Raw genomic sequence first — 141,253 nt, 5'->3', positions numbered from 1 at the left:
CCATCTTAGCATCCATGGGGTGAGCCGGGAGGGACACTGTGGGTGCCCGTGCTCGTGGCTACGCGGCTGGAGCCTCTGTCTCTCTCCTTCTAGATGCCTGTGGCCTGATCCGGTGGCTGTTGATGGTAAACCCTACCCGCCGGGCCACCCTGGAGGACGTGGCCAGCCACTGGTGGGTCAACTGGGGCTACGCCACCCGTGTTGGGGAGCAGGGAGCCCCACACGAGGGTGGGCACCCTGGCAGCGACCCTGGCTGGGCCTCCGTGGCTCAGTGGTTGCGACGCTCCTCCCGCCCCCTCCTGGAGAATGGTGCCAAGGTCTGCAGCTTCTTGAAGCAGCAGGCGCCAGGTGGCAGGGGCCTAGCCCCTGGCCTGGAGCGCCAGCACTCACTCAAGAAGTCCCGCAAAGAAAATGCCATGGCCCAGACCCTCCAGGGGGCCCCGGCCGCTGACGCCTCCCCTCGCCCTGGGAAGGGTGGCCTCAAGCTGCCGAAAGGCATTCTCAAGAAGAAGACGTCGAATCCCACAGAGGGGGCGAGGGAGGACCCTGAGCCTGGCCCCAGCCCCGCCAACCCAGGCCAGGCTGGTCCGCTGCTCCCAAAGAAGGGCATCCTCAAGAAGGCACGCCAGCGGGAGTCCGGTTACTACTCGTCCCCTGAGCCCAGCGAGTCTGGGGAGCTCTTGGATGCCAGGGACGTGTTTGTGAGTGGGGATACTGTGGAGCCCAAGCCCCCGCCAGCCTCGGGGCGGCTGCCGCACCGCAAGGGCATCCTCAAACACAACAGCAAGTTCTCCCACGCGGCCCTGGAGCACACAGCCCCTGCCACCTTCGGCTCTTTGGATGAACTGACCTCCCCACACCCTCCAGCCCGGGCTAGCCGCCCCTCGGGGGCCGTGAGTGAGGATAGCATCCTGTCCTCTGAGTCCTTTGACCAGCTGGACTTGCCCGAACGGCTCCCTGAGCCCCCACTGCGGGGCTGTGTGTCTGTGGACGACCTCATGGGGCTGGAGGCACCCCCCTCGGAGGGCCCTGGAAGCCGAGGCCTGAGGCGCTGGAGGCAGGACCCCCTGGGGACTAGCTGCTTTTCCCTGCTGGACTGCCCGGAGGGGACAGAGGGCTGCCAGCAGAGATTGAGGGTCTGCTCAGAGCTCAGCTGAAGCGGGGCTGGGTGGGCATTGCCCATGCGGGCGGGCTCTGAGATGCAGCTGGACGCACCCTGAGGGGGAGACTGCCTTCTTCCCTGCCTCCCAGCACCCGCATCCCAGCCCAGAAGGCTGAGGCGGTCCAGTTGAGCCCTGGGAAGGGCTGGATGTGGTCAGTGGGCAAGTGAAGTGCGTTGAGGGTTCAACGTCTTCAGCCCCGTGGAACCAAAAAGGTAGCTCTAGAGGGGAAATGAGTAGAGAAGCAGCGAGGAAGGCCCGTGGCCGAGTCCAGGTTGCCTGTTAATTTCCAGGTTGCCTTGCCCATTGCCCCCTCTGAGGAGGTTGACGCCTTCTTCTTGAGAATGCCTTTGGCAGCTTGAGGCCGCCCTTACCAGGGCGAGGGGCGGCGTCCCCCTGGAGGGTCTGGGCCGCGTAGTTCTTACTCCTTGACTTCTTAAGCAGATGCTGGCGCCACAGCCACTGAGCCCTGGAGGCCCGGCCAGGGTCGCTGCTGGGTGCCCGACCTCCTGCGGTCCCAGGGTTGCCTGTGCTCTCCCCATAGTAGGGCCACAGAAGCTGGAAAGGGCGCTCTATCAGTGCCTAGCTCCTGTAAAGAGTAAGTTTGTGTGTGATGCCGTCCTGCCAAGGTGGGGCTGGAAGCTCTTCATTCACATACACATTCCCTTCTTCACCAGCTGTTGCAGAAAGGGGGGCCCCTTCCAGGGCCCGGAACTGGGCTCTTGTCTAACACTCGGAAATTAATTGTCCGAGGAGACACATGTGCTGACAAAGCAAGAGACTTTATAGGAAAGGCACCCGGGTGGAGCGCAGTAGGTAAAGGAACCCAGGAGGACTGCTCTGCCAGTGGCTCGCAGTCTCGGGGTTTATGGTGATGGGATTAGTTTCCGGGTTGTCTGTAGCCAATCATTCTGACTCAGAGTCCTTCCTGGTGGTGCACGCCTTGTTCAGCCAAGATGGATGCCAGAGAGAAGGATTCTGGGAGGTGGGCGGACATGTGGTGTCTCCCTTAGACCTTTCCCGAACTTTTCCAGTTGGTGGAGGCTTATTAGTTCTGTGTTCCTTAGCAGGATCTCTTGTCATAAAACAACTCAAGCAAATGGTTGCTATGGTGCCTGGCCAAGGTGGGCGGTTCCAGTCAGTGTGCTTCCCCTAACAGAACCACTCAAACTGGAATGTGCCCCACGCCCCAGTTTTCCCTGGGGTGGCTTGGGAATGGTCTCCTAGAGTGTGCCCTTCCTTGCTTACCTGAGCAGTAAGAGAGCACAACCTGTTTCCTCAAAGGATCTCTCCCCCTTCCCATCCTCCAAACCTGGAAAGTGAAAGTGAAAATAGCTCAGTCACGTTTGACTCTGCAATCCCATGGACTGTTGTAGCCCACCAGGCTGCAATTGCAGACAATTCCCTCAGTCCATGGAGTTCTCCAGGCAAGAATACTGGAGTGGGTTACCATTCCCTTCTCCAGGGGATCTTTCAGACCCAGGGATCGAACCCCAGTCTCCAGCTTTGCAGGCAAATTCTTTACAGTCTGAGCCACCGGGGAAGCTCCACTTTCCTGTCACTGTTTAATTCCTGCATCAGGAATTAGCAGAGGACACCCAGGGTGTGGGTGAGAATGCCAGCATCCCTCACTCACCAGAGGGTTTAGGAGGCTGCCGGTAGGCCCCGTTGCTGATCTGTTTTATCAGCGTCTTGTGGTCCTGCCCATCAAAGAGCATGGAGCCATGCACCAGAATGTAGAGAATGCCCAGGGACCAGCTGTCCACCTGAGGGAGAGACCAGGTCAGCCAGGAGGTCCTCAGGCCGCAGGGCGAACGGAGTCGCTGCTGTGAATCTAAAAGACTTGAAAAGGCTCAGGCTGCTAATGGACTTCATCTCAAGGGGCTCAGATTCCCCTGGACCCCACTTTGGACCTCAAGGACTCTGAACTTCTCCAGCCTCCAAGCTGCTCCTGCTATTGAGAATGGATGTATCTGTTTCTCTTAGGGCCTTTAGGGCCCTAGAAAGTTTTTATTTATTTTAATGTTTTCAACTCTGTGTTTTTAAAAAAACTAATGTTACTATTTTCAATAATGTGAATGCTATGTTCTGGGGAATTCCACTATGACATGTAAGTTTTGTGTACAGGGAAGTATTATTGCAGTGCTTCCCTACTGATTAAAAGCTGTGGGGGTGGGAATCTTTTGTAAATCTACATGTCCCATCTGGAAGGGGTCTCTGGCTCCCTGACTCCCTGACTCCACGCCCTGATTCTGGCTACCTGATGGTCCCTCTTCCCTCCTGTGACTAGAAAGAACCACCCCATTAAAAATGAGAATGGTGGGGACCTCCCTGGTGGTCCAGTGGCTGAGACTCCATGCTCTCAATGGAGGAGGCCGGAGTTCAATCCCTGGTCAGGGAACTGGATTCCACATACTGCAACCAAGAAGTTGCATGCCACAACTAAAGAACCTGCACACCACCACAACAACAAAAAAACCTATTGTGTCAAATAAATAAATATTAAAAAATGAGAATGGTGATTGGAAAATAGCTTCAGTCATTCTGTTTGGGTAGTGGGACACAGATCTTTTGAGTTTTCTTCTAACACTTCCTTGGACTCTGGAGTGAAAAATGGAGATCCTGCTTAATGAAAGCAAAAACACAACAAAAACCTGGCTCTTAGCTCCAAAAGACTTGCAGGCCTATCTCCAGCAGCAGTTCTGCCCTTGTAAGCACAGAGGGGAGAGAGCCCTGGACTGGGGGTCCCAATTTGCCCTTTCTGCCTTTAGCGCTGAAGAACTGGGTTTGTCAGATTATATAGCCCTTCCATTCCTCCCCCACCCAGCACTGTCCCTCACTTGAAGGCACCCCCGCCACCTTTATTCTCTCCTTCCAAAGAAATCCTTTTCCCTCTAGTTCAGGGCAGCTTCTCGGCACTCTGCGCCCGATTGCCCGGCTCCTGGAGGATGTAAAGAATGCCTGGAATGCCCCCCTCATTGGCCAGCCCTCTCCACCCCCTGCAGAGCATTCCCCGGACGCCAGTTCCATTGAGAAACTCCCAGGCTCCGAGGGCCAGGATGAAAGGGAGGATAAGGACAAAGTGCAGGCCGGCAACCGGCTGGCTCCGGCTCCAAGCAGGCTCCCTCCCCCATGCCTTACCCACCTCTGCTATGCACAGGCCCCCAAACAGCCCCAGTCCTGGCCAGCTCCAGCTGCCCGCTCCGCACACACCTCCCTCCCGCCAGCCTGCAGTGCCTGCTGGCGTGGAGCACCTGCCCTCTCCTCCCCTTCCCTGCTGTGCGAAGCTGGCAAAGTTGCTGAGCCTGGGAAAGAAGTGAAGAGGCCAGGTAACTGTGGGGTCAGGATGGAAAAGGAAGCAAACTGTTCAGGCTGCAAATGGGATATTTCAGTCTGATATCTTTGTTTGTGGTCCAAATGAATGCGGAGCTCTGTGTCAAACTCTGGGTAGACATAGGAAAAGCTTCAGAGAGAATCTTGACCCAAGAAGCAGAGAGTTCAGATGTGGAGTCAGCTGTGTTCGTTTATTCACTGACTCAGGAAAAAAGTGAAAGCTCTGTGAAAGACAGAGGTAATTGCTCTGTTGCTGGTGCAACACAGATCTTAACCTCAAAGAGGATGCAGACTGAACAGCAAGCCAGCATGTATTAAAAATAAAGTTCAATAGAAAAATTGTCAGTTCAGATAATGGTGAAGGGGAAATGGGGTGATGGAAAATAATTGCAATTTAGGAGGTAACAGGGGCTACCATTTAAGTGCTTATGTATCAACCACTTGGTGATGGTGGTTTAATCACTAAGTCATGTCCAATTCTTGTGACCCCAGGGACTGTGGCCCCCCAGGCTTCTCTGTCCATGGGATTCCCAGGCAAGAACCCTGCAATGGGCTACCATTCCTACTCCATGGGATCTTCCTGACCCAGAGATCAAACAGTGTCTCCTGCATTGAAAGAGGATTCTTTACCACTGAACCAGCAGGTGAAAGTGAAAAGTGTTAATCACTCAGTCATGTCCAACTCTTTGCGACACCAGGTTTTCTGTGGGATTTCCCAGGCGAGAACACTAGAGTGGATTGCCGTTTCCTCCTCCAGGGGATCTTCCCATCCCACGGATAAAACCACATCTCTTGAAATCCAGGTCTGGGGGAATGCCAAATCTCAGCAGGAGTGGGCGATGTGGGATTTATTTAATCTAGATAGGCTTTGGAGAGTTGGGAGAATACCCGTGAATAACAGTGAATGGAACTACAAATGTGCAGGTCCTGCTCTTGTCTAGACACAATGGGGGTAGCAGTTATTTCTGTTCCAAATGCCTTCCCCTTCCCTCCAAAGGCTCAAAAGGGAGCTGGAAAAGCAGAGGGTGAGTGAGAACAGAGAGAAGCTGGTGTGGGGAGCCGGAATGGCAGAAGGGACACTACAGCTCCAGCAGCACATCCCACCAGCAGTGCTGGGGGTGAACTAAGACGGGGCTGTGGCTGGGAAGGCTGTCAGTCGTGTCCAACTCTCTGGACCCCATGGACTACACAGTCCATGGAATTCTCCAGGACTGAGATCTTTCGTCCTCTTTGAGGTTTGTTTGCTTAATCTCTTTCAAGCCAGAGGCAGGGAGGGGTGGGCAGGAGAGAAGGGACCTGGGAGGTGGGCAGGCCCCTGGGGAAAGAGACTCTGGGCGGGGAGAGAGTATCTATTATAACAGTCCCTAAAGAGACCCAGGCTCTGGGGATGTGGATTCCATATTGCTGGGCCCTTCCCCTCACCTGCCAGATGCTTCATACCAAAAACATTCCAGAAAGTAAACTCAGAGAGATGACTCTGAGCCCCAGGGGGGATGTCTGGGGCCCTAGGAATATTTAGTGCCACATCAGCGCTTCCGGAATGTGAATAACCCAGACAACCACCGGGGGGCAACTTTGGGAGACAGGAAAGGGCCTTAAGAAACCAGACCAGAAAGTCTTGGTCAGAATTCTCTCCATGCCCTCAGCCCTTCCCTGGGGCAAGTCCATCCAGGCTGTCCCTGGGTGGAAACCCCCTCGCTGGGGAGCATGGAGGCTCCACTTGAGACCCCTGCGGCACGTCAGAAGGAGCCGTCCGATCCCCCCGGGAACCCCATCCAGTTGGGCTGCCTCGGACCCTTCTGGTGGGCTGGCAGGAAGGGGAAATGGCAACTCAGATGGGTGGGGAACAGCAGTCCTCTGCATGACATAGTGCGCACACCCCACCAGAGCTTCTGCTCAGCTCTGCCAGTCAGAACCTGGAGACTCATTGAGAGCCAGAGCGTGTCTGAGCTGGGAAGGACCAGGACAAAGGGTTAGCTGAGCAGCCTCGGCATTTATAAGAGACTGGGGCTGGGGCAGGAAGCTAGGGAGCACTTAGATCTCCAGTGGAGATGAACGGTATAAGGAGTCTGGAATTTTGGAAGGACATGTGAGTTGGAGATAAAGACTTAGGAGTTGTTTTTAGGAAAGAATTTCTGCTTTGGGTGGAAAATCAGCTTAGTCGATCTCTGAAGTCCCTGAGCTAAAGATTCCTGGATTTCATTGACTAGGAAGGGCTTCCCAGGTGGCGCTAGTGGTAAAGAACCTGCCTGCCAATGCAGGAGATGTAAAAGACACGGGTTCGATCCCTGTGTCGGGAAAATCCCCTGGAGAAGGGCATGGCAACCAACTCCAGTATTCTAAAGCGACTTAGCGTGCACGCCTTGACTAGGAAAGCAGTTATTCTGTGGCTGATCAGCTTGTGAAAGCTCCACAGTGGGGGAGATGGGTGTTGTTGGGTCAGGAAGGCAGTTTTGCCTGTATGCACCTGACTTTCTCCTCCTGAGGAAGACACAGGCTTCTCCCAGGGATGGAAGGAGAAGACTGCGGGGGATCGTCCTTTGTCTTCCCATACAAGAGGGCTGTGCTAAAAGACCTTTATAGATTTTATAAGCACATTGGAAATGCCACTCCTGGGCCAGGGCTCTGCCTCTGACATTGGCAGAGGGGAGGGGAGTCGCCTTGTACAACCCAGGCCCCAGAGAACAAGCCAGCTCCCGGATCCCCAGATCTCTTCCGCTGTTACAGAACTTTCTGCTTCAGATCATGGGCGAGCTTCTGCACAGCCCACATTTTAACAGGCCTGGTGAGTGGCTCTGATGACTCCAGAGTTGGAGGACTGACTCCAAGTGGGGGCTTTTAAAGGCCTATCTCTACAGAGCTGCTGCCTTTAGAGAAATTTCATGCCACTGGGCAGGCAGCTTCCTCTCTGGGTTGCAAACTTCTTTCTTTTTCTCTCTCTCTCTTTTATTCTAAAATCCTCCTTACTGATTGTTTTTCATAAAAAGGTGACACTGGTGGTAAAGAACCACCCACCAATGCAGGTTAGACATAAGAGACCCAGATTGGATCCCTGGGTCAGGAAGACCCCCTGGAGGAGGGCACAGTAACCCACTCCAGCATTCTTGCCTGGAGGATCCCACAGACAGAGGCGCCTGGGGGGCTACAGTCCATGGGGTCCCAGAATCGGACACGGCTGAAGCCACTTAGCACAGTACCCTATGCTTCTCAGGCTCTCCCCTCCTCACTCCGGCTAATCCCCTGACTCAATTTCATCCTTTCCCCTCTGGGGATGTTTAGGTCAGGTTGGGGGAATGAGTCATCCTAGAGTTGGGGAGGGGGCTTCAAGTCCATAAATGGGCAAAAACTCTGATTTCAGGTCTCACTCTCCAATTCCTCCCCTCTGTCACCTACCCCCTCAGGAATTCCCCAGAGAAAAGGAAACTGTTGGGAGAAGGGAGCGCCGGCTTTGACCAATGAGATTCTAGAAACGACAGTTTTTTAGAAGATAGGAGACTGACTCAGCTTCCCTAATAAACAGAAAAGCACAGTGGGATTTTCCCAGCCGGAGAGGCCAAAATCCCATTTCCGGGTGGAAGCGAGGGCCCAGCCGGTTCCACCTCCTCCCTGCTCGTCCCTGCTTCCCCCTCCTCGGAGGACGCCATCTCCCAGGGGTGCTGACCCAGCTCCCCAGCAGCGCTGACCAATGCCTCACCCGGCAGCAGGGAGAAGGGTGCAGTGACCTTTCAAAGTTCTCTGGCTGGATTCCGAATCCACCTCCAGCCTGGTCTGCAGTGTCTTCCTGGTCCTTTGGCTTCCTACCGAAGCAGGTCGGCCCCTGGCATGGAGCCCCCCTTCTGCTGAAGGACCCCTGGCCTGGCTCTGTCTCTAAGCCCAGTGGTCTAGGAATGGAGAAGCCGCTGGCTGGGTGGCACCTGGGGAGAGCTGGTTGGTTCCTCCTCAGAGTCTCACGTGGTGGCCAGGTCCCCTTTGAGACGCTTTCTCAATTCAGGGTCTGGGCCTCACATGGCTGCTCAGAAACCTTGCTAGCCACAGGCCCAGGAGACTCAGAGGCAGACTCACAAAGCTACAGGAGATGAACAGACACAGCCAGAACGTCAGTTTGTTGGTTTGTAAACTGCTGTCAAACCAACCAGGCTCTTGGGTTGCTGATGAGCGTGTTCACCCTTTGCTTCCACACGATGGGAAGCTGAGATTCAGAGGGAAGCTTACTCAGCATGGAAGCTGGACAGAGAAGACTGTGGCCATGAACGGCCTGCAGCCTCTCAGCCAGGACACACCAGGTGGCTGGTTCAGGGTGCCCTCCCCCAGCGGGCTTCTGGAGAGCCTCCCCCCCACACACTACCCCAGAGACAAGCTCCCTGGCTTAGCACATTCCTCCTGTAGGCAGAGCACAGTGCAATCACTTAGACAGTCACTTTCCCAGTGCACTCACGTCAGCTCTGCTGCCCCGGGATATCACAGGATGACTCCTAAACGTGCTTTGTAAGCAACACCTCCCCAAAGAAAACGAAGGAGTGGAAGAAGGTGCTCAATAAATGTTTAATAAAGGGCCTCCGCCTGCTCCCGTGGCCCCAGCCCCTTAGAAAAGGGAATCTGATAGTTACATCAGTGAAAACTCACCCCCTAATAAACCCATCAACACGTATTGAGACCTTTGTTGCAGGCGCCATGGAAGACAGAGGCAGTCAAGGCATGGCTCCCTCCCTCAAGGAATGTGTATATAATAAAGTTGAAGCCATAAAATGACACCCACAGGATGACCGTGAACAGCGCGGACATGCATGTGCTAAGGGTGTGTGTCTGGTACAGAAAATGTGTCCAGGTTCCCCTGGACTTAGCTGTAATGGGACCACTCGTGTGGATGAGGGGTAGACCCCTGGCTGTCGTGGGCCACCAGTCCTTGGTCACTAGGTTGGTCAGGAAAGGAATAAGCCCCCCTAGGGTCTCGGGGTGTGCAGGCCCCAAGACCGGGTCTCGCTTGAGTCCACTCAGTAGAAATGTGAGGGCCCAGCGGTCCTTCCTCACAGCCACTAGCCGTGGCAGGAAAGGAGGGTGAGGGTCAGAATGAGCAGGCATCGGGCAGGGACAGCTCCCGCCTCACCAGCCATGGATGAGGGCGGGTTGGGGCATCGAGCATGTTGGTTCACTGACTATGTCCCAAGAAAAGCATCCATTGTTTCCTCCCTGCCTGGAGGAGTTTGCCTTCTTTAGTCTCCCGGAGCCTCAAGATGAGGCGGAATTGTCTCTCTAAGCCAGCTTGTGTCTGAAGCAATTGTCTCTGCTTCACAGCTTGTGTGACATTGCTAGGTCCCTAGGTCGCGAGTCTTTCTAGGCCCATTTTTTCTTCATCCCTGCTAGGGCACTAGGCAAGACCCAGCCTCAGTCTCCTCCCACCCCCACCGCTTAGCTCAGAAATAAGACGCAGCTTGGAATCACATTCAGACACGTGTGGTGTGTCATACTGTACCCAGCGCAGATGAAAGTCAGGTACTGGTCCTCAATGAAGTCTCTGGTGTCGCTCTGGAGCACCGGGTCTCAAGGGTAGTCGGGGTCCCCTGGCGGATCCCCAAGTCCTTTCACAGGATACACAAGGTCAAACTGTTTTCATCACAATGTGAAAACGTCATTTGCCTTTTTACTCTCATTCTGTCATGAGTGCGCAGTGGAATCCTCCAGAAGCTTGACGGTGTGTGCTATTAGAGCAGACTGAATGCTGAGGAGGTCCAAGAATCCAGTCCTGAAAAAAAAAAAAAAGAATCCAGTCCTGCACAATGTGAACATACTTAATACTATTGAACCGCACACTTAAGACAGTTAGGATGGTAAATTTTATGTATTTTGTTACGGCAATTAACTTTTTAAATTAAAAAAACATTTATCTCTTTTTCATTAAGCCAACCATTAAAAACATTTGCAAAAACGTAGAACAATCCTACTCTTCTCACTAATTTTTTTCATTTTGAAAAAAATAGCTTTTTTTGTAAAAAGTGTTTTGTATATATAAACATGTAGTGAGTTATTACCATTGCTTTTTTAGACTGTTCTTTTAAAATAAATTAATAAATATTTTCAAGTTCATGTTTTAATTGATAATATGGTAAACATCATTTCACCGACATAAAAGCTCTTTGAGTGTCCTCAATAATTTTTTAGAGTCTAAAGAGACCGAAACATTAAAAATTGCTGCTCTACCAATAAGGAGTATAGCATGTAGGGTTGCCAGACAAAATGCAGGATTCTCTTCTCAGTTGAGTTTGAATTTCAATTAAACAATGAATAATTCTGTAGTGTAATATTACCTAAAACATACTAAACTAAAGAAGTATGTATTATTTATCTGTAATTCAAATTTAAATGGGCATTCTGTATTTTTATTTGCTAATCTGGCAACCCTGACAGCAGGAAAGATTTAGGTCAGGCTGAGAACTTGAATCAGATTTTGGGATCCTGACCCAGAAATGGAGAATTTCTGACAACTTTTAACAAAAACAAATGGGTCTGAGGGCCCTAAATGCTTAAGGTTGGAGGTGCCAGCCTGGAGGAGGTGCGAGCACCAGAGATCTTCCCTGAGCTGGCCTGAGGTTCACTCACCCTCCAGGAGGAAACCCAGGCAGCTTGAGGATGAGCAAAAGCAACGGAAAGTGAAACCCAGTATCGGGTTGTTGTTAAAAGGAGGAAGTGATGCTGGGTGGGGGCAGGCAAGGACTGAGGTCTCTGGAGGATGTCAAAAACAGGAGGCAGTGAGGTCACTTAACTCTGCTAAAAATAGCTGTGGCTGCCATGGGGTGAGTGCTGTCAGGAGGCCAGGGGTGAAACTTCGTGTCTGGGTGGGGCTGTGCAGAGGTGCAGCTGGGGTGGTTGGGGTGTCAGGCCAGGTGGCAGGAAAACCTAAGAGGCATATTTGGGGCTAGAAATAAATAGAAACAAAGAATTAGTCTCAGGAGCAGCCCAGAGGAGAAAGGCCCACCCCTCCAGCTAAGAAAATGGAGGCCAGTGACAGGTTCCTCCTCCCATCAGCATGAGGAAACTTTAAGAAGCTCTTTCCATAAAGAGAAGCAAGGGTGCCCCAGACATAAGACTAGCAGGGAGGTTACGATGCTTTTTTTTTTTAAACGGCCTTAAACTATGTAACTGAGCATCTACTGTATACTTGGCATTGTATCCGGCTTTGAGAATCTCAGTTTGGATAAAATGTGATTCCTGCCCTCCAGAGCAGTGTAGGAAGTCCAGTAGAGAAGACAGGTGTATAAAACCGACAGGAATTTATGAATTCATTGTGCTAAGAGTCACCCACCCCCTGCAAACCGGGGCCTCTGCGTCAGCAACCACCAGCCCAGGCCAGGCTGCAACCCAGCTGAGGACAGAGAACCGCCCAGAGGCTTGCAGAGCAGCGCTCCAAGTTCCAGACCCTTCCTCTCCCCACAAATCTCTGCTGGTTGCTTGGAGCAAAGGAAAATAATCCCAGTTTGGGGAAAGACATAAAAATGACAGTTTTCTCCCTTGAACCTTCTCCCTCACCCCATGCCAGCCTGGGAAAAACTGTTAGACGCTTCTTGAGAGGGTTTCTAAAGGCCATTATTGGCTTCTGATTAAAGGGGTGTGTGTGAGCGGGGCTGGCCTTCTTTGACCCTGGAGGTTTAGAACCCAACCTGAAGTCACACAGCAGGTAGAGACAAAAGACAGTTCCCTGTTTCTGGTCTCTAGCTTACTGAATAAACATGGATTGAGCCCCTGTTGCCAGGGGCCGGGGAGATGCTGAGTCCAGAGCCCTGGCCTGCTGGGGACATGGCCGTTACAGGGGTCAGTGAGTGACCAGACAGTGCCTGAGGAGGGTGTGAGCACAGGGCTGAAGCAAGCCGGGCATCACAGGCAAGAGGGGAAAGCTTCTTGGTGGGAATGAGCTGGGTGTTGCAAGCTGAAGAGTTTTCTGGATCAAGTAGATGTGTTTTAGGGAAGCTGGAATTCCTTGACAACTTAAAACTGACCTCAAATAGTTATCTGGTGCCTACATGCAAACCTTAATCCCTCGGGTATTCTCTGGGTCCTGACTCCCACTCCCTCCCAGACCTATTTGATCTGCCCAGGTGTCTGCACCCCAAGGAGAGGCAGGGTCCAAAGGCTCTTTCCCGGTCCACTGGGTTCCTGGGGTTCAGGCTCCAGGCCTGGTTTCTGCCCTTGTCTTTCTTCTCCCTCAGGCCACAGCCTGGCGCTGCTTTGCCAAGAGGGACGCTGTGAGAAGCACAGCTCAGCGTGGAAGCAGCTGGGTGTGTCTTCCTGGAGCAGCGGTGGGAGCCCGCTAGGCCCGTCAGGACCAGTCAGGACCAGTCTCCCCTGTGGTCAAGGGCAGCCACTTTTCTGTTGCGTCTTCTCCGCTGGCGGACAGACTGTGTGGGCTCTTCTGAGGCCTCATGTGTGTAGGAGAGTGTTGACTCTGCCTAGATTGTCTACATGACCTTGGTCAAGTCCCTGGATCTTGACCTCCTGTTTGTTCAATTGTAATCTGTACTCTGGGCTTCCCAGGTGGCGCTAGTGGTAAAGAACCTGCCTGCCCATGCAGGAGACATGGGATGGGGGTTTAATCCCTGGGTCAGGAATATCCCCTGCAAGAGGCAATGGCAACCCACACCAACATTCTTGCCTAGAGAATCCCGTGGACAGAGGAGCCTGGTGGGCTACGGTCCATAGTGTCGCAAAGAGTCATATACAACTGAAGCAACCTAGCACACTATCTGTACTCTAGGGTCTGTCTGAGGCAGTATGTGTGAACACGCTTTGTGAGCTATAAAGCACTGGTGTGAGAGTCTGTAACTTGTGGGAACCCTCAGATCCTACAGTTTGAAGAGGAAGGCTATCTCAGAGTTTATTTTTCAGGCACCATCTTCCAGCTGGGGATTCCTAACCTGGGATCCAGATGTTCTTCAGGGAGTCCTGGTGTCATTTGCAAGGTTTTCTGAGAAGGTACATTTTCTGGGAAGAGGGTGCCGAGTTTTTCATCAGACCCTCAAGAAAGTCCACAATGAAGATCTGTTGAGAGCCATTGCCTGAGCCTTGGGCTTCATCCCTGGGGATACTCTGCCAGGGAACCCTGACCCAGGAAGGCAGAGGAGCCTCCAAACCATTGGAGGCCACAGTCACGCAGGCTGGGCGAACTGTGTATCCACTCAGCATGAACATGGCTAAACAGTCACAAGTCCAAAGTCACCTAAGAGGTGTCTGTTGACCCCAAGTTCAATGCAGACCAGCAAGATGATAGAGCTCATGAGATCTACATCATGCCAAAATTTAGGAGGCGATGATTCTGTACTATAACCTGTGCTGGCCTGATTTCAGCTGGAAAGCCAAGTCCCATTCTAGAGACCATGTTACAAGAAAAAAGCAGATAAATGGAAATGATTCCAGAGGACATAGGCCAAGGTGTCAAAATGTTTTAAATCCAGTCTTCTAGGAGGAATGACTTTGGTTGAGTAGAGGAAGACTGGGAGTGGACATTAAATTCTTGAAATCATATCTAGTGGATTCTATAGGAAGGCAGATAGAAACTCAGCAAAAGGAAATATTTTCTAACAGTGAGCTCAGTCCTTCAGGGAGTAGACAGACTGGAACTCTTCACTGTCCCACATATTTGGTCTTGCGAAAGGGAATGAACTGCAGGGTCCAAGCTCTATCCCAGAAGAAGAGACAATGACTACTCCTCCTCTGGGATTCAGAGAGAGTTGGTGTTGCTTTGTAGAGGGGAGGAGGGGTAGTGCAGGGAAGAGGAGGCCTGGGACCCTGTGTCTGCTTTCACAAATGAGTTCTTCTCTAACTGCCTGGATCTGCTGTGGTCTAACCCCTCCCTCCGCGGACCTTGATGTTCTGCATAGGGCGGGACCCAGGGCTGGGTGAGGACAGAGGAAGGGACTAGTCTCCAGTCCCCTTGAGAGACAGGCTGGGATGTCCTGGGCCAGGCCAGGGTTGGGAATGGAAGATGGCTCATTGGTGAGTCACCCATGGCTATTGTCTGCTCCCGCTCCCTCTGGAGGAGGGTGGCTGGGGCAGACGAGGCCTCTGGCCAGCTGGGCCTGTGAGGACAGGTCTCCCACGCCTGGCGTCGCAGCTCCGGGGCCCCTCCTCAGCCACCACCCAGTGGGGCAGGGCCCAGGACGCGTGTTGAGGGGAGGGTGTCCACCTCCGCCACTCTTCACTAAGGGCAGGGGGCGGGGGTCACACAGGGCAGCCCAGGGGCGCAGCCTGTGGGAGACGCTGCCTGGCCCGTCTGGCACAGCCGAGGAAGCTGGCGGGCGTGCCCCCGCTCTGGTGACCACACCTGAGCCTGCCCGGCGTGCCCTCTCCACCACACCCATCCCAAACCTCCTTCCAAACTTGTTCTCATCAAGCAGGCCTGTCAGCGCCGCCCCCGCCTCAGGGCCCCGGGGGAGCCCGCGGTGAGCGAGGGAGCCGTGGGTCGGCCCCTCACCAGGGCCTGGTCTGCTCTAGGCAGGCAGGCCTCCCACCTCCAGGCGAGTCTGGGTCCCTGAGGCCTCCTGGGGTTGGAGGTCGCCAAAGCGCAGAATGATGGGCTGTCAGAGTTGTTATATGTTCGGAGACACTGAGGCCGTCAGAGAGCAGACGCAAGGAGCAGGCTGCCCAGTCTGCTGTGGCGGGCACTGCTGTCCTCCCGCCCGGGCAGCCTCTGACTGGGGGAAGCCCTGAGGGGTGGGGCCGTGGTACAGCTCGGCTTCTGTCATCCGTGCTTCTTTGCTTCTCTGTGGGCCCACACGAAGGTGCTCCAAGGGGCAAAAGAGAGGGGTGGCCTGTGGGGACAGCAGCTTGGGCCCTGGAGCCTGACACACGAGGTCAGAACCCCGGTTCCTGCTACCTCCTCCCAGCCGGAACTTGAGCCGTGTCTAGTTCTCATTGAGCCTCAGTTTTCTCATCTGCAAAACGACAATTGCTTAGCATCTCTAAACGCAGAATGTATTTCAGTACTCATCTCACGGAACGCTCACAGTAATCCTTTGAGGTGGACGCTGTCTCCAACCTTCAGATAAGAAAACCGAGGCTCAGAGGTCACATCCGCCGTCAGGATCTGGGAACCCCATGAGCGGTAGAGCTGAGAGGTCACCTGCGACGGTCTGCTCCCAGGGCCTGCGCTCTGGGCCGCCCCACAGTTCTGCCCCTGTCCCCCCAGGATGGCCGGGAGAGATGATGGCGCAAGTGAGCAAAGACGAGAGAGGGGCTTCCGGGTCCAAAGCAGGGGCCACTGAGAGGGCGCTGGGTCCAGGGCCGGCGGCACTTCCGGTTAGTGGGAGGAGGGCACCGGAAGTCTGCTGGAGGCAGAGCTAGGGCAATGGCGGCCCTGTGGTTAAAACGGGCCGTCCGTGCACCTGAGACTGAGGCCGAGGGAAACCAGACTCGGGAGCCACGTGTGCCAAGTTGCCCCCAGGGAAAACTTTCCTGTGGGAAGGGACATTTTTACTCTCTGTGCCCTCATACACCAACTGTGCATTATTTGAATTTTCTATTAAAGAAAGAATAAAGGTGGGTGGACGGTGTCTTCTGTTTTGGAGTTTTCTCCAGTTTTGTACAACAAACATGTATTAACGATCTTCGGGAAATGCCATTTAAATGAGATTATACATGAGTGCCGAAAAATTGATGCTTTTGAACTGTGGTGTTGGAGAAGACTCTTGAGAGTCCCTTGGATTGCAAGGAGATCCAACAAGTCCATCCTAAAGGAGATCAGCCCTGGGTGTTCATTGGAAGGACTGATGCTGAAGCTGAAGCTGAAACTCCAATAATTTGGCCACCTCATGCGAAGAGTTGATTCATTGGAGAAGACCCTGATGCTAGGAGGGATTGGGGGCAGGAGGAGGAGACGACAGAGGAGGAGATGGCTGGATGGCATCACCGACTCGATAGACATGAGTTTGAGTAAAATCTGGGAGTTGGTGATGGACAGGGAGGCCTGGTGTACTGTAGTTCAGAGAGTCGCAAAGAGTCGGAAATGACTGAGCGACTGAACTGAACCGAACTGATATGTGCAGTGTCTAGAGTAGCACCCCTGTTGTGATGGAAATGTGCTCCATCCGGGCTGTCCAGTATGGTAGGCACCGGCGGCATGTGGCTCCTGAGACTTGAAATGTGGCCCGTGCAGCTGAGGAAATGGATTTTTAATTTTATCAAATTTTTATTACTTTACATTTAACTTAAATAGGCCTGGCTTTTGAGGGTTCAGTAAGACAGACAGTGGATGATGCTGCTGGGCTTCGGAAGTAAGCTTTCTGCCGTGTCCCTGTCCGAACCTCTCCTGACAAGGGCCTTCTTCCCACCTTCTCTCTCCTCCCTGTCTGCAGCGTTTCCTTTAGTCAGGGGTGGAGTCTGGACCCCCTCTGCCTCCCTCAACCACCTAACATTCCTTCTCCGACCCTGTGCAGAGTACAGGGGTTCCTCAGTCAGACCCTTCCAGGTGTGTGTGTCATCTGCAGTGAGAGCCCAGACTTAGCTGCACCTCACTAGCCATCTCAAGCAAGTCACTGGGCCTCAGTTTCCACGTCTGTATAATGGGAGCATTGGCCAGAGATTTCATGACGGCCTCACGGCCCTTCACTTAGCTGCTGAAGTCACAGGCTGGTATCACTGGGCACGGCCAGGAGTACTGGGTGCTGCTGGGCAAGAGGGCCTTAGGTGACAGAAAGGACTGTCTGGCTGGAAGGCTTCCGAGGCATGGGTGAGATGTATGTGATGAAAGGTGTGTCATCAAGAAACAAGAACTTTGCTAACCCAGCTCTCCTCTGGCAGTTAGATGCTCTTTCTTAGACCATAGCTTCATTGTAGCAGTTGCCAAGTTCTATTGTTGTTTACCTATTTTTATCTCTGTCTTTCTGGATAGATTTTGAGATGTTCAAAGGGAAAGAGTTTGTCTAGTCCACCTCAGTATCCTCCATCTCTGACATAAAGACATTCGGTGAACAGATGAATACATTGTCTCTTTGAATCTTCCCTAGCCTTTTTCCTCTGGGGTTGGCAATAAGCTCTGTGCCTCAAAGGACTCAAGCTGGGGAAAAATAGAAAGTCAATGAAATTTATAGAAAAAAATTTTCCCTTTCTTCCTCCTTGAAAGTGTTTTTTCTTCAGTCTCTCAAACCCTAACCTTTTATTTCTCTGGCAAGTGAGAAAGTGCTCTGTGGGATAAACTAATTCATACTAACATGTGAAGGACTCAAGGTTTACTCCTCCTAGGGGCACCTGCATTTGTACATGTAACAAGCAACACTTCAGCTGACTGTGGGTATCAGATTTCAGTTACAGGTAGTGGCATTGTCAGCAAGTCTGGGTTTGTCCTGTGTCCATGAGTAAGTTCCCCTCACCCTTCTGAGGTTCGGTTTGCTATCTGTAAGTGGAGTCTTACGATATCTCTCTAGTCACCCTCTAGGGTTATGATGGAGATAAAATTAATCCATGCACACAAAAAGCATTGTGAGCTGTGAGTTCCTGGCTAGGAAAAGGGATTGGTATTGCCATGGTTTGGGGCCAGGGTGGGGCCTCCCCACACCCTCAAAATCATACCTGAGCAGAGACAACAGCCATGCATGGAAGCCACCTCCTTTTTGATCTTATAACTACCAAGCGGAGATGAAAACTCTGGCACCTCTCTCATCTTTATCCCTACCACCAGGGGAAGGTGAGAGGGAGGCCAGGAGAGACTTCAGGGGCAACCTGGCTCACCCACGCACCCTCAGACGCCTCCCAGCCACCCTGGGCATCAGCAGTTAGGACCCCAGGGCTGGAGCACCAGTCTCCTGACTCCTGTCTGCGTGTGTTCCTGCTCACAGACCTTGCCCAAACCAACCCTCCCCGCCACCACTCAGGTCTGCTTCACAGAGACATATTCTGAATCTCCCAGACTCACCAGCCTTGTGAATCTCCCTGTCCTAAATTCTCCATTTGTGTGAAGATAGGGACCCTAAGGTTCAGAAAGTTTGTGTGATCTTCTCAGTACCACACAGCATACTTGAACGTGAGCCCCTAAGTTCCTAGTTTTCCAGATTGTCCCAGCTCTTCCCGCCTTATCTCCCCAAACTCCCCAAACCTTCCCTCTCACTTCCAAGCATAGACAACCCCTCTGAGACCCCCAAGCCTCAAAAGTTCTGGAGAGGGGTTCCCTTCCCCTCTTTCTGTGCCTTCTCCCTGGAGTGGCCTTAGACGCCCTTTCCCAGGTGGTCAGCCCTCTGGGGTGAGGGCTGGCAGTGTGATGCCTAAAACGCTGCACACTCCCTCGAGCCTTCCGAGATGCCTCTGCCTCACCTGCGAAACCAAGACCTGACCGAAACCATCTGCTGTAGGACACTCCCCTGCTTGCCTCTTGCCTGACATGTTGTCTGAGAATCCTCTCCAAAGGTCCCCATCAGAGTAGAGCTCTCGCTCCCTGGATCTCCCCCCATCCCCAGCTCTGCTGCAGCATTTATTCCTTCCTGCCTCTGTGTGTGTGTGTGTGTGTGTGTGTGTGTGTGTGTGTCCCCACGCTAGGCCGTGGGCTCCATGTGGGTATGGATCATATCTTGCTTTCTTTTTTGTCTCCAGTGCCTGGCACAGAGTAGGTGTTCAAAACTGCGCTTCTTAAATTTCATTGAACCCAAGGCTCAGGGAAACTGGGGGCCACCCACCTGGACTCCAGGCTGCCCAACTATGATAGGAGCTCCAAGACCAGCAGATGGAGAGGAAGGAAAGGGGTTGCTCAGCCCCTTCCTTCTCAGTGCACGTGCTGCTGTTTTCAGGTCTCTCCATCCCCAGCCTGGCCCTGCCTGGCTGAGAAGATGAGCAGACACATAGCATGTCTGTGCTGGTGACCTGTCTCTTGCATGAGTTTATTTAAGGCCCACTTGCGTGGGAAGTCCTCTTCTCCTCCCCTCCATCTCAGCTCTGAGTGCTTGGGCCTGGACTGGTCTCAACTCGAAAAAGGACACAGGGGCCCAAGAGAGCAGACCCAAGACAATCCGGCCTTCCTTAGGAGCCCAGGGATCTGAGCGCCCACAGCAGCAGAGGAGCTAGGTCAGCAGTGCGTTGAAATTGCTCTAAGAATAAGGCAATAAAGAACTTTCCAGCTGGGAAGCTGGTGGGCAGCAAGGTTGCTCCCAGCTCCTTTGGGAGGTTGGCTCCAATGCTTCTGCCTGAGGGCCACTGCTGTCCCTTCTCAGGCCCTGCCGGGGCCTGTCCTAAATCAGGTCAGAGCCTTCCTTGGGGACCCCTAGTGGCCTGCTGCCCCAGGGAGACACCCAAAGCTTGTGAAATGTCCTCTGGAAGCAGAGCCAATCAGTGGGTGGCTTGCTGGAGGCAGGGCCGTGGCCAGGGTGGCCGGTCCAGCACCCCTGGGCCCAGGACAGTTAGCCTTGGAAGGTGGGGCCCCAGGGATGGGCTGCAGGGGTGCACGCCTTGGGGAGGACCCACGTTGGGAAGCAGCGCTGCCGTCCCCAGCCTGGATCATCCTTTTGGCCGGCTGGATGACTCAGGTCCTGCCAGCAGGTCTGGATGTGCTACGGCAGGTCCAGCCTCCCCTCCCTCCCCTCTCCTGTCTCAGCACTCCAGGTGGAGGCCAGGCCTCCTCCTTCCTGCTCTGCTGGCAGGGTGGCTGCCACTGCCGGTCACCTTCTCAAGCCCTGCCCCAGAGCAGGTCAGAACCCTCCTCCGTGGGGGACCCCAGCTGGCCCAGCTGCACCCCGACAGGCGTCTGCCTCAGGGAGAGATTGGGAACCTGGAGCGCAGGCGCCCACATTTCACATCTTCTCTGAACCTCACGAGCGCCCTGCCCCTTGGCCAGCCCAGGCGTCCTTATTTCAGACGAGGGGACAGAAGCCTGTGACCTCACACCTGGTGCTGAGTGGTTGAGCATCCACTTAAACCAGGCCTCCAGATGCGGGTTCTCAAGTGCACACCTGGGCCTACAGTCTGGGGGAGGCAGGGCCCCCCCACACTCACAGGACCTGGGCCAGGCAGGCCTCACCTAGTCCTGTCTCAGGCTGGGGCTTGATTCCTTGGGACTGGATTTGTCTGTAGGTCTTAGGGTAAAGGTGTCTGGAATAAGCAGGTTCTCAGCTACCAGGGAAGGGGAGCTGTGAGGCCCCCTACTGGGCCTTCGGGAGCTGAAGGCCAAGACCTCCCCAGTCACCCTCGGCTTGGCTTGTATCTGTGGGGTCTGCTGGAGATGTCTCTTGAGCAGTTCTGTACTTGAACATCCCTTGCCTTCTGGAAGGAGAAGGAGTCATAACTGCCTAGGGTTAGTTCTTTATCATGTTCTAGGCACCAGACTAAGGTCTTGACACACAGAATATCTTCTCCCTTGCACCCCAAACCTGCAAGCCAGGTATTGTTTGCGTTCCGATGGGCAGAGGAGGAGGCTAACGGAGGCACCGGGGACCTGGTCTAACCTGAGTGGTGGTGCTGGATTTGAGCCCAGGTCTGCAGGCCCCAAAGCCCAGGCTCTTACAGGGAAATCTGACCTCGCTTGAGGGCCTGCCACACGGATCCAGCAGGCGCCCTGGCTAAAGTTCGCCCCCTCTTGCACCCGGGGCTCCAGGTCTCTCCTCCCCCGGCCCTGGAATCATCCTTGAGTAACCCTGCGTGGTGAGGGTTAGGTGGCCACCCCCTGCCTTGTACTGTGGGAGGCCTTTGGCCTTGGCCCAGGCTGCACCTGCTGCGGCTCCACGGTTTCCACGAGGCTGGCACAGCAAGCAGGCCGGCTCCAGGCCAGCCAGGTGCCTGCTAAGTGCTGTTGGAGCCGCAACCCCAGGCAGCTCTGCCCCCGCCCTGGGTGGCTAAGGCCACGGGAATGTGCCGGCCAGGCCGAGCCCTCCAAACCCCAGTGTGGGGCTTGGGGCTGAGAGGACACACGACCTGGGACAAAGGCTGCCTGCTCTGCAGTCCAGAGGACGGTGGGCCCTGATTCAGCGTCTCACCTGGTGACCCCTGGCGGGTGAGGCAGAGAGCAACTCGTCCACTGTTCACAGAGAACAGAGAAGCTTGGACAGAAACACAGAAGGGCAGCGACTGTCAGAAGGATGCTCAACTCCTGGTCAGGCTGGGCTTTGCACGAAGCCCCTTGTCACAAAGGGGCCAACATACGGCCTGCTAGTTCCTCTTTTTCGCAGAAGATGGCTCTGTAGCTGGTGCCGTCCCTCTCTCCTCAGGCTGTTTGCTTTGCAGCCTCAGGATCTGCTGAGAATGCTCCCCCCTTCCCTCCTCCCGCTCAGCGTGGACTGTGGCTGGCAGTGACAATGAGGAACCAGTGCAGAAAAGGCACCTGACCTTGGGGAGGAATGTGTGAAATGTCAGCAGCCCGGAGCAGCCACCCCCCACCTGGGGCCCAGGAATGTGGGTTCCTGGCCCAGCAGCCCATGGCCCCCAAGGGAGGTGCATGTGTGGCTGGAAGAGAAGGTGGATGCGGGGCCCAGGAATGGCATTGTTGGAAGGCCCTGCAAGGTCACTGGGTGAACCCCTCGCCTGGTTACAGAAGGTGAAGGTGAGCCGTCTGGCTGCCCTCCTGGAGGTGCCAGCCCAGCACCCACTCTGATCCAACTAGGGGCACAGTCCCTGACCCCTAAAGGCCCCTGAAGCCCACAGCCATGGATACAGCTGTGACTTGATTTCTGAGACCTACTGAACCACAGATGTCAGAGCCCTTCATCCACCCATGTTACAGATGCGGAAACAGGCCCAGAGAGACGGGGCCTGGCCACGGGAGCACTGACTATGAGCCAGGTCTCGGGGTGGGGGGGCGGTGGATGCTTTCTACACCCCGCCCACTTCCATGAAGCCGGGGGAGTCTCCTGCTCACAACAAGGGGACTCAGGTGGGCCCACCAAGCTCCCACAGGTTTCCAGCTGGGAATCCAGTGCCTTCCGTGGGTGCCCTTCCCTGTCAGGGCAGACACTGAGGGCCTGGCCTCTGTGCTTTGGCTCCTGGTGAGCAGGTGAACCTCTGCTCAGGCTACACAGCATGAATAAGGCCAAGCCAACTCCAACCGATGCTCCTCTCTGGGATTGAAACCCAAGCTAGTGCTGAGTAAGGACACCGCTGCCCTCTTGTGGCCATGCCTGGGCATGACTGCTGTTCTCCGGGCCTCCAGTGGCTTCTGTCCAATTCCCCTCCTTCTAGAAAGCAGTGGGGGTGAGACAGGGTGGGCACCATCTCACCCCCCATCACCGAGGCCAGCGTTTCGGCTGCAGAAAGCAGTCGGGAAGGCTGGATCTGTCCGATGCCAGATCCGAGAGGAAGGAAGAAGGTCTCGGGCCCACAAGTGAGGCCTAGTCTGTGTTACCCAGAACGCTTGAGTGTTGGGAGCTACTCGGTGGTTTCCACGGAAACAGCCTAATCGACCAACGCTAGACAGGGTGGTTTGAAAATCTGGAATATTTATTTCTCGGGAAGGTCCAGAACTGGCAGGCACTCCCCTCCCCTGTTCCTGGGGATCTCTCTCCTTTGGTGAGCGATCCCCTCTCTTCTCGGAAGTGCACGGGGGAGACTGGGATGTGCAGAGAAAACATACACAACACTCCAGAGCCTTAAAAAAATACAGCCACAACGACCTCCCCCACACGAGTACACACATACAAAATAAACAGACGTATAAAAGAGGCTGGAGGGCAGCTCGGGGGAGTGGGGCTGGGCGGCCCGGCCCCAGCCCCAGCCGGGACTACCCAGAGCTCAATCGACAGAAGTGCCCCACGGCCAAGACGCAGCCTTGGCTTCAGAGAGGGGGCCCGGGAGGTGGGCAGGGGACCTCTCCCTGGAGCTCAGGACAAGGTACCAAGAAACAAACAAATAAATAAATAAATAAAGCCCTAAGAGCTTGGGCTGAGGCTTGGGGCCCCCGGGGGCCTTCTTCCCTGAAGAGCAGATCCAGTGACAGGCAGAAAGAAGAAGAGGGAAAACACAAATCCAAAGCCACATCCACCCGGCCTGCAGGGCCGCATCTTCAGATCCCAGAAGGGCCCCACCCAGGACCCAGCTCTGGAGGAGGGAGGGGTGAGCTGGGGAGCCTCCTGGGCCAGGGAGGCCCCCCTTGCTCCTGCCTTCATCCTGATCATCTCCACGAGTGGGGACTGGAGCTGTCTCAAGCGTGGGCTCCCCTCAGGAAAGCTCTCTTCCTGACCCCAGGCATCTGCATCAGCTGGGAGAAGTCCTGCTGTGACTGTGAACGATCCAAACAATCCATCCGGTCCTGGGCCACAGGCATCTCCCCCACCTCCAGCAGGGATACACACGACGACGCTCCCTTCAGGTGAACGGGGAGAAGGCATCAGACAGAAGAAGCACGCACAGAGAAGGGGGCAGAAGTGGCCAGGACAGACAGTTTGGGCAGGAGGTCAAACTGGACACGTGAAGACGCCCCACAGACTCAGGAGCCCCAGGGTCCCCCCTGGAGCAGCAGGGGCCAGCGGGGAGCTGGGGGGAGCACGGGGCCCTCAGCTGGGCAGCAGCACGTGCTCCAGGAGGTAGGTGAGGGAGTCCCAGTGCTTCCAGAGCAGGAGGAGGACGAGGGCCAGGAGGGCGGTGCTGGAGACGCGCAGGCGGGTCTTCACGAGCGGTGTGATGAAGCTGGCCACGGTGGACACGAACACCAGCAGCACGGCCATGAGCGCCAGGATCACATTGATGAACTTGCCCAGCAGCGCCCGCGCGTTGGCGTTCTCCACGCCCTCCAGCTGCACCACCTGCTGTTGCTGCTGCTGCAGCTCCAGCTTGGTGACCCGGGTCAGGCAGGACTCCACGGCCTCCTGCAGGGACACAGGGGCGGGCGAGCTTAGGGTGGGGAGACCTCCAGTCTGAGCCCCACCTGCCCCTCGGGAGGTGACGATGCCCAGGGCACCCCCCTCCGGAGGGTGGTCAGCTGCAGCTAGGGGCCCCAGTCCTTTCATGCTGACTATCTGGAGAGGCTGATGGGAGTGGAAGTCTTGACTAAGGGGAAGGGGTAGAAGCAGACCACCCCCAGCTTCCTCTCGGGGCCGTGGTACCTGGATGTCCCGGGCCCTCTCGTAGGACTGGTAGGCCACCTTCTCCTCCATGCTGGCCAGCTCCTGCTTTAGGTTGGTCATCTCATTCTGGTGAAGTTCGGTCAGGTCATTGAGCTGTTCCTCCAGCCGCTCGTACCTGGCAGAGGGAAAATGTGTGACGCCAGCCCTGGCTCCCCAAGTCTCCCATCTCCTCCACCAGGGTCAATTTCACTCATTCTCAACAATGACTCAACCCACCCCATGTGTCCAGCCCCCTCCAATTTTAATAGCAACAAGAAAGCTACTATGTACACCGCGGGCTTCCCAGGTGGCGCTCCTGGTAAAGAACCTGCCTGCCAGTGCAGGAGACATGAGAGATGTGGGTTCGATCCCTGGGTTGGGAAGATCCCCTGGAGAGGGAAATGGCAACTTACTCCAGTACTCTTGCCTGGAGAATCCCATGGACAGAGGAGCCTGGTGGGCCCCAAGTCCGTAAGGTCACAGAGTTGGACAAAACTGAAGCGACTTAGTACACACATGTATACACACAGCCTTTCTTAGAGGTGGGCTCTGTGCTAGGCACTTTAGCCACAATATCTCCTAAGATCCTGCTCACGAACCTTCAAGATAAGGACTGCTATCATCTGCATGTTACAGACTGATGCACAGAGAGATTGGGGAACTTGCCTGAGAGCACAGAGCTCATGAATGGAGGAGTCAGGGATTGACTGCTTCAACAACCTGGGCCCTGAAGCCCTGGGCTAAGATGCTCTCCTGGGGAACAGGGACACATGGATATAGACACACAATCCCTGTTCCCAAGGCACAAAATATCAGAGGATGACTGTTATGTGGGGATAGTGAGTTTTCAGGCAGGTTTCTCCCTCAATTTTCCAAACCTTCTTAAAATATGTCAAGGAGAAAAAGTGCTATCTAAAGAAAAGCGCTCTAAGGATCCAAGGAACAAGTGCTCGATGCCACGAGAGGCGCAGAGCAGAAGCAGGGCCAGCAGAGGGAGGGTGGGGGCTCCGGCTGCTCCCAGGATGGCTTGGCGCTCCAGCCGGATGTTCACACGGACCGCGCCAGGTACCTGCACGGGGCGCCTGACAGGCTTGGGCTCGGTCCTCACAAACCCTGTGAGCTGGGATTCACGTTATTCCCGCTTCACAGGTCAGGACACCCGGTGCAGACAGCAAGTACTTTGTCCAAGGTGAAGAGTGGGAAGAGTAGAGCTGGGATCCAAACCCAGGTAACCTGGCTCTAGGGCCAGTGCTCTTAGCCAGAATCTCTCCGGGTAAGAAGCTGGCCCCTGCCTCGGTTTCCCCTTTTCTACGACCACCATGTAATCAAGTAGGGATGCCACAACGCTCCGTCCAGAGGCCCCGTTATCCTATCTTCCAGTCACCCTGGAAGCTGGTGGAAGGCTCCTCCGGGCCTCCTCCTGGCCCCTTCCAGCAGCCCAGGGCGCTTGGAGATGGTGCATCTGCTTCCACCACTGAACCTGAAATCCGGCCCCTCTCACCGGCGGGGCGGGGCGGGGCGGGGCGGGCGGCGCACGCACCTGTACCGCTCCTCCTGCAGGCACTGGGTCATGTAGGTGTAGTCCCTCTGCAGCTGCGCCTTCAGGTCCTCCATCGAGTCCTCCAGGTGCGACTGGCCCTCCTTGATCTCCCGCAGCTCTTCCAGCACAGCGTCCACGTTGCCGGGGGCCCCGTACAGCAGGCCGGACTTGGGGCTCCCCGGCGCGGCAGCGGCGGGCCCGGCTCCCGAGTTGCTGCCCGCGCCCGCCGAGCTGGCGCTGGCGCTGGAGCACTCGTCGTCGCTGGCATACTTGGGGCTGGACACGAGCGTGGCGCTGCCGCTCAGCGCCCGGGCCGCCTCCTCGGGGGGCCCGTCGTCCAGGGGGTCCTTCAGGTGAGCGATGTTGTCGGCGCTGCCGAACTTGTTCCGGATGAGGCTGGCGAACTCGCGGGGCTTGGACACCACGGCGGAGTGCGTGGCCTGCGAGAGGCCCGAGAGGCTGCCCTTGACGCCCTCCACCACGCCACCGCCGAAGCCGCTGATGCCCGCGCGCACGTTGGCGCCCACGTCCTTGAGGCCCTGCTGCATGTCCCGCAGCACGTCCTTGGGCTGACGCGACGGCCCATTCTGCTCGATCTCCCGCAGGCGCCGGCGGTAGTGTTCCAGCTTCTTGTGCAGCTGGGCGATGGTCTGCGCCGACTTCTGGTTCTTCTTCTCGAACACCTGCTTGATGCGGGACGCCTGCTGCTTGTCGGCGTTGTTGGCCAGCTTCAGGTACTCCGCCACGTTGTCGTCCCGCGCCTCCTGCTCGATCTTGATCTGCTCCGTGATCTTTAGGATCTTCTGGTGCAGGTGCTCGATGGCCGCCTTGGTCCTCTGGGGGTCCGGGGCCCCGTCTGGCACGTCCAAGCTGATGGGGCCGTCGGCGTCACCATGGCCGGGGCCGCTGGCAAGGTTCAGGGCCACGAAGTCCCCCTTGTCGACCTGGGAAGGAAGGCAAGCAAAGGAAGCTACAGTCCATCAGAAAACTGAGGGAAGGGGGCCCCGCAGGAGGCTCTCCAGGGTCCCCGGAGCCTCTGGACTTGGTTTCGCTGCCTGGAAAACGGATGCAGGATGAATGGGAAATTTTTAAGGAAGGAGTCCAAAAGAGTCCCAGCAGTGACAACAGAATCCCCTCCCGCTGCCATTTATGACAGGCGTGCACACCTGCCCCCTGCCTGATCCACACAACATCTCTGCCGTGCAGTTAGGCAGACCTGCGCCTCCTTTGGCCCAGAGAGTTCAAGCAGGTTGGCTGGGGATAAACAGCTACAGGAAGATAGAACTGGAAGCCCAGGACTCTTGCTGCCCCATCATGTGGACCAAGCAGGCCCGAGGCTTCACCGTTATTCCGGGTTATTTCTCAGGGAGCAGACACACTGTTCCTCTGGACTCAAGGGTCCATAAGGCTCCTTCTGGGAGCAGACCTCTCTCTCAGGCTGACCAGAGCCTCACTCGGGCCCACGCAGGCCTCTCTCTCAGGCTGACCAGGCCTCTCTCAGGCTGACCAGAGCCTCACTCGGGCCCACGCAGGCCTCTCTCTCAGGGCTGACTGGAGCCTCACTTGGGCCCACGCAGGCCTCTCTCTCAGGGCTGACCGGAATCTCACTTGGGCCCACGCAGGCCTCTCTCTCAGGGCTGACTGGAGCCTCACTCGGGGCCCACACAGGCCTCTCTCTCAGGCTGACCAGAACCTCTCCCTCAGGCCCCACGCAGGCCTCTCTCTCAGGCTGACCAGAGCCTCTCCCTCAGGCTGACTGGAGCCTCACTCAAGCCCCACGCAGGCCTCTCTCTCAGGCTGACTAGAGCCTCATTCAGCCCCGCGCGGGCCTCTCTCAGGCTGAGCAGAGCCTCCCTTGGGAAGCAACCCCCACTTCCCCACGTGGCTTCCCGGGTGCAGCTCACAGGCCGCCCCAGCTCTGCCGACACCTCTCCCTGTCCGGCCGTTACCTTGCCGCTCCCTGGAGTTGTCAGCAGCCTCTTGCGCTTCATGGCGGCGGGGGCACCTGGGCCTGCCCTGTCCCCCAGGACCAGGCGAGGAGCAACCCCCCACCAGTGGGGTCTCGGGGGCTCAGGTCCCAGAAGGCACCCACCAGCCGAGGGACACAGGGCCCAGGCGAGGGGTCTGGGGACTGCTGCCGCCCAGTGTGGAAGGAGCTGAACGGGCGGCAGGGAGCGGATAGCGCCTTTTCCTCTCCGCAGGCGGGCTCCCCGGGTGCATCAGGGCAGCACAGAGAGGAGCCCAGAGATGGAGACAAGATGGGGGGCGGGGAGTGAGGGGCAGGAAGGGGCACAGAGGATGGGCGAGGGGGAGACAGGCTGGAGGGAAACAGGCCGGCCTGGAGCCCCACTCTCCAGGGCCGGACCCCCCTCGGCCTGCTGGAGGACCTCTGTCCACAGCCGAGTCCCCAAGTGTCTTATCACCATGCAGCAACGGAAGCAGCAGGAAATGGCTCAACCCCATGTATTTTTACACACAGCACACCCCAGGACGGCGGGCTGGGTCAGATCATTCGCTGTCTCTGTGTCTGCTGTGGTGGGGGCAGGATGAGGTATACGTAGGGGAAGGGGTTAAACACAAAGAAAGTGGTCCCTCCAGCTCACGCGACGGAAGCAGCCCGAGCCAATACAGGCAGAAGTCACTGGGCTCCATTTCTCGCAAGGTACAAAGTTACTGGAAAACACCATGAAAAACAATAGCCCTGCCAAACTCAGGAGCCAGGGGAGGGTGGCTCCTCTGTGGGCTTCCCCTCCAGCCTTTCCAGGTCATGGTACCTCTGGGGATGCTGGGAACAACACCCATCCCTTCCCATCCCTCCTAAAGTTGGGACTTTCCTCCCACAGGAGCTTTGGATCTCCCTTTGTGTTCCCTTGTCCTCTGCCAGGTGCTGATATCTGCATGACTTTGTACACCAGAGGAGCCCACACTGGTCCCAGGGTCTACTCGCTGCATCAGACTTCAAACGGCACCCTGCAGTTAAACCCCTTCCACCTGTGCTGTTCCCTACAGTGATGGCAAACACACAGCCCCTGGGCTTTGCTGACCCTCGGTCTTCCCCCCTGTGAAATGGGGACACTCGTATCTCTTCTCAGGTCTCGGGTGAGGGTCATGCCATATGATGTCCAAGGGCGCTTGGCATGCTGTGGGCACACAGAGGCACTCATCTGTGCTGGCTGGCTCTGGCAGCACAACTTTGTGTGGTGGAGGAAATGAAGCTTATTTAAAAGATTATACCAAAAAATTTACTCATCATTGAAACTACGAGACAAAATTAAATTCTATATGCAACACAGCTTTTAATATTAACTCATTATTAATTGGGGGATTTTTGCAGAAACTAATGCCTGTGGCTGGCAATTTGCTGCATAGTGATATTGAAACCTCTCTGGTCAATAACATTCGGGTAACGAAAGATGTTGAAAGTGTTAGTCACGCAGTTGTGTCCAACTCTTTGCAACCCCGCAGACTGTAGCCCGCCAGGCTCCTCTGTCCATGGAATTCTTCAGGCAAGAATACTGGAGAGGGTAGCAATTCCCTTCTCCCCAGGATCTTCCTGACCCAGGGATCAAACCCGGGTCTCCTGTATTGCAGGTAGATTCTTTACCATCTGAGCCACCAGGGAAGACAGTATAGGCAAAGCTATGGTTTTTCCAGTAGTCATGTATGGATGTGAGAGTTGGACTATAAAGAAAGCTGAGCACCAAAGAATTGATGCTTTTGAACTGTGGTGTTGGAGAAGATTCTTGAGAGTCCCTTGGACTGCAAGGAGATCCAACCAGTTAATCCTAAAGGAAATTAATTCTGAATATTCACTTGAAGGACTGATGCTGAAGCTGAAACTCCACTACTTTGGCCAGCTGACGTGAAGAGCCGACGCATTAGAAAAGACCCTGTTGCTGGGAAAGATTCAGGGCAGGAGGAAAAGGGGACGACAGAGGATGAAATGGTTGGATGGCATCACTGTCTCAGTGGACATGAGTTTGAGAAAATTTCTGGGAGACAATGAAGGACAGAGAAGCCTGGTGTGCTGCAGTCCATGGGGTCTCAGAGTTGCACATGATGTAGAGACTGAACAACAACAAGCAAAGATGTATTCATACGTCTCTGGTCGATAATGTGTTAAAGAACTTGACCCCTTTATAAGGCTGCTTTCCAAAGGTGACTTCCAAAGAGACTCCACACCTTTCCTCTCTTCCGCTGTCTTCACAGGAGAAAGAACAACCAGAAGCCTTTGTGATCTGGCCGCCTCACTGCCTGGCGCTCAGCTAGGCCCTGGGCTCATCTTTACAAAGAGGAGCGCGCCAGTCCGCCCACTGGAGGAGTGTGGGAAGACCTAATGAGACAGGGACTCAAAAAGCCTGTGAAAAGCAGAAGTTCTTGGGATTACAAGGGAGTGTAAGACGGCAAATTGCCTGCCTGTCCTGGCTCCAGCCTGGCAGCTCTGAGCCTTTTACCCCCTCAATCTGGCAGCTGTCTAGCTTACAAGTAGAAAAGCAAAGTTGAAACTGGCTGTGAAATCCCTGTGAATGAGAGAACAGACATTGCAGGAAGCCAGGAGGGTTTGGTGGTGAGCTCTTCCTCACCAGCCGGCCCTCTTCTCTGCTGTGGGGCCCAGACTCAAGCCTGGGGGGTCCCACAGCAGAGCCCCAGCTCCCACCTGCCCTTCAACTGAAGTCTACAATGCCTGCAGCCTCTGGCCACCTCAGGTTACAGAACACCCCACGTTCTTCCTCCGTCTCCCCCAAGGGAGGCAAGTAGAGAGTTCTCCACTCCCTCACGTCCCCCAGCACGTCCCCTAAGCCTGCAACACCCTTTACGAACTGAAGAAAAATGGGGTCACCAGGAAAAGAGAGCCGAGGAAGCTGCAGACAGATGGGCAGAGGTTCAAAACGAGGGATTACGGTTTAACAAAGGAAGGAAAATTAGAGCATTAGAAGAAAAAGATGAAAAAGCTGGTAAGAGGAATGCAACAAGCAGCCCTAGAGAAGAATGAGATTTGCCCACAAAAAATGAAGAAGAATCGCAGCGAGACAGGATACAGGGCCCATGCAGGCCACCAGAAAGGGTGGAAGTGGACACTGGCTTAGAATGCTGTCCCTTACCAGCTGTTTGCCTTTGGATGTGTCACTGACTTTTGTGGGACTCGGCTTTCTCATCTAGAAAAAGAAGGGGTAATTCTACCCACCTCGACATATCATCGGGAGAATGGAATGAGACTGTGAGGACAATGACCGCAGCACGGTCTTGGGGCACAGAGAGAAATCACAGTCAACCGACGGTGCACACCCACGAGGACAGCTGTAACTTAAAAAGGGAGATAGCTAGTGTTGCCAAGGGTGTGCGGAAATCAGAACCTTCACACCTTGCCAGTAGGAAAGTAAAATGCTGCATCCGCTGTGGATCACAGCTTGGAGGTTCCTCAGAAAGTTAAACACGGACTTATCATACGACCCAGCAACTCCTCTCCAAGGTATACCCACAAGGAACTGAAGGTGGGTATTTAAACAAGCGCTGGCGTGCACGTGTTCACAGCGGCACTATTTACAATAGCCAAAGGGTGGTGGACACAAGTCAACGTCCACTGATCACTGGTAAGCAAAGCTAGTACAGTCACACAAGGGAGTATTACTTGATTATACAAAGAATGAAGGACTGATCCATGCCACAACACGGATGAACCTCAAGAACACTCAGTAAAAGGAAACAGATACTAAGGGTCATGTTCCTTTTATTTGAAATGTCAGAATAGTTAAATTCTTAGTGACAGAAGGCAGATTAATGGCTGCCAGGGGCTGGGGAAGGGAGAAATGGGGAGTGACTGCTTAACGGGTCGGGGTTCCCTCTGGGGATGATGAAAATGCCCTGGCACTACACAGAGGTAACAGGGTGGCCCAGCCTGGGGGTACGAGGCTGGGTCCTCACCCTGCCAGCCTGCGCTGCAGGTCCAGCCCATGTCCTGTTACAGAGTGGGTGGCAGGAGGGTGTCTGGGTCCTTCCTCTTACAGCCACATTCTGAACACAGCAGAAGCTCTAACTCACTCACCCAAAAGAGGAGAGATACAGATCACCGAGCTCCAGGTCGCTAGCAGGAGAAAACTCCCAGGGCCCACCGGCCCCAGAGCAGGGCACTGGGTGGGCTACATGGGCCCCAGCCCTCTGTCCACGCCCAGTCGCCAGCACCAAGGCCTCCTCTCCCCACTCTCCCGTCTAGAGGCCGGACACTCTGCAGGTGCCTGGCCCCACGATGAATCCCTGAGCGTCGTTGGGCGCAGGGCAAGTTCTAAGAAGAGATGAGCCATGGAGGTGAGCCACGCTTCTTCCATGACCCCATCCACACGAGGCGGCCGGGAGGCTACATGGTGTTCCCTGCTTAGGGCGACCCACAGCCAGGCCTGAGGTCACGGAGACCAAGGTCCCAGAACCGCCGATAAACGTTCCGGAAGAGCCAGTCTGGGATACAACTCTCCCGACTCGTCTCCTTACTCTGGTGAGACCCCTCCACATGCCCTGAGAGCACCCCCACACACGGCCTCACAGTCCCTCGGACTTGCCTCCCTGCCCCTTCCAGCAGCACCCAGTGAAGCCAGATCAGGCGCTCTGCCAGATTACAGGGCTCCCGGCCCGGGCTCCCCGGGGCCTCCCAGGACTCCCAGCTCCTCTGGGGCCTGAGCTCACGTCCTCGGGTTAGCCCCAGAGGACACAGGACTCGGGTCTTCCTCCCAACCGCGAGCCTGGCAGCCTGGGTCTCCGAGGCGCCCGTGAAGCTCGCCCGTGCAGAGGGGCAGGGCAGTAGCGTGTCAGGGGTCAGCTTCTCCAGCAATAGCACAAGTACATCATAAACAGTCTTCAGGGTGGACCACATGCACAGTCCCACGCAAGGAGTGTGTGCTCCACACCTGCGCTCCCAGGTTCCCAGTACAGCGCAGAGGCGCCCAGACTGCGACTCCCCTTCTCTGGGGAAAACAGCCCTGCCTGCGTTTACAGAGTGTTCCCTGCTGGCATGTACAAAGGGGTCCCCAGAGCAGGCTGACACAGAGGTTGGGGCCTTCCTGTACTAGCTCCCTGTTCAGGAGTCGAAAAGCCAAGACTAAGGTCTCTTTTAGGGGGAAAAAAGGGGGGGGAAAGTGTTGGGGCTCCTCTGTTTCCCTTTAGGAGGTCAGGGTGGCCCCAACATCCTGGCCAGGTGGCCTGCGGCCCTCTTCCGGGGTGCAGAGCAATGGGGTCAGGCGTCCGTCCCGCCTTGTCCTTGGGTCTGGCCGGGCGGGCCGAGCCCACACAGGGTGCTACCCCTGGGCAAGGCCTGGGCAGCAGAGGGCAAGAGCCCCGTAGGCAAGGGTAATGGGGCTGTGGGCTGGGGTGACTCAGCAGAGATGGCTCTGTCTGCTGACTCCTGCCGTGACTCTGATCTGAGCACCTTTCTGGGTATGGAGAGCACAGGGATTCCTCTTCCACTGGCTCCCCGAGGGAGAGGGAGAGCGGAGGGGAGGGGAGTCAGACCGGGGCGGAGAGGGGCAGCCATGGCCGCTAACATCCCTCTGCCCAAACAGGCAGGTGCCCCTGTGATGAAGCTGGGAGAAGGCAACCTAGCAGGCTGGGAGGAGGATGCCAACCCTGGGCCCTGAGTCAGGGGCTGGCCCATTCTCCCGGATCAGCAGGACAGCCGGTGTGGCCTGCAGGCTCTTTTTCCTGCTGGTAGGGACAGGCAGGCATGTGAGGCCACTCACCCCAGCTCTGGAGGCATAATGATCGCCAGCCCAAGCCAGGAAAGCAAGAGTGAGGGGGGAGGGCACCACCTTCCTTTGGCGGCTGGGAGCCGAAGCGGCTCTGCTCCGGAGGGCGGGAGGCCAGTGTTTAGATAAAGGGGCACATATGGAGGGGTGCACACACACACTTGGGTCTGGAGAACAGGAGGATGAAAAACTCCTGCAGCAAGGCCCCAGGGACTCGAGGGCGGGCGCTGAGGGGGGCTGGCTCCTCCCGCAGCGCCCGGCCTCCTGGTACCCCGCCCTCAGCGGATTAACGAGGAGCTTGACACTGCCGCCGGGGACTGCAGGGCCAAGTCCACAGAGACGGGAGACTCCCTCCCTCCTCGTTTTGTGCTGCGCCCACGATCTCCAGCCGGGCACTGAGTGAGGCTTCCATCAGCCTTCCCCGGCAGCACCAAGGGCCCCCGCCCACCCTGGTCCTAGGGGCGACTCTCATCCAGCCCTGAGATTCCAGTCCTTTCCTTGAGGCCCACCCCGGTTCTGGTCGGAACCACACCCTCGGCTTGGCGGCCTCCTTTCCGCTGCTGAGCACAATGGCCTTCTGTCCAGCAGGCGGCCTGCGGTCCCCTCTGCCTGCTCACACTCTCAGCCCCGGTGGGAAGCCTGCATCGCCCTCCCACCCTGGGGCCTCCTCCATAGCACGTCCTCCCAATCCTCCTGGAGCTCCAAGCTCCCACAGGGTCGCGCTCCCGGGGCCTTCACAATCCCCTCTTCCCGTCACCGTATCTCTGCGGGCAGGGGTGAGCACGACCAGGATCACCCCTTCTGCCTAATTTCATGGCAGCACCCGTGGCCTGAGCGCAGTGACACACGGCTGCTCAGGGCTCAGTGCTGGAGTGCCCTCCCCAACCCAGGGGCCCTGCCAGCATCCAGCAGCCCAAGCCTGGAGGCCCGCTGGTCAGCCCTGCCCCCCATCTTTCTCCTGCAGACACCAGAGAAGAGGGGCTGCACCCTGAGAGAACGTGGGGAGCCCGACTCATCTGGCAAACTGCGTCTCGCCCTCTCCCGACCCCGCCAGGCCTCACCTGTGTGGGCACTGCTTCCCGCAGCCGGGCTGGCGCTGGGGTGCCAGGGGCCCTGGGGCCCCAGCCTTCTGTGGGCAGTGCCAGGCACCCAGGGTCACAGTCCCAGGGCAGCACTGGGCTGGCCAAGGGAAGCCGGGCTCTGCGAGCAGGTGTCCCAGAGCTCCCGGGCTCTGCACCCGCCATCTCCAGCCTGAGGCCCAGCCTGGGGATTAGGGGCGGATTGCTCAGGGAGATTCCCCCGCCCCGCCCCAGGGCTCACGGCTGCTCCTTCCCATCTGGAGGAAGGAGGAAGGGAGGGTCACAGAGCGGGGGACCAAGCTCCGACCAAGGGGCCCCCTCCACGCCGCCCATCCCCGAGGCCAGCTGTTGCCACTCTGAGTCCAACGTTGTAAGAGGACATCCAGGTGTGACCAACAGCAACTCCTGCCTGCAGGCAGGTTACAAGAGCATGTGGTGACGCGGTTCCTGCATCTTTCACCTGCCCAGACGGATGCTCAGCCTCTCCCACCCCCATGCATGGGTGCAGATGCTTCTCGCCATCAGACAGCCCTCTCACAAACAGGCACGGCGCCACAGACTCCCTTCGTCAGCCTCAGAACAGAAGTGCACCTCCTAGCCAGGCTTCCAGGGTGGAGGCAAGCTCTTTGAAGCCATAAAGGCTGGAGCCTGGAGGGGACTCCCTGACAGATCCCAACATGGCCGGGTCAGCCTGAGGCCCTCTGCCCCTCTCCCTGCGGCCGTGCCCATAGCTGAAGGCACCCTCACGCCTGAGACATCCTTCCTACTCCAGTGGCCGCCTGCAGGACAGCAGCCAGCCTAACCCGGGGACTTTCTCTTCTCTGAGATCCTAGAAATCTACTTTCTGCGCTGGGTACCACTGGCTTCCGCTTCCCATTTGTCACCCCACCCCCCAGCAAAAGCACCCAAGATAAAAGACGGATGGCAAACTCACAGCCTTCTCCTCTTCCTTGGACTTCATCTTGCCAGTCCCAGCAGGAAATCCTGTGAGTGGCCAGCAGAGGGGGCCAGAGATCCACAGGTGGGGCGCGCACGCCGTGAGGAGGGCGTGGGGTGGCCGGCAGAGTGCAGGGTCTGCTGGGTCCAGGGACAGCCTCCCACAGCAGGATCACCAGTCAGAGATGACGCAGATTCTGTGCCCACTGGGGCCTGACGCAGGATGCGGGGCTTAAATACGAAGGATGGGCATGGGTCATGATGACGGGGCGGTCCCCGGTTCAAGAAGGTGCACCCAGATAAGGACCCAGTGCTATCTCCAGGGCCCAAAGCCAGGGCCCTCAGCCAAAACACCAAGAACGCGAGACCTTGCAAACATCTGTGGTGGCGACGACCTGGGGTCTGCGAGGACAGGAGCCCAGCGAGGGCACATCACACAGGTCCCAGTTTGGGGGCCGGCTCAAGCAGGAGACCCAGGTTCGATCCCTGGGTCGGGAAGATCCCCTGGAAGAGGGCATCGCAACCCACTCCAGTATTCTTGCCTGGAGAATCCCATGGACAGAGGAGCCTGGCGGGCTACAGTCCCTGGGGTTGCAGAGTTAGACACAACTGAGCAAATAACACTTTACTTTTTTTTTCAAGCATATGCAGTCAGGGACACATGGGGTCAGGAACACTTTCAGCAGCTCCCCTCACCTGTAAATGACCTCCCGCCTAAAGCACTTGATTTTCACTTCATGCTTCCCTGGTGGCTCAGACGGTAAAGCGTCTGCTTGCAATGCAGGAGACCCGGGTTCAATCCCTGGGTCGGGAAGATCCTCTGGAGAAGGAAATGGCAACCTACTCCAGTACTCTTGCCTGGAAAACCCCATGGACAGAGGAACCTGGTAGGTTACAGTCCATAGAGTCGCAGAGTCGGACACAACTGAGCAACTCCACTTTCTTTCTTTGAGCACTATACACTGTTCCTCTTGTATAAATAAGTCGTAATGCTCTGAGATAGGCAGGGATCAGATCTTAACTATATCTGGCCCTTCACTGTGCCTAGCATAGTGTAGTGAAGTCGCTGAGTCTTGTTCGACTCTTTGCGACCCCGTGGACTGTAGCCTACCAGGCTCCTCCGTCCATGGGATTCTCCAGGCAAGAATACTGGAATGGGTTACCATTTCCCTCTCCAGGGGATCGTCCTGACCCAGGGATCGAACCCGGGTGTTCCGCATTGGAGCAGACGCTTTAACCTCTGAGCCACCAGGGAAGCCAAGCATAAGACATGTGTATAAGGACCACCTGACCTATCCCACTGAGCAGAGATGGAAGGCACGCCATCTACTGCAGTCTGTCCGAGGTAGCCCCAGAAGCAGCCTGGACTTCTCAGTCAAGACGTCCCCCCTCTGCCCCCCTCCCTTCTAGGATCTGCCAAGCCAGTCTTTGTAGCCCTTCCTTACAAGCAAATCAGCGGGAGGGGAGAAAGAAGGCAGCGGTGGCAGGAGCCCAGAGGCAAGGAGGGGGCTGAGTCAGCCGAGCGGTGGGGCTCTCATGACACCGTGCATCTCACTCCCGCTGCCGGCGACAGGAAGGCTCAGAAACACCAAGAAGAGGTCCCTTCCAGGTCTCACTGCACCACCAGGAAGACCCTGAGTTGTCTGGCATCCCCCGGATGGGAGGCTTAGCTCGCCTCCAGGGACACCTCACCCATCAGCACAGTAACTGGAGAGCAGGAGAAAGGAGGATGGAGCTCAGGGCAGGAGAAGAGACAGACAGGAGCCAGGGGGCATCTGCCGAGCAAGCCAGCAGGCGCGAGGGCCTTCTCCTCTAGAGTGCCCTTCTCTAGGGCCCTTCTCCTCCTCTTGTCCTTACATGTCTGAAATGTCCCCAAATCTGCCAAGGATGCAGAGCTTCCTGTTCTAGGGGTGTGGAGCAGGAGCCCACAGCACCGGGACGCGGTGGGGTCCCGTACCGGCTATGGGACCTGGGTCGGGTCTGTACAGGTGGGATGCAGTGTCCACAACTGCAGTGTGCGGAGCAGGTGAAGGTGGGGCTGGGAAAGTCCCAGCAGAAGGGCATGTGTCGCAGGAAGACATCTCGCTCCCTGGGGGGCAGACCTGTCTCTCAGTGGCAAGGCCGAGGGTCAGGGCCAAAGGCGCGATGTAAAGCCACACCCCGCCAACTCGCTCCTGACATGCCCTGCACAAGCCCTGTTCGCACCTCTTCACGACGGCAAGAAGAGGTGGCAGCACCCACAAGGCAGCGGCCTGGAGAAAGAGGCCTCAGGACAAGATCGAGGGCATCAGGAGCCGGAGGAGAGGATGGGTGAGCTGAGCCCTGCAGCCTCTGCAGCCCAATCTCAGTTTTCTCAGCTGCAAAACCATACATATAACTGTTACCTCCCAGGGCTATACTGGGGATCAAAGGGGAACATGAGTAAAAACACCTGACACATCTTACATTTTACTGAAATATATGAGTCCTGAGGCCCCGTCACATAAGTATGTACACACACACAGACACACACACCCGTCACTCTAGGAGGTGCATGGAAACGTGCACTTGGGACAGACAAAGCCAAAAAGTAGCTACATATGGAGCAAAGCTGAGAGGGGCAGGCGGACATGGAAGAGCGGCAGCTACACAAAAGCAACAGGCTCTGCGAAGACAGGAGCCCCCACACGTCTGTCCTTGCAGAGAGGAGCTGCCCCGGGTACCTGCCACCAACTCCTGGCCACCCTGCCGCCTCCTCTCTGGCCTGGCAGACGGGCCCCATCTGAGCGGGGCAGGGCAGTCGCTGGCCCTTCACAGGCGTGCCTGGCTCTCTCCACTCGCCCGTTAGCCTGGGTGCTGAGGCTGCTGATGGGCTCTCACCGTCCTGGAAGGGGCCGGCCTTCCTCTGCACGCCCCGCAGGCCTCAGCCTTCTCTTCCCCTGGGTCCCCTTTAGCCTCCTCTTCCTCTTTCCCTCATTTTCATGCTGTGCCCCCTTTTTTCTTACATTTTTTCTTCCTTTGCCCTCATTATTATTCTTCAGGTTCCCCCCCACTCCCACCCAACACACACATTTTAAACCTCATTTCAAATCTTCCTACTTAGTTTTCTTTCTCTTGGGGGAAAAAAAAGCATATCACACACACATTCTGAAGGGTGGGAAACCTGAGAAGTCATAGGCTTCGGGAGCAAAGACAAATGCTGAGGAGCAGCTAAATTTAGTCATTTCAAATACCAGGTGAGGCCTTAAAAAAAAACTTCAGGCTTCAAGCGTGCTGTGAAAATCTGCCGGTTAGGATTCCTCCATAAAAGGCTAGCTGTCGTCACTCCAGGGCTCACCTCCCAGGAAGTGGTCCATCCTCAGCGGTCCCTCCCCTGACACACTCTCATACAGCCAGCCAGTCACCACTGTTTTCTTAGAAATTCAAGTCACCCAGGAGCCCTGCTTCCTCCTGGGAACACACAGGAGAAACGGGCATCTTCTTCAGGGTGAGCTGGAACAACCAATATGGGTGCATTTCCTAGGAGCACATGGAGAGGATCGGCCGCACGAGCTGGGAAAGCTGATAGGGAAGGCCACCTCACAGCTGCTTCCATGGAGGAGGGCCATCTCTTCCGCCCTCAGGTTCCTGGCCTGTCCAATGCCACGGACACTCATGTTACAGAGTCCTGCTCAGGCATGGTCACGAGCTAGATGCCGGGCAGTGGAGACGACCAACACCTAAGGTCACTTTTAGGAAAATCAGAATTGGTGCCAGGAAGGTAGGAAAAAGGGATGATTCCACACATCCTATAGCCGCTCAACTTCCCTGGGGGAGGCGATACCGGGGGCAGGGCTGGAATAATGTGACCCAGAGAGGAAGCAGCCTCTCCTTTGGGGGGGTTTTGAGGAAGCAGAGCACCCTCCACCACACCCTATTTGCCAAGAAAAATTTAGGATGACCCCTTTCTAGAAGCAGAGGACTGAAACACAGAACTCTCGGGGCATCCTGTTGACTCAGGGGTCAGCTTTTACCATGAACTGATGGGAATTCAATGAGAAATGTGTGTGAGAGCAAAGCGGTCTGCAAGCTGCAGCATGCTGCCCAACGAGGTGGCAGAGCCAGGAACGCGCAAAGGGGCGCGTCAAAGGCCAGGGACGGCATGGATTGGGGGTGCCCACAAAGCCAGCAGACGGGCATGGTGCCCAGATTACATCTGCATCTGAAGCTGCCTTCTCAGGCACTGAGGAAACCTTATACAATGAAGTTAACGTTACAGAGCACTTGCCTTTCCAGGGCAGGGTTCGCCTTTCTGGGTATCACCTAGGATCTGATTTAGCTTCTGCGGAGCATGCTGAATTATTCACTAGCTATGGGTACTGGCCCAGCTCGGGGTCGTGGTGGTGGGACATCTGAAGGGGTGAAAAGGATGCAGTGAGCACACTTCCCAAATCCAGACAGGGAGGATCATCAAAGAGAGGAAAGCAGCAGGCGCAGCAGACTCAAAGTGTGCAGGATGTGGGTGTAGGGGCTGCAGCAGTGGAGGGGTAGGGAGGCAGAGAACAGTCAGACCTGCTGCCTGTCACACCCTGGGGCCTGTCACTGGAGAGAGGAGGTCAGAGAAGGCTCCAGTTCCCCGGAACTTCGCTCCCTGCCCCCAGCCCCACTGCAGCTCGGGGGAGCCCTGGGTTCATCCAGCCTGTAAGGAATGCAGTGGGGTGTGTGCAGCCTCCCTGCTCCTGTTTCAGGGTCCTCTGCCCTGCAGCAGGGGTAGAAAGCCTAAACTGTGCCTTTGAAGAGGAAGAAGAGGCAGAGCAGAGATCGGGTAAACGATACTGTGTTTCCATTGCCTCATCTGGCACCAGAGGGGGCCAGGGTCAGGTTTCCGCATCATAGGGATGTGCTGGATCCACAGAGGAAGGTGCCTGGTGGCTGAGGAGACCCAGGCCAGCTCCCGTGACCGGCCCACACCACCAGTGCCGGCTCCCCGTCAGCGGGGGCCAAAGACAGAGCCTCCTCTTGCCGTTGTCATCAGTGCGGGCGTTGGGGGCTGACACCTGAGCTCCGGCCACACCGCCCCCTGGGCACTGGGCCGGGTCCGAGGGCTGAGGCTCCTGAGGGGGCAGGCTGGGCCTGACGGGGCCTCCCGCCTGTGTCTGGGCTGGAAGCACCTCACCCCCTGGGGCAGGGCTTGGAGTCAGGTGCGTTGGGAAGGCATGCCGCCTAGGCGTTGCCAGGTAAGCTGGACGTTATCTAGCTTCACCTCCGTAGCCGGGGGGATGCTGTATTCCCAGAAGCCAGAGCTAACCTGGGGAGCGTGGGGTACTTTCTATCTAGAAAGAGTCGTGGATGTCAGGGCAGAAAAGATGAATAAGGGCTAGTTCCAGAGGCCAACGGCCTCCTGGGCCAACTGAGCCCCAAATCCTGCTCTAATGAGGCTGCTGCTTACAACCTCTGCTGTCAGAGAGGGGGGTACGGAGCAGAGTCCTCCCTTTTTTTGACCCCTCTCCTAATTGGAGAGGACCCCTAAAAGGGTTTCACCTGAACATGAGGCACTCAAATCAGACTAAAGGAAGAACGTCTTAACTCACCAGATACCAGAAACACACCGGGAAATAGGGGCTTTTAATCACTCACACTGGAGAAGGCACTGGCAACCCACTCCAGTGTTCTCGCCTGGAGAATCCCAGGGACGGGGGAGCCTGGTGGGCTGCCTCCTCTGGGGTCGCACAGAGTCGGACACGACTGAAGTGACTTAGCAGCAGCAGCAGCAGTCACTGAGACAGGGAGCAACAGTTCTCGGCTAAGTACAGAGGCACCGGCCTGGGCCTGGCGAGTGGCCGGCAGCCTGGGGACCGCCCTGGGAGGCCCTTCAGAGGCCGCCGGGCTGGGCTGGGTGCCCCCCGTCTGAGAAGCCTCCCCACACACAGAGGAAGCAAGGAGGGAAGAGGAGGCGACGGGAGAGGGCAGCCATCCTCCCGGCCACCAAGGGGGAGCTCGGGCTGGCAGACCCGGCGTGCACCCAGGGACTCTGACGCGGCTCTGAAGGTGGACACGCTGGTGTGGACAGGCGGGCAGACAGGGCCCTCGGCCTCTCAGGGAACCTGGCTGCGCACACAGGTCAGCAGGCCTTGCAGACGAACAGGTCAGCCTCCCTGTGCCTGGGGGGCATGTTTGGAAACCTCTCTCAGCAGAGTGGGCCCCACCCACCTCCGAACCAGCTCCCAGCCACAAATAAACCAGGCCCCTCGACGCCTGCCAAAATCTGTCTTCTTGGCAGCAGTCTAGGGCTGAGGGCGGCCTCTCACTTGCCATTCCTGCCAGTAAACATGGGTGCTTGTTTATGCCCCTTATTTACCAGGGCAGAGAGGCCATCTTGTTGTTGAATAAATCTGGCCGGAGTGTACCAAACAGGCTGTCCAGAGCTCTGGTTTACACGATGGGTGGAACGCCCCTGGCCTCCCGTCTGGGACCTGGAGATAACACCTCGGTGAGGTCACGGCGAAGGTCCATGACGACATCATCTCCACGCCCTCCCCGCAGCACCGGCCGCTCTCCCACCCCGCCTGCCCTCAAAGCCAGGGGCCGCAGACTGGCCTGTTGCTAAAGTCGTCCTGCCACTGGGCAATCCGTGCCGGTCTCCTAAGGCTCTGACACCCTCTGAGAGCTTCAGACACCCACCCGACAACCCATGCTGTGCCTCGTCCTTAGGCGGACCAGCCTCTCTGCACAGACGGGGCAGGATGACCAGGGCTAGGTCAGGGCCAGGCTGGCAGAGCTGGCTGTGAGCGCGCCAGGGTCTCCCTCTCCTGAGACCCTCCCACCACAGCACCAGCTCAAGCCTTCCATGGAGCAATGGCTATGGAGAGCTTCTGAACAAGGCCGAGAGGGAAGCAATGACCCAGCCCAACATGGCAGAAAGGGAGAACAAGTCTCTGACCCCTGCGAGGACGAATCCACTCTCTGAAAGTCTGGGAGCAGGTTATCAAGGCAGCACAGGACAGATGCTAGGCTTTCCTGACAGTGTACTATGTTTTCTAAGAACCGCTGCTCAGCAAAAGAGAGACTGGAAAGAGGGGTGAGACGTCTCTGCTGAGGAAACAAGTGGCCTAACTATCGCCACTGCACATACCACCAGTGGCTCCTGCTGAAACTGCTAGGGCCCAGGTTTCCAGAGGTTAAGACCACACACAAACGGGGAACCTGGATGTCACTGCATTCTCTACTCATCGGCCAGTGTCCCAGTGCACCAATGACGATAATGTCATGTATCTGCTTTCTAGATATAAAAGTGGTTATCTTGCCCAGTGTCACACCAACAGTAGAAAGCAGAATGGCGAGGCTGAGATGACAATCGGTTTCTGTTTTGAAAAGGGACTCATTTAAGGCACAATCTCAAAGACAACCAAGTGGAGGCAAAACACATCACCAAGGCTGAGCTGCTTCTGGGACTACGAACCCTTCTCTGTGCCTCTGCTGCGCCCTGCCTTCCATGGGGCTCCAGGTCCCCTACTTTCCGAGGGAGGGGCTGGGCTGAGCCTCTCAGGACAGCTGAGGAACTGAAGCTGCTCCAGGGTGTATCGGTAATTCAACCCCTGGCAGGGCCGGCTCTGGGCTGAAAGTCAGCTGCTGGTTTCTAAACAATGGCAAGGGGTGTGGGTAGTGGGGGAGGCTTATGAATTAAAAATAGATGCTAGTAATCACCAGGGAGCTTGCAGAGAGCATGTGGGGCTGTGTTTACTAGAGAGAGAAGAATCCCTTCTATTCACGCCCAGAGACCAGGGCGGGACCACCACCAGCTTCACACACCAGCCAAGGGCTTCTGGGTTTGAGGGAGTCAGCTGACCACGCAGGGTTCGCTGGTGCCTGGAAGACCTCTTTCCACAGGACGTGAAGGCACCCTCTCTTCTCAGGATCCCTCAGGGCCACACGCATTCCTGGGGGACAGTACCGGATCAGTACACAGAAGGGGAAACGGCAACCAAGACATAAAGTGATGTCCTTAGGTGGAGGCAATCCACTCACCACGGGTGCTGCATAAAAGGTCCCTGAAGGTTTTAGAGACTTCAGATCTCTGTTTGGTCTTGTGGACATGCTAGAAACACAGGGTCTAGTCGCCTCTCTGCCACAGACCAGCCAGGTGCCCTTAGGCAAGCAGTCTCCTGATTCCTCTAGACCTCAGTCTGCTCATCTATAAAGTGGAGATAACAGTACTGCTCTGGCAACCTCACAGAGACGTCATCATGATTAACCAGGCAATAGAATGGGAAAGACTAGAGATCTCTCCAAGAAAACTAGAGATACCAAGGGACTACTTCATGCAAAATGAGCACAATAAAGGACAGAAATGGTACAGCTCTAACAGAAGCAGAAGATATTAGGAAGCGGTGGCAAGAATACATAGAAGAGCTATAAAAAAAGATCTTCATGACCCAGATAACCACGATGGTGTGATCACTCACCTAGAGCCAGACATCCTGGAATGCGAAGTCAAGTAGACCTTAGGAAGCATCACTACAAGCAAAGCTAGTGGAGGTGATGGAATTCCAGTTGAGCTCTTTCAAGTCCTAAAAGATGATGCTGTGAAAGTGCTGCACTCAATATGCCAGCAAATTTGAAAAACTCAGCAGTAGCCACAGGACTGGAAAAGGTCAATTTTCATTCCAATCCCAAAGAAAGGCAATGCCAAAGACAAACTACTGCACAACTGCATTCATTTTGCATGCTAGTAAAGTAATGCTCAAAATTCTCCAAGCCAGCTTCAACAGTACATGAACCGAGAACTCCCAGGTGTTCAAGCTAAGTTTAGAAAAGGCAGAGGAACCAGAAATCAAATTGCCAACATCCATTGGATCATAGAAAAAGCAAGAGACTTCCAGAAAAACATCTGCTTCATTGACTACGCTAAAACCTCTGACTATGTGGATCACAACAAACTGTGAAAAATTCCTAAAGAGATGAGAATACCAGACCACCTTACCTGTCTCCTGCAAAACCTGTATGCAAGTCAAGAAGCAACAGTTGGAACCAGACATGGAACATCAGACTAGTTCCAAATTGAGAAAGGGAGTACATCAAGGCTGTATATTGTCACCCTGCTTATTTAACTTATATGCAGAGTACATCATGAGAAATACCAGGCTGGATGAAGTACAAGCTGGAATCAAGATTGCTGGGAGAAATATCAACGACTGCAGATATGAAGATGACACCATCCTTATGACAGAAATCAAAGAGGAACTTAAGAGCCTCTTGATGAAAGTGAAAGAGGAGAGTGAAAAAGCTGGCTTAAAACTCAACATTCAGATAACTAAGATCACGGCATCTGGTCCCATCACGTCAATGGAAACAGTGACAGACTTTATTTTCTTGGGCTCCAAAATCACTGCAGATAGTGACTGCAGCCATGAAATTAAAAGACGCTTGCTCCTTGGAAGAAAAGCTATGATCAACCTAGACAGCATATTAAAAAGCAGAGACATTACTTCGCTGACAAAGGTCTGTACAGCCAAAGCTATGGTTTTTCTAGTAGTCATGTGTGGATGTGAGAACTGGACCAAAAAGAAGGCTGAGTGCCAAAGAAGTGATGCTTTTGAACTGTGGTGTTGCAGAAGATTCTGGAGAGTCCCTTGCATTGCAAGGAGATCCAACCAGTCCATCCTAAAGGAAATCAGTCCTGATGAGTGTTCATTGGAAGGACTGATGTTGAAGCTGAAGCTCCAATACTTGGGCCCCCTGCTTCGAAGAGCTGACTCATTAGAACAGACCCTGATGCTGCGAAAGATTGAGGGCAGGAGGAGGTGGGGATGACAGAGGGATGGTTGGATGGCATCACTGACTCAATGGGCATGAGTTTGACCAAGGTCCAGGAGATGGTGAAGGGCAGGGAAGCCTGGTGTGCTGTAGCCCATGGGTCACCAAGAGTTGGACGTGGCTGAGCGACTGAACAACACAGGTGACAGAGCTTTGGAAAGATGAACCTCGTAAATAAGGATGTAAAACAGTCGCAGGAATAACCATTTTCCCCGTTTCCATCCTGCACCTAGGGAGCCATCCCCCGGTGAGCTCACCCAAGAGTCTGCAGTCATGTCTTTCACCAGCAACAAAGAACAGAACCCTGTGTGCCTCCTGGATATCTCGGGGGCAGTGTGAAGACCAAACATGAGCCTTGTGGAAAAAACTCCCCAGCTGACGCCCTCCCGTCCCCCCAGTCCCTGCATTCCCACTCAGCAAACAGCAACAAACTGCCAGCCTCCAAAACTGCCCACCATGCACCCACTCCATCTGCTCAGACAGCCTCAGGACTACAATGCCCACATTCTCTCTCCTCGTGAAACGGCTCCAGGACCAGAGACCCTGTTTTAGGATTGTTCTAAGGTGACTTTTAAAAGGTGTCTACTGACTCAGCAGCGAGAGGTGGGCCTGGTGGCTGCTGCAAATAAAATACTTGCTCACTGGGAATTCCCTAGCAGTCCAGTGGTTGGGGTGTAGCACTTTCATTGTTGGGGCCCAGGTTCAAGCCCCGGTGGAGGACCTAAGATACGGTAAGCTGTGCTGCACCACCAAAAATAACGCAAAACAAACAAAAAAACTTGCTCATGAAGGCTGAAAAATGTGGTTCCTGCTGCTAGGTCCCCCTGGGTCTCCCTTCCTTCTGCAAAGGCATGTTTTCCTTTCAGCCAACACATCCAAATCTCATTCTTGGCACAGACTTCTCTGCAGTTGAAACTAAGCTTGCAGATGGTTCAGGGCCATCGTTTTTAAATACTCTATATGCTGACAACCCCTAAACGTCTGTCTCCAGCCTGGGTCTCTTCCCAAGACTGCAGACTCCAACATCTGACTGCTTATTTGGCATTTTCACATGGCTGTTCAACAATCATGTGAAACGGAACATGTCCAAAGACTGGCTCTGATTTCTGCTCCCACAGCCCCTCCATATCTGGTCCAACTCAGCTAATGGCAATTTCTTCTTCCCAGCAGCCAGGCCGAAACCTGTGAGCCCTCTCTGTCTGCTCCCTTTCTGCCCTGCCCCGCATCCTTCGTTTGATCTCTGAGGGGAGTCCAGAATCCAGCCCTCCCCCGACTCTCACCCTGCAGCAATCACTGCCATCTCACCTCTGGGGGCTTCCAACAGCTTCCTAGCCTCCCTGCTCACAGCCTGGCCTCCACACAGCACCCAGAGCCGTCTCCTTGGAGGGTGTCCCTCATCTGTCCAAAACCTAACACCTTCCCATCTCACTCGGCAAAGAAGTCAAAAGCCATTTTCCTGACCCACTAAGTGATCTGTAGCCCTCCCTGCCTGTCTTTTAAAAACTAACACAAACCAGACTGTCTCAACCAATTCTGTCCTTTCTCCCCCAGAAGAGCTGCCCCTCCACTTCTACCATCTCCGCAGTCTACTAAAACCAGTTTCTTGCCACAGCTATCAGTGACCCTCACTGCTTGATACCATCTACGTGCATGTGCAAATCCAGATCTGACCTTTCACTCTCACCGCATTTCACTTTGTTGAAAACCTCCTCCCTCTTAAAACTCCTCTGTCATGCTTCGACATCATCCCTCCCCAGGTTCCCTCCTACAGACCTGCTGCTGTCCCTTACACGTCAGCTCTGTCCTCGGCCTCCATCGTACTCAACTTCAAAGCCTCATCCACACCCAGCTCAGTTCCATCTTCTTGCCTAGTACCATTGATGAGAATTGCCGAAGGTCCTCTGAGTCTGTCTCTGCCTTCCCATGCTCACTGATGCGGCCTAGACTGCAGCGGCAGCTCTGATGCTTTCTTTGACTGCACTCCTGCCCCCTTCCTAATCTGCTGTCTAGACTAAGACCCAGCGGGGCCTCCTCCGGCCACTTTCCTGCCTGACACTCTCTGACGACATCACACTCCCCCAGGCTCCACATGGCAAGACCTCGTGTGATCTAACCTCTGCCTACCTGTCAATCCCCAAAAGCGCTGGACACTCCAACCACAGTGATTCTGAGGCAGTCCTCAGCAGCGGCTGGCTTGTTTTTGTGTACACTATAGCCTTTTGGCCCCCACACTTGCCCCCAGTGCCCTGGCTAAATTGTACTCCTTCTTCAAGATTCAGCTCAGTGGCTTCCTCCAGAAGGTCCTCACCAACAAGTTCTCACATCCTCTGTCACACCCTCATCACCCTATTCTGTTCACACATCTGTCTCCCCTCTATTCAGTGAGGACAGCCCTACGCCCACTTATTCCCTCTGGCTCATTCATTCTTACAGCGCATAACAAGTATGCACACAATATTTAGTATATGAATAAAAGCATGAATACAGAGATTCAGAAAGTAGTCAAACTAGATTTTCTCCCTTTCAAACAGCCCTTCATGGATTCTTCCTCTGTCATCTTGGGTTGGTAATAATAAAAACTATACCACGCCAGACTCTATGCCAATCGTTTGACATATACAAACCTATTTAATCCTAGAGCAATTCCACTACTATTATCTCTATTTTCAATTGAGAAAAACTAAAGTACCAAAAAACCGAGTGACTCAGGCAGAAATCGGCACAACCATGGTATCAGTCATGTCCAAACTACCACACGTATTGCTTCTTGAGGGCACACTTAAGGAAAACACACCAAAATTACTATCAACCCAAGCAAAATATAATTTTGAAAAACTAAATTCCTAAGCAAACAAAAATCAGCTTTGGAGGGCTCGCCTCTTGCTTCTGGCTTGGTCCTCTCTCTGGCTCCTTCCATGAAACAGAGAGCTCGCTGGAGGCGGGGCGTCCGCACCCACCAGGCCAGGCCCCAGCCCAGGTCCTCGAGGCCCCTGCCCGGAAGGCCCCCCTCACCTTGTCACCGAGACCCTCGGCCTCCTCCGCCAGGAGGGAGCCGCCGTCGGGCAGCAGCAGGGCCGTGTCGGTGGTGGAGGAGGAGCGGGGGCGGCCCTGGTGCTGGTGCAGGATGGCGGCCAGGCCGCTGTCCTGGGGGGCCTTGCGCAGCAGGTGGGGGCTGCCGCGCTGCGGCTCCAGGGAGCTGCTCTTGGCGCGCCGGCTGCCGCCCCCGCCGCCGTGCAGGCTGGCGCCCCGCTTGATGGAGGGCCGCGCGCGGATCTGCTGCAGCACGCGGTTGAAGGCGGTGGGCCGGGCGGGCAGGTCGTGTAGGGACATGGCGTAGGACACGCGGTGCATCTCTGGGGAGCGCTCCTTCTCGTCCGGGGACTCATGGTCAGACATGCCCTGCTGCTGCTGCTGGGGGTCCTGAGACGACGGGTGCTCCCTTTCCCGCGACCTGCGGCGGCTGTGGAACAGGTGCTTCAGGCCGTGGCCAAACATGGAGCCCTCTGAGAGCTGCTGGATTTTCTGAAGGGGGAAGGATGAAGAATTCGGTGAGTGCAAAGCTCTCGCATGCCTAGCTGGTTGGGGGCAGAGGTAAGGGGTCTGTTCCTGGGACACTAGTGCAGCTCCCACAGCCACCTGAAACTGGAAGATCCCTGAGAACGGCTGCGGGAAGGGGGCAGCCCAGACCCATTCCTCTCCTTCCCAAATAAATATGTCCCCATGGCTTCCCCCAGGACACTCCTAACCCGCACATGGTTCAGGGTTACTGGGCACGGTATCCTTGTGGCTACAGTCTGGGGCTCAGTGGCACATGCTGGCAGCACTTGGCTCACGAGTTTTATCCCTCTGGATGTATTCTCCCTCCACCCCTGAGACCTCCCTCCTAAATCAGATCCTTCCTCAAGATCCTCTTTTGGCCCAAAAGATGCCTCATTGCAACACTCCTTGGGAAAATCAGAGTCATGCAATCAGATTATACTATGTAGCAGATATTGTTAATCACCTATCCAATATCTATTCTCCTTTCTTTCTTCCCAAATTGCATGGCCTTACTGCACCACACTAAAAACTCTTGCTTCATCAGAGGCCCCAGCAGCCTGGGGTAGCTACATGACACAGTCTTGACCAATGAAAAGCAAGATGAGCTTTCTAGGGGAACTTCTGCTTTCCTAATAAAGGTACTAGCCCTTCTTGCTTCTTCCCATCTGAAATGTGGAGGTAATGCCTGGATCATGCTTAACCAACAGCCATCTTGGTAAAGCCCCCAGGGAGATGCCTGGGAACCTGATGACCCTATGGAGTCACCAAACCTGGTGTGGATGCCTACCCTGGGATTCTTCGTTCATGAAATAAACAAGTCTATCTTTACCTATACAACTTTAGAATAATTTTCTCTTATTTATAGCCAATCTCATTTCTGCCATAGCAATAAATTTCACTGAAGCTTCCAGGTTGACGAACACTTCCACATGCCAGGAGGATAGCACACCCCAGTTTCAGGGCAACAGAAACTCCTGTACCCAAGACCCTTCCAAACCTCTTCACTGGAGGTTAGTTGCTCAGGGACTAACCTGTGCACTCAGGTTAATCGCACCCATGAAGAGTGCCTCTTCATTTCACTGTTCATTTGTATCCTGCATAATAACCTGGTAAATATAAAAAAGTACACAAACTATGTCTACGGGCATGCCTTGCAGTGCAGGCAGTAATGTGACGGCTTCCTCGGCATACATACCGGAACCAGCGTCCACAGCAGTCTTTCCACTCAGGCTGGAGCAAGCCAAGGGGGCGCTGGAGCCCGATGCTGCCCTGGCCCCAGGCTCTCTTAGCCCTGCCCCTGAGATGCTCCATCTGCTCCCCAGGCAGAACTGCTCAGAGAGGGGCAGCCTACCGCCTGGCTGGGGTGAGGCCACGCACAGGGTAACTCCAGACCGCTGCTCCTGCATGGGCCCAGCTCACAGGGTGGAGCCGACCCTCCGCAGAGAACTTCAGAGCCAGCGGGCGGAGGGCTGGGACTTGGAGGGCCAGTGGAACCCTTAACTCCTGAGAGGGGAACTCAGAACCAAGCGACCCGGGGCTCTGTGAGCTACAGCAGGTCTTCATCTGTAAGGAACGGCCTCGGGAGGCAGCCTGTCAGCTAAGAAACCTTCCAAAGGATTACAAGTACTGGATTTTCTTTTTTTCTAGAAACAAACTTACAGAGGAGAAAACGTGAACCATGCAGACACCAAGAGAGAACCATCTTCAGATCCGAATTAGCTGACCCTACTCTCACTGTAGGCTACCCACTCCAGTATTCTTGGGCTTCCCTTGTGACTCAGCTGGTAAAGGATCCGCCTGCAATGCAGGGGACCTGGGTTTGATCCCAGGGTTGGGAAGATCCCCTGGAGAAGGGAAAGGCTACCCACCCCAGTATTCTGGCCTGGAGAATTCCATGGACTGGGAGCCTGGCAGGTTACAGTCCACGGGGTCGCAAAGAGTCAGACACAACCCAGCGACTTTCACTTTCACTGTCAGGGCTTCCCTGGTGGCTCAGCTGGTAAAGAATCTGCCTGCAATGCAGACCCCAGTTTGATTGCTGGGTTGAGAAGATTCCCTGGAAGAGGGCATGGCAACCCACTCTAGCCTTCCTGCCTGGAGAACCCCCACGGACAGAGGAGCCTGGCGGGCTGCAGTCCATGTGGTTGCAAAGAGCTGGGCACGACAGAGCGACTGAGCACAGCGCACCAGCACCCTCACCGCTAATGACACCTCAGTGCGGTTTGTGCAGGCAGCCGCACTCACATCTGATGTCAGCAACTACGCACAGGCTGTGGATTTGTGTCAAAGTGGAGGCTTTTCATTTTTCACCCTGTTTGAGTACTCTCACAATCCTCAAGTAGGTGGGGCCTTTATAACACCCATTTTACAGACCAGATAAGTTTTATCACCACAGCTCACTGTGAACTTACAGTTTTCAGTATGCTCTTTCTCCTGCATTATCTCACTTGACTTTCCCAGAAACTAATAAAGAGCAACAGCAGCAATATTTCCATTTTTAGGTGAGGAGATGAAGGTGAGCACCACCACTTCTCAAGAATGTAATCCTGGGGCAGCCCTGGAGGTGCTGGGTCTCCCCACGGAGCAACATCTCCAGGGCCAGCCCCGGGTGGAGTCTGCTCAGGTAAAACCACCACTTTCAAGGAAGGCGGACTGAGGCGTGCATTCCGCCAGATCCTGTGGCCTCTGGACCAGAGACAGGCCGGGACACCCTCCCCCTCCTTGGGCCCAGGCTGATACCAGACCTTCCTGCAGACATCACGGATCGGGCCAGCTGGCTCTGGCACTTGCCCAGCAACTTCTGCCAAGTGGTCACATTACATATTACAAACGGTCTTTCTAGCATTCTACTCCAGGCCTCTTCCTTCCCTCCCTGGCAATCCCAGCCTAGCTTCTCCAACACTGAGGCCCCTCTTCCACATCGACTCAGATACAGACTTCTGCCAAAGACGGCACTAGAGTTCTGAGGCATCTCCCCTCCCTGAGCCCCAGAAGGTCGGGCTAGGCACTGGGGACAGCAGTCACCACTGTCTGCCATATTGCCCTGCATCCAAAATAGCTTGGTCAGATTATTTGAAACATCATATGATAGCATTTTTCAAGGTGCTTTCCGATGTATGCTGTCCTTCTAGCCTGACACAAGCGTAAGCCCGGGAGGCAGGACGTGTCTCCATTTTACAGATGAAGAAACGTAAGCAGAGCCCAGCTAAGGGGCTCATTCCACTCCTGGAGAAGAGTGTCCAACTTCTACTCAAATGTGCCCCCACTGGCTCACACGCCGATTCCGAGACTAAAGCAGACACAGTATTTACACAGGTCCCAGAAGAGAATCGGCATCACTGACTCGATGGACATGAGTTTGAGCAAGATCCGGGAGATAGTGAAGGACAGGGAAGCCTGGTGTGCTGCAGTTCACGTGGTCTCAAAGAGTTGGACATGACTTAGCAGCTGAACAACAACAATGGAACAGTTTCACAGGCAGGATCAAAACAGAACAGAATGCCGGAGCCACGGGGAGCTCGGTCCCCTGAACACGTTACATTGTAGGACGTGGGCAAGACCTGTACCCAATGTAGGTCTTCCTTTCCTACCTTGCCCTCTGTTCTGTAGGTCAAGGAGAGCCGGGGTGACCTAAGGACCTGTGCCCCTGCGGCACGGAGGAGTCTGCTAAAGTCCATGGTGGAGAAGAAAAAGAACAAAACAAAGAAGAAAGAATAATGCGGGGAGGGAGGTGGCTCCGTACAAACAGGTTTTTTCCTCACAAAGTGCAAGGCAAGAAAGCAGAGTGATACCATGGCCTGCGCTGCTTCTGCATGTGGGTGTGAGAGAGGAGATGGTTAAGGAGTTTTGACGTAACATGGTAAGTATTTAAAAAAAAACAAAACAAAAAACCCAGCACACACACATATACCAGCCACAAGTTTTGGAAATGAGGAAAACCATGGTGACTAGCTTGAGGGAACTCAGCCACCAACGCAGCAGAAAGAACCACCTGCTCTGACTAACAGGTTCCAGCTACTAAATGTCACTTGCTTCTCCACATTGACTCCTGCTTTTCCCCAGCTGCCAGGAGCCATTTTGGTGGCTGAATGCAGCCATGTATTTATTAGGAGAGGAGAGCTGAGTTGCTTCGGAGTCAGAGGTGGGACACAGACAGCTCTCCCGATCCACGAGAGTGAGCACAAACTGTCCTGCAACTGCCCAGAGGCCGGAAGGGAGGCAGAGCACCTGGGGCCACGTGCCCATGGCTGCAGAGGGAAATGGGGGACGTTTGCTGCCCTCTCCGAGTCATCTTTAAGGGCAGGAAGGGCCCCGCCTCCTTGGGGTGCCATCATCCTCTCAGGAAGAAAGGGTGGACTAAATGATTTCCGAAAGATCCTTCCTGAGAAGGCTGTGGTCTCTGAACAGTTAGGCTTCATCCGTTCTCCTCCCTGGGTGTGGGCCCCCAAAAGGGGAAGTCTGCTCCAAAAGCTGCAAACACAGCTGCCTGAGATCAAGCAAAATGCTTTGGGGTGCAGTGACTTTGGTACCATCTGGTTAAAAATAGCCAAAAGCGGCTTCTAATTCTTCCAAGTCCCTGCGTTCTTAACAACTCCCATTAATGCTGAAAGGATCTTTAAAAGTGATGCTAACCTATAGCTAATTATCCCACCTGGCAGTTAACTGCATCTCCCCTCCTCCCAGCTGGGTTTGAAACGCCCTCTGCCCCACCACTGCTTCGGCGGGGAGGGTTGTGGGGTGACTGGGTCACTGTGAGCCTCAGCAAGCCTAGGTCGCCAACGTTCCTCTATTTATAGGGTCTCTATGGAAACAGGGCCAGCATTAAAGAGCTAATCACTGTAAAAACCTACAGAGTCCTACTCTCGAGATAAAAAGTGGATTGCAGAAGTCTCCAATTGCCCTTAAGAAACCTTGGGTGGGAAGCCTGGGGCTGGAGCAGGAGAGGAGCAGTCACCCCAGGTCTGACGCTCATGGCCATAGTGATGGAGAAGACTGAGCGGTTGCAACTGTCTCTCTTAAAAACACAGTGATGAAAGACTTTCGGAATCATTTTTTTCTTCCCCAGCAACCCAGCTGACATTAAAAAAAAAAAAAAAAAAAAAAAAAAAACAGATTTCAACTTAGGGGCAAATGATTTCCCCATTCTCAATTTTATTTAAACTTCTCACTCCTTTATTGCTCAGAGAATTCTGCCTGGGGTCAATGCAAATCAGGCCAAGTGACCTCCTGCAGTGGGTCTTTAGGCAGAAATGGCTCAACATATACCAGCATAAAAGATTCTGATTAAAGTTATCTTCCCGGTGTGCCCTCTCTCTCTTCTCATCCTACCCACCCTTCACCACCCACCTCCCCTGCTCCAAACCACGCCAGTCTAAAGAGATCTCACCACCCTGCTCTGAACTCAAGAGTTCGTTATCTACACCATTCATCTTGCCATTAATCATGTTCTGCCTTGTGACATGACTCTCTCAACTGTTATCCAACTTTTCACCAGCTTCTGGATGGAATCCTCAATGAACACATGGAGGGCAGGAGCTATATCATCTATTATCTCTGTGCCTCCAATAGTAGCGGGCAGGGACCTTCACACCAATATGGACATGAAAGTGAAAGTGTTAGTCGCTCAGTCGTGTCTGACTCTTTGTGACCCCACGGACTGTAGCCTGCCAGGCTCCTCTGTCCATGGAATTCTCCAGGCAAGCATACTGGAGTGGACAGCCAATCCCTTCTCCAGCGGATCTTCCTGACCCAGGGATCGAACCCAGATCTCCTGCACTGCAGGCAGATTCTTTATCATCTGAGCCCCATTGCTACTTAATAAATTTCTGGCAGAAACTCTGCACATCTACAAGATCATCTTAAAAAGGAGATTTAATCTGTAGACAATTACCTTTTCCAAAGATTTTAAATGCTCAGTTGCACAACTTTTTCTTATGTCTAGCCCAGATCTCTCCTGCTGCAGTTTAAACCTCATCTCAATCTGTCATCTCAGTAACTGCCAAGATCGGGCTTCCTGGGAAAAGATGAACAGAGACCCAGGAGCCTGAATGTGTTGACTGTCCTCACAAATGGCTTAGGTCAAGGCTCATGTTCTCACAGCCAGCTTTGTTTTCCAAGTGGACATCATTCAGCTAACCTGGACGCCTTTAGCCAATAGGTGTGAAAAGTCAAATATATCTTTTTCATACAATCACAAAACATACCTGTGATCCCTCAAACATCTTTGTTTAAGTTCTTAACATGGAGAGAGGCTTAAGGGTTTGGTTGGTAAAGGCGGCCTCTGTCCACTGTGGCCTCGTTCTAAGAACGCATCATTCTCAACCATGAAGATTTCAAAGCCCATTTCTTAGAGGAGAAATGAAAACAGACATGAGTTTTGAGTTGGCCTCCAAGACCACCACTGAGAAGCCACCTGAGATTTTTCTTCCCCCAGCCCTGACACATACTTTTTTAAAACCTCAACCTCCATTTCAGATGCTATCAGATGTTTCAATTCCTTGCTGAGGAAGAGATTCTTATTAATGGGATTGGCAGTGAAGACAATTAAATACACAAAAAACAGTACACTTTGTAGATGCCAAGCCTGCAAGACAGTTCTCACTGGAACAAGGGCAGCTGGGGATTCATCTAGAACCCAATATGTGGCAGAACAGGCAGCTTCACTTGCCACATGCTTTCCCACTGGCCACCAATTCCTCCTGAGTCCATATCCGGAACGTCTCTGAAAATTCCTGAAGGCAGAGGGGGTGGGGGAAGGGCAACCCCAGGCCTGAGGACCCTCCGTGCTCCTCCCATTAGGTCCAGGTGGGACAAAAACAGATATCCTCTGCATTCTTCATCACCCTCCACTGTGCCTGACTACTTACAGGGCTGGGGAACTGCATCTAGTCAAAGAGGAAATGGCCTTACACGGGACCTGGCACTTGCCCTTTCAAGTAGAAAGTGCTCTCCTCTTCTTTGGTAATTAAAGTTCCACCCTTTACAACTTGCTCTAAGCACACCTCTTCTGATTAACCTCAGATGTTTCTAAACGATGCTCGAACTTAGGTATGCTTTGATGATGACTTTCTTGCAAGTGTTTCAGCCTGTTTGCCTGGAGGCTGAGGCAGCACTTGCTGCCAAAGAACTGAGTCCCCATGTCCTTATTCTTGGCTCTACCTCAACTGTACCTCTCCAGATGAAACCTCTCCTAGGGTCCCGCTCCCAGCTGAGACTGCAGAAATCGTCACGCTGGAACACGTCCCTTCTGCAGGACAGCTGGGGGCCCCCTGCTGCAGAAGGCCACAGAGAGCCCTGCCCTACTGCCGGGACCCTTCCCCAGGCGCCAGAGCCCAGGCACCTTTCCACCCCACCAGCATCCCACAAAGCTACTGATCTTCTCCGTTGAAAAAGTAGAGAAACGGAGGCCCATAAATTTTATCAAAACCCAGGGCCTTAAAAATAAACAAAAGAACAGAAAAATAAGCAGAAGCTTCTTGGGAATATAAATGTTCCCCATCTTGGGTAGCAGGTAGCTGGGGTCTCTATTTTGCTCCTGTTAATTTAAAGGGTACATATATTTTCAGACACTTTTATATATACGGCATGTTTCACAATCTAAAACAGGCTTTCCCATGGAAGGTCACTATTTGTTGCCCCGGGAAGCCTTCGCCAGCAGGCTCTCTCTGGAAGCAGGGAGGAGCATGGTGCACCTGGGATCCGTACAGGCTATGAGCCAGCAAGGACAGTCCTATGGGATTCAGTGTGACTTTCCCTCAGCTCTTTGGTTTCGAATCGCTCTTCACTCGGAGCAGACAGGAAGACCAGTGAATGGTACAGATGAAGGCACCCAAGTGAGTTGTGAGTTAGAACCATTTCGAACCAGGACCGGGATGATGCACTTCACAGCACCCCCTTCTTCTTGGAAAAAAGATTAATACTGTTCAGAACTCTCTGGGGAAATGAATCGCAGAGGCGTCTGTGAAAGGAAAGAGATGCTCAGGGGAAAGTCCAGGGGACGGTTTCTGGCCAGCACACCCGGAGCCTTCCTTTTAGGAAAGGCTCAAGTCCTCCAGTTGCTCAGGGGTGGGAGAGATGGCAAGGTTGGCGATTTCCTCCCCTGCTCTTGGGCTTCTAAAAGGCCTCAGGGCAGAGCCAGATGACTCTCGTGCTTACCCACCCATCCCGGGCCTCAGCAACATCTACCACATGTCGTGTTTCTAACAGGAACATGTGCTCCATGTCCCTTTCTGCAGTTTTCCCCCGAGCTCCTCCCACTCCCCCTCTCACTGGTTCTGGGTTTACTTGCTGGAAAATCTCAGTGTACTTTTGGTCAGCCAACACTCTCTGTAAGCAGCAATCTAGCATGTCCTCCTGGCTAGTAAGGAAACTGGCAGGAGCAAAGGCCTGGATAATGACCACGAATGAATCCAAGACATGAACTCAAGTGGTTCAATGGAGTCCATGCCACAGGCCAAGGGAGAAGGCGATGTGACTCTGAATTTGGGGGCTCCTGTTGCAGGAGTGTCTGGTGATGTTGCCCCCGAAGGTCACATCAAGCGTGTAGAGTAACTGAGAAGGCCTCCAAAGCACCTGCATAAGCTGCCTGTGGGGCAATGTATTTTTTCAGGCTATTTTTCAATTAGAGTTTTAAAATTGCTGCTTAAACTATTTTTCCTTCTCACTGGTACTCCACGCCCCCCCAATCTCGGATCCCAGGCCACCGCAGGAGGAATCTACAGTGCAGTCCTCCACGATACTGAAGGACAAGAAGGGAGACTGCCGGAGCCCCTGCTCTGGGACTGCTCGGCAAGCTCTGGCTATCAGGGCACATGCGGATCATTCTCTTCTCTCCTTTCACCCAACTTCCATGAGGTGCTTCAGACAAAGTCCGTTTTTTGCCTCAAGATGATTTCCTCCACTGCACCTAATCCATCACAACGCCTGGAGTTGTCACAAGAAAACAGAAGTGGACCAAGGGACCAAAACTTCCTATTTCCAAAGTTTAAAGTTAAAACAAAACCAAGCCAGAACTGCAGGTTGCTCCAGGCCAAACACAGGTAGGGGACAGGGGGTGTTAAAAAATCAAACTTACCCTATTGCAGTACCATCACGTCTAAAACAAGTTAGCTTCTACGCAGTGCTAGAGCCAAAGATGGGATTTTTCCATTGCTGGAAAACTATGCCAGTGCTGGAAAACAAGTTTGGACATACTTCAAAACTCCTAGTCCCTTTCCCCAGAAAAAGGCTCAGAAAAGTTGAGTGACTTGCCTGAGATCACACAGCAAATTAAACTGTGATAGCCCCCAAGTTCGTGTCTGGCTCTGAAGTCCCTACTTTGTAAACACGTGATAAAGCAGACGGAGATAAACAGGAAAAGGCCCTGTTTGTCTCCCCGAGCTCCCACGGAGCAGGCAGCAGCTAGGTTTTCCCTGAGCTGCCAGCCTGGGTTCACACGGCTGTGGTCAGATCAGAAATATGTTTTCTGATGGGGGTGGAAGACAATTTGGAAGGACAAGAGAAGAAGGTCTTCTTTCACACCTGATCTCAACTTTGGTTCAGGGACGGCCCGCATTTAATATCAAGTGTAGAGCTGTTGTTGCTGTGTCTGCCCCAATCAGTAAGAGAGTGTCAACCACCACCCCCCCCCCAACAACAAAAGAAAGAGAGAGAATATAAGAGGTAAGCAGGTGAAGAAGAATGAGCTTCTTTCAGCAGCTTTATCTACAGAGACAAAGACACTGCAGCCCCCACACCACAAGCCCACCTTCCCTCGTGAAGGCAGCGGGGGAAATGAACAGAGTCTGTGGTTTTCACTGCGGCCGGAGCTGGATCGTGGGGGAGTTTTCAAGGCTGCTTTTCACAGACTCGGCGTGAGGATCCCACCTTGCCAAGGAATCAGGGTGTGCTGGCCAGACCCATCTGGATCAGCCCAGAAAGAAGCTGAAGTTTGCAGCAGAAGGCTGCCCCTTCCCCACGTCAGCACCAAGGGCAGCCCTTTTCCTTCACCATCTCATTGAAAATAGGAACCACAGCTCCTGACCACTCAGGTGGGCTCAGAGGTGGCAGGTGGGCCAGGTATCAAGGGCTCTCCCTGCACTGCCTACCCAATGGAGCTCATCTTACACATAAAGCTAGCCCCGATCCTCTGGAAAAGAGCAGCAGCAAAATCAGAGGTTACATTCAAATAACTGCCACAAATATTTAAGATACACACACGGAGGCAGAAGTCACCTTCTTACCCCTCCCCAAGAAACACAGACAGGTAACACACACAGGTAAGACCACACTCACCTGCGCTCTGACTTCCTGACTCTGTGCCGCTCAGGCCAAACGAGGAATGTCATTGGTTTATTCTGGCGAGCTCCTTAGTGGCTGCTGCCATAGGAGACAGGCTTTATTTAACATAATGGAGTCCTTTTGCTCCCCTAGCCAAGACCTTGCACCCCCCTTCTGGAGAAAATCTCCCCAAGGCATCAATGTCCAAGGCATCTAAGTTCCTTCCTTGGGCTGACATCTCTCTCAGCCCGGCAGTGAGCTTGCTTAAGAAGTCTGAGCCTGCGATTCCTGTGGCAGCTCCAGCAAAGGTGCATTATTTATCACAGCTGCTGTTTTAGTTAATACAGAGACATATCCAGTACAGCTCAATAACGGTCTCGGCAACCGCAGGCTGGTGAATGAAGGCCTCCCAGCTGCATGTGGCCGCCTCTCTCGGATCCTGGTTCTCCCTGCCGGCTCAGCAAGTGTGCAACTTGAACCGAGGCCCCAAACCAGCGCAAGCACCGCGCGGCCACCTGTCAGTTCTCCACCCTGGGGGCTGGTTTAGGAAACCAGCCCGGATCTCCAAGCACTAGCTTAACCTCTGGCTCCACCTAACGGCAGGAAGCCCACACTCCCCTTTCACAGATGGGCAAACTGAGCTTCAATCCAGGAAGGTCCCAGGAGGAGGGAACTAATTCAGCAAAGGAGCTGATGGTCCTTTGCGTGGGCTCCCACCGTTGTCATTTTCTTCCCCTTCCAGGTAGGGGAAGGGATATCAAGCTTTTAGTTAGCATTTGGATTTCTCCAGCTCTTTGTCTGCGAATAGAGCTTCACACATATAATTCAAACAATCTCGGATGCGTGAGTCACTAGAACGTCTGCTGAATAATGAGGAACAAACACAGAGGCCTGAAATAAGCTGAAAGACAGAGGCACAAATGGTACCTGAGATCTAGCCCAGGGTCTGGCTGAACATCTGCCCATCTTCTCTGACCTCTATCTGGCTTCCCCATCACTTTTATCCTGTTACAGCACTTCTGCATGGGGCGGGGAAAGCTAAGTCGCCGGTTGGGCTCTCAAGGGGAGGGTCTGCGCTCACCTTTAAATCGGGAGGCTTGCTTCGGGGACCCGGGTTGGGCGCCGCGGCAGCGCCCGCATCCGAAGTTGGCCCGCCCGCAGAGTTAGCACCCGCGGCCTCCCCAGGCCGGAGGTCCGCACCCGGCAGGTGGCAAGTAGCATCTTCCAGCCCGGCTCCATCCTCCTCGCCCTGCTGTTGCTGCAGCTCGTCCGATTTGCACCTCTTCATCGTGTAGATGGGTCGGCAAGGGGACTCTGTCCTTCCAGCGCGCCGTCCTGGGGGGAGACCGCACCTCCCTCTTACACTCAGAAACGAGGCTCGGGGTCTAAATCATTAACGAGGAGGGGAGTCGGGCGGATCACAATCTCTTGAATTGAAAAAATAAACCTTTTCAAGGAAGGGTGAGGGAAGGGCGAGGAGCGGGGAGCCTTGGTTACAGCTTGGAATAGTTCATCGCCACCCGGGGAGCGAAGGCAGGTCACAGTCGAGGCTGGGCAGCAGGAGTCCTTGGGCAGTCATTGGAGCGGGAGGAGGAAGACAGCCCCCGGCCCCAAACTTTCTGCTTCAGGGCACGCGCAGGGCGGAGGAGAACCGGGCGGCACCGCGCATCCCTCCCGGCGGGCCGGGCTGCTGGGCGCGGCAGGCATGGGGCGGCCGGCCGGGCAGGTCCTAGTCTGCCGCCCTTGGCGGCGACTGCGGCCCCCCGCCCCGCCGCGGGCCCCCGGCCCGCACCTGCCGGCTGAGGAGCCCGCAGCGCGCCCCTGCCCCGCCCGCCCGCGCGCCCGGCCCCCGTCCGCCGCACCTCCTGCTGCAAAGCCGCCGCCGCGGCCTGAGCCCGCGGCCAGCGTGCAACCTAGCCGGCCGGTGCGGCGGCCGGGCGGGGGAAGGCAAGGCGAGGAGGGCGTGACGACGGCCGCGGGCCAATGGGGAGCCCCGAGGGCCGGGGGGGCGTCGCGGCCGCGTCCTTAGGGTTGGTTGCACCGCGCGATCCCCCAGGAGCGATCCGGAGGGCTGGAGTTCTGCGTCTTAGCATTGCGGACAGCGAGCTGCGGAGTTGAGATCAGGGGCGTCGGGTCACCGAGGCGCGATTTTAGCAGAAGCACCCGACGGACCCTCCCAGGAAACATTCTGTCGGGGTGTCCCCCACCCACTCATTTTGTTTGGCGGGGAGGAGGCGCCATAGGGATGCTTATCATCACGGCTTTTTTTTTTTTTTTTTTGCTCTAACTTTGCACAGTATAGCATCTCTTCGGTGAGGAAGACGCAGATCCTAAGACCCTTGATCTGAATCGCAGACAGATTGCTACCTTCAGAGCTGCAAATGCAAAGGGAAGGAAGAGAGCGGGTGTTCTGCCCCATCGCCTCCTCCCCTAATTATCTAAGGAGTCTCAGCTTTGTGCTCAGAAATAAGAAAGTATCTCATTTTTTAACACAATAATGTATGTGAGAGTTTTTGCAAGCTGTGAAGCAGCTTTTAAATAAGAAGGGGAAAATAAATAACAAGGGGTTTTAATGGCAGGAGGTTGAAACATGGAAGAGAGGAAAGGAATTCCATCTCTTTCCCCCATAAATTTCAGCCACACTGCGCTGAGTAATCTGGAGGCAGAAGAGAGCAAAAACTAGGGTTACCAAAGATGGAGCAGGGTAATTATAACAACCCCATCCGAGTAGCTACCTTGTGGGGACTGTGGATACCATGGGTTTTGCCCACCCAGCAGCCAGCCTAGATGAACAAGTTCTGGAAGTAGGTCCCAGGACCAGCAGAATCAGGATCACCTGGAAACTTGATAGAAACACAAATTATTGGACACCATCCCGACCTATTGAATCAGAAATAATGAGTCCCAATATCTGTTTCAACAAGTCTTTCAGGTAATTCTGATGCATATTAACATTTGAGAACCACTGGCCTAGACCATAGTGAAGGGGCCACTTAGTGTGTGAGTCACAGTGATCTCTAAAGCGATTCACAGTTTCCCAAGCTCTTTCACACCCATAGTACCATTCTAGCCTCACTTCAGTCCTGCTAGTCTGTGAGTTTCCTGACTCTGTTCTTTTTCCCATTCCAACCACTCATTTTAATGTGTGTCCTAGAAGAGCCTAAGTTGTTAAGTATTTACTTCAGTCAAGCAGCTACTTTCTAAACAAGGCAGCTCCATTTTTAGAACACAGAAATTTAGAATGGGCTAGAAATGTAAAGCCCCTCCACCTCCACTACACAGTGTCAGGCACAATGTGGAAAACGAGGCCACAAGGCTCTAGCATTTTGAGTGGTGAGGGAAAAGCAGAATGCCAGTGAAGTCTGTGGCAGGACACGGCAGAACAAGTCGGGGCCGATGATCCTGGTGCACGATGTCACTGTCCCCTGATGGCTCACCCCAGGCAAGTGCAGGGGTCCCACAGACCCTGGACAAACCTTGGGTGGCAAATGGTGAGTGCATATGGATGCACGTTCATGATCTGGGTCTAGGCCAAAGAAAAGTGGAGGCTGTCATTGTGAAGCTTTAAGGAAGCAGAGACCATTATCATTCTGAATTACATCTCCTTTCCATACTAGGTTGAAGCTGACTTTGAATTTTATATTTATATTTTCATGTACACATAGCATGATATCCAGATTTCCTGTTTGTGCTCATAGTTTCCGACGAGTAATGCAGGTCAATAAAAAAGTGGTGTGTTTCATGAAATCAGTCAATACTTTACGTTCCGTTTTGGAGAGACAGTGTTGAGAGGTTAAGAGCTCAGACCCTGCAGCCGGTCTGCTTGCAGACAAATCGTGGCTCTGCTATCCACTGACCGTGGGATTGGAGGCAAGTTGTCTAACCTCTATAAGCCCCGGTTTCCTCATTTAGAAATGGGGATACCAACCTTATAGGGTGTTGGGTAACATAGGGTGTTATATATATAATATATATAAAGCACTTAGACATTGCCTGGCAGAGTGAGGGCCATCGCTTTAAACAGAAATGTCATCCAGCTTCAAAAAGTTGAACATTCCACTCCAGTGATTCTATCCTTGGGAGTTCAAATGTGTCTCACCCATTTCTGACTTACATTGAGTGTCATATTATGCTGCCAAAGAAGTTTGGGTGAGAAGTTGTGTAAAGAGCTGTGTGACCTGCAACCACCAGTTTGAAGATGATGACAAATTTTCTTTAGCCATAATCAATTACTGAGTACCTAAAATAAAGAGAACTTGAAAATACTTGGATTGAAATTTTATTTAAAGGACTAGATTATTCTATTAAATGTTTCTTGGGAAAATGTAAGCACATACTATATTTTGATATTCACAATACGATAAAAATTTATAGGTTTACAATATAAGAGATTATATTCAGTATATAGGAGTAGCATTTTCCCGTTTGCTTTGGTTCCACTGGTTAATTATAAATAAATAACATGATGTAGTGGGAAGAACACTTGTCTTGGCATTAGAAAATTCATGTAAGAATTCTGGTTCTGTTACTCTCTGCATGTTTTTGGGCAACCAAATCCCTTAACTTCTCTTATCCTTGGTTTTCTCTTCTGTAAACAGGGTCTAATAATATCTATCCTCACATGATTATTGTAAGGATTAAACTGAAAACACTTGTTGAAAAAGTATGTGCTCAGTAATCCTGAATGAAACAAAAATAATTAACAAACTTGTCTAAACCCACTGTCTGCCACATGAAAAAGGTGGGATTATCCCACTAAGCTTAATGCTTTTTGTGAAAGGAAATCCCAATTAGGCTGCTGAAAGGGGACACTCCTGGTAATATCAAATTTGCTAAACTAGCAAGTCTATAAACAAGGAGGATAAAGATTAGGGTTATAGAATTGTGTTTTCCTTGTCAACAGCCGGTTCATTTACCTTGAAAATGATGAAGCCTTAATTGTTGAAGATAAGGTGTCAAGATCAACAGGTAAGCATCAAGTTGTTTTTCTTTTTGTAAATGCAATTAATTCTAAGAAATAAAAAACTTCTCTTTTCCCAATAGCAAGAGGCAGGAAATTGTTTCCTATTCTGTAGGAATTCATAAAAAAAATTTAAACATCAAGTGGGTTGTCAGCTATTTTAAGATTTAGCATACTAACTAGAGTGCTTTGCTTAGAAGGTAAAAGTACTCTCTTCAGACACTAAATGTAATAATTTTGATCACTATATCTTGATACCAACATCATTGCAACTATTCCTTTGTTGTTATAATTTTCTTCTCTTTCTTTTGGAGATTTCCACTTTCACTCAATGCTCTCCCTAAAAGAAACTGGGTTCTGTTGGCATAGGAGGTGTAAACTATGCAAATAACCATCAGGGAGATTGGCTGAATAGTTGCTGATGTCACAGTCCCACCACCTAAGTACACGCTGTTTATTGGCTATTGTAAGAGGCAGGCAGGACTGGGAAGGCTCTGCATCACTTGTGAATTGGAGAAAGCTCTTAAGTCTAAACTAAATTTTATTCTGTTTTTTTAGTTAAAATGTGCTCAGAAGCAATTTCCAACATGCTATTACATTTTTCCATGTTATTCCATATGATTATTACTTCAACATATCTCTGTATGTCTAGGTAAACATTTTAAATGATTGTTTACCATTCTATCAAGTGACTATATCATGGTTTATTTAACCTCTATTCACCTTATTCTCAGCTATTCATTTCAATTTTTTGCCTTCAGGTACAAAACTGTAATTACCATTTTTATTGAGAAATTATGTTTATTATTTCCTCCATTCCATAGAATCTCTGATACCTAACTAGCAATGCTTTAAAGGAGTAAACAAGCCTGGTTTGTCACCATTTTTCTCCCGGCTTTCCTAAGACCTGCATGGGAAATCCAAAGTCTATCTCATCCCTGGGAGTAGTGAATCTCCTATCTGTAATACAAAAAGGGGAAGTTCCTGCTTCTAATTTCAGGTCGGATGCATATTCTTCATTCTGGGTGCTTGTTGCTTCTTAGTAATGGGAGAAAAGTCACAAGAATCATGGCCAGAACAGAGGAGGTTTGTGAAGCATAAACTTAAACCCTGATTGTCCTGCTCTGTGAGAGCCTGGGGCTGGTAAAATGGCTGCTTTGTGTCCTTTCCCATCCCCATAGGGAATCCATACAAATCCCTGGACAATATGTTACTTAAAGCTGAGAATGCTAGACCTTAAAAAGTCAGAAAGAAAGAAGAGAAAAGAAAGAGAAAATATCAGCTTTGCTTTGAGAGTATCAGTTGTTTATTACTTTACATCTGAAGATAAATATCTGTGGCAGTTCCATCTATTGTTCTATGTGGTACTTTTAAATATAACGGTAAGAGAAAGCATAAAGAACCATAGGGGTTATGCATTTTGCTTGGAACCCTATGAATTCTCTCTTAATCTGCATGTCCAATCTGCAAGGTAAGTGTTACTCACCCTACAAATGAGAAAACAGGCTCAGAGAAATTATAGCACTTTCATAGGCTTGAGAGCTACACTTTGCTATGTTTGACTCCAAACCTAAAAGCCTAATAGTCTTTTTCTAACTGTAATTTTGAGCCATTCTTGGGCTTAAGAATTTATCAGTGATTATTAAGCTACAGTCAGATGCATCTCCATTCATTCGAATATATTTATGAAATAAATGTAATTTATAAAGGCTTTGCAAAGGTTTGTGGGAGATAGAGAACAAAAAAAGACATTGGTCCCTGCCTTTGGACTTTAAGTCCAGTTGGGGAAATGAGACACAAATGAAATGTAAAACAGCCTAAGATTTAAGTGGTAATGTCTGTCAATAATCCTAGGGGGAGATAATTAAGTGTCACAGTCCAGAGAGAGAGAGAGAGATCTCCAAGAGGGGTTAAGATGACTCCAAGTAAGAGTCATTCATCCATGAGTATTAAAAGGATAAAATGTCACTTTAGGATGATTTTGAAGCCTTTAAGTAGGTGAGAGCTGTATAAATCTTCCTGAATATAGAATCACTCCATATTTGGATCCCTTCAATTTTACATCTGCATGTTTTAGAGTTTTTAATGGCATATTAGTGATGGGTAAAACTTTTTTTTCTTCTCTCTTTATTGCCTGAGACCACAGAGCAGTGTTCCTCAAAGTATGGTTTATGGACTACCAGCAACATAAATTATCTTGAAATTGAGTGGCACATGTCTATTCCTGGGCCCCATCCTAAACTAATGGAAACAGAATTTCTGGGGTGGAGCCTGAAAATCTACACTTTAACCAAATAACCTAGGTGGCTCTTATGCTCAGTAAGTTTGAGAACCACAGATGTAGGGGAAGACTTGGTTGATCACAATTATTGATAGATTTGTGAATTAGTAGCAGCTCTGGTTTGATTCCTGGGTCAGGAAGATCTCCTGGATAAGGGACAGGCTACCCCCTCCAGTATTCTTGCCTGGAAAATCCCCAAGGACAGAGGGCTTCAGTCCATGGGGTGACAAAGAGTAGGACGCGGCTGAATGACTAAGCACAGCACAGCACCTTTCCATCAAGCATTATGTGTTTGGCATACAGTTCCATTCAGTCTGTAAGACAGACTTTGTATATGAGTATCATAATCTCCATTTTACAGAAGAGGAAAATGAAGCTCTAGGTCACCTGGCTAGAAAGAGCTAGCTAAACCAGTTCTGCTTGTCTTCAGTATTTATGCTTTTCCCACAATGCCTACTGTGCCCTGTGCCTTGGGATTGAGTGCCTATTATATGTCATATAATTTCAGGCTAGATCTTTTAGTACCTTCCAGTGGTTGGTACACTTGTCACATAAGAAAACTAGGATTCAGAGATATTAATATATATCCCAAAATTACCTTCCATGGATTAGAATGAGGTTTCTTATTCTAGTATGAACATGAAAGAAATTGCAAGTTGATCAGTCTTATCCGACTTTTCTCGACCCCATGAACTGCAGCCTGCCAGGCTTCTCTGTCCGTGGGATTATCCAGGCAAGAATACTGGAGTGAGTTGCCATTTCCTTCTCCAGGGGTTCTTCCCAACCCAGGGATCAAACGCTGACCTCCTGCATTGTAGGCTGATTCTTTACCCTCTGAGCCACCAGGGAAGCCTGGTGGTTTGTCCTCAATTTTCTCATGTGACTTTCCCTCAATTTTACTTCCTCCTGAAATTCCTAAAACATTTTCCACCTGCTACTGGGGCTTCCTTTCTTTGGTGTTATTTACCCTGACCCTTTGCCCCTAGTTTGGGATAGAAAACCGTTTAGTAAAGTCCAGACTTGCTTCTAACAGCTACCACACCTCTTCCCAACACAGAAATGAGGAGCTTCAGTCTGTCTGAATCGAGAGGGAAATGTCAGGTGCTTGAAAAATCTTCTGCTGACCTTATGACTACAAAGAGAAAAAGACAACTTAATCAAGGAAATCTTTCCTGGGAAGGGGAAATCACATTATCCCTTGTGAGATCTTATTCAAGAGTATGCATGCTTATGTTATAAAGTGTTTTCAGGGAGTCTCATATGCCCATAGGGCACATCCAAGCAGATAGAGGGACAAAGGGTTGTTTTCATTGGTAAATCTCCCAGGCTCGCCTTAAACCCCTCACAGCATGCTGGTGAAAGAAGACAGTACTCTCTTTCAAGATGCAATGACATAGCATAACTCAGTAATATAGACCTAGAGCCATATAAATGTCTGTACCCTTTCACCCAGTAAAGCCCTCCGGGGAATTATCCTGGGAAATAAATCAAAAAAAGAAAAGAGGCAGCAGCACAACAACAACAAAAAATGTTTTTAACAATGAAAAACCCGAAACCACCTAAGTGCCCGAGAACCGGGAGCGGATGAATAACAGTGTATAAAAGTATAACCGAGTATCAGACTGCTATTAAAAGACATAAATATGGAGAATATCTAGACACAAAAAGCCTTCTTTAAATAATATAAGAGGAAAGCAATAGAAAGCAAATTGTGTTGAGCTAGAATAAGGGCTTTGGAGTCATATGAACGTGTTTGAACTTAGACAAATCACTTAAACATAGTCTCAGTTTCTTCATCTGTAAAATAGGTTTAGAAATATATAACTTTCCAGGGTTGTCATAAGAATTAAAGATATCAACTCAATGATAAAATTGGATAAAGCCTGTGTAAAGATAGAAGGGGAGTGCTAAGAAATAATCCTAAATTTTATGCCAAGATTTGAGAATATTGAAAATTTATTTGAAATGAATTATTTTTGATATTTTAAAGTTAATACTATTTTTCTTTTATTCCTTCTCACCCTTAAAAAAATGTCATACGCCCTATGTAGGAGATGCGTGTCCATGTCATCTGGAAACCTGCTCATGGATCAGTTCAGTTCAGTCATGTTGAACTGTGCTCAGTCGTGTCCAACTCTTTGTGATGCCATGAACTACAGCACGCCAGGCCTCCCTGTCCATCACCAACTCCTGGAGTCTACCAAACCCATGTCCATTGGGTTAGTGATGCCATCCAACCATCTCATCCTCTGTCGTCCCCTTCTCCTGCTGCCCTCAACCTTTCCCAGCATCAGGGTCTTTTCAAATAAGTCAGCTCTTCGCATCAGGTGATCAAACTATTGGAGTTTCAGCTTCAACATCAGTCCTTCCAATGAACACCCAGGACTGATCTCTTTTAGGATGGACTGGCTGGATCTCCTTGCAGTCCAAGGCACTCTCAAGAGTCTTCTCCAATATCACAGTTCAAAAGCATCAATTCTTCAGTGCTCAGCTTTCTTTATAGTCCAACACTCACATCCATACATGACCACTGGAAAAACCATAGCCTGGACTAGACGGACGTTTGTTGACAAAGTAATGTCTCTGCTTTTTAATATGCTATCTGTGTTGGTCATAACTTTCCTTCCAAGGAGCAAGCATCTTTAAATTTCATGGCTGTAATCACCATCTGCAGTGATTTTGGAGCCCCCCAAAATAAAGTCAGCCACTGTTTCCACTGTTTCTCCTTCTATTTCCCATGAAGTCATGGGACCAGATGCCATGATCTTAGTTTTCTGAATGTTGAGCTTTAAGCCAACTTTTTCACTCTCCTCTTTCACTTTCATTAAGAGGCTTATTAGTTCCTCTTCACTTTCTGCCACAAGGGTGGTGTCATCTGCATATCTGAGATTATTGATATTTCTCCCGGCAATCTTAATTCCACCTTGTGCTTCCTCCAGTCCAGCGTTTCTCATGATGTACTCTGCATATAAGTTAAATAAGCAGGGTGACAATATACAGCCTTGACGTACTCCTACTTGGCAGTAAAACAGATGACTTCCACTTGAGGTTATACTAAATTTCTTTTTATTGATTGTTTTTGCTTCCCATGCTCTGTATCCTAACAGCCAGGAATGCCACTGATGAAATATTCAGCATTGGAATGATACTTGATGTATAATTAAATAGAATGCATTTAGCAATTCAGTTTTATAGACCTTTAATCTTCAAGTTAATAAACCTTCATGTAGAGAGTCTCTAAGTAAAATCAAAATATTCTTGGAAATAAGCGATTTTCCTTGGAAAAATATACAATTCTGAATGTATTTACTATAGGTAGGAAAGAGACGTTTATTATGAATTCTTACCTGCCAGGTAAAGTACTAACTGCTTTATACATTCTCATTTCTTCTTCCCAATTCTGTGAGATAAGCATTAGCTTCACTATACAGATAAAGTAACTGAAACTCCAAGAAGTTAAGTGATTCCAAATCACAAAGCAGCAGAGTAAATCACAAAGTTAATCATAGCTCAGACCAGAACTCAGGTCAGATTCTGATTCCTGTGCTTTTTCCTTAATTTTTACATTTCATTTCCAAAGCATTTTCTCTTCCTGTGAAGAGGGGATGGACTCACTCCATCCTCCCCAAAACAGAGTGATGTTAAGCACAATCACAGCACTCTCCCTTTTACAAGTCCACAGATCCAAGCTTGTAGCGGTCATCGTCATCTCCGTTATCTGTTACTGAATGCTTTCTATGTGCAAGGCTCTGTACTAAGCATTTTAAATACTCCCCCTGCCCATTTCAATTCTCATTATAACCTTATAAGGTGGTCACAATTGTTATCCCATTTGATGACTGAAAACAAAGGTGCAGAGGAGCCGATAATTCGTCCAAGATTATACAGTAGCAAGTCAGGACTAGAATTTAGGTTTGTGAAGATGATCACACAATTGATAAAAAGCAGTTGTCATTTATTAAATACTTACGTGTTAGATACTGCTTTGCTGTTGTTGTTATGTTGGCTGCACCGGGTCCTCATTGTGGCGTGTGAGCTTTCTCTAGCTGTGGCACATGGGCTTCTCTTGTGGACCGGAGGCTCTAGTGTGCAGCCTCAGTAGTTGTCGGGCTTAGTTGCCCGACCAGGGATTGGACTCATGTCCCCTGCATTGGAAGATGGATTCTTAACCACTGGACCACAAGGGAAGCCCCCAGAAACTGCTCTTTAAAAAGACTTTTTATTTCTACATACTTTGGGATTTATAATCGCAGTGTTCTTTTTAATGCTCACAAGAACCCTGTGCAGAAGGTACCATTATTCCCATCTTATGGATGAGGAATTAAGACTTATAGAAAACAAGTAATGTCTCCAACGGCATACAAATGGGACGGGTTAGAACTAGAATTTGAAAGCAGGTATCTTTGACTGCAGTTCTATTTTCTTAATCCTGAGGTTTTGCTGATTCCTGTTCTGTCTCTGTGTACCTTTTCTACTCAAAGTGTGGTCCACAGGCCACCAGCATTGGCATCACCTGGGAGCTTGTCAGAAATGTGGAACCCCAAACCCACCCCAGATGTGCTGAATCAGATGTGTATTTTAATAAGATGCCCACGTGTCTTGTGCACATTAAAGTTTGGGAAGACTGCTCTGCAACACACCAGTAATGTACAAACAAGATAAGCACAGAAGGTAGCAATATTGTCTAGAATAGGGATTCTCAAACAAGTTCCCTTGGAACTCAGTTTTGAGCTAAAAGGAGATATGTTCTACTGCTCAACTTGATAATGGCGATCTTTTCCCTTATTCATAGTTAAAATTAAGTTAATGAATTGTATTTTCTCACCTTCCGTAATTCTTCCTCTCTTCTTTGGAGTCAAATATCATTTGCCTGTTAGTAACTTTAGAAGATGACAACAATTGAACAAGCAGTAAATACCTATGGAAAACTCACAAACATTGTTTGTTGTATTTTTTTTCTTTAATTTGTAGGTGCTTTTAAAAAAAGATTTATTTATTTATTTGTGGCTGTACTGGGTCTTCGTTGCTGCGCACAGGCTTTCCCTAGTTGCAGAGGAGGCGGCTACTCTCGAGTTTCAAAGCACAGGCTTCTCATTGCAGTGGCTTCTCCTGCGGTGGAGCAGAGGCTCTGGGGCACGAGCTTCAGTAGTTGTGGCACAGGGGCTTAGTTGCTCCACAGCATGTAGGGTTTTCTCGGGGCAGGGATCAAATCCATGTGCCCTGCATTGGCAGGTGGATTCTCCATCACTGGACCACCAGGGAAGCCCTGTGGGTTTTTTAATTCTTGGATTTGTGATTGTGATTTTATGTTGAAGAGCAGAGAATAGTCATATCTTCTCTTAGTAAACGTGTTCCAAATTCACATTACAGAATTCAATATTAATGTCTGTTGGTGTTGCACAAAAAGCACTGATTCCCACCTACATGAACACGAGGATCAGCTCCGGGATCTCTCTAGCAATCATCTAACCCAGAGAAACTTGCCGTAGAAGAGTTAGAAAGAGTAACATGTGCTGTGCTGTGCTTAGTCAATCAATCGTGTCCTACTCTTTGTGACCCCATCGACTACAGGCCACCAGGCTCCTCTGTCCACAGGGATTCTCCAGGCAAGAATACTGGAGTGTGTTGCCATGCCCTCCTCCAGGGGATCATCCCAACCCAGGGGTCAAACCCAAGTCTCCCGCATTGCAAGCAGACTCTTTACCAACGGAGCCACCAGGGAAGCCCAGCATTTTAATCTTCCCAAGAGGGTCAATATTAATAGATACAAACATAAGCTACTGGTTCTTTCTGGATAGAAATACGAGTGATTTTAAAACATGTTCTCTTTCGTGTTTTTCTGGATATTCAAAAATATCTACAGTGAACATTCAGCAAATATCTAATGAACATTTACTAAGTGACAGGCACTGTTTTAGGTGCTGGAACACAGCAATAAGCAAGCCAGATAAAAATCTCTCTTCTGGATGGGTGGTTGTCAAAAGCTGAGGTGAGGATGAGGATGTGGGTGGGGAAGGTAATCAAAAGGTATAAACTTCCAGTTATAAATAAATAAGTCATGGGCATGTAATGTACAGCATGTCAACTAGGGTTAATGATACTGTAACTGCATATTTGAAAGTTGCTAAGAGAGTAAATCCTAAAAGTTCTCATTATAAGAAAAAAAATCTTTATGTATGGTATGTATGTTGACTTATTGTGATGATCATTTTGTGATATATACAAATATCAAATCATTGTGTTGTATACCTGAAACTAATATAATTGTTGTTCAGTCGCTCAGTCGTGTCCATCTCTTTCAGACCCCGTGGAATGCAGCACACCAGGCTTCCCTATCCTTCACCATCACCCAGAGCTTGCTCAAACTCATGTCCATTGAGTCGGTGATGCCATTCAACCATCTTGTCCTCTATCATCCGCTTCTCCTCCTGCCTTCAATCTTTCTCAGCATCAGGGTCTTTTCCAATGAGTCCGTTCTTCCCATCAGATGACCAAGTATTGGAGGTTCAGTCACAGCATCAGTCCCTCCAATGAATATTCAGGGTTGATTTCCTTTAGGATTGACTGGTTTGATCTCCTTGATGTCCAAGGGGCTCTCAAGAGTCTTCTCCAACATCACTGTTCAAAAAGCATCAATTCTTCAGCACTCAGCCTTCTTTATGGTCCAACTTTCACATCTGTCCATGACTACCAGAAAAACCATAGCTTTAACTGTATGGACCTTTGTCAGCCAAGTAATGTCTCTGCTTTTTATATGCTGTGTAGGTTTGTCATAGCTTTCCTTCCAAGGATCAAGCATCTTTTAGTTTCATGGCTGCCGTCACCATCTGCAGTGATTTTGGAGCCCAAGAAAATCAAGTGTGTCACTGTTTCCATTGTTTCCCCATCTACTTTCCATGGAGTGATAGGACCGGATGCCATGATCTTAGTTTTCTGAATGTTGAGTTTTAAACCACCTTTTTCACTCTCCTCTTTCATTTTCATCAAGAGGCTCTTAAGTTCCTCTTTGATTTCTGTCATAAGGGTGGTGTCATCTTCATATCTGCAGTCGTTGATATTTCTCCCAGCAAACTTGATTCCAGCTTGTGCTTCACCCAGCCTGGTATTTCTCATGATGTACTCTGCATAGTTAAATAAGCAGGGTGATAATATACAGCCTTGACATACTCCTTTCCCAATTTTGAACCAGTCTGTTGTTCCATGTCCAGTTTTAACTGTTGTTTCTTGACCTGCATACAGTTTTCTCAGGAGGCAGATAAGGTTGTCTGGTATTCCCATCTCTTTAAGAATTTTCCACAGTTTGTTTGTCATCCACAGTCAAAAGCTTTAGTGTAGTCAATGAAGCAGAAGTAGACGTTTTTTCTGGAATTCTCTTGTTTTTTCTATGATCCAGTGGATGCTGGCAATTTGATCTCTGGTTTCTCTGCCTTTTCAACAGCTTGAACATCTGGAAGTTTTCAGTTCACATACCGTGAAACTAATATAATGTTGTAAGTCAATTATACCTTAATAAAAACCAGAATCTTGGTCCTGATATCAGTATCTTCGGGCCTTTCCTCTTGGGCTGCTCAGATTCCTTGAAGAAGACACTGCATGTTTCCTCTCTGAAGAATAAACATAACCAGAGATCCAGGAATTAAATGGAGGAGGAGAGTTGGGAATTTTCACACCCAGTATCCATTAGTTCATTTAATCTCCCTTTTTATACAGAGATCTCTGAATCTGCTCTCTCTGGAGAATAAGTACTTCAGTCTTCTGAGGAATGGGGTCAGAGAGATAGTTGAAGAAAGGGAAGGTGACTTGGAGATCTGACTGCTCTTAAACAGCTTCCAGACTCCTTTTTAAAATCCCTGCCCAGGATACAACCTATACATGGCAGCCCTACTGTCCTATACCCCCACAGTAGCTAGTGGAGGTTGGGGGACCTACTGTTACCAACTCCTGAGACTTGAGGTATTCTGCAGTACAGATCAGGTTGGGTCTCAGGTTTTCCCACTTTGGGTTTCAGGTTCAGGTTTTCCCAGGCTTGTAACTGTGTTAACACTTGTCCATTTGCTTTTCAGCTTCTACTTTGTTTTCTGGTTTTGATGCTGGATCCTCTCATTATTGCAGGCTTATGATTTGAAAAAATTCCATTACTATCATTTTAGTTGTGTTCTAGGAGGGAACAAAAGTAGATCTGTGTATTTATTTTCATTAAGTGTTTAACACTTATAACTTTCAGGAAACACTGTCCTATACTAACATAAATCCTCTCTTGTTATCATTCAACCGTTATTCTCTCCTACTTGTCCCTAGATATTTGAAAAAAAATTTTTTTTTACTTTTAGATGATTGTAATTTAGAAAGAGTTCACTGTCATTCACATCCTTTAAAGTTTTAAATAGCAGTAAACAGAGCTTCCCCTGGTGGCTCAGTGGTAAAGAATCTGCCTGTCAACGCGGAGACACAGGTTCAATCCCTGATTACAGATGATCCTACATGCCATGGAGCAACTAAGTCAGTGCATCACAACTGTTGAGCTTGTGCTCTGGAGCCCAGGAGCTGCGACCACTGAGACCATGTGCTGGAACTGCGGAAAGCCACAACGCCCTAGAGCCTGTGCTCTGCACTAACAGAAACCACCGCAACGAGAAGCCCGCACACCACAACTAGAGAGCAGCCCCCTCGCTGCAACTAGAGAAAAGCCTGCGAAGCAAAGAAGACCCAGCGCTGCCAAAAATAAATAAATAAATAGCAGGAAACAACTGACCACTTTCCCCAGCAGATCGAAAATGGAGATGAGACATATAGATATTAAAAATTATGTATCTAAAAGATTAGTTACTGCTGCATTGTTCATAATATCAAAAGACTACACAAAGCCTAAAGGTTCATTGACAGAGGACTTGTTAAATAAAACACCCTAATGTTTATCTTTTTTTTTTTTTCAATATTGGTTATATTCTCTGTGCTGTACAAAATATTCTTGTCATTTATTTTTCTTAAGATTTATTTTTGACCGTGCTAGGTTATCACTGCTGCTCACGGGCTTTCTCTGGTTGCAGTGTGCGGACTTACTCTAATAGCCCCTCTGTTGCACAGCACAGGATCTAGGGTGTGTGGCCCTCAGTAGTTGTGCCTGTGGGCGCAACTGTCCCGAGGCACGTGAGATCTTCCCAGACCATGGGTTGAACTGTTGTCTCTTGCATTGCAAGGAGGATTCTTAACCACTGGACCATCAGGGAAGCCCAAGGTAGATCTATTTTTTTTTTTCCCAAGGTAGATCTTTATGTTCTGGTGTGGCAAAGTCTACACGGGCAGAATAGAGTAAGTATGTGAAAGTGAAAGTGCTAGTTGCTCTTTGAAACCCCAAGGACTGTAGCCCACCAGGCTCTGCTGTCCATGGAATTATCCAGGCAAGAATACTGGAGTAGGTAGTCAATCCCTTCTCTAGGGGATCTTCCCAACCCAGGGATCAAACCTGGGTCTTCTGCATTGCGGGCAGATTCTTTACCATCTGAACCACCAGGGAAGTCCAGAGAGTAAGTATAGTATGCTATAGTTGGAGTTTTAAAAATATATTTATATAGTATCTACATTTGCAACAGTAGTTACCTCTTGGGAGAGGAACTAAGTGACTGGAGACAGGCAGTAGAAGGAAGACTTCGTTTTCCCTTCCTTACCTTTTGCACTATTTGAATTTTACACCACAGTCCTACACTACTTATTTTAGAAATAAATAAAGAACTAGTGAATAGTTTTTAAAGGGATATGCTCTATGACCTTTACCTGACAGAATGCCCCTCCTTGATTACTTCTATCTAGCCACGTTTCATTCTTTCTTCAAGATGTTAATTCCCAATTCCCTTTTTGGACAATTCCAGCTCAACTACTCTCTCATAGCATCTCCTTTGCTAGAAATTATTGTATATGGCAAATCACCACACATTGCTTTGTTACAGCACTTCTTTTAAGTAGTATCAGCCATTTTATATTAAACTTTTCATTTTGTATTTTCATTTCTGTTTCACTGAGCCTTTTAGGGATTGCATGGGGATCTTCAAAGATAAAGAATGGCCAGTGGAGAATACGTGAGCAAGTAAAAGGGAGGGAGAACATGAGAAGGAATGAGAATATACTTCTTGGGGGCAGACTTCACATGCATTTACCAAGTAGAGGTTCATGTGAAGCAGTGATCCCTTTTCATACAATGCTAAGAGGCCCTGATTGAAAAGTAAAAGTCGCTTAGTTGTGTTGACTCTTTACGGCCCCATGAACTAAACAGTCCATGGATTGGGTAGTCTATTTCTTCTCCAGGGGACTTTCCTGACCCAGGAATCAAACCAGGGTCTCCTGCATTGCAGGCAGATTCTTTACTAACTGAGCTATTAGGGAAGCCCAAAAACTCCTGATTAGGTAAAGTCTTTCCATTTCATATGGAATTCATCCAATTATCACAACATCACTTAGTTACAAGTGCTAAGAGCACTTATACAAGGAATGAGAGGTTGGGAGACAAAAGCTAACATTTTTGAAGCAAAATTCACAAAATTTTAGAGGGCATAAATATCAACTAGCCCAAACTCTTACTTCATTGATTTCAAGGTAAGGCATTGGGGAAGTTCAGACTCAGTCTCAAGTCACCTCTTAAATTTAGTTGAGGACCTACAATATCCAGCCTGTCCGAAAAGATATCTGGCCTGAATAGAATATTGGGGCTTTACACAGCAAGAAAGATAGGAGGGCTCTGTGTCTGGAGAAGAGGAGAAAGAAAGCAGGAAAAGAAAAAGAGGTGGCTGTCAAGTTTTGTGTTCTTCCTAATTGTGTCCTGAGCTCCCTGACAGTCTGTGTCATTAGAAGTCTTCCATATTAGCAGAGGGCAAGTTGATAATCAGAACTGGGTCCATATTAGCAGAAGCCAAGTTAAGATAATCAAAACTGGGTTGGAAAGCTACTAACCTCAACTTTCCCTTACCCAGCTCCATCTCTCTACTTCAAGAGACCAAGTGAACAGCTTATGGCTCTTTAACAACCCAAACACACACACACCACCCCCCCCCCCGCCCCCAACTTTCTAAAACCCGGAAAAGTCAAAAGGAGAATGCAATGCAAATATAGGAGTTTCCCTATTTCCATGAAATTTTCAGTCCGTTCCCCAGTATCTACTGTATCGGAAAGCAAGAGCCATTTAGGGTAGCCATGGATATAGTACTAGCCTCAGTCTTGCTTTCCTTTCCTTTGCTATTAAAATCTTTCGCTCTGATTTCAGTAAGCCACTCCCCTTCTGCAGGAGTCCCGGTTCTGCAGAAGCTGTCTCACTCTAGAGACACTTTTGTAGGAAGGAGGAACATGCTTTTAAACCAGGGAGAGCGTGAGAACTCTGGGTGAGACTTGGGGAGAGTTATACCGGGTGTGTGCGAGTGTGTGTGTGTGCAGGGGTGTGTGTGTCTGGGGGGCGGGGCGGGGGGGGGGGCGTTGGTCGCCTCTAGAGTCTCCAGCTTTCGGAGCTCGGCCCTGGCGCAGACTACAAGTCCCAGAAGCCCCCGTAGTGACCCGGTGAGCAGCTGATCCTTCCCCTCACTCTTCCAAACAGTTGAGATAAAGGTTCCGTTCAGGGCGCGCTGCGGGTTGGTTTGTTTTGAACGGCGGTGACGGAGGCTGGGAGCCCGGCCGACTGCAGGCGGGGGCGTCAGGAGGCGGATTCCTGCCGTCTTAAGCACGGGGGCGCTGGAGGAGGGGGGCCGGGCCTGAGGGCCGGGGACCGAGTGGCGGAGACAGAGCAGGCTGAGGCGATGGAGGGCGACGGGGTGCCGTGGGGCAGCGAGCCGGAGTCTGGTCCCGGCCCGGGAGGCGGCGGAGGGATCCGCGAGCTGTGCCGGGGCTTTGGTCGCTACCGCCGCTACCTGGGGCGGCTGCGGCAGAACCTGCGCGACACGCAGAAGTTCTTCCGCGACCTCAGGGGCTCGCAGCCCCGCGACTGTCCCTCCTACCCTGCGGAGGGTGGCGAGGCCGGGCGCGGCCCTGCCGGCGACGTCGCCGCTACCGGGCTGCCGGCGGGTAAGGAGAGCAAGCGGTAACGGAGACCGGGCCGGAGAGGCGAGCCGGGGGGCGGGCCGCGCCCCTGCCCCAGAGAAACAGGCCCGGGAAGAGGCGGCAAGTGGGAGGAGGGCGGCGTGGCGGGGCCGGGGGCCGGCCGACTGGCTGGCTGGCTCTCTGAGGTGCCGTGGGAGGGCGCCTCGGGTGGGGGAGGGGGCGCCGGGGGCCGGCCGGCGGGGCCGGGGGCTAGGGGCGCACGAGCCGGGGGTTTCGGGAGCGGGCTCGGAGGGACCGGCCGGCGGGGGAGGGAGCCGGAGCCCCCCGTTTGGAAGCGGCAGAGGTGGCGCCTAGGAAAGTTACTCTGGGTTCGGAGGTGAGCAGCTCTGCTTAGAGTCACAGTTCAGGGATGGTGGAGTGGCGGGGGGCGGGGTGGGTGCAGGATGGGCGGTAGGCAGGGACCCTCAGGAGACCAGGGGGCTGTAGTGGAGGTTGTGTGTGTGTGCGCGCGTGCTTGATTTTGTATGTGAAATATACGTCAATCATGAGGGAACTCTGAAGAAGTAAGGAATGTAACTCTAAATGGGGCTGGAATCGCTAAAGGAAAGGGTATCTTATATCTGCCACGGTATTGCCAGAGATGGCGGCTTGCGCTTATGATAAAGTTAGAGAGGGGAAGGATCTCTCTCTCTCTCTTTCTTTTTTTTTTTTATCTTGAAATTTGACTTTTTTGTCTTGAAACTTGACTTGATTCTCTCTGGCATATATTAGAGACCTTAAAGCACTTAAAATCGTGCAGCGTCTTTGATCTTGCCTAATTTCTTGCTTCCTCTTAAACTGCTGTTGGTGGGAACAGGAGGGTTTGTTAACCACTTGGTCTAATTAGGAAATAACCGGTTGGATGGGAGAAAGGACTGGCGTCCCATGTAGTTAGATACCTTGGGATAACACAACAAAGAGTCAGTGGATTTCATTCAGTGATTCTCCAACGTGATTTTTCAATCACGTTTTCAATCTCCAACAGTGATTTTAGTGTCCTAAAACTAAAGTAAAAAATATCTATCCCACAGATTGATTGAGTAGGTCTAGTGGGTGGGTCCTAAGAATCTAAATGCAAGCCATCCCGAAGGGATTCTGATGCAGGTGGGCCACAAACACACTTTCAGAAACAGTAATTTAGAGGCTGACGGCAAATTTGAACATGAGGCGTAGAATGCATTGAATTCTTAAACTCTTCAGAGTTCCTGTGTCAGGCCCTATATTTCCAAAGTTGCATGTTTAATATCCTAAATTTGTCTGAAACTCCAAAAATGGTGATAAAAATAAGATTCTGATTGATGATATTTCACTTACTTGGCCTGGATGTAAATAAAAGAGCTTTTATTTATCTCCTAGGATACGTGGGAGGAGAGGGATGACTAGCTCTTCTGAAGTTGTGGTTTTGACATCTGCCCAGAGATTTGCTGTTGTAGAATGGACCCATAGAGGGGATTGATTTCTGTGAAGCTATGAGAAAACTGATTGTGTGAGAAGGGCGGATGTTTTCAGAGATGAGCCCCAGAATGTGTACTTTCACCCTCTTCCTCAGCAGTGCTTCCCAGCAGCTTTCCCTGCTCAGGTTTTCTTCTATCTTATCTTAAAAAGCCCTCTATTGCTGTAATTTTACAGCAGCTGTATATTTTAGAATTACTATTAAAGAAAAAGTAGATTGACCTCAGAGAGATGGAGGTTTTCAAGGCACATTGGTTGACTCTTGTTTTTATTCTTTAAACGCCAACTTAAGAAATGAAAATGCACCTTTGTATTTTGCCTCATTGGCTTTTCTAGTTGACTGCATCATGAACTCATCTTTGCGTGTTTAACTCTCTACACCCTCTGGAGTCTGTTCATCCAAAGTAAAAAGTAGGGGAGGGTACAGATGACAGGACTAGGAGCCTTTTGATTTTGTTCCATAAAGTGCTTCCATTAGTTTAGAGTGGAGAGTTGGAGGTGAAAAGGAGAAATTAGAGAGGTGGCACCTACTATGTATATTTTGGGGATCTGATTTTCCCAGGTGTTTAAGTGATTGTGTTAGAAAGTAGAAACCACTCCTTAAACAACAACTAATTCTTGTTCTCTCCCTTTACACACCATCTCTTTACAAGGTCAAGTTCGTTCAAAAATTCTCAACTTTCTAATGTGAATATTGGTTTCTGATTAATAGGAACTTGAAATGTTAAGGAAAGGAACACTCCTAGCTTAACCTCATAAACCTCCTGAAGGTTTTAATCATTGTTTCAGAATGAAAGTGTCTTCTTGGTTGGAATGTAGTATGGTATTTGAGCAATTGAAGATCAAAGACTAACTAAATTTTTATTATTTCACTTTTAACCACAGAAGAGCTGGGGAGAACCCCCTAAATAATGCTTCCTTCTTAATTTTAACAGTTTTTTTACTTCACTGGGGGCAGTGTAAAGAGCATATAATATACATGTACTTGATGTTTTAGAAGTTAAAAAGTAGGTGGAATAAAACTCTGAAATGAGAGTTGCTTAGCCTGTACAGGAAAAACTGAATTATAAATTGCTTTGATTCAGTTCCTCCTTTAAAAAAAAAAAAAGCTTTAGTTTTTATTTATTTATTTTTGACCGTGCTGGGTCTTCATTGTGATGCCCAGACTTCTCATTGTGGCGGCTTCTTGTGTGGTGGGGCACTCGGGCTTCAGTGGTTGCTGCACATGAGCTCAGTGGTGATGCACGGGCTTAGTTGTCCCATGGCATGTGGATTCTTTCCGGACCAGGAATCGAACTCTAGCATTGGCACGTGGGTTCTTAACCACTGGACCAACAGGGAAGTCCCAGTTCCTCTTTTTCTTCCCAAATCATTGGCATTCTTTTCACTTAACTATGGGGGCTGAGAGCCTGTCTTGATTTACCTCTGTCACAGGGGTTCAAAGATGGATAAAGGCGTTGAGCACTTCTGGAGATAGGCAGAGTGGAGTATTGCAAAGTAGCAGAGGGAGAAGTATTTTTCTTGTTTTCTGGTCCAGTAAGAGTTCCAAGCTGTTGCAGTGTATCATACACCTCTCGATTTTAAGAAGTTGGAATTACTTGAATATGTTCAGTTGGATGACTCTAGTCCTTTCCTCCTGTTTCTGGTCCTTACTGAGTGACCTTACTGTGATTTGACACCGTTTTCCTCATCTGAATATGGGGATTATAATAATAGTAGTTGCCTCTGGGTTTGTTGGGAGTTAATGTATGTGTTTAGTACAGTGCCTGGTAAGGTGCTGTGTAAGTTTTAGCTATTAAAGATGGGCGCGATACAGGAGAGAAATGGCATGGACCTAACAGAAGCAGAAGATATTAAGAAGAGGTGGCAAGAATACACAGAAGAACTATACAAAAAAGATTTTCATGACCCAGATAACCACGATGGTGTGATCACTCACCTAGAGCCAGACATCCCAGAATGTGAAGTCAAGTGGGCCTTAGAAAGCATCACTACGAACAAAGCTAGTGGAGGTGATGGAATTCCAGTTGAGCTCTTTCAAATCGTAAAAGATGATGCTATGAAAGTGCTGCACTCAATATGCCAGCAAATTTGGAAAACTCGGCATTGGCCACAGAACTGGAAAAGGTCAGTTTTTATTCCAATCCCAAAGAAAGGCAATGCCAAAGAATGTTCAAACTACCACACAATTGCACTCATCTCACATGCTAGTGAAGTAATGCTCAAAATTCTCCAAGCCAGGCTTCAGCAGTACGTGAACCAAGAACTTCCAGATGTTCAAGCTGGATTTAGAAAAGATAGAGGAACCAGAAATCAAATTGCCAACATCTGTTGGATCATTGAGAAAGCAAGAGAGTTCCAGAAAACCATCTGCTTCTGCTTTATTGACTACGCCAAAGCCTTTGACCTTGAGAATCACAACAAACTGTGGAAAATTCTTAAAGAGATGGGAATACCAGACCACCTTACCTGCCTCCTGAGAAATCTGTATGCAAGTCAAGAAGCAACAGTTAGAAACAGATGTGGAACAATAGACTGGTTTCAGATCGGGAAAGGAGTATGTCAAGGCTGTATATTTTCACCCTCCTTATTTAACTTCTATGCAGAGGACATCATTTGAAATGCTGGGCTAGATGAAGCACAAACTGGAATCAAGATTGCCAGGAGGAATATCAGTAACCTCAGATATGCACCACCCTTATGGCAGAAAGTGAAGAGGAACTAAAGAGCCTCTTGATGAAAGTGAAAGAGGAGAGTGAAAAAGTTGGCTTAAAGCTCAACATTCAGAAAACTAAGATCATAGCATCCAGTCCCATCATTCCATGGAAAATAAATGGGGAAACAATGGAAACAGTTACAGACTTTATTTTTGGGGGCTCCAAAATCACTGCAGATGGTGACTGCAGCCATGAAACTAAAAGACACTTACTCCTTGAAAGAAAAGCTATGACCAACCTAGACAGCATATTAAAAAGCAGAGACATTACTTTGCCGACAAAGGTTGTCTAGTCAAAGCTGTGTTTTTTCTAGTAGTCATGTACAGATGTGAAAGTTGGATCATAAAGAAGGCTTAGCACCAAAGAATCGGTGCTTTTTGAACAGTGGTGTTGGAGAAGACTCTTGAGAGTCCCTTGGACTGCAAGGAGATCCAATCAGTCCGTCCTAAAGGAAATCAGTCCTGAATATTCATTGAAAGGACTGATGCTGAAGCTGAAAACTCCAGTACTTGGCCACCTGATGCAAAGAACTGACTCATTGGAAAAGACCGTGATGCTGGGGGAAATTGAAGGCAGGAGGAGAAGGGGACGATAGGACGAGATGGTTGGATGGCATCAGTGACTCAATGGACATGAGTTTGGGCAAGCTCCGGGAGTTGGTGCTGGACAGGGAAGCCTGGCATGCTGCAGTCCATGGGGTCACAAAGAGTCAGACATGACTGAGCAACTGAAGTGAACTGATTATTAGTCAATAAACATTTAAGTATCTGGTATGGGGGGGTAAAGAGTCAAATAAAAACATTGGCCTTGGATTAGTGGGGATCAGTGTTTCCATTCTATATTTTTCTCTTAAGAAAGATAAAAATTATAGTTATCAATACTGTACACCTGTATGTTTATGTTGAATGAGAACAAAAAGGACTAAGAAAATCTGAACTTGTCCCTCTAGAAAGGTATAATCTTATCTCAACCATATACATGTGCATATACATTTCTACATATAAAGTAGAAAAATAGCAGAAAGCAAAAGTTAGATTATAAGCCTTTTAAGTAAGTTACAATTCTTAGGCTGTTACAGCCTTTTGCCTTTAGTTCGTGAACAGCTTTGTTTCTCCAGCATCCTTCACCCTCCTTTGGTCACATCTGGTGTAAACTGGCTGCCAGAATTAAAAGAGAAGAAAAATGTGGTGTACCTATTGATTTAAGAAAAGCTTTTCTTAAGAAACAAAGTTGTTGTAGTAATTTGCATTGATCTATTTGGAAGAGCTGCCACAGCATTTCAGCATAAGCTTAGGAGAGATGGTGCTGTAAATGTGATTTTTAGTTATATTGCTTTTATTACCTTAAATGAACAAAACCCCATTTCCCCAAATATATCTAAAACTTTCACTTTCTTTGTTTTCCTCTGGCATGGAGGCAGTATATGGTAGTCAAAAGTTTCAACCACTGTTGTTATTTGGTTTAACAAATGGGGAAAAAAAAAAAAGAGTAGTCAATTGGGACTTCCCTGGTGGTCCAGTGGTTGGACTTCCTCTATTTCAATGCAGGGGGTAGGGGTTAGATCCCTGGTTGGGAACTAAGATCCCATATGCCATGTGGTAGCACCAAAAAAAAAAAAAAAGGTAGTCAAAAGCAAGCACAGGCATTTGAATCAGATCTGAGTTCCTCTTCTAGTTCAGCCTTTTATTAACTGTGGGACTTAGGGCAAATTACTTAACCTATTATGGGCTTCCCTAGTGGCTCAGATGGTAAAGAATCTGCCTGAAATGTGGGAGACCTGGGTTCCTGGATCGGGAAGATCCCCTGGAGGAAAAAAATGGCAACCCACTCCAGTATCTTTGCCTGGAGAATCCCCATGGACAGGGGAGCCTGGTGGGCTACAGTCCATGGGGTCGCAAAGAGTGGGACATGACCGAGTGACTAAGCATAGCACTTAACCTGTTGGAGTCTTGGTTTCTTCATATGTCAGATGGGAGTAATACAGAATGCCACATCTATTTGAAATGTCCAGAACAAGCAAATTTGTAAAGACAGAAAGTAGACTAATGATTTTGCCAGAGGATGAGGAGTAACTGCTAATAGGTATGGGATTTCTTCCTAGGGAATAAAAATGTTTTGGAATTAGATAATGGTCAGGATTGTACAAGTTTGTGAATGTGCTGGAGACCACTAAATTGTATGGTTTAACAGAGTGAATTTTATGGTATGTAAATTTTATCTAAGTAAATAGAATGGGAATGATAATGTCTGCCTCACAAAGTTGTGACCTTTAGAGATCATATGAAGCACATAGCACAGGCATATAGTTAGTACTAAACACATGTGATGTTTGAGTATGTGTATGTGTGTGTGTGTATGTACGTACTTGGTGAACATTAGATTAGGAGGTTGACACATGGGGATTGGGGGAAGAATAAGAGGAACAGAAGGATGGAATGAGGGACAGAACAGTTTTGAGCTGAAGCCAGATTTAGGCCCAGGTCTCTAAGCTCCTAGTTCAGTTCTGCAGATCTTCCCTTGTTCTTTCCTGATCTGCCCATGAGACTGTAAAATGCACCCTTGCATTGGAGAGATCTTGTTACAAGTGAGTCATAACCCAGACTCTGCAGTTTGCCACGGAACGGTGTTTTACTTCAGTGGGAGATTTTATCTGATTGAGTGAGTATAGTGTGACACTACCTACTCAAGCCTCTTATTCCAGTTTCCAGTCCCTTCCTTTCCCCTTCCTAATCTTCCTTTGCTAGGATAATCTATTTTCCATGGAATGGGGGTAGCCCACCACTAAAAAAGCTTGGATAATTCTGCCTGCTCTTGAAAGAAAAGACATTATTACCTTTAAGATGGTTATCATGAAAAAAAAAAAAAACACAGAGGAAAAAAAAAAGATGATTATCATTTGCAACATGCTTAGTTTAGTCTTAAAAGTCATTTCTGATTTCAGTATGGTTAGTTCTTCAACCTTGTGAGTAGCATTTAAAGAAAGCATGGATTTAAATAAAACTCAGTTCTGGTCTTTAAATTTTGTTTTGCTCTGTCCACTTTCCAGCATCAGCATTTATTTTTCCATGCCTTTCTGTCTCACTAGGTTAAGGCAACAAAGAATCTTCCCACAACAAATGCACTTCTCAAGAGCAATCTTTTGAAAATAAAGCCTCAAAAAATATGTTATTGAAGTAAATTTCACCTTAAACCTATTGCTCAGTTCCTGTAGGCTTTAGACTTATAGTTCATGCTTGTATTTATTTATTTGTATGATAATTATTAATATATTTGTCTTATCTCACCTGCTAGACCATGAATTCTTAATGGTAAAGATGTGTTTTATTCATCTTTGTATCCTTGCAATGCCTACCTTAGTACATAACAGACAAATCAGTGTCTGTGAAATCGTTTCCATGTCTGGTTGATTATTGGAATGATGTGTTTTTCCACTTCAGGACATTTTTCCCCCATGAAGCATACACTATTTTGTATATTTGCCCACATTTTCCTGTCTGGGTCCCTAAAAAAGAGCAATAATAAGCATTTGATAGATGACTAATTAGGCTAGAGCTGCCAGTATCCCAAAGAATGAGTTTTGTGTCGCAAATAATTAGTTGCATGCAATATCAGAGCTTCACCATGATATAGGAAATAAGTCCTTAATATTCATTCACTCAACAAATCTTTATTAATACCTAACTCTATACTGGGTTCAGGACACTCAATAGTGAAGCACTGTCCAATTAATTGATGTTTTTAAGTTGAGGTTATGAAAGAAAGAAGGGTTAGCGTTTCATTGTTTACCCTCTGAAGAATTTCTTACACATTGGGGTTTCTCGCTTAACCATCAGTCTTTGAGGGCATAAGGATAAGGCATATGAGAAATTCTAAGATTAAATGGTATTGACAAAAACAGGAGTTGAGATGCTTCACTAACTTTCTGACAGTACAGGAGAATTAGCCCCAGTCTATCTTTGATGGAATAACTATAATTGTCTTGTTTGCATGGTTCAAAAGAAGAATGCATTCATGAAGATTGTGGTTAGAGTGTCTTTCATCTTCATCAGAGCTTACCCACAGGGGAGCCAATGTGAAGAGTGTGAGTTGTGTGGGTGGATGTGGTTTCTTCTCTAACAGTTTTAAGATCTGAGGTGAACTTGCTGTTTACTTCTTGTAGGAAAATAGTTCACCTCCAGGGATGGTCCAGGGAATTTGAAACGTGTCATTCATATTAATAACAAGAGTGTAGAGTCCTTGTGAAAGATACAGCTTTTCTTTCATGACTCTCAGATGTCTGGAGTCTCCTGTAGGATTTTTGGTCTAAGCGTAGGCCACCCCATGCTTGAAAATTGACTGCATTCTTTGCCAAGTGGGGAGTCTGGTAATCTTGGGGTTCCTGGAACTTGATACTTTAACAGAACAGATGTAGCAGTGACTGAGATATGTGCTCTCTTGCTTAAATCAGCCTCTCTGAGAAAGTCTTCTCCTAATATTCCTCCAAAAGATTGAAGGCAGGAGGAAGAGGGGACGACAGAGGATGAGATGTTTGGATGTCATCACCAACTTGATGGACATGAGTTTGAGAAAACTCTGGGAGTTGGTGATGGACAAGGAAGCCTGGCGTGCTGTAGTCCATGGGGTCACAAAGAGTTGGACACGACTGAGCGACTGGACTGCACTGAATATTCCTCCAAAGGCCAAATGAAAACTCTATGAAGGAAAGTTGGTCAGAGCATGGGGGCTCTGAATTCCCTGTGGGCCCCTGGTTGAATTGCATATCACGTGCGGTACCTTCTTCTGTGGTGTTTAGTAGGCAGTGTGAGTGGTTTGGATGTATCCCCAGCCTGGGGTGCCATGTGGCTGTGGGAACCTTTTGACCACAAGTCTTTGAAGTTGGGCTTTATAATGTGTTTCTGTTCTCTGGGGTGGTGGTCTCTGGGCAGGAAGATGGGAAGTAGAGCTTGAGGGATTGTTTTGCTTTTCACTTGTTTTATATAAGGCATCAAAACTATCCCAAAGAATAATGAAGCTTATGTATTCATAAAAGCCTTTGATTGTTTAAAAAAAAAAACCTCTTAAAAAATGCTTTTATCACTTTTATTTTACTCAGATATAAAAAAAGGTCTAATTTTAGCTTCATCAGATTAAAACTTGAGTGTGTTATTTATGCCAGACAGTTTTTACGCTTTCTGGGTCATATAATGGAAGAGAATTACATTTCCCAGGATTGTTTTGGTGAAGCCAAATTTTCCAAACTAGAGAGACTTAAGTAAGGCCAAATCATAAAAGCAACTAGGTAATGAGACTAATTTGAGTAAAAGCTCTGTGTTTATTCAAATCAGAGGGAGAGTAACTAAACCAATATGGAGTTTACTTTTTAGGAATATTCTATATGATATACTCTACCCATAACTTTTAATGGGGGCTTCCCTTGTGACTCAAGATGGTAAAGAATTTGTCTGCAATGCAGGAGACCTGAGTTTGATTCCTGGGTTGGGGAGATCTTCTGAAAGAGAATGGCTACCCTCTGCAGTATTCTTGCCTGGAGAATTCCATGAACAGAGGAGCCTGGTGGACTACAGTCCATGGGGTCGCAAAGAGTCAGAAATGACTGAAGGACTAACACATAAGTAACTTTTAATGTTATGGAGATAAGTAGGGGCAAGGAAGGCAGGAAGAACATGGGGGAAAAAGCTAGTAGGAGAGAAGTCATTCTTTTGGCATGTAAGAACCCCCGGGGAAGACCTGTTTCAGTTTCTCCTGATGGAAGAGTCGGGCTTCTCTGCTGCCTCTTACTCCATGAAGAGAAGTGCAGAAATTCTGCTACTGCAGCTTGGAAACATAGTTTGTTGGCATATGATACTGAGGAGGCCTGAGCTGCAGTGGAGGTGTGTTCCCTACTGCTGAGTAATCAGAAGGCCACTGCAGGCAGTGCAAGCTCGAGCTGCTTCTGGAGGCTTATTGTTCAGTGAACTGGGTGGTTTTAGGTTACTTTGATCAAAATGGGCTTCCCTGGTAGCTCAGACGGTAGAGCGTCCGCCTGCAATGTGGGAGACCTGGGTTCAATCCCCAGGTCGGGAAACTCCCCTGGAGAAGGAAATGGCAACCCACTCTAGTACTCTTGCCTGGAAAATTCCATGGATGGAGGAGCCTGGTAGGCTACAGTTCATGGAGTCGCAAAGAGTCGGACACTACTGAGCAACTTCAGTGGTTCATCAGACTATCCTGTCCTGGAGAGGGTATTTTGTCTACCCCTGCTTAGTCTTAAAGACTTGGGTTCTAAATCTGATCCTGAACTACTGACTTACAGGAGTGCCTTGGACTTCCCAGACTCAGATCTGGCATCAGTAAACCGTCCCTGGAAGATTGAGGAGACAGAAAGTAATGTACAGGGCAGAAGTGGGGACAGTGAAGAAACTTCTTGTTTAAATTCTGCTGTTACTGTGTATAATGTACTTTCTTCCTGTGGGTTTTTTTTTGATGAGTAGAATTCTTTCTCTTAATCTCTTTTCTCTGAGATCCAGACCTGGATATATTTTGTTGGTTATCCTTTTGGCTTATTTTTGAAATTATTTTGGAATAATTTCAAGTTTATGTAAATGTCACTGGAACTATTACAAAGAGCTCTCATACCCATGCCATGCAGGCTCCCCAGTTGTTAAGATTTTACTGCGTTTGCCCCATCACCCAGTTTCTCTGTTTCTATTATATGTATATATTTTTGTGAACCTTGTGAAAATGAGCTCTTGAAAGCTAGATAGCTCTTATCTCCTCTGAACACTTGTAGTGTACATTTCTTCCAAACAAGGACATGCTTTTACATATTAGCATTTGCTATTGTTCAGCCGCTGGGTTGTGTCCCACTCTTTGCGACCCCATGGACTGAAGCTCTCCAGGCTTCCCTGTCCTTCAGTATTTCCCAGAGTTTGCTCAAACTCACATCCATTGAATCGATGAAGCTATCCAACTGTCTCATCTTCTCTCACCCTCTTCTGCCCTCAACCTTTCCCAGCATCAGGGTCTTTTCCAATGAGTCGGCTTTTCGCATTACATGGCCTAAGTGCTTCAGCTTCAGCATCAGTCCTTCCAGTGAATATTCAGGATTGATTTCCTTTAGGATTGACTGGTTTGATCTCCTTGCTGTGCAAGGGACTCTCAAGAGTCTTCTCCAGTGCAATTCAAAAGCATCAGTTCTTCAGAACTCAGGCTTCTTTATGGTCCAACTCTCAAATCTGTACATGACTACTGGAAAAACCATAACTTTGACTATATGGACCTTTGTCAGCAAAGTGATATCTCTGCTTTTTAATACTCCCTCTAGGTTTGTCATAGCTTTCCTTCCAAGAAGCAAGTGTCCTTTAATTTCATGACTGCAGTTACCATCTGCAGTGATTTTGGAGCCCATGAAAAAGTCTGTCACTGCTTTTTTCCCCATCTATTTGCTATGAATTGATGGAACCAGATGCCATGATCTTTGCTTTTTGAATGTTGAATTTTTAAGCCAGCTTTTTCACTCTCCTCTTTCACCTTCATCAAAAGGCTCTTTAGTTCCTCTTCAGTTTCTGCCATTAGAGTGGTATCATCTGCATATTTGAGGTTGTTGATATTTCTCCCAGCTTATCTTGATTCCAGTTTGTGATTCATCGAACTTGGCATTTTGCATGATGTACTCTGCATATAAGTTAAATAAGCAGGGTGACAATTTACAGCCTTGTCATACTCCTTTCGTAATTTTGAACCAGTCCTTCGTTCCATGTCCTATTCTAACTATTGGTTCCTGATCTGCATACTGGTTTCTCAGGAAACAGATAAGGTGGTCTGGTATTCCCATCTCTTTAAGAGTTTTCCACAGTTTGCTGTGATCCACATAGTCAAAGGCTTTCACTGTGATCCAACGAATGTTGGCAATTTGATCTCTGGTTTCTCCGCCTTTTCTAAATCCAGCTTATATATCTGGAAGTTTTTGGTTCGTGTGTTGCTGAAGCCTAACTTGAAGGATTTTGAGCATAACCTTATGTCTCAGCATGCAGCTCCCTAAATCAGGAAGTCAGCAATGAATCAGTACTACCGTTCAGTCTACAGACTCCATTTAAGTTTTGCCAACTTTTCCAATAATGTCTTTTTCTTTTTTATCCAGGATCCTGTCCAGGAGCACGTTGCATTTCGTTGTTAATGTCGCTTCAGACTCACTCACTGTGGACAGTCTTTTGGCCTTTCCCTGGCATTTATATCCTTGACAGGTTTAAAGAGCAGGCTTTACATTCTATGGGATGACCCTTAGCCTGGATTGAGCTGTTTCCTTGTGAGTAAACTCAGGTCATGAGCTCTCAGCAGGATCAGGCACAGAAATGATGTGATGTCTTTCATCCACTGTTTTTAGATGTTAAACTTGATATCTGGTCATGTCAGTGCCCTTTACATTTCTTTACCTTCAAGTCACTGTTCTTCCTTTTCCAATTGATTAGTCTTTTGTGGGAAGGTGTTCTAAGATTTCAATGATAATCTTGTTCCTGAAGATATCTCCTACCACTGGACCTAGTGTCCATTGACAATACCCACCTACCTCAGTTGAAGGAAATGGCACCCCACTCCAGTACTCTTGCCTGGAAAATCCCATGGACACAGGAGCCTGTTGGGCTGCAGTCCGTGGGGTTGCAAAGAGTTGGCACGACCTAGCACAGGCACATGCACCTGCCTCGGTGGTTTTTCTAACTTGTGTTTCTTCTGTATGTCTTAGTATTTGGGATGGAAGAGTGTTCCTTTTCCACTGTTTGTTTATTGTTTATACCAATGTGGACTTCTGAATTTTTTCAATGGACTTTAATTTCTTCTTCTTATTTAAAAATTTTTTTCATGCTTAAATTGTCCCAAGTCTGGTCAGTCAGCCCTGCTTTGGGCTGCTTCCTGTGTCTCTTTAACACATTCCCACCATTGGATCATTCTTAATGGTTAGTAGCTGAAAGATGCCTTCCCTCAGTGAAGCATGGGGTTGGCTTCCTGAAGAGCTGCTTCTACCTCTGCATCCCATAAATCACAGCTTCAGCTGCCTTTCTGTTCCCTCTGCAGCGTGGCCAGCCTCAGGCAGTTTCTCCTGGAATGGAACTTGTCAGCAGGCTGCTGAGTGCAGTCTCTTGGCTTCACATAGCTCCCAGAAGATATGTCTTTGGCTGGGCAGTGGTGGTGTTATGTCCTCTTTCCAGGTCCAGTCCAGTCTGCTTTTCAAACTCTGTTCAGGATCTTAACATGACCCCCAGGTAGGATAGCTTGAATGACATTTCTGCTTGCTTGACTTCCAGCTGCCAAGAGCGTTGGCTACTTGAGTGTGTTTCCGTCGCTCATCTTCAAAAACCATCCCTTTCGAGCAAAATGCCTTGTATTACTTGATCCTGACAATTCTGAAACCCAGACTACCTAAGCATATGTTTTCCTTAAATGGGAATACCTCCTCTATAATTCAGAATCCTTTAAATTTAGCTGAAGGTCAGAGAGCTTGTTTGGAAATGATAAATGTTTCTTGGCAGAATTATTTCTCTCACAACTCCTGGGGTTTTTTGTAGCTCAGTACTTTGAAGCTTGTAGTAGAATTGACTGTAGTAGAAGGACTGATTCATTTCTCAACTTAGGATTTGTTCTTTACTCTTGGCACATGTAGTTAATAAGAAATAAAACATCACTACCTATTTGTGGATGTGCAACTTTGTGTCACTGATTACTTCAGTGACTTACAAAATCTTTTTATTTCAGTCACTTACAGAGAGGACTTCAAGTTCAGTATTAAAGGTGACATAAATAAATTTTACCAAAGGAGGGAAATCCTTGGATATCAGGAACAAGTATTGCAGTAGTTAACTCTGCTGAGACCTGAAGGGACGCTGAAGCCCCTTCAACCTTAGGAGCTGCAAGAGTAGGAAGCAAAGATAGAGTTCCACTTTACTCACTCCATACGGCACCTCCCCTCTTTGGCCGTGGACTGTGCCTTACTCTGGCCTTCACTCGCACCATTGATTGGGGTAGAAAACAGGCACGAAGGAGAGCGTGCTGCTCTAAATCCACCACAGTAAGTCCCCTCCCTACACATCCTGTTCCGGGAGTGCGTCCGTAAGTCCAGTTTATTTGTAAGTCCAAGAAAGCTAGCCTAGGTACCCAACTCACACAAGTGGCTATATAGTACTTTACTCTAATACGTCTGTATAATACTTTTCACACAATACATAAAAAACAAACAAAAAATAAGTCATTTTTGACAGTTAAAAACCATTCAGTTTTATTAATATATATTCATTTCACCTATAGTCGAAATAAAACCTTTTACAATTCATTGTGTTGATTAAAATGCAGATTACAGGCTCTCAGGAACATTTTATGTGACTTAATGACGATTTTGATTTATGTGATTTACAAAATGGAGGTTAATCATTTAGTAAGTATGGATGTACATTAATTACAAGTAGAAAAGTCATTTTTAATGTTACAGTACAGTATATTGAAAAGTATGGTATAGCAGCTGCATACAGGGGCTGGCATCGAGTGAATAGGCGAAGAGTTGCTGACTGGAGGAGGGAGAGGAGGGGGGAGATGGTGGAGCTGAGGATCGTCAGCAACAGGAGACAGAGAACAAACTGCAGTTTCACTCACGCCTGATGATTGTGGCACAGGTTCTGGTTTCTTGCTGGATTCTATTCTATCTACCCTCTTGAAAAAACGACCCAGTGATGTCTGGATAGTAGCTCTCCTTTCCTTATCATAGATGACACAGTAGCAGCGGTTTGCATTCTCAAGGGCTGCTGCAGTCTTCATGTACTGATCTGTTTGGTTCCCATGCCTCAGAGACTGACAGTGCCTCCTCAGATAGAACTAAGGTACGAGACTGGACGTGCGAATACATGTTATCTTTGACAGTTTGCAACTTGAAGGTTTGTATGTAGGGGATTTGCTGTACTCTAAAAACAATTTAAACAAAGTACCTGCCCTAACGGATCACTAGATACATCAGTTGTTACTAGCATTACTTCTCGCCAACTCTACCTTAACGTCAACCCAAAGGGTAATACAGACTAACTGATGAGAGGAGTAATAAGTTTCTCTGAAAAGTACCTACTTTTTTTTTTTTTTTTTTTTTTTTTTAAGAAAAGGGACTCTAAGAGCTCTTAGGTAGAATAACATTTTTAAAAAGTGTTCACCACCTAGTGGTAATACTGTCTTTTCCCCCCAGGCTTTATTCCCCATGGTCTTGGGCAGTTTTCATAAGGAATCTCTCAGTCTGTTTTTACTTGGGGTCCTGCACCTACTAAGTTGTGTTTGGCCCCACATTGGGAGAATGTGTGGTAGGGGTGTAGGGGAGGAAAAATTTCCGCTCTTGGCTCTTGTTATCTCCATCTGGGCCTAAGAATTAAACTGACATTAGACAGATAAACAGGAGAAGAGCATAAATACATTGTTGAATTTTATCTGTAGGTGGGAGTCCTCAGAAAAGAATGAAGACCCAAAGAAACAGAGTTGTGCTTTTGTGTACTGAATTGGACAAAGAGAAGTAAAGTAGGAAAAGGTGACAGGGCAGTTAACGGTGGGGGAGTAACCAGCAAGATGCTGGTTAGTGTAACAAGGCTTATTTGTACAGATTTTTCTTGACCTCAACTCCAGTAATAAGGGTGTTGCTTTCCTCTGTTATAGGGAGGACATCTTCCCAGTGAGGGTTTTATTTCTTGCTTTCAGGAAGAGAGAAGGGAGGTCAGAGTGCCCTTCTCATACCTGCTGTTTGTTCAGTGCCTTTAGCTCAAAGCATCCTTATGCCAAAGAGGCCTTTTGGGGGATGGTATGTTCTGCCACCCTTCAGGGATTGTTTACCATGAAGCATTCATCTGGCCCCCTGAGACCTAGGAACAGCTCCTGCCCCGCCCTAAATGAATAGAGAAACATGACTTCTTTTTTGTTCTGTTGTACCTTTTAAGTCATTGCTTTCTTGTCTGTAAATGAGGATAATAATAGTTTGTGTCTGGTAGGATTGTGAGCATTAAATGAGATGAGGCAAATAAAATGATGTACTTAGAATATATTATTAAATATAATATAATTTTATTATTATATCATAATAATAAATATTACAGTAAATATTATTGTGAGGGAGGAAAAATAATTTTCCCTCTACCCTTCTAGGTTTTTGGCTGAGACTTGTCTTTTATAAAAAGACAGACTAATGAGGGAAAAACGACAGATGTGTACAGATGGGAGCTCCCCAGGAGAAACTGAGTAACTCCTAAATGGCGCGTGCCAGTACCTTCAATATTGTCTCTAGCTCAAGATAAAACACACTGGGGTGGGGTGAGGTGGGGGGAGTCAGTTATGGGTGGTTATCTGGAAAAGCACAATAAACAAGGGTAAGGTTGTTAGGCAGTTTTAAGTGATTGTCTTCTGCATTGATAAGAGTTTCTAGACATTTTGAGTCCTCCTCTTTCTGAAACTGGAGGAATATACCGTTACAAATGGGAGATTTCCCTTTTAAGTATAAATGTCTGTTAGAAAAAGTAACTTCTCAGTTTTCGGAGCTTCACCTGTGTCTGCTGTTTCTTAAAAATAACCTCAAAATAGTATGTCAAAGAGGCATATTTTGGGATGATATATTTTGTTCCCCTTCATTATCTGAAACAGATAAACAAAATGCACTGCTGCTTAGGTGCTCCTTCTTGTGTTTGAAACATTTGTTTAGAAGTAACCCAAACCAAGATAATCTGTATTTAAGAATCATAAAGGGGAAAAAAAATGTCTTGGCTTTTAAGACAATTTGCTTTGAATTTTCCTGCAGTCAGAGTTGGCAGGGTTAATGTGTTCCAGCTGAGAGGCGGTGCTGTTACCTTCTGGCAGTCCCATATGCAGATGCTGTTATATTAATTACAGAAGAAAACCTCATTAACTAGAAAATCCTTTAACTGTCAGTGAAGCAGCTGCTTTAGCTCTGAAACAGGTTTTCTTCCTCCTCGCTCCTGTCATTCTCCTGTTTTTCATCTCTTCTTTAGAGAACTGCTGAGACTGCCCAGGAGGCCCTCAGAGCCCCCCGCTTGCTCCCTCACCTTTGGATCTGCAGCTGTAGCCGTCCAGGGGAGCTCTCCTAATTAATTTCACCTGTAGTTGAAAAACAACCAGACCAACAGCCTAGCCCCCTCAGTTATTTTTCTTTCAACAGTTAAAACCTGATGGAATCCTGGGATTTTGGAACTGAAAAGGATGTTAAAGATGATCTAATCCAGCTCCCTAGTTCACAGATGAGAAATCCGAGGCTGAGAGAAACAAGTGGATTGCCAGAGTCACAGGGCCAGTCAGCGGTGAGGCCCCGGCTGGTGCTCCACCCGCCACCTGCTGTGATCCGCCCTCACCAGACTATTTGCCAAGGGGAGTGAGGAATGGAACCGTCTAGTTTCAACTTCATTTCTCTCCATGCTCTCGTTCAAATCTTGTAGACACATTGAAGAGCAATGAAAAAACTAAAGAATGGTGGGAGAAGCAAAGAGCTTGGATAATGACATATTGAAGACCAGATGCAGATATCCATATTGAAGATCTTTTCTCTGTCTAGTAAGTTGCATACACAACCCTAGCAAAGCGCCTGGAGACGAAAATTTGAACTGGACTCACTGTCAGCCCCCTCTCCTATTGCACTGGCCTACAGTTGTTTGACTCCAGCGAGTTTATTTATAGTGACTGTTTCTGTCACTGCAGAGATGGGGGTGTGATACTTTGGGTCAGATGAATAATGGATGTGTCTGCTCTGGTTTTGGCCCGTGCCACGTGGTTTACTGGTTTTCCTGTAGTCTCAGAGGTGTTGAGATCTCTCCCTTTGGTCCTGAAAAATGGTTGGTTGGTTTTCGTTCTCTGTTACCCACTCTCCTGGCAACAGCAGTAGTCACAAAACTCATTTAGACTCACTGTTGTTATTATGGACCAGCTTTTGTTATGGGCTCTGTGAAGGGTGTCAGTATGAGCTTACTTAGACAGCCACCTGAGATCTGAGGAGGACTGGGAGGAAAGAGAGATAGGAAGTATAGGTAAGAGCAGATCTAGCAGGAGCCCTCATGCTCAGGCAGAGCCTGGTTGGTAAATCCTGCTGCTGAATGGGGAGGTCTTGTTCTGTTGCCCACCTCTGCTTTCCATGTTGAGATGAAGGGCGTTGTTAGGAATGATGGTTGCTCCTATACTCTTCATGGTACTGGACTGTTCATCATATTACTGGATTTTTCTGAGTACTTAGTAGAGCCCCTTATGACTTTCTGTAGACAGTTCTCAATGGTAAATAAATGGTAAATTCTTACACAAAGCAAGCAAACAGATAACAAAACACTATTTTTTAGTCATTGTGTTGGGTGTTGAGGATACAGAGAGAAATATGATGGTTCCTCCTGCCTTTGGTAATTATAAACATATGACTGAATAGTCTGAAGAGGAGCAAGATTTGCCATCCCAAAATGTGTCTCTTTGGTATGAGAATTACTTTAGGCTTGGTTTTTTTAAAGAAACAAAAAGTTCAGCAAGAGTTTTTATCTTCCTTACCTTAACTGCCTAAATGAATTTATATAGAGGGCCTATCACCAGAGCTAGCTACAGTGTAGTATGAACCAGGTGTAATAGTCGGGGGTCAAAATCTTCTCTATGTTCAGTTGTTCCTGGATGGCCCAGCAAACATTTGTGTACCAAACATTTATTCTCTCCATTCTTCTGTGAATTGCCTTGTTTCCCTTTGAAGACCCAGCCCCCTGCCCCCCCCCCTTCAGTCCAGGATAACATATGTATCTCATTTAACCTGTCTTTCAAATCTCTCATGTTCAGATTCCTCATGTGTATGTAATTAAATTTCATTTTCTACTGTTAATCTTTCTCATGTCAATTTAATTCTTAGACCCAGCCAGAGGAAACTAAAAGGGTAGAGGAAAATTGTTTTTCCTCCCTGACAACTGTAGTAAATGCTGTTTAGTTGTCAGTGAGGTATGGAGGGCCTCAGGACTCCCTACTTACTGAGTGGTCACATACACAAGGGACTGTGTCCCCTTGCTTTTAGTTTGTAAGTCAGAAATTAGACCAGTTGTCTGGTGCTCTTCCCTTGTGTTTAATAATGCCTTGCATAGAGTTGGGCCCTCGGTTAACGTTTTGCTGTCTCCTCTCTTTCCCAGGAGAATAGATTTCCGTGTTTGGTGTCTGGTGGTGCTGGTGTGCGTGTGCTGACCAGGTGATGTACTTAGCAGGCAGACATGAAAGGGGGGGCTTAATGAAGTCCATAAAGGGGTCTGAGTGAAAGCCAACTTCTTTAAACCTTTTGGTGCCATTTGTTGGAGAGAAGATTTAAAATAGTGAGTTTGTAGCAGGATAGGTAGAGTTGGGGGGCTTCCCTGTTGGCTCAGTCAGTAAAGAGACCACCTGCAATGCAGGAGACCTGGGTTTGATCCCTGTGTTGGGAAGATCCCCTGGAGAAAGAATAGGCTACCCACTCCAGTATTCTTGGGATTCCCTGGTGGCTCAGATGGTAAAGAATCTTCCTGCAATGTGGGAGACCTGGGTTCAGTCCTGGGTTGGGAAGATCCCCTGGATGAGGGCATGACAGCCCCTTCCAGTATTCTTGCCTAGAGAATCCCATGGACAGAGGAGCCTGGCGGGCTACAGTCCTTGTTGTTGTACAGAGGGGACAACAAGTCAAGTCAGTTGGACTTGACTGGGGGGACGCATGCAGGTAGTCAGAAGTAGGACAACCTTTTAAATGAATCTGGCCTCTCTTGCTTCAATTACATAAACAAAATAAACAGCTTATGTATGATTTAATGCAGCTCATGGTTAAATGACTAAAACAAGTACTGCTTCAGTTGGTGCCACCCTAAATTTTAATGAAGATGTATGTATTTGGCTTCAAATACAGATCGGCTTTCTAACAGCCTAAGAACTGTGTGTCTGTGCCTTTCTGAAGAAACACGAAGTTGCCTGAATCTTAGACTTGGGCAGGCACTGTCACTGAACAAGTTGGGGAGTGATTGAGTTCGGAATCAGAGAGTTCCAGTCAACAAATTTCTGGTTCCTTTTCCCATATAGAAGCTCTTATACTTTAGGAAGCCTTTTGTTTTCTCTTGAGTGTATTTGATCTGTTTTGTGGAAGTTTGCAGTATAGATGAGTGTATCCTGAAAGGCTGTTTCTGAGATACATCAAATCTTCCTTGATTTGCTTGGATTTTATCCTAACAGGTAGTCCTTTCCCCTTTGTCTTACTCGGGGTCTTGTCTTCCATAAACTGAAAGAATATGATTTGATTAGAGATAGTGATCTTAATTCAGTGTTTTAAGAAAACAAATGACTTGGCAGCTGGAATGCTGTTACCAGCTATCAGAGAAATGAACTGGAAAAGATTCTATGCTTATGCACACTCAAATAACATTTTATTTCAATGTATGTGTGTTAAAAGACTATACACATTTAGTTATAATAAGATATGTTATAAATAAGGAAAATAAACTGAAACTGCATGTGGTAGAGTCATTTTAAAGAAACTTTTTGTGTTCAAGTGTTAGGTTTTGTGTCACAAGGAAGATTTTTATTTTGATTTGTATTCAGTCCTTGCGGGCTTCTGAGGTAGCACGGTGGTAAAGAATCCCCAGGTATTCTTGCCTTGAAAATTTCATGGATGGGGAGCCTGGCAAGCTACAGTCCATGATGTTGCAAAGAGTCATACACGTCTGAGCATTAATGCATGCATTCAGTCCTTGGACTCACATTCCAGTAGCGTAGTCTTTTCTGGTTTTGTCAGTTTAATGTTCTTTGATGGAGTCCTTGTAAACTCCTTAGGCTGTCCCTCCACTCATTGAAACCGGGTCGGGAAGGGCACATTAGGTCATTGTCACCTTTCTGGAAAGAAAGAACTGCTCTGGGGGCGAGCCAGAGAGGGGAATCCTATGTGATATTTGAGAAACTTTCTCTGACTGGGATGTTTTTCTGGTATCTCCTTCAACCAAGAGCTTCCTAGAAGTTTCTTTTCTAGGAGGCTGACATCTAATGGGGTCTCTGTGTCAGTCTCTGTCTACCCCTCCTCACTCTTCTCTCTGTACTCCTTTCTCCTTCCACCCCTGTCCCCGCCCAGGCCAGCTGAGCTGCATTTCCTTCCCACCCAAGGAAGAGAAGCGCCTCCAGCAGATGGTGGACTGCCTGCCCTGCGTCTTGATCCTCGGCCAGGACTGTAATGTCAAGTGCCAGCTGTTGAACCTGCTCTTGGGGGTGCAGGTGCTTCCCACCAGCAAGCTGGGCGGTGAGAACTGTAAGCTTCGGCGCCTCCACTTCACCTATGGGACTCAGACTCGGGTCAGCCTGGCGCTCCCTGGCCAATATGAACTAGTGCACACGCTGGTTGCTCACCAGGGCGACTGGGAGACCATCCCTGAGGAGGACCTGGAGGTCCAAGAGGACAGTGAGGACGCTGCCCATGTTTTAGCCGAACTGGAGGTGACGATGCACCATGCTCTCTTACAGGTACCAATCTTGTCTTTACACAGTTGCACTCGTAGGTACCAGCTTTCATTGTATCTGAGCTTTCTCAGAAAGTACTTTGGCAATGTGTCCTGTGGGCTCTGAGCGTTGTCAGATAGAGTCAAAGGAACGTGATCTAGGAAGCTGAAAACCTGACAAGACTGTGGCAGTGCCCCGCCCTGCCTCCACTGCTGCAAGGCCCTGGGCAGTTTGTCTAATCCCTTTCTAAACTGAAGAATGTGATCCTTACATCTCAGCCTGCCTTTACAGAAAGAGGATCAGGGTTAGAAATCCCTTTTCATTTCTTAGCAGGAAGGCGTGGCTAGAATTGTCTCTAGCCCTCCCTTTCTAAAAGGAACAATCATATGATTGATGTTCTTATAGAGGAGAACAAGTGAAGAACTTTTGAGTTTTCCTTAGATCTGCCATCATTTACTAAGTGAGACAGGTCATGTCTCCTACTTTCCAAGGGACCTCAGAACATGAGGACAGATCTGGCTCAAACAAAGAGGTATGGAGATGTATCACCTGAAGAATGTGTCTGTTTCTCTCTTGAAGTAAACTCCTGCAGAGAACACAGGTCCTGTGGCATTTCCCAAAAGACAGCACTATCTGTCTGGTGTTTACAGCTCTGCCTGGGAAGGGCTGTCCCTGGTGCAGGGCTTCCCTGGCTGCTGCTCAGCTAGGACTGGGCTGCTTTATCAGGCCAGAGGGTGAGAGGCAGAGGGTGTGAGTGTGCCAGGAGAACGGGGCTGGGCAGGGAGGGTGCCTGTGTCAGGGATCTGGAGCTGGCAGGAGAGAAGAAGCTGGCGTGCTCGGAACAGAGGGTTCGTCTCCTTGCTGAGCTGTGCCGGGAAGGAGGGGCTGGTTGGGCAGGGCTTGGAGAGCAGTTTCTTCTCCGCTTCACCGACTCCTGTTCCAGAAGGCTTGGTGTCTCAGTCAGTGAGCAAGGCCTTCGATGGTGGCTTTGGCCTATGGTTCTCTGGAAGTAGACACTGTCGTCCCATTTCCTTCCAGAGCCCGGCTATCTTTGATCTCAGTAAATGCTGGAGGGATTTAGTATACAGGCCAGCATTTTCCCTCTGCTCAGTATCACTGGTGGCTTTCCTGTGTGTTCAGACCGAGTGTGTGCCCTTCTCAGCCCCAGGGCAATGCGAGAGTTCTCGGGTGACTCCTATCCTTGTTTATTGGCTGAGCCTGCTCACTTGACTCATGAGCTTCGTAAGTATATGATGCAAGCACAGTCTCTATAGTATTCTGTTCTGGTCTAATTACTTCAGTTTCCAAGAGCTCAGTGGTTTTCAAACTTTTTTAGATTTTAATTCATGCTCAGAAACAGCATTTTGTTATTAGGACCCAGTACATATATACATGTGTGCATTAGGAATAAAGTTTCATGAAATAGTACTTTTACTTCTTGCAAAACACACTGATATTTTCTCCTCTATTCTATTTGACTTCATTTTTTGAAACAATGATAGCAACCCACTATGATGATCTGACAATGTATTCTGACCTACAGCTTAAAAAACACTGTTAAATAGCCGAAATTTGGTTGGGTGGTGATTTTTCCTGTTCTTGCCTTTTAAAAACAGTCTTGGAGTGTGAACAAAGCCATCTGTAGGACAGGTGCATTATTTGATTGATTTCTCTGTATCTCTTCATTTGTTGGTTTTGATTTTTAATGCTCATTTACTTTTGTCCCATGAGCTGAGCTGATAAAATAAAGTCACAAAAAAGAAAGTGAGAGCTATTTCCCAAGTGTGTGTGTGTGTGTGTATTAGACGCTCAGTCGTGTCTGACTCTTTGCAACCCCATAGATTGTAGCCTGCAAGGCTCCTCTGCCCATGAGATTCTCGAGGCAAGAATACTGGAGTGGGTTGCCATTTCCTTCTCCAGGGGATCTTCCTGACCCAGGGATTGAACCCTGGTCTTCTGCATTACAGGCAGATCTTTTACAATCTGAGCTACCAGGGAAGCCGTGAGCACATGTCTTACTGGTGAGATTTCCCAGCAATGCTCAAGGAATACATTGTTGTTGTTTAGTAGTTCAGTTGTGTCCAACTCTGGGACCCCATGGACTATAGCCTACAAGGTTCCTCTGTCCATGGAATTTCCCAGGCAAGAATACTGGAGTCAGTTCCCATTTCCTTCTCCAGGGGATCTTCCCAACCCAGAGATTGAATCCCTATCTCCTGCATTGGCAGGCAGATTCTTTACCACTGAGCCACCAGGGAAACCCCCATGTATATGTAGTAAGCACTCAAACTGAGTTAACAATTAAGAAGGCTACTTGGCTGGGAGAGAAATTAAGATACCTAATCAGTTTTCTCTCTGCATGGTTGAAATATAGATAGATTCTCTTTCATGAGAAATATCCTTCTCTTTTCTTGAAGAATTTTCTAGCCTCCCATGTTCTGTTTCATGTGGTTTGTGAGGCTTCTTTAGTAATGTTTCTTTGGATCTGCTTTATACTGCAGTGATTTTGATGTGGATACAGCCACGGACCCCCGCATTTCTAACTTTAGAATCCCTTGATGGTGAGCCTCAAAGGGGCCTTAGCCTCTGTGGCACTCAGGCTCTGCTCTGCCACTGTAGTTAGACTCCTGTCTCCATTGGCTTGCTGCTGGGAGCATTTCCTAAGCTACCTTGAAGATTTTTCTTGCCAGTGAGAAAGATCTCTTTTTTAGCTCCAGTTATATTTAGAACCAGAGAATTAGCTCTAAACAGCCCTTCAATTTGGTTCCTAAAAGGGGTTGTAAAGAAAGGAAACATTTAGCTAAAGGAAACCAGGATTGAATTAGGGGAAATGCGATGTTCATTTTTAACTGTCAAAGCAGAATTTCCCCTTACCCTCTTACACAGTGGTCATTCTCCTAATACCTTACTTTAAAGCCCTCATAAATTAGCCATTTTCAATTTGTTCCAGAGTAGGGCAACTCAGGGACCCCACACCACATGGTCCCCACATGCAGTACTACAGTACTCCCAATTTTTTAGCTCTGGGTCCCCTGAGATTCTCAGTTCATGATTCAGTAATAGAGGAATACTATCAAGCCATTCGTTCCTGAAACCTCATTTAGTGCTAAAACATGGTCCTTTTCCAGTTGGCAGTACATTTCACCATTTCTCCGTGTTTACTGGTTTTGTCTTCATGCACATGCTTCCGCATCCTTACCTTTACCCTCGCTCTGGTGTATATCTCACCTGCTTTTATTTTCTGTTCCATCTGCAAGTCCAGTGGGGCATAGTCGTCTGCCTTAGAGTTGCCTTTGTCTGATGTATGTGAGTCTAAATATGTTTTTCCCTATGAACACCTGTAAGAAAAGGAATAAAAACAAATGGAGGTGGTTAAACTTCTTCAGCCTGAGATGGCATTCCTGCAACCTAACGGTGGCGTTTCATTTTCGATGGCTGTTTCGCAGCTCTCAGCTTTCTGCTCTCGTCAGTAGCCTGTTTACCCCTCCCAGGTGTTTTCTGGCCCTGTGGACAAATGCACATGTCACATGGCTGTGAGACTGCCGCACGCTGTCACGGTGACCGGCTCCTGGTGATGTCTGGGAAGGGGTATTTCAGGGAACTGCAGTAGACTGATATTTCCAAGAAAGGTCTAATGACTTGCAAATAAACTTATTTTTTTTCTTTGTTACTTTGAACTCTAATGAGTTGAAATAGTTAAATTTTCTCTTTATAACCCTCAGTAGCCATCAGTGGAAGTAATCTATTTGTCATTTTATAGTGACATTGATATTTTTACTTTTTGATCTTTAAAAATTAAAAACTGTTTTATTTGATATATAATTTTTTAGTTGATTTGCAGTGTTGTACAGCAGAGTGATTCTGTCTTGTGTGTGTGTGTCTGTATATATGTTCTTTCTCAAACTCTTTTCCATTATGGTTTATGCAGGAGGTGGCATGTAGTTCTAGATGCTATACAGTAGCAGCCTGTTGTTTCTCTGTTTTATATATAGTAGTTTGTATCTGCTAATCCCAAACTCTTTCTTAGTTTATTCCTCCTCACCCACTTTGCTCTTTGGTGACCAGAAGTTTGTTCTCTTTGTCTGTGAGTCTGTTTTATGTTTCATAAATAAGTTTATCTGTATCATAGCTTAGATTCTACATATAAGTGACATCATATGGCATTTTTCTTTCTCTTTCTGATTTATTTCACTTGGTGTGATAATCTCTAGCTCCATCCATGTTGGTGCAAATGGCATTATTCCATTCTTTTTTATGGCTGAGTAGAAGTGTATGTTGTGTATATATACCACATATATCCTTTCGTCTGTGGATGGACACTTAGGTTGCTCCCATGTCTTGGCTGTTGTAAATAGTGCCTCTGTCTTTTCAAATATAGTTTTCTCTGGATACATGCCCAGGAGTGGGACTGCTGAACCATAGGGCAACTCTATTTTTGGTTTTTTAAGGAATTTCCATACTGTTCTCCATAGTGGCTATACTAATTTACATTTCTACCAACAGTGTAGGAGGCTTCTCCACACCCTCTTCACCATTTGTTATTTGTAGAGTTTTTAATGATGGCACTTCTGACTGGTGTGCGATGGTACCTCGCTGTAGTTTTATTCTGCTGTTGTAATCTATTTTTAAAAACATTTTTGGTGGCATGTAGGTGATGTATAATGATGTATTAGTTTCAGGGTACAGCAGAGAGAATCAGCGATACATACAGCCCCTCTTTTAGACTCTTTTCCCGTGTGGACCCTTAGAGAGTTTTGAGTGGAGTCCGCTGTGCTGTGACAGTGGGTCCCGATTAGCCATCTCTCACACACAGCCGTCTGTGTCAAGCACAGCCGCTTACTTTATCCCTCCCCCACTGTTCCTCTCTGGCAGTCCTAGGTTTGTTTTCCACATCTGTGACTCCATTTCTCTGTGCAAATAAGTTTATTTGCACCAGTGTTGTTTAGATCCCACACATAAGCAGTACCTGTGATACTTGTCTTTCCCTGCCTGCCTGACCTCACTCGTATGACAGTCTCTAGGTCCATCCATGCTGCTGCACACGGCATTATTTTGTTCTTTCTTATGACTGAGTGATACTCCATTGTATATGTGTACCGTGTCTTCTTTAGCCATTCCTCTGTCATCTCCTTATAGTTTTGATTTGCACTCTCTAATAGTGATGTTGAGCATCTTTTCATGTGTCTGTTGGCCATCTATATGACTTCTTTGGAGAAATCTGTATTTAGGTCTTCTCATTTTTTGATTGGGTCGTTTGTTTTTTTCGTTGAGTTACGTGAGCTATGTGTGTATTTTGGAAATTAAACCCTTGTCAGTCACATCATTTGCAAATATTTTCTCTCAGTCTGTAGATTGTCTTTTCATTTTGATTATTGAAATTCATATTGATTATTCTTTTCATTTTGCTGTAAAAAAGCTTATAGGTTTGATTAGGTCCCATTTGTTTATTTTTGCTTTTATTTCTATTGCCTTGGGATACTGACTCATGAACTTTCCGGACACTACTTGCTGAAGAGACAGTCTTTCTCCATTGTATATCTTGCTTCCTTTGTTGGAGATTAATTGACCATAGGGGTGTGGGTCTGTTTCTAAGCTCTCTGTTCTGTCCCACTGATCCATACAGACACTTTTTTTTTTTTTTTAATTTCTCAAAAAGTTATTTAATAACTTTTTTTTAATAAAAATTAAGTTTTTTAATAACTCAAAAAGTTAATACTTTTGGCCTTCCAGTTAATACTTTCACAGCCCCAAATCAAAGTAAAAATGATAAGTTTATGCAAAATTTAAACCCCCAAATGTATTAAATATTGTTACTAGAAAACTGTCTTCTTTCAATTTGTGTTTAGTTTTTGGCATTTGTTTTGGTGCCTTATGAAACTAAATTTGTTAAGTGTTGCTTACTTTTAAGTTAGATACCATGTCTTCTCTGGAATGTATCTAGTTTGAAAGGTAACAATTGACTGGTAAAACATGAAAGAAGTTTGGGTGATAGTCTTTTATCTGACGGTAAGCAGATACTTTTGGAAAAGAGAGTATATGGAATTAGGTCAAAGATGGCCATTTCCAAGGGAAAAAAAAACAAAGAGTGATATGTATAAGAGAAATAAAAAATGCTATTCTAAAAATATACATTAAAATAAAGAAATCATTATTTTATGGGGCAAAAAGAAAGGGGAACTAAAAGTGATGTGTTAAAAAAGGATATGGGAAGTTCAGGCAAATGCTGAATGTAAGTTCCTTCTAGGCAGTAATTCTATGCTCTTTGAATTCAGCATCTCTCTGTCGTTGCCCTAACACACACTAACATACATAGTGAAATATAACCAATGCATTGATTGCTCTTTGCTAAGAAACCTGGTAATACTTACTATAGGTTAATTTACCTATTAAGGATATGTATGCTTTAGAGGCACGATTCTTTTTAAAATCAAGGTCTAGTAGCCTTGATCCCTCTTAAAAAGACTAGCTTACAGGGCTATTTTCTCAGTTCACCACCACTTGTTCACTTTTGGCCTTCCAAGGTTAGCTCTTTGGAAGAAAATCTGGCAGAGATTATGGTCTTAATCTTCCTTTTTTGAGCAGAGCAGGGGTTTTTACTTGTAGCCAACATATACTTTTAACACAGAAAGCTAGGACTGTTGGGGTCCCTGAAATCATCTTGTCCATCCTTTATTCTTCTCTCAGAACTTCCCTAACATCAGGCCAGACAATTCCTGACACAGTGGCCCTTCAGTCACTGTTTATACACTGTCTTTGTAGTCAGGTGGGTCTGGATTTACATCCTGGCTTGGTTACTTAACTGTGTGACTGTGGTGCTAGGGCATCCCCCATTTATAAAACAGAAGTAGTAATCTGTGTGTTTTAGGGCTGCTGTGAGGCTTAAATGAAAGACTAGGTGTAAAGCATCTAGCACAGTGTCTGGCCCTTAGTAAGCCTCCCTTTGAATGAATTAATCAGTGTCTTTGAAAAGAGGATTTCCTCCTCTCTCAGCCACCCATCCGTTCCCTGACAGCCATCCATACTGGAACTCCTTCCATTGTGAAACTTAAGTCCTTCTGGTTCCTGCTTACTTAGACTTATTATTCTGCTCCGTTTGGAAGCAGAGTTCTTCATAATTATTATGAAGTACTTTTGTAATAAAATGAAAGAAGAGAGAGATGTTATAAAGGTAAAAAAAAATAAAGAAGTTAAAGTTATAAAGTTAGAAGGTAACCTTTAACTTTCTTCAGAACATTTCTTTCTTTCTTCTCCATTCTTCTGTTGTCTTTCTTGATGAGTCTAGTAAATGGTGAGAGAATTCACATTCCTAATTTTGTATCTGTGGGTACCTGGATGTTTGAATATCCACACAGTAGAATGCATGGAGGCTATTCAGTAGCTTCTTGTCAACTTGTGTGTTATCTGATTCATCACAATATGAAATCAGATAGTTTTGATCCTTAAGGGCTTCATGCTTGTGAGCTGAGATGCAGATCTAAAGCCTTTGCTTTGATATGTTTGGGATCGTAACACACTTCCGCTTTTAGCATAATGGTCTCATGCTTTCTGTGGCTAGTTGAGGGCTTTGGTTGGGATTATGGTTTTTCTCAAGTCTTGTTCTGGTCTGTGAGTTACCACTCCCTACTTTTACTGGCTAGGGAGATGAGCTAGTGTCCATTTTATGCTGACTGCTGGGGTGAAGCCCTGGGTTGGCACAGCTGCTTGTGGCCTGTTATATTCTAGAAAGCAGCTCAGTCACAGCTCCACACTGGAGAGTGCTCAAATCAAGAGTCAAGATATTTTCTACAGTGTAACAGGAAGAGGGAGCATGCGCGGACTGTGTGTGCTCAGTGGTATCTGACTCTGCAACACTATGGAGGGATGTATTTGCCTTACTGTATAATTGACATTTAAGAGTGATAGTGATTTCAGAGAACTGTACACAAATGAGGAAGAATCAACCCTGTGTAAAATGGGGAAAACCTCCCATTGTTCTGTGAGAGTGGGCATGGGAGGAGAATTGATGGTGATGGTCGGTAGAATATGGAGACAGGGATTGGAGTCCAGGATGTGTCCATTGTTGAGCAAAGGGTAAGACCATATAGTTATGTGCTTCTTTTCTATGTGATGGAATGAGGTTGCAGAACTGTAGACAAAACAAAGACATTCATGACCTATCTGAGTGTGTGATTGTCTTCAGTTTGAACTGTTGGTTAAGACGACCATCCTTAGCTGTCGCTGAGGGTGTAATGTGCTGTGAGCCATAGAGTAAAAGTCCTCACCAATCAGAGCCAGTATTCTTAGGAAGTGGTCAGGCTTCAGTGAGAGAACCATTTCTTCTTGGCACTTGAGATAGTGTCATTTTATATTACAAAAAGAAACAACGAAAGAGGAAAATTCTGGTTTTTGCAGAGCAGCAGTCTGCTTTTTTATTACATTCTCTTAATCTTGCCTAGAGAATTGATGGTAACACATCAGCTTCTGTAGATTCCACGGATTTGTGCAGATACAGTGTAAAAGAGATACCTCTTTAGGAATTTTCTGTGACTCAAAATGGGGGTTATGGCATACTCTTCTGATTCTCTGGATTCTTCTTCTTTGACTGATTTCAGAGCAAAATGCTTCCTCACTGCTTCATTCTTGGAGTAGATGCAAACAGCAGTTCCAGATAAATGTGTGAGATATGGGTTAAAAAATAGACAGTTTTACATATGATGATTGAAAATGGTTTTGAGCAAATAGTATAGGCATCATTTATTCATCCAGTAATTGCACATTTATTTATTGAATGCTCAGTAAGTGCAAACACTGTTCTAAGTGCCAGGAAGGAGTACAGCCTTCCATGAAATAGTCTGAGGTCAGTCTTCCCTCTCAGGTGGCCATAACATATGGGCCAAGAACAGGGCTCATCCTCTCTGTGAATTTTTTTTCACTCCCTGTCTCCAGGAGACAGTGCGGCTTCCCTTTTTGTTTATAACCGTCAGGCATGAGTCATCCCTTTGCTGTGAGTATTGCAGAATCACGTATCACATTCCAGTCTAGTTTGTACTGCTACTGGGGTCTCAGCCAGCAGCTTTTTTTGCCTGTCTTCCAACAGTCAAGATAGTCAGAACAATGAGACCGACTACACAAATTAATTAACTGGGGAATGGAGAAGAGAGAGCGTGGAATTGTTTTCTATCCATTTTTGTTTGTACAAGATACATTTAGGACTAGATACCTTCTTTCTAGGTGCCAGTGCACCAGGCAGTATCTACCATCAGAGTTCATTTTAGGGGAATTTTTGAAACTTGATGTATAGCTGATGTATTATATAAGTTACAGGTATAAAACATACTGGTTCACAATTTTTAAAGGTTATATTCTATTTATAGTTATAAAATATGGGCTATATTCCCTGAAGCTTATTTATTTTATACACAGAAGTTTGTACCTCATAATCCCCTACCCCAAGCTCTCCCATCTCTCCTTCCTTGTCTGCACTGGTGACCACTAGTTTTTCCTCTGTATCTGTGTGTCTGTTTCTTTTTGTTATAATCACTAGCTTGTTTTATTTCTTAGATGCCACATGTAAGTGATATCATACAGTACTTGTCTTTCTGTGTCTGTTTCACTTAGCACAATGCCCTCCAAGTATATCCATGTTGCTCTAAATGGCCAAATTTCATTCTTTTTATGGCTGAGTAGTATTCCACTGTGTGTGTGTGTGTGTGTGTGTATTATATAGTGAAAGTGTTAGTTGCTCAGTCATCCAACTCTTTGTGACCCCATAAACTGTAGCCCACCAGGTTCCTCTGTCCATGTAATTCTCCGGGCAAGAATACTGAAGTGGGTAGCCATTCCCTTCTCTGGGGTATCTTCCAGTCCCATGGATCAAACCCAGGTCCTCATGCATAACACAGATTTTTTTACCGTCTGAACCACCAGTGATGTATAGGTGTATATGTGTGTGTGTGTGTATATGTGTATATATCTTCTCTATCCTCTGAATCCTTTTTTTAAAAAAAATAAATTTGCATTTGTGAGCAAATAAAGTCAGCTGTCCTTTACAAAGGATATTGGTTCTACAAGTGGACTTGGCAGCTTTGGCCGACAGTTCTGTTGCACACATAAAATGGTCCTTTGAGAAAAACCTGGAAATTTGCTTTAAAATTTTAAGAAAATACATCAAATAAACAAGCAGGAAAATTCTTCCCGAAAACTTTCTTAACAATACTTACTTTGGTTTGAATATTTAGACTTTTTTCTTTAAATATTTCTATATTAAGTTTGATTGATTTATATCTTTAAAAAGATATATTTAAGACAAAAGCCATTTAAAAAATATTTTAAAAGCCACTGTCACCCATAATTATCTTGTTATAACTTTTCATTTCTTGAAATTCTCTCTAGTCTATAATTACTATATGTAATTAGAATATTGGCATTTAGGCAATTGCATGCTCTGCTTTAAATCTTGAATGTTCTTACTTACCCCATTTTTTGAATATGCCTCATGAAATGATTCATACTCCAGCATTGTGACTCAGGGTATTGAAAGGGGGCTTGTTTTGAATAGCAGAGTGAGTGTCAGATTAGTCTTCCAATCAGAAAACATTCCATGCAGTTTGAGGTACAGGTGAATAGCAGATTTCTTCTTGGCCTAGGCTTGGCTAGAAAGCAAGTAGATTTATGCAGTGTTTGCTCAAATTACAAATGATGAGATCCTAAAAGCACTTTTAGTTTTAGAGAGTTCAAAATGGCCAGCCAAATGAACGTTCTCTGGCCTACCTGAGAATAAAATTTATGAATTCTTTGTTGAGGAAGAAGGTGAGACCTTTGTGCTTTGGTGGAAATAAGAGCTCGCTGTCTCTCACTCTCTGTTCTTTAGTACACACACAAACACACACACACACACACACACTTACACACAGTACAAGAAAGAATAAGCTGGCATTTCCCAGCCCTTTCTCCATTGTCTGGAGAAGGAGATCAAAAAGGAAAACTCTTTAAAACATTTTAGAATTCTGCAAAGGATTGACTTTGAGTCTGCAGACTTCAGAGTTGGTGTGCCTGCAATGAGAATATAGGTATGAGTCTCCAGATAAATACTTAGGTCTGGAGCGCCAGGCAAAGTAGGCAATTTCAGAGATTTTGAGGAGCAAAATTTATTTCCCTCCATATTCCCATATGGATGGAAATGTATGCTCTTAAGTGAGTCGAGATCCTTAGTGAAGAAGTAGAATGATAAGCAGAAACTACTAACTAGGGAAATGATCTGTTTAGGAGTTGGGTGTATCAGTGATGATTGGGTTCAAACATAGGTAACAATCAGAAAAATAAGAGTTTGCTTAAGCAAGACAGAGGTTAATATATTTTTCCCTTACATACGTCCAAAGCTAGGCAGTTGAGAGCTGGTGTGGCAGCTCTATAGTCATCAGAGATCCAAATTCCCATTTCTTTTTGCTTCCTCATCCTCAGGTCTGCCTTCTCTCAGGACTGCCCAAGGGCTGTGGGATGACCAGTCTGTCTGTCTGTCACATCTGTGCTTCAGGCAAGAAGGGCAGAGCCACAGGGTGTACTTGCTAGCAGAGTCAACCCTTTGAAGAGCTTTTTGTTGTCCTGCTTACTATTGGCCGCCCCGTCTATAAAAGACATTGCCTTCCCATTGATGCAGAGGTTAAATATTGGATAGGCAGACCTTAGTCTCTGCCAGACCAAGTGATCATGAGCATAAAGGTATTCCTGAGACCTTGGGATGCTTGCCAACTCTTATGATAGAATGATAATGTTTGACAGATCTAACCTTTAGTTTGCTGCTTGATTGATTGATTCAGCAGTGTTAAGGACTTACTCTATACCAGGCACTGGAGTTACAGGAGTGAAAAAGACATGTTCATGAAAGACATGAAAATAGATATTTTCCCTCTCTCAAAAGAGTTTATAAGCTAATTGGAAAAAAAAAATGTTTTTAAATAAATAAATTATAAGTATATAAGTATGTTGACCATTAAGAGAAGGAGAAGTAGCAAGTGCTCCCCTAATAGGGATTTCCTATTAGGAAAGACTCCAGAAGGGTATGACATAGTGTACACACTGAGATTTAAAGGATGCATGGGAGTTAGAAAGTTGAGGATGAGTCAGGTTAGAAAGAGGGGGAGGAATGTTCCAGGCAGATCCACTCTCAGTCTAAGAGTTCTTTCTTCATCAGAGGGAATCAGCGGGAGTTTCCAAAGCAACAAAAGGGACTCCAGGTTCTTTTTTCATCTAAAATGGCTGAAAGGACTGCCATCCTTTCTACTTACTTGTTTTTTCACTCTCTCTCGATGAGTGCCTGCCTGCTTAGGTGGCACCAGGGAGTGTTGGTAACTGAGGAAGGAGGGGGACAAGTGATTGGGGCATATACTGAAGCCCAGCTGCCCCATCATAGATCTGCATTTTGGTCTCAATGTGGGACTCTGGGGAGGCAAGGACTGGTTCTGACCCTGAAGTGCTGATATGACCCCCTTCCCCTTCCAGGAAGTGGACATTGTGGTAGCACCATGCCAAGGCCTCCGGCCCACAGTGGATGTTCTGGGTGACTTGGTGAATGATTTCTTGCCTGTGATAACCTATGCACTCCACAAAGATGAACTCTCTGAGAGGGATGAGCAAGAGCTTCAGGAAATCCGAAAGTATTTCTCCTTTCCCATATTCTTTTTCAAAGTGCCGAAGCCGGGCTCGGAGATAACTGACTCCTCCACTGAAAGGATGGAGAGCGAAAGATCACCACTTCACCGCCAGCTGACTGACCTGGGCTATCTGAGCAGCAGCCGCTGTAACTGTGTGGCCCCCGGCCAGGACACCAAAGCCCAGAGCATGCTGGTGGAGCACGGTGGGAAGCTGAGACACCTGAACACGTTTTCTCACCAGGTGCTGCAGGCCCGCCTGGTGGATGCAGCCAAGGCCCTGAACCTGGTGCACTGCCGCTGCCTCGACATCTTCATTAACCAGGCCTTTGACATGCAGCGGGACCTGCAGATCACACCCAAACGCCTGGAATACACTCGAAAAAAGGAGAATGAGCTGTATGAATCACTGATGAATATTGCCAACCGGAAGCAAGAGGAAATGAAGGACATGATTGTTGAGACTCTTAACGCCATGAAGGAGGAACTTCTGGATGATGCCGCCAACATGGAGTTCAAAGGTGGGTCCTAGAGAGCCTGGTAGGGTGCAGGAACTAGGGCATCCTCGAACCCTTTCCAGCTGGCATGGAGTACATCAGTGCTGAAGCCCGAAGGAACCTACCCTGATGGGGCTTATTAGCAGCAGCCTACCTGAAATCACTGAGCGAAGTTGGCCTCTCTTGTTCTGAGAGGTCTTGGAAAAGTCTGCCAACATTCCTTCCTGTTTGATAAATTCATCCCACTACTGCTCTTTAGTCTCGGGTGCCTATTTGTATCCCCTTGCCTTTTTAAGACTGGAGGAGAGCTGCTTGAGAATGTCACTGAGTCGTGCTTTAGTCCTGACTCCTTTGTCATGGCCCATGCTGCTTTGTTGGTTCTTTTTTGTGTCTCATGGTCTCATTTTCTTTTCAGGGTGCTCTTGAGACGTAACTCAGAAGGATTTCCCAAAGTAGCAGTTTTAGCTTTCCTGGCATTCCTGTCTTTCATGAATGACTGTTAAGAAAATTGGGCCAAATGCTTAGTCAGATCTTTTGGTGTCTGAGGTCTGGGTGCTACTGACTTTGTATAGTGACTCCTGCGTGAACATTAGCTCTCAATTCAGTTCAGTCGCTCAGTCATGTCCAACTCTTTTTGACCCCATGGACTACAGCACACCAGGCCTCCCTGTCCAGCACCAACTCCCAGAGCTTTCTCAAACTCATGTCTGTTGAGTCAGTGATGCCATCCAACCATCTCATCCTCTGTCGTCCCCTTCTCCTCCCGCCTTCAGTCTTTCCTAGCATCAGGGTCTTTTCCAGTGAGTCAGCTCTTCACATCAAGTGGTCAAAATATTGGACGTTCAGCATCAGTCCTTCCAATGAATATTCAGGACTGATTTCCTTTAGGATTGATTGGTTGGATCTCCTTGCAGTCCAAGGGATTCTCAAGAATCTTCTCCAACACCACAGTTGAAAAGCATCAATTCTTTGATGTTAAGCTTTCTTTATAGTCCAACTCTCACATCCATACATGATTACTGAAAAAACCATAGCTCTTAAGTAGACGGACCTTTGCCGACAAAGTAATATCTCTGCTTTTTAATATGCTGTCTAGATAGGTCATGGCTTTTTTTCCAAGGAGCAAGCATCTTTTAATTTCATGGCTCCAGTCACCATCTGCAGTGATTTTGGAGCCCAAGAAAATGAAGTCTGTCACTGTTTCCATTGTTTCCCCATCTATTTGCCATGAAGTGATGGGACCGGATGTCATGATCTTAGTTTTTTGCATGTTTAGTTTTAAGCCAGCTTTTTCACTCTCCTCTTTCACTTCCATCAAGAGGCTCTTTAGTTCCTCTTCACTTTCTGTCATAAGGGTGATGTCATCTGCATATCTGAGGTTATTGATATTTCTCCCGGCAATCTTGATTCCAGCTGTGCTTCATCCAGCCTGGTATTTCTTATGATGTACCCTGCATATAAGTTAAATAAATAGGGTGACAGTATACAGCCTTGACGTACTCCTTTCCCAATTTGAAACCAGTCCATTGTTCCATGTCCGGTTCTAACTGTTGCTTCTTGACCTGCATACAGATTTCTCAGGAGGCAGGTAAGGTGGTCTGGTATTCCCATCTCTTTAAGAGTTTTCCACAGTTTGTTGTGATCCACACAGTCAAAGGCTTTGGCATAATCAATAAAGCAGAAGTAGATGTTTTTCTGGAACTCTCTTGCTTTTTCTGTGATCCAGCGGATGTTGGCAATTTGATCTCTGGTTCCTCTGCCTTTTCTAAATCCAGCTTGAACATCTGGAAGTTCTCAATTCATGTACTGTTGAAGCCTGGCTTGGAGAATTTTGAGCATTGCTTTGCTAGAGTGTGGGATGAGTGCAATTGTACAGTAGTTTGAACATTCTTTGGTATTGCCTTTCTTTGGGATTGGAATGAAAATTGACCTCTTCCAGTCCTGTGGCCACTGCTGAGTTTTCCAAATTTGCTGGCATATTGAGTGCAGCACTTTAACAGCACCGTCTTTTGCGACTTGAAATAGCTCAGCTGGAATTCCGTTACCTCCACTAGCTTTGTTCGTAGTGATGCTTCCTGAGACCCACTTGAGTTTGCACTCCAGGATGCCTGGCTCTAGGTGAGTGATCACACCATTATGGTTATTTGGGTCATGAAGATCTTTTTTGAATAGTTCTTCTGTGTATTCTTGCCACCTCTTCTTATTATCTTCTGCTTCTGTTAGGTCTATACCATTTCTGTCCTTTATTGTGCCCATCTTTGTATGAAAGTTTCCATTGGTAGCTCTGATTTTCTTGAAGAGATCTCTAGTCTTTCCCATTCTGTTGTTTTCCTCATTTCCTTTTGTTGATCACTGAGGAAGGTGTTCTTATCTCTCCTTGCTGTTTTTGGAACTCTGCATTCAGATGGATATATCTTTGCTTTTCTCCTTGGCCTTTTGCTTCTCTTCTTTGCTCAGCTATTTGTAAGGCCTCCTCAGACAACCATTTTGCCTTTTTGCATTTCTTTTTCTTGGGGCTGGTCTTGATCACTGCCTCCTGTACAATGTCATGAACTTCCATCCATAGTTCTTAACATAGTAGAACAGCCTCTATAGGTGGGTTCTGCTTATTGCCATTTTCTAGACGAGGGAATTAAGGCTCAGATAGCTTCAGTGATTTGCTCAAGATCACACAGATACTAAGTAGTAGAGGCAGAATTTGAATCTAAACAGTCTGATTCCTGAGCTAATACTCATAATTTCCACACTTTACTGCTTCTTTATCTGTTCCCTGTTATTGATGTTACCATCTTCCTGGGAACCAGCTTCAAAACCTCAGCATAAGGACTTCCCTGGCCATCCAGAGGTTCAGACTCTGCACTTCCAATGCAAAGATACACATTGTGTATCCTTGAAGCAATGACAGTGTTCCAGTTTTACTTTTCATTTCTCCAATAATTGATTAGAATTGAATTCTTGACTCTTGGATTTTTCTCATTAATATGCTGGGAAGTGTGAAATATTACAAAGATTAGAGGCTTTGGAATTCATGAGCTTTGCATTCAAATGCTAGGTATACTATTCCCTAACTCTACCATCCTCTCCCAGTGCCCAGTTTATTCTCTTTTTGAGGCTTTTTCCTGATGTATCAAATATAACCAGTAATACCCTTCTGACGTTGTTGTTAGGGTTAAATTAGATTAGATATGTAAAATACATACTGTGCATTTCACATAGTCTGCACTCAATAAATGTTGTTCCTCTCCTTCTGTAAATGTGATGTAAGAGCTGACAGAATCAATAGGTTCATTCTGTACATAGGTGCTCCTTCAGGATTCTTAGATGCCTTAAATGGTTGAGGATTGCATGACCCCTCATGCTGAGAGTCCAATTTGTCAGCCATGTTTGTTTTGTAGCAATCAGCATGCTAGCTCCTTGGGTCCAAGAGTATTCAGTGTACCTGCCCGTTCCCCTCACAATGAATTATTTTTTTACTGTGCCTCCATAGATGTCATTGTCCCTGAGAATGGAGAGCCAGTGGGCACCAGAGAGATCAAATGCTGCATCCGACAGATCCAGGAGCTCATCATTTCCCGGCTTAATCAAGCAGTGGCTAACAAGTTGATCAGCTCCGTGGATTACCTACGTGAGAGCTTTGTTGGAACCCTGGAACGGTGTCTGCAGAGCCTGGAGAAGTCTCAGGATGTCTCGGTTCACATCACCAGTAATTATCTCAAACAGGTACTCAGAGGGTAGTTAAGAGCTGGCCACAGATAACACAGGAAACAGAATCCACCCACGAGCCCAGCTTCAAGTTAGCCAAGAATCTCCCTTTCAGTCTTCACGCCAGTGCAGTTTGAATTTTGTTCTCCTGTCTCACGACCACTGTCTGTGGAGGTGCTTGTGAACTGTCAGGGTGCAGTCCAGCCAGTGAGCAAGACGATGGAGATGAATCAGACAGGTCCCACTGGTCACAAAACAGGGTACCACCGTGCCTTGACTCTGCACATATGTGGAGGGGTAGATTTGGGACCCTTGAAACTGGACCATGTTCTTGAAATAAATATCATTTATTGCATTTTTAATTATCCACTTTACTCAGGGCATATTGACTTTCTTATTGTGTATTCTTTTTCAGATCTTAAATGCTGCCTATCATGTTGAAGTCACATTTCACTCAGGGTCCTCAGTTACAAGGATGCTGTGGGAGCAAATCAAACAGGTAGAGGTTTTTTAGGGAAACATTTTTCAGCCCCTAATTGGCTCAAGTGAATCTTGGTCTCTCCAACAGGAACTAATGTCTAGGATATCTATCCTAGACAAACTGATATCTGTCAGTATAGGTGGCCGTTGGTCCTGATTTTCCTGCCTGGGAAAGTTCTGATTTATGCCTGTTCTGAAATAATTATTAACTGTCCCCTTTAACTCTTAAAAGTGATGTACCTAAATGATATTTTATGGAGCCATGAAACTCTTACTTGTCTAGCTTTTTCATGTTTCTTTTCCCCAACCTAAGTGTTTTCTCAGAACCAGGCTTTGTTCCCAAAGACCATGAGTATGATTTATTTTCTGGTATTCAGTCTGGTTCTTATATTGAATTATTTGCTGACTTTAGAAAGGGATTTATCAGGCACCCCCAGTACTGTTTGTAATGTATTGAGGATTTGTGAACATGCATTCCAAGCCTACTGTTCTTTGATGCTTTCCATTGGACTGAGCCCCAATTTTGAGGTAGGTGAAATTAGAGAGGACTGTTGGACCTCATACAGCTCTGGTCTTAAGATCCTGGCCTGCTGAGTGGGTAATCCAGCGAGGAAGGGGTGCTTCCTAGTGGTTCCTGTCTCCCCTCCTCAGTGTTCTCACTACCCCTGTCCTGACAGATCATCCAGCGCATCACTTGGGTGAGCCCACCTGCCATCACACTGGAGTGGAAGAGGAAGGTGGCCCAGGAAGCCATCGAGAGCCTCAGTGCCTCCAAGCTGGCCAAAAGCATTTGCAGCCAGTTCAGGACTCGGCTCAACAGTTCTCACGAGGCCTTTGCAGCTTCCTTGCGGCAGGTGAGTCTGTAGGAAAGGAGATACAACTTGATCAAGCAGAGAGGAGCCTCATCTGCTGTGGAGTGCTTTATCTACTGCCCTCTATATAATTGTTTAAAAATCATCAGTATATTTTCTTTCTATTGTGTTAGAGGATAATACTAAGTTACAGGGTGTTTCATCAATAAATGTTTTGTGTGGATGTTTTTCTAACTCTAGAGAGAATGGAGAAAACTCAGTTAATTTCTCCTCGCTTCACTGAGTGAGGCGTGAAAAGCAAAGGGTAGGAATTTTACATGAGTTTATACAGTATTTTAGGAATGAATGACAAAAAGGGAATGGCATTCCAGCTTCCATGTGTGTGCTTGGTCACTCAGTCATGTCCCACTCTTTGCAGCCCCATGGACTGCAGGGGATTCTCAGGCAAGGGGATTCTCCAGGCAAGAATACTGGAGTGGGTTGCCATGCTCTCCCTCAGAGGATCTTCCCAACCCAAGGATAGAACCCAGGTCTCCTGCACCACAGGCAGTCTCTTTACCATCTGAGCCACCCGGGAAGCCCCCAACTTTCACAGTAGTTTGCAATTATGTGACATTTGCTTGTGCCTTTTGGGGAGGGTGTGGGTGTGTGCAGGTGCGTGTGTGTACATGTTTGTGGAGGGCAGGGTGGGTAGATGTGATTATACATCCAGGAGGAAAAAATTACTGCTTAATGAGTGCTCACTACCTGCCAACCCCTGAGTTGCGTTACATGCATCTTACTTAATTCTCACAGTTACCCTCATGAGGTAGATATTATCCCTATAATAGGTGAGAAAGCCAAAGCTGGGGACCTGATAAGCCATATTTCTTTCTTCTTTTTCTGTCCCAGCTGGAAGCTGGCCACTCAGGCCGGTTGGAGAAAACTGAAGATCTATGGCTGAAGGTTCGGAAAGATCATGCTCCCCGCCTGGCACGCCTTTCGCTGGAAAGCCGTTCTTTACAGGATGTCTTACTGCATCGTGAGTCCTTACTTTTTCCCTAGTAAATTGGAGGAGGCTTCTGGATACCTAACATCCTCATGTCCAATCTCAGAGAATCCCACTGTCTAAAGCTTGCAAAGCTGTCTAAACATCTACTATTTTTTATTTTCTGATGAAGTCTGCTTGGTCCTGCTGTTTATATAGTTCAAATAACACAACCAAAGTTTATTTAAATTAAAGCAGTTAGGTTACTATTGGTTTACAAAACATCCACATTTCTTTCCCTGGCATAGTTATGACTTCCTGCTTCTACGAAGGTCTGCATCTGAGAATCTTGAGTCGGTTGCCCAGCACGTTCACATCCTTCCTGCCTTATCTCTGTCTCTGTCCCTTACAGGTAAACCTAAACTGGGGCAGGAGCTGGGCCGGGGCCAGTACGGCGTGGTGTACCTGTGTGACAACTGGGGGGGGCACTTCCCTTGTGCCCTCAAGTCAGTTGTCCCCCCAGATGAGAAGCACTGGAATGACCTGGCTTTGGAGTTCCACTACATGAGGTAGGTTCTGCTCTCAGTCATCTCTGTGGGGAGCAGTTCTTCTAGAGAGGAACCTAGAAACCTCGTATAAATTTTGTACCGAGAGATACAGTATGCCCTGACCCTCCATTCCATGTCTCACAATGCTGTAGACCAGTATTTCAGTCTCTTCAAGGCCTTTACTCCTTTCCCTGCCCTTTCCCCCCATCCTAATTCTCAGACACATCCTTATATTTGCCTTTCTTCCTTAGTCCTCAAGGCCTGTCCCCTTTCAGATTCCATAATTCTTTGTCCTTGTTAGAGAGGCCATTCTCTTGGCACTCTCTGTCCTGAGGGCCATTACTCTGGGCCTGGACTAAGCATGGTCCCCCATGGTGACATGGTACTCGAGGATAGCACCAAGATGCTCTAGCCAGTCCTCTCTGCTCCTCACCAGGTCTCTGCCAAAGCATGAGCGCTTGGTGGATCTGCACGGTTCTGTCATCGACTACAGCTATGGCGGTGGCTCCAGCATCGCCGTGCTGCTCATCATGGAGCGGCTGCACCGGGACCTCTACACAGGGCTGAAGGTGAGGGGCCAACGGGGAGTGGCCAGGTTGCAGCCAGATTCACGGGTTCCTTTCTGGCCTTCCTCCCTTCTTCCTGATTCAGAGCCTCTAGCTCTCATAGGAGGTTTTTGGAGTAATCAAACTATTACCTTCAGTTCAAAACCCTAAAAAATGTCTCATAAGTTGTTTTTTTGGCCCATTTTATATCTAGAATATTGCAATTCACTACTTTTACCTATTGTGGTAATAATCTAGACCACAGAGGAGCAGAAAAGCTTCCTATAACTCTACTATTCTTTCTTTTTTTTCTTTGTTCTCAGTGAATTAAACCAGTTTTTTTTTTGTCAGCAAATAGTTATTAGTGGTTACTTTGTACAAGGCCTTGTATTAAGCAACATAAGAGGATATCAAAACATATAATTGGGAAAAAATATATATATATAAATTTATTTTGGCCAAGACTTGAAAAAAAATTGTAGTCAGTGATCATTTCATGAACAGGTGGCATTTGAGTTTGATAATACCCTGGTGGGTAAAATTTGGGCAGATGTTGGAAAGAAGAACTTATACCAGGGGAAGAAGTAGGATAGTGCCCAGGACTTGTGAAAGACACTATGACTGTGTTGGAGCAGGTGGTTCATTTGGGGAAAAGAGGGGAAATGATATGCAAAGAAGTGTTGGGAACAAATTATAAAAGACCAAAACTGTTAAGAATTCCATAAAATTCAAATTCTCTTGTAGACAGTGAGAAGCAAAAGATTTTGAACGAAGGTAAAGTGTTCTGAGTTGAATGCTGAGTTCCTCTCATCTAAAACAGGCCCCAGGAGGGAAATAGAGAGGTTTCTTTTGTTTGTCCTCTTCTACACTGGAGCTAGAAAAGCTAACCCCAGAGTGTCTGGTAGGTTTCTTCTCACAGGTGCCTCTTTTCCCAGTTTATATGGAAGCTTTCAGAAGTAAGACAGAAGAATCTTTAGAAATGCTTGCAGGAGCCATGAGAAGTCAATAAAATGAAGAAAAGGACTCTCCAAGTGGCTTTCTTTCTTCATTTCAGGGGAGTTAGGCTCAGCACCTTGAGATGCTTTTCCATAAGTGGGTTAGAGAACCATATATGGGCTTTTGGATAAGTGATATAACATTCTCCAGAATTCAGAAGACCCTAAATTGGAACCTTGCTACAAGTAACATGAATGACTTTGGCATTTGAATCCACAAAACCAAATCTGGACTAACCAGGCCTACAAAACAATGGAAGTAAATCTGCCTGAGAGTCCTAGAAATACTCACTCTGAGCCTCTGAGGCAGTTCTAGAGTTTATTCAGGTTAGAGATGAGCTCGTGCCTTCAGGTGTGTAGCTGTGGCTCTCCTGGTCACTTTGGGGATCATCCAGCTGCCCGAGTGCTGCCTGCAGGAGACGTGCTCTGGCCTTACAGCTTACCTTTCCTTGCCTTCCCTTTGTTTCCCTCTCCTGTCTGCCTTCCTCGTCCCTGGCTCTCACCTGCTTCTCTGCCTGGTACCCTAGTGTGCGCCTCTCAGTACCTCACAGAGGAACTCTTAGTCGGTATAAGCGAGTGGGGATGAGGAGTTGTCCTCTTGTTGACATGTAAGCCCTTTTGTCTCCCCAAGGCTGGGCTGGCCCTGGAGACCCGTTTGCAGATAGCCCTAGATGTCGTGGAGGGAATCCGTTTCCTGCACAGCCAGGGGCTTGTCCACCGTGATGTCAAACTGAAAAATGTGCTGGTAAGTAAGAGCTGTTTCGCCAAGATAACTCCCTGTCTCTGCATGTAAGTGACCTTTGGAAGGAAGTACACATAAATAAGAGCTTCCCTAGCAGCTCAGATAGTAAAGAATCTGCCTGCCATGGAGGAGACCTACGTTCGAGCCCTAGGTCGGGAAGACCCCCTCGAGGAGGGAATGGCTGTCCACTCCAGTATTTTTGCCTGGAGAATTCCACAGACAGAGGAACCTGGCTAGCTACAGTCCATAGGCTCTCGAAGAGTCAGACACGACTGAGCGACTAATACTTGGACACATAAAATAAATCTGTTCACAGGAAGAGCCTGGGGTGAGAGTAGAACAGTTCACAGCAGAATAGATGGATGGTATCTTGGACTTGCAGCTTAGGGAAGAATTGCGTCATAGGTCTAGCTTATATTGCTTAAGGTTTTTTCTCCTAACCCTGGTTAGAAAATTTAAACTTACAGAGAAGCTGAAAAAGCGGTGTGATAAAGACCCACATGCTGCTCATGCAGATTCATTCCCTCTCTCCTGGTGTAGGCGCTCTTTGTTTCTGTCTCACTCTCGTCACCTGCGTGTGCACACACACTTTTTTACTGAACTATGTGAGAGTAAGTTGCAGATAAAGGTCTGCTTCTAGGGAATTCCCTCGTGATCCCTGGCCAGGACTCCGTGCTCCCAATGCAGGAGGCCCAGGTTTGATCCCTGGTCAGGGAACTAGATTCACATAACTGCAACTAAGAGTTCTCACGTTGCAACTAAAGATCCTGTACAACAGGATCCAGCCACAACAAAGATTGAAGATCCCAAGTGCTGAAGCTAAGGCCTGGAGCAGGTAAATTAATTAATTAAAAAAAAAAAAACTTTGCTCCCAAGTACTTCAGCTTGTATCTTCTAAGGAAAAGGCATTCTTCCACATAATTAAAATGCCATTATTGGGGTTTCCTTGGTGGCTCATTGGTAAAGAATCCACCTGCCTATGCAGGAGACACAGAAGTGGATTTGATCCCTGGGTGGGGAAGATCCCCTGGAGGAGGAAATGGCAACCCACTCCAGTATTCTTGCCTGGGAAATTCCATGGACAGAGAAGCCTGGCAGGCTGAAGTTCATGAGGTCATAAAGAGTTGGATACCACTAAGCACAACACAGTTACAGTTACACAAAGATTTATAACATTGTGTTAGTTTTTGGTATATAGCAAGGTGATTCAGTTCTACATATCTGTATTCTTTTATCATATTCTTACCAATTTTATGCCATTACAAGATACTGAATATAGTTCCCTGTGCTATAAACATTGTTGATTATCTATTTTATATGTAGTAATTTGTATCTGCCATTGCCAAACTCCTGATTTATCCCTCTGCCACCCCTGTCCCCTTTGGTGGCTGTAAGTTTGTTTTCCATGTCTATGAGACTGCTTCTGTTTTGTAAATAAGTTCATTTGTATCATGTTTTAGATTCCACATAGAAGTGGTGTCATATATTTGTCTTTCTCTGACTTACTTCTCTTCTTTTGATAATCTTTAGGTCCATCCATGTCATTCTTTTTTATGACTGAGTTATATTCCGTTATATATACATACAGTTGCTTCTTTATTCCTCTGAGACATTGATTTATTGCCTTGGACCTTGGGAAAGAAAACTTGAGGGAGTCATAAAAGCCCTCAGCTGACCAGAGGAGCTCAACCTTCTTACCAACTTTCTGCCCTGGATTCTGGTGGTCAGAGGAGAATAATCAGGAACTGAAATACTTTTCCTTAGTGTCCTTCATTTATTCATTCTTCCAACATTTGCTAAGCTCCTGATACGTGCTAAGCGCTATGCTACATGCTAGAGATACAAAGATGAAAAAGACGGTCCTGGCATCAGGTTGCTTACAATCTGGGGAGAAGTAACGGGAGTGAGTCTGGAAACAGGGAGACGGGAGGCAAAGCTGATTAAGTACTGCTGTGAGGTGGGTACCTGCTTCTGAGCTTGGGTATGCAGTTGAGCGCTGTGTGCAGGACGAGGCATAGGGTGACTGGCATCCTGCTTTGTTGACAGTTGGACAAGCAGAACCGTGCCAAGATCACTGACTTAGGATTCTGCAAGCCAGAGGCCATGATGTCAGGCAGCATTGTGGGGACACCAATCCATATGGCCCCTGAACTTTTCACAGGTAAGCTGGAGGGTGGGGAGTGGGTTTGGGCAGAGCTCTGTATTTTAACCAAGTGCTACCCTTTGGACTAAGTAATACCCTCAAGTACTACTGGCAGTTCTGGTACAGGGGAAGAAACCAGAACAGGAGAAATGAAAGACAAGTAGGGAGAAAAGTGAAGAGGTAAAGGAGCAAGAAAGACAGTTATAAATGGGAGTCACCAGCTACCTTGTGGCTGTCTCTCTGGGCTGTTAGTGCCATAATTGGCATAGTCAGCCAATTATTTAATCATAAAGTGTTGATAGAGTGAAGTCAGAAATACAGAAACAGATATTGTATATTAACACATGTATTACAGAATCTGGAGAAATGATACTGATGAACCTGTTTGAAGGGCAGGAATAGAGATTCAGATGAGAGGATGGACTTGTGGACACAGCAGGGGAAGGAGAGGATGGAAGGAATTAAGAGAGTTGCACTGAGATATATACTGCCATGTGTAACACAGATAGCTAGTAGGAAGCTGCTCAGGCTCCCCTGGTGGCCGGTGGTGCAGAATCTGCCTCCCAGTGCAGAAGAGTCCAGTTTGTTCCCTGGGTCGGGGAGATCTCCTGAAGAAGGACATGGCAACCCACTCCGGTATTCTTGCCTGGAGAGTCGCATGGAGCATGACGTGTTACAGTCCATGGGGTCGCAAAGGGTCAGACAAGACTGAGCGACAGCAACATAAGGATCAGGAGTTAGTTGGACAGCTGTAGCTTTACACACATAGAAAAGAAGTAGGCAGTCACCATTTTTCTTTCCCTGACTTTAAAAAATTTCTATTCCCACTTCTATTAGTTGATCTTGGCCACTTCATATTTAAAGTCCTTTGATCGTTTCTACTGTAGTTCATCCTACTGTTGTAAAAGTAATCTTTCTAAAATATTTTCTTCATGTTACCTCCTGCTATAAAGCATAAATGACCCCTTCTCCCCACCGAATCCAGACTGTCTGACTTTAAATATGTTTAAAATGTGTAAAAATGTTCTGGTTCCAACTTGTTTACCCACCTGTATTTTCCAATTTTATTTCCCTAACATGACCTTTCAGGATTCATCTTTTTGACAGTCCCATTAAAATTAAAGGCCTATTTTCCTTCTCCTTTGTTAAGTTCTAGTCTTGGTTCTCTTCTTAATCTTTGGCCCTCCCAGTGCCATAATTTTTCATACTGTAAAATGGGCATTATAAATGTGTCCTTTCTAACAGGGTTGTTATAAGAGATAATGGATAGTAAAGGCTCTAGAAACAGTGTGAAAAGGCCTCCACTGATGCAGGTGAGTGTGATGCTGTTGCTTCCCTCCCTGCTCACTACTTGTCACCCTTTCTTGCTGCAGGGAAGTATGATAATTCCGTGGATGTCTACGCTTTTGGCATTCTCTTCTGGTATATCTGCTCAGGCTCTGTCAAGCTCCCAGAAGCATTTGAGAGGTGTGCCAGCAAAGACCATCTCTGGAACAACGTCCGGAGAGGTAAGCACCACGAGCCCTGCTTCGCCATCTCCCTTGGCGGGAGCACGCTAAAACCCCCCGCTCTGGCCACTTCACAGCAGGACCTCATACACATTTAAACCACTGTGGAATCCAGAAAAGACGTTTAAGTCCAACCTTTCCGTCCAGGCAGCATGGTTCTGAATTCTCAGAAAGGCTTTTTTTCTTTAAAATGTCTAATTCTTCAACTTCCTATGCTGGTATATTCCACTTTTTCATCACTCTTACTATTAAGTTCTAACCTAGATAACTGCAGTTGAAGCCAAAGCCTCTTGCATCCTTTAACATCCTGAGCCCAGCTGGGTAATTGGCCTTGGAGCTGATCATGCCTCTTTGTTGTGTCGGTCCCCTCTCGCTGCCTCTGGTCTTATTTTGATGCTCCGTTCTCTAGGGGCCCGTCCAGAACGCCTTCCTGTGTTTGATGAGGAGTGCTGGCAGCTGATGGAAGCCTGTTGGGATGGTGACCCCTCTCAGAGACCTCTCTTGGGCATTGTCCAGCCCATGCTCCAGGGCATCATGGACCGGCTATGCAAGTCACATTCTGAGAGGCCAAACAGAGGACTCGATGATTCTACTTGACAGCAGAGACCTTTCTCTTTCAGTCTTTTTTTTTTTTTCCCTTCCCCTCACCTTTTGGCTATGGGAAGAATTTGACATTTATTCGTTACAGAGCGCTCCCGAGGGGACTGATGCTTGCTGGAAAACTTGAGACCCTCCCAGGCAGAGATGACTCCCAGATAGTGAAGAGTCGGATGGCTATTTAAGCACATCCGGCAGTCCCCTGTGCCCAGGCTATTTCTTTAGCCAAAAAAAAATCAGTATAAATCTCTTCTGTATGAAATTTCAAGAAAAGTCGTACACAGTTCCCTTTTCCAGACTGTCTTTTAGCTCCAGCTATAATCAGGACTCTGTGCTTCCATTGTGGAGCCCACATTCCCAACATTCTTTAAAGCCTTAGTAGTCCGTACTCCTGTTTACACATGGGAGGTTAGGTTTTTCTCTACCCAGAGGCGCTTTTCAGTTTATCCCCTGTGGCCTAGTTTCTCAGACATTAGTTTCCTAGCAGATGCCCCATATCGTTTGCCTGAGTAGGAAGAAGCAAGGGAGGGGCTAATGCTTAGTAAGGAGATAAGTGGTTACAGTTCCTTTTTTAAAAAGTATTCCAAGAAAAGGTGCAAAATATTCCTGAAAGTCTCCAGGCCAGCCAAAGTTCAGATGTAGATATTTGGAAGTGTTATTTAAACACTCAGCAGGCTGAGTACGGGAATACATATGTGTAACATGTGTGTATACTTTGCTTTTGTTTAATAACAGTATCCACTAATTTTGGGTTCTTTGTTCCTTGGCACCCATTATTTAAGTGATGGAATGCCATGAAATGTACTGTATTGTATATTACTTGGGAAGACACTAGATATTCAAAGAAGTCTGGAAGGACTTGGGCTGTAGAGGGCTCCACAAGACCAAAGTCTTGAAGATTTTACCTCCTAGTTTTGGTTGTCTGTGCTCCCACGTGATGAGGTGAGATTGTGGCTGGGGGAGGAGGAAGGATGGGGAGAAGAATTACCCTTGCTATGTTCCCTCCTTCTTACCGCCTGAATTAGGGAAATTCACCTCAGCCTGAAAATGATCACCTGGCCACTTTTAACGCGCTTGAAGTCTGGTCACTTCTGTTGCTTCAGAACTGACTGAGGAGCCTTCCTGCCAAGCAGTCAGGAGACACAGTGGGGCCTGGGGCTGCAGAGTAGCTGCTGTGGCCAGGGGAGCTGGCAGCAAGGTTGGTCTGGGCAGACTGGGGGATGCACGTTGGGGTGGAGTTCCCTAGACATGCCCTCGCTCCCTGGGTCCTCTGCAGAGAGGGGCTCATTGAGCAAAAGCCTTTCGCTTCTCTGGAAAGGAGGGCTGTGCTGGTTCTTCTCAGACCAAAGAAGTCATTTGTGACTCGGTCAGTTTTAAAGGGACAGAGCCTGGGCAGCAGCTTCTCCTAATTTTTAACACTAAAAGAAGAGAGTGAAAGGGAAGGCTGTATTACTGCCACAGATAGAAACACGGACTGTGTGACTCTCAGCTCCTACCTGTCAGCTCTCCATTGCATTTTTTTTTAATTTTTGCATTTTTGCTTGAGCTGCCAAAGAGGCATTGAGAAGGTTTTTCCCTGGTGAGAGAAGTGGTTTGGGCAGCAGGGCTGCGAAGCGATACCCGCACTGAGTGACACTTTATTTTTGGCTCATTGTTTAGCACTGAGAAGCCAAGGGTTGCTGACTGTAGTAGCACTTTGGGGGATAGACTCCCCCCGGCCTTGCTTTGGAGAGAAGGCATGCGTGGTATTCCATCTGACTAGTTAGGAAGTTCATACTGCATCAGAGTGGGATAAATAACCCTCCAAGAGTCCACTGCCAAAAGAGTAGTTGCTTTCTTTGAGTTTTCAAAGCTTGATTTTTGGATTTGCTGGACCAAATAACCCACTTTTTCTTTAAAAGAAAAAAAGAGGGTTTATCCTTCCAAATATGAGGGTGGGGTGGGTTAGGGCTAGTGTGATGTTTAAGTGGGTTAGGTGCGAGTAACTTTGAGAAACTTGTATGACAAACTCCCTTGGGGATTTTAAATAGCACTACTGTTCTTAAAAGTGTTTTATTTTTAACTTTATTGCTTTGTTAACATCCAGTCCAGCTGAGCTGATGGAAAACAGGCTGTGTGTGAACACTTGACATTGGAAACCAGTCTGGATAGCTTGTTGTCTTTTGTCTTTAGGTAATGTTTTTGTTTGTTTGTTTTAAAGGACTAATGTTTATTATTACAGTGTTAAATAAAAGTGTAATATCCTAAGTATGTAGAATAAAAGTGCAATAACGAGAAAATTACTTGGGCACAAACTCCAGTTCTTACACCCTCTCCCTTCCTGTGCTCCCCGTCTCTATACATAATATTCTTACAGCAGGACAGTGTTAACTGTGTATGTTTTTAAGCCATGCAACTATGGGTTAAGTCTTCACTTAGTGTAATTTTGAATGGCTGGACTTGGTTTTATAGAGTGTACTTCTGTGATGCACACACACCAGATGTGCTGTATAATAAAGATCGCATTAACATTTTAGGTTTACCTCTATTTGGCTTCTGTTTTCCCTTCCCTCGCTATATCTACTAGATGCTCCCCATTCCATTTCCACTGGGCTCCTAGAGGTCTTTCAGTTTGTTGTAAAGATTGGCCGAACATGTCACTCTTCCGGGTCACTCCCAGTCTCTGGGCACCTGACGTAACCACCAAACATGTCACTCTTCCGCATGGGTCACCCCCAGTCTCTGGGCACCTGACGTGATCAGAGGGTGGGCCCGGGGAGCGGAGGTAGGACAGCAGAGGAGAAGGGGAAAGTGCAGAGAGAGCAGTTGACTTTTCAGAGCCTCTTCTGGGTTCACACCCTTTGCACCAGCCTCTCTTCAGCAGGAACTCGCAACATTCTAAACTCATGCACAAGCTTGGCTACTCTTGATTACACTCTGAGACATTTGCGGCATGGAATACAAATATGGGCCTATCTGCATTTGGAATATTTGAACTTTTTAGGCTCAAGCTGCTCTTCAGATTTGCTTTCTTGGCAGTGCCTAATGGATACCATCATAGGCCTCTACCAGCAGAGCAGCAATATCTGTAATGACCAGGGGCTGTCAGCATGGAGCGTGCCTTCTCCCAGGGACAGGTGTGTGTTCTGTTTTGGATTACAACATTAGACTCCATAGCTGCTTCGCTTTTTGCTGTAACTGCTTGTGATTTGTTGTTGTTTAGTCACTAAGTGATGTCCAACTCTTTGCAACCCCAAGAACTGCAACATGCAATGCTCCTCTGTCCTCCACTATCTCCTGGAGTTTGCTCAAATTCATGTCAAGTCGGTGATGCTATCCAACTATCTCACCCTCTGCTCCCCCCTTTGCCTTTTCCTTCAATCTTTCCCAGCATCAGGGTCTTTTCCAGCGAGTTGGCTTTTCGCATCAGGTGGCCAAAGTATTACAGCTTCAGCTTCAGCATCACTTCTTGCAATCAGGGTTGATCTCCTTTAGGATTGACTTGTTTGCTCTGCTTGCTGTCCATGGGACTCTCAAGAGTCTTCTCCAGCATCACAATTCAAAAACTTCAATGCTTCGGCACTCAGCCTTCTTTATGGTCCAACTCTTATATTCATACATGACTACTGGAAAAACCATAGCTTTGACTCTGCAAACCTTTATTGGCAAGGTGATGTCTCTGCTTTTTAATACACTGCCTAGGTTTGTCACAGCTTTACTTCCCAGAAGCAAGCGTCTTTTAATTTCATGGCTGCAGTCACCATCTGCAGTGATTTTGTAGCCCAAGAAAATGAAGTCTGTCACTGTTTCCATTGTTTCCCCATCTATTTGCCAGGAAGTGATGGAACTGAATGTCATGATCTTAGTTTTTTGAATGTCCAATTTTAAACCAGCTTTTTTACTCCCCTCTTTCACCCTTACTAGGAGGCTCTTTAGCTCTTCTTCACTTTCTGCCATTAGAGTGTTACCATCTGCATGTCTGAGGTGGTGGTTATTTCTCCCAGCAATCTTGATCCCAGCGTGTGACTCACCCAGCCGGCGTTTTGAATGATGTGCTGCACAGATAAGTTACATAAGCAGGTGACAATGTACAGCTTTGTCATACTCCTTTCCCAGTTTTTAACTAGTCGGTTGTACCATGTCTCATTCTAACTGTTGCTTCTTGAACTGCAAACAGATTTCTCAGGAGACGGTAAGGTGGTCTGGTACTCCCATCTCTCTGAATATTCCACAGTTTGTTGTGATCCACACAGTCAAAGGCTTTAGCATAGTCAGTGATGCTGAAGCAGATGCTTTTTGGGAATTCCCTTCTTTTTCCATGATCCAGCAGATGTTGGGAATTTTATTTCTGGTTCTTCTACCTCTTCGAAACCCAGCTTATACATCTGGAAGTTCTTGGTTCACGTACTGCTGAAGCCTAGCTAGAAGGATTTTAAGCATAAATTTACTAGCATGTGAAATGAACACAATTGTACAATAGTTTGAACATTCTTTGGCATTGCTCTTCTTTGGGACTGGAATGAAAACTGACCTTTTCCAATCCTGTGGCCCCTGCTGAGTTTTCCAAATTTGCTGACATATTGAGTGCAGCACTTTCACAGCATCATCTTTGAGGATTTTTTTTTTTTTTTTAATCTTTGAGGATTTTAAATAGCTCATCTGGCATTCTGACACCTCCACTAGCTTTGTTCGTAGTGATGCTTCCTAAGGCCCACTTGACCTCATGCTCCAGGATGCCCAACTCTAGGTGAATGACCTAGACCTTTTTTGTACAGTTCTTCTGTGTATTCTTGTCACCTTTTCTTGATCTGTTCTGCTTCTATTAGGTCCTTACTGTTTCTGTCCTTTATCATGCTCATCCTTGCATGAAATGTTCCCTTAATATCTCCCAATTTTCTTGGAGAGATCTCTAGTCTTTCCCATTCTATTGTTTTCCTGTTTTTTTGCATTGCTCCTTTAGGAAAACCTTATCTCTCCTTGCTCTTCTCTGGAACTCTGCATTCAGTTGGGTATATCTTTCCCTTTCTCCCATGCCTTTTGCTTCTCTTCTTTCCTCAGCTATTTACAAAGCTTCCTCAGACAACCACTTTGCCTTTTTGCATTTATTTTTCTTTGAGATGATTCTGGACCATAACATTGCCTCCTGTACAATGTTATGAACCTCTGTCCATAGTTCTTCAGGCACTCTGTCTACCAGATCTAATCCCTTGAATCTATTCATCATCTCCGCTGTATAATCATAAGGAATTTTATTTAGGTCATACCTGAATGGCCTAATGGTTTTCCTTACTTTCTTCACTTTAAGCCTGAATTTTTCAATAAGGATCTCATGATCTGAGCCACAGTCAGCTCCAGGTCTTGTTTTTGCTGATGATATAGAGCTTCTCCATCTTCAACTGCAAAAAACGTAATCAACGTAATTTCAGATTGACCATCTGGTGATGTCCATGTGTAGCGTCATCTCTTAAGTTGTTGGAAAAGGGTATTTGCTATGACCAGCATGTTCTGTTGACAAAACTCTGTTAGCCTTTGCTCTGCTTCATTTTTCTGTACTTCAACATCAAACTTGCTTGTTATTCTGGGTATCTCTTGGCTTCCTACTTTTGCATTCCAATCCAGTATAATGAAAAGAACATCTTTTTTTGGTGTGTGTTCTACAAGTTCATGTAGGTCTTCATAGAACTGGTCAACTTCAGCTTTTTTGGCGTGACTGGTTGGGGCATAGACTTGGATTACTGTGATGTTGAATGGTTTGCCTTAGAAATGAGGTCATTCTGTCATTTTTGACGTTGCACCCAAGTATGTATTTTGGACTCTTGTTAACTGTGAAGGCTACTTCATTTCTTCTAAGGGATTCTTGCCCACAGTAGTAGATATGATGATCATCTGAATTAAGTTTGACCATCCTGTCCATTTTAGTTCACTGATTCCTAAGATGTCAGTGTTCAATCTTGCCTTCTCCTGTTTAATCATGTCCAATTCATGGACCTAAAGTTTCAGGTTCCTATGCAATATTGGAAGGAGGTTTATAGATTGGAGCCTGAGCATGGAGTGGAAATAGCCAGGTTTCTGGGAAGTTCATTTTTCAACCTCTGGGCTTGCTTTCATTGTAAGAAGACCTCCTTGGTTTTTATTTCCTTTCTTCCTATTTCCTTGTTTTCTTAGCAAGTCTTCTCAATGAGATTAACCATAAAATACTCAAGCATCCAGCAATGTACTATACCAGAGGCTTTTAAAAAAATCAAAGTGTAGTTGATTGACAATGTTGCATTAGTTTCTGGTGTTTAGAAGTATTTCAGTTATACATACGCATATTCTTTTTTATATTCTTTTCCATTATAGTTGATTACAAGAGATGGGATATAGGGGACTTCACTGGTGGTCCAGTGGCGAAGGCTCCATGCTCCCCATGCCAGTGGCCTGGGTCTGATTGCTGCTCAGGGAGCTCAGATCTGGCATCCTGAAACTAAAGACCCTGCACACCACAGCAAAGACAAAATCCTGTGCTTCCAGTAAGACCAGCATAGCAAATTAGTGAATAAGTAAAAAAATAGTTTCAAAAGATATTAAATATAGCTCCCTACATTATACAGTAGGACCTTGTTTACCTATTTTATATACAGTAGTTTGTATCTGCTCAGATGGGCTTCAAAATCACTGTGGATGGTGACTGCAGCCACGAAATTAAAAGACATTTGCTTCTTGGAAGAAAAGCTATGACAAACCTAGATAGTGTATTAAAAGGCAGAGACATCATTTTGCCAACAAAGGTCTATATAGTCAAAGCTATAGTTTTTCCAGTAAGTCATGTATAGATGTGAAAGTTGAGCCATAAAGAAGGCCTAGCATCAAAGAATTGATGCTTTTGAACCGTGGTGTTGGAGAAGGCTCTTGAGAGTCCCTTGGACTGCAAGGAAATCAAACCAGTCAACCCTAAAGGAAATCAACCCTGAATATTCAATGGAAGGACTGATGCTGAAGCTGAGGCTCCAGTTCTTTGGCCACCTGATGGTAAAGAGCCATCTCATTGGAAAAGACCCTGATGCTGGGAAAGACTGAAGGCAAAAGGAGAAGAGGGCGGCAGATGACGAGAAGGTTCCAAGCTGACATGTGGAGAAATGATGCAGTTAGTCTGAGGCATTCTACTGAGCAGGATGCTTACAGTTTTTAAAAATTATTATTTGATGCCTGCAAAAAATCATATTTACAAACATCCTTGTAAATTTGTGGACCAGAACATTTCCATGGTCTTGAGGCCCCTCTGGGCTCTTCCAGTGGCCAGTCCTGATTATGCATATCATTCACTTGCTTTAAAAAAATTTTTTCCCAGATACACCCTGAATAATACATAACTTGGTTTTACATGTTCTTTAGCTTTACAAAAATGGTATTACCTGTTTCTAACCTTCTGTAACTTTTTATTTTCACTCTCAAGTCTCTGATTTTATCCAAGCTAATTTGTTGTCACTGTAGTACATATGTTTTTACTGCAGTATATTATTCTGATGTGCACATGTATTGCAGTTGAGCTATTTGCTTTTTCTCAGAGAACCAACTTTTGGTTTGGTTGTTTCCCCATTGTACCTGTTTTCTGTTTCGTTAATTTCTGCTCGTCTTAATTGTCTTCTTTGTTCTCCTTTTTAGGGTTTTTCTATTATCCATCCCCCCATCTTCTTAAGTTGGATGCTTAGCTTATGAATTTTCAACCTTTCTTCTTTTCTAATGTAAGCATTTATGTTCAGAATTGCCCTTTAAATACAAACTATTGCTGTATCCCATACATTTTAATCTGTAACATTTTTGTCATCATTCAGTTTTAACTGGTTTCTAATTGCCATTGTGATTTCTTCTTTGCCCCAAGTTTTACAGAGGCATGTTTTTAAAATTCTGACTATGAGGATAAATTCCTTCTTTGTTAATGATTTATAGTAATTACATTGTAGGCAGAGAGCATGGCCATACGATGCCAGTTTTTATCGGTATTTTTGTTACTTCTCAGTGACCTGCTGATGGCGGCCGTTCCCCTCTGAGACTACACAGCCCGAGGGTACTGCTGCCCCGTGTTTGTTCATGTCGGGCATGGCAGGGATCGCGCTGAGTGCTTCCTCACCCTCCAAATCCACTCTTCCCTCTCCCCCAAGCTCTGTGGGCCACCTTTTTCTCTGGGGTCTCCCACTGGGTTCAGCCATACCAGCGGGAGTTTGAAGGGTGGCAGGGGAGAGGTTGGGGATTTTTCACCCTAGCTCACTTCCAGCTGGTCTGGGTTAGCAAAGGCTGTCCACTTCCCGAGAGTCATAGCTCCTGTGTGAGGGCTCTCGTCTGGAGCTACAGCTCTGGCAGTGTAGCTTCCACTAGGCACGCTTCCTGTTTCCCCATCCAGCTAGGAGCTTCCCACTGCTGTTAATCTTCGGATGCTTTGCTAATTTCCCCAAATCCTGCTTACACCTTTTAAATAACCTCTTCATTAAACTTCTTCAGTTTCCCTTTTTGAGTATGCCATCTCTTTCCTGACAGCATCATGACTGATTAGTAGCATAATGAATATTTGCTGAATAAATTATGTAAAAACATGCACAAATTTGCACAATGCAAGAGAGAACTTGGTTTGGGTAAGAGAGGTGATCCCTGAGCAGTAGCCCAGGAGGCTTTACCCCATTTAAGCCCCTCTCTTACAGTAGAGGACGCTGCAATCCCAAGAGGAAAGGGTGCCACACAGCTCGTTAGAGACCAATACAAGACTAACACCCATGTCCCTGACCCCCAGGCCAGTTTTCCTTTCTTAATTATTCCCAGTGGCCCTCTGAGCTGAAAGGAGGCTGGGAGATGGGCTCCTTCATCTCTTCTAGCCATGCGGTCTGGCATAACCCCACGTATGGGACCCCCATCCAATGTCTGGTACTAAGCAGGTGTCTGTGGTATGTGATATCATCAACCCCATGGGCCTGGGATGCTAGGATGTGAGTATAACTTAAGAAAAAGCTTTCCGATCCAGATGCTGAGACGAGGGTTGCAGGCCAGGGCAGGTAAGGATGGAGGCAGCCTAAGGACATCATCAAGCACTCACGAACTGTGGGTTGGGGAGTGAGGCACCAGCTGGGCCGGGGTTTCCCTGAGGGGTAACTTCTCCCCTCCCCAGACAGGGGAGGAGGACCTCTGGGTGGACAACACTGCAAGCTAGATCCAGAAGAACCAGTGACAGCAGGAAGAGCAGGACCTGGCAGAGCAGAGAAGGGCAGCTGGAGAAGGTATCCATTTGTCTTCGGTGGGCCTGGCAAGCTAGGCAAGGCTGGAGGCCATCTCAGAAGGTAAAGCTGACCCAAGGAGCTGGAAGATTTTTGCCATTTGTTACTTTCAGTTGTCAGCTGTTGGCTCCAGGTCCTGGACTTCTTGAGCTTATTATATTCAGGAGAACTCTGCGTGTCGTCTTGGTGTGTGTGGTCCTAACAGATGTTTCTGAGTAATGCAGAAGGACCTATCAGTCATAGATAGGCCCTGCTTGATGGGCCAAGCCGCTGGATGAGAGGGACAAAGATTTTCTTGGCAGCTTCCCAACAGAGGAAAAGTGGGCAGAGGCTAGGGGGATGCTGTCCCTGGTGCTGGAATGCTGGGGGGAAGAGATTGGGATAGCCATGAACCGGGTCAAGCCCGTGACTGCCTTCCCTCCCTCGTGAACCTGTACTATTTCCAGACTTGCAGGGCCTGATCGCGGAACCTACCAGTATGTCCTTTGAAAACAGGAGCCTGATCCTCCTGCTCAAGGACAAGGTGGGGGGAGGGGGGCCTGGTGTAGCGCTGTAATTAAGCGGAAAGCCTGAGTGGTCACTACCTCTTTCCCTTCTCTAGACTGTGAAGCTGGTGGGCAGAAAGGGCAGACCACCAACACCAGGGAAAATGAGAGCATGGGTGACCGAGCTCTGACACTGTAGGCAGGGGTGGGCAGGTGGGCAGGGAGCTCAAGCCAGTCACCCTCAGCAGGCCCAGTGGGATGGTAAGGCACAGGCTTTCTGAGAGATGCTCTGCCCTGTCTCAACCTCCCTGGGCACACACAAGGAACTCGAGCAAGAGGACCACACTAAAAAAAAAAAAGAAAAAAGAGGACCGCACTCTCCACAGGTCCAGGCCAAGTAGCCCACTTGCCCCAGCGTGTCCTCAAGTATCTTACCGTCCAGAAAACGTGCACTTCCTGGTGAGGAGTGCACAGCAGCTCGCCCACATCCTGGAATTGGGAGGATATACCCATCTTCTTGGGGCTTCCCAGGTGGCGCTAGTGGTAAAGAACCCGCTTGCCAATGTAGAAGACATAAGAGACATGGGTTTGATCCCTGAGTTGGGAAGATCCCCTGGAGGAGAGAATGGCAACCCACTCCAGTATTCTTTCCTGGAGAATCCCCATGGACAGAGGAGCCTGGCGGGCTACAGTCCATAGGGCCACACAGAGTCAGACTTAACTGAAGCGACCTAGCACGCATGCATGCACCCATCTCCTCAGGGTGAAGTGCCATTCAGCTGAAAGAGGTGCAGTGTCGTCACAGTGCTGGGGGCACGGTGGAGTCAGCTGCAGCCCCTTTTTGTCTCTAGTTTATAGAAGAGCATGGCTTTGGGGCTGGACACGCCAAATTCAGACTCTGCCCCTTAGCCAGTCCATGTAGCTGGTCATTTCCCTTCTGAGAGCCTTAGCAGCTCGTGTGAAAACAGTGATGTCAGTTATTTTCATCATGTTTGCAGAGTTATTGTAAAGTTGTGAGCACTGGTGATATAATACATGAAGAGTTGTTTTGTGTGTGTGTGTGTGTGTGTGTAGGGAATATATTTATATAAATATATAGAGAAAAAGCCAGAGAGAGATCAAGCAAACCTGTAGCCGGCCCTGCTCACCTTTTTTTTTACCCTCCTCATCTTTTCTTTCTTCACTCTTTTCTCTCTGGTCTCTTCTCTCCTTCTACTTCAAGTGATCCTTCAAGAAGCCAAAGTAGGAGAAGAAAAATCACCAGGAGAAGGAAAAGTGATCTAGACTGACAACCTGCTACCTTTTGATGACTACAGTCAAGGAGGGGTTGGCTCCAAGGAGCAGAAGCCGCTGTGATGAAAGTGGGCCTGCTACAGAAAGAACTATTCAGTGACACTTGTTAAAGATCTTATTCTGGACCACTGTGATAGGCCCAGGGACCACCGCAGTGGAATCTTTACAGTAGGGGAGAGAGGTCAGGTTCAGCTCCATATACAGCATGGCCAAGTGGGAGCACAGTCATGGGGCCAAGTGGGAGCACAGCCATGGGGCCAAGTGGGAGCACAGCCATGGGGCCAAGTGGGCGTCAGTGGGCGGAAAATTAACCAACAGGAAACGAGGTGAGAGGAATCCTGGCTAAACTGACCCAACAGGGCTCTTGCTGAAGACAAAGCCAAGGTGATCAGACATCGCCTGGGGGGTGAGGAACCTGATCAGATGTCAAGGGTGATCAGATATCGAGAATGGAGATTCTGGTTCAACTAACTCAGCAGGGTTCTTGTTAAAACTAGATTTTACAAGGAAGTGCACAGATGAGCCTAGGAAAAGGTACAGGACCTGCCTGACTATTGTTTGATCAAGCAGAGAATCTTTGTCAGGCCCCATTCAGGTAGATTTGAGGACTATCTGTTAAGGGGTGGCAGCTTTCCTGGGGAGGTCTCTGTCCCTCACCCTGAGGCTGGGGACGTCGGTGAGTTCTTTGGGCTAAAGAGAAGTCCCCATGAGGGAGAAAAGGAGCCTCCTCCTCAGCTCTGCCTTCCTCCCATCAGAAGTTTGCTTCACAGAGACCATGAACATCTGAAAAAGGGAAGCAGGGCTGGAAGAAACCAGTGAGGGCAGCTGAAGAGATGGGAGGAGGGCGCTGAGGGCAGTGTGTGTAGGAGGGGTGTTAACAGGCATTGCTGCTGCCCCCTAAATCCTGTGTGGAGACCCTGGAGCAAATCTTCCCACTTCAACATAGCTGAAGAGGAGCCAGAGCTGCAGGGACTGTTGGAAAAGGCCTGCAGGCTACAGCAGCTGCTGCAGCTCAGAGACAATGGTAAGAAGGTGAGGAAGTGTCTCATGGCTGGATACTGTGCTGGACAAGGGTTGGAACACTGATGGCTAGAAACTTTGTTCCAAAGCGTATCTGCAATCTCCACAATATACAAACAGTTCATGCAGCTCAAAAAACAAAACAAAAAGCAATCAAAAAATGGGCAGAAGATCTAAATAGACATTTTTTCAAAGAAGACATACAGATGGCCAAGAGGCACATGAAAAGATGCTCAACATCACTAATTATTAGAGAAATGCAAATCAATACTATAATAAGGTACCACCTCACACCAGTCAGAATGGCCACCATCAAAAAGTCCACAAACAGTAAGTGCTAGAGAGGGTACAGAAAAAAGAGAACCCTCTTACATTGTTGGAGGGAATGTAAATTGGTACAGTCACTTTGGAAAATAGTATGGAGGTTCCTTAAAAAACTAAAAATAGAACTATTATATAATCCAGCAATCCTACTCTTGGACATATACACAGAGAAAACCATTATTCCAAAAAATACATGTACCCCAATGTTCATTGCAGCAGTATATACAATAGCCAGGACATGGAAGCAACCTAGGTGTCCATCGACAGATGAACAGATAAAGAAGACTCAGTCCATATATACAGTGGACTCAGCATTGTGCCATTTGCAGAGACATGGATGGGCCTAGAAACTGTCATACATAGTGAGATGAGTCAGAGAAACAAACATCACATATTAACACATGTGGAATCTAGAAAAATGGTACTGATGAACCTATTTGCAGAGCAAAAATAGAGACACAGATGTAGAGAATGCATGTAAAGACACCAAGGGGGAAGTGGGGGAGGGATACACTGGGAGGCTGGGACTGATATATATACACTACCACATAGAGCAGATAACTCGCAAGAACTTACTGTATAGCACAGGGCTTCCCTCGTGGCCCAGTGGTAAAGAATCCTCCTGCCAATGCAGGAGACGTGGGACCGACCCCTGGCTGGGGAAGATTCCGAGGAAGGAAATGGCAACCCACTCCAGTGTTCTTGCCTGGGAAATCCCATGGACCGAGGAGCCCGGCAGGCTACAGTCCACGGGGTTGCAAGAGTTGGACACGACTTAGTGACTAAACAACAACAACTGTGTAGCACAGGGAAAAGAAAAAAAGGTACCAAAAAAGTGTATCTGTGGCAACTGTCAGTATTTGTGCCCACATAGGGCTCATTTGTAGTTTGGATTATTTTTCATTGATTTTATTGATGTCTTGTGGCTTTTGTTTTCTTCATATCACCATAGCAACAGATTTCTAGGTTTCTATGGCATCTTCACAGTTGAAGTCTTAATGTGACCTCTGCTCCCTCCCCCTCTCTTCCTCCCCTCCCTCTTTCTCTCCCTCTCTCCATCCAACCCCACCTCTTTTCTTTCCTTCCTTCTTTCTTTTCTCCTATATTAGTGAGTTGTTGCTACTGTCAGGCCCTGTTCTTGATGCTGGGGGATACAATGGTGAATAAGAAAGTCTCTCTTGGAACTGATTTTCCAATGGCAGTTGATATAAAATAACATATAAAAACATAAGAGCATAACTTAATGCCAGAAAGAGGTAAGTGCGTGAAAAACAAGATGGAAGGCAATAAAACGAGAGGTGGCATTTTAAATTAGGTGTTAAGGAAATAACTCTATGAAGAAGAACTCAATGACATTTGAGAAGAAAAATGAATAATAAAGATTTATAAACTACATACAAAGTTGGAGGGCTAACGGAAAGGCAAGGGAGAGTGGATGTCCTAGGCAGTAGGAGCACCAAAAGCTCTGAATGAAACAAGTTTGACAAAAATTCAAGACTGCTGGTTTCTAGTCTGGTTTGTAAGGAACTTGGAAGTTGCCACTTCATCCAAACAACAAGTAAAACACTGAACAGACTGAAAAGTCAATAGATCCATCAGAGAAGTTAGGTCATAGGGCAAAGCACTGCCCCTAAAATTGGAGAGACCGATAAGCCAATACAGAGAATCACAACTTTCTGGAGCCAAAACCTGCAGGAACCAGTGCCAGGAATGAAGATCTCAACTGTAATTAATAAATTACTGGAGGGTCAGTGTGCATAAAGAGCTTGAAATTCCAGGGGGACCGAGTCATAGGGAACTCCCACAATTTTATGCGTTTTACCTCCAGTAACTTGGCCATTTTTTACAGTAAATATTGAAGAAAAATTCCCTCTTGCTTCCAGAAGAGGCAGCCTGCTGGAAAAGGAACCATTTTGAACTATGCCAGAACATTCTGCCCTTAAGAAGACTTGCCCTCAAGAGAAATTGTTTCACCAGGGTCTAAACTATTGGAGTTTGTCTTTCGGAGCCCAGCCAACCTGGGGGAAGGAAGTATCCAGCTCCAGTCCAACCTCGCCATCTTTTGCCACCTAAGGGGTGGCTAGGGGAGGACTGAGAAGGACTTGCAAATTTCACAGTCCAGAGGCGAGGCCCACGAGAAGATGGACACGAATCACAGGTCTGTGGGACACGCCCTCTCCCCACACCTCACCATCACACCACTACAGGCAGGCCTGCTTACCATGCTTCCTTTTACCAAGTACATCACGTCTTTAGCAGACAAAAAGTGAGGGTTTGTTGCCATTGTGCACGCACATGTTCTTTGTACCAACTCTTTGTGACCCCATGGACTGTAGCCCACCAGACTCCTCTGTCTATGGAATTTTCCAGAGGAGAATACTGGGGTGGGTTGTCATTTCCTCCTTCAGGGGATCTTCCCAACCCAGGGATTGAACTCGTGTCTCCTATGTTTCCTACATTGCAGGTGGATTCTTTACCCCTGGGCTATTGGGGAAGCCCCTG

At 48.0% G+C, this 141,253-nt stretch overlaps 3 protein-coding genes, 1 long non-coding RNA gene and 1 other non-coding gene across 10 annotated transcripts in view; 3 read left to right on the top strand and 2 right to left on the bottom strand.

Annotated features, from left to right (window-relative positions):
- The window catches only part of NUAK2 (NUAK family kinase 2), a 19,492-nt gene extending 15,840 nt beyond the window's left edge, over window positions 1–3,652 (top strand). The window contains exon 7 of the mRNA XM_065938245.1: window positions 94–3,652. Coding sequence (XP_065794317.1) covers window positions 94–1,157 — 1,064 coding nt within the window. The 3' untranslated portion in view covers window positions 1,158–3,652. The remainder of the gene's footprint in view (window positions 1–93) is intronic.
- Window positions 3,653–22,868: 19,216 nt separating this feature from the next.
- TMCC2 (transmembrane and coiled-coil domain family 2) lies at window positions 22,869–61,182 on the bottom strand. 3 transcript variants are annotated; one of them, XM_065938243.1, is made up of 6 exons: window positions 60,419–60,556; window positions 59,353–59,436; window positions 48,553–49,062; window positions 26,025–26,968; window positions 24,485–24,620; window positions 22,869–24,247 (listed from the first exon to the last, which is right to left on the bottom strand). In XM_065938243.1, exons 3-6 carry the CDS (start codon window positions 49,033–49,035, stop codon window positions 23,936–23,938), a joined length of 1,875 nt encoding a protein of 624 aa, XP_065794315.1. In that variant the 5' UTR covers window positions 49,036–49,062; window positions 59,353–59,436; window positions 60,419–60,556; the 3' UTR covers window positions 22,869–23,935. The 3 variants fall into 3 exon arrangements, with proteins under 3 accessions (XP_065794315.1, XP_065794316.1, XP_065794314.1); XM_065938244.1 differs by lacking the exon at window positions 60,419–60,556 and adding an exon at window positions 58,154–58,249 and having other exon boundaries at window positions 59,353–59,396; XM_065938242.1 differs by lacking the exon at window positions 59,353–59,436 and having other exon boundaries at window positions 60,419–61,182.
- Window positions 61,183–78,258: 17,076 nt separating this feature from the next.
- Window positions 78,259–128,921, top strand: DSTYK (dual serine/threonine and tyrosine protein kinase). 4 transcript variants are annotated; one of them, XM_065938238.1, is made up of 14 exons: window positions 96,154–96,349; window positions 97,939–97,994; window positions 99,885–100,270; window positions 112,724–113,393; window positions 116,857–117,089; window positions 117,487–117,570; window positions 118,229–118,405; window positions 119,255–119,384; window positions 119,743–119,899; window positions 120,315–120,447; window positions 122,050–122,163; window positions 124,207–124,321; window positions 125,677–125,811; window positions 126,221–128,921. In XM_065938238.1, the coding sequence occupies exons 3-14, from the start codon at window positions 99,938–99,940 to the stop codon at window positions 126,406–126,408; spliced, it is 2,469 nt and encodes an 822-aa protein (XP_065794310.1). In that variant the 5' UTR covers window positions 96,154–96,349; window positions 97,939–97,994; window positions 99,885–99,937; the 3' UTR covers window positions 126,409–128,921. The 4 variants fall into 4 exon arrangements, with proteins under 4 accessions (XP_065794311.1, XP_065794309.1, XP_065794313.1 ...); XM_065938239.1 differs by lacking the exons at window positions 96,154–96,349; window positions 97,939–97,994 and adding an exon at window positions 78,259–78,617 and having other exon boundaries at window positions 113,117–113,393; XM_065938237.1 differs by lacking the exons at window positions 96,154–96,349; window positions 97,939–97,994 and adding an exon at window positions 78,259–78,617.
- Window positions 88,793–88,864, top strand: TRNAC-GCA (transfer RNA cysteine (anticodon GCA)). Its single transcript has one exon. It is a non-coding gene; the product is annotated as a tRNA-Cys (tRNA).
- On the bottom strand, window positions 108,676–111,834 carry LOC136169095 (uncharacterized). Its single transcript, XR_010663381.1, has 3 exons — window positions 111,592–111,834; window positions 110,700–110,877; window positions 108,676–108,864 (listed from the first exon to the last, which is right to left on the bottom strand). It is a non-coding gene; the product is annotated as an uncharacterized lncRNA (long non-coding RNA).
- Window positions 128,922–141,253: the final 12,332 nt, after the last annotated feature.

Source organism: Muntiacus reevesi, chromosome 5 (genome assembly GCF_963930625.1).
Source record: "Muntiacus reevesi chromosome 5, mMunRee1.1, whole genome shotgun sequence".
NCBI lineage: Eukaryota > Metazoa > Chordata > Mammalia > Artiodactyla > Cervidae > Muntiacus > Muntiacus reevesi.
The sequence above is the reverse complement of the archived record's forward strand: the minus strand, read 5'-3'. Positions and strand labels throughout refer to the sequence as shown.

Bases quoted from the DNA above. Each gene is read 5' to 3' on its own strand.
- DSTYK (XM_065938237.1), top strand. From the start codon at position 78,353: ATGGAGGGCGACGGGGTGCCGTGGGGCAGCGAGCCGGAGTCTGGTCCC. The intron at 78,618-99,884 runs GTAAGGAGAGCA...GTCCCCGCCCAG, and splicing joins CGCTACCGGGCTGCCGGCGG to GCCAGCTGAGCTGCATTTCC. The intron at 119,385-119,742 runs GTGAGTCCTTAC...TGTCCCTTACAG, and splicing joins ACAGGATGTCTTACTGCATC to GTAAACCTAAACTGGGGCAG.
- TMCC2 (XM_065938242.1), bottom strand. From the start codon at position 60,625: ATGAAGAGGTGCAAATCGGACGAGCTGCAGCAACAGCAGGGCGAGGAG. The intron at 26,969-48,552 runs GTGAGGGGGGCC...CTTCCTTCCCAG, and splicing joins CCGAGGGTCTCGGTGACAAG to GTCGACAAGGGGGACTTCGT. The intron at 24,248-24,484 runs GTACCACGGCCC...GTGTCCCTGCAG, and splicing joins AGAGGGCCCGGGACATCCAG to GAGGCCGTGGAGTCCTGCCT.